Source organism: Hippichthys cyanospilos, chromosome 6 (genome assembly GCF_059441005.1).
Source record: "Hippichthys cyanospilos isolate Australia breed blue-spotted pipefish chromosome 6, RoL_Hcya_1.0, whole genome shotgun sequence".
Lineage (NCBI taxonomy): Eukaryota > Metazoa > Chordata > Actinopteri > Syngnathiformes > Syngnathidae > Hippichthys > Hippichthys cyanospilos.
In genome coordinates this window covers 6,904,772-7,048,950 of record NC_142374.1, presented here as the reverse complement: position 1 = coordinate 7,048,950, position 144,179 = coordinate 6,904,772, and the positions used below count along the sequence as shown (strand labels likewise).

General features: G+C 39.6%; 1 protein-coding gene across 2 annotated transcripts; it reads left to right on the top strand.

Annotated features, from left to right (window-relative positions):
* Positions 1-27,260: 27,260 nt before the first annotated feature.
* LOC148422006 (leucine-rich repeat-containing protein 4C-like) lies at positions 27,261-114,185 on the top strand. Of its 2 annotated transcripts, none has more exons than XM_088417991.1 (3): positions 27,261-28,502; positions 78,941-79,014; positions 90,518-97,110. In XM_088417991.1, exon 3 carries the CDS (start codon positions 90,568-90,570, stop codon positions 92,512-92,514), a length of 1,947 nt encoding a protein of 648 aa, XP_088274117.1. In that variant the 5' UTR covers positions 27,261-28,502; positions 78,941-79,014; positions 90,518-90,567; the 3' UTR covers positions 92,515-97,110. The 2 variants fall into 2 exon arrangements, 1 of the variants encoding a protein (XP_088274117.1); XR_015865969.1 differs by lacking the exons at positions 27,261-28,502; positions 78,941-79,014; positions 90,518-97,110 and adding exons at positions 101,091-101,132; positions 111,958-112,043; positions 113,698-114,185.
* The last annotated feature ends 29,994 nt before the right edge of the window (positions 114,186-144,179 follow it).

Genomic DNA, 144,179 nt, shown 5'->3' with positions numbered 1-144,179 from the left:
GCAATGTTAAACTGGGTTTGATTGGACGCTGGAATGATGCAGCACACAGAACCTTGTCAAGGTAATGTGTTGCACAACCTCCGTATGTTACTTATTTTAAATAAAGAGCTTTTCAATTTTCTACAGCAAATTAATTAAATACATATGAGGAAATCCTTATAGGACAGGGGCAGGGAACATTTGTTCATTCAAAAGACGTTTCAATTCTTCAATAGAAAGAATATGACAAAATGTCGTAGTCATCCTCTTGTTCATGAAATCGAAGTCAAACTTAAATCATCCACCTGTAACCGTACAACAGTGTCACCTGTTTTACCATCATTTTTATCCCATGATGATTGTGCAGAAGTATTTCACTTCATGTAAAATGTACATTTGTAAAATATTAGCAAACTAAAATATTTACAGTACAGGTCAAATGTTAGGAAACCACTTAATATTAAATTGCTCTCATTAGCAGTAAGAGTTCAACATATTCAAGCCATTAACTTGAAACAATGAATAAAGTCGTTACGGGGTCATAAAGCACAATCCACATCATAAAATTGTAAAGCTATCATAATGGCAAAAAATGCCCTTTGAAGAATAAAACATTTTGGTTTCAATAGCTTTCTAACTTGTTAATATTAGTTAATGATTCCTTGCGTGTTGCTGCATAGTCTGGATGATTTCAAATTTAAATTCCACCTGTGGTGGAAGTACTGTACATTTATTTGCTTTTTACATAAAATAAAAGCAGCATCAATATTTTTGTTTTTTGCCTAACTAAAGTTAAAGTACCTTAAAACAACTCTGTGAAATTATCTGCAGAGATAACATGCAAACATCCACTTTTGACAGAATGGGGCATTGATGTGACACAGCCTTGTTGACTGCCGATCCTTCCTTCCATTGTCCCCCCTTCAATTTGCATCACATTGTGTTGCATCTGAGACGGACTCGCAATTTTCCACAGTAAATACTGACAAAACTTCCTACTGATGTTTTCAACAGTACTCACTCTGGAAAATTGTGAGTGACAGAAATCCATCCCAAACTCACCAAGAAAATTATGGGCATTGATTGGGAGATGAATGGGATGAAAGACGACTGTCAACAAGGCCATGGCATGTGTCTGCCCCTTCCTGCAAAGAGTTTCAGCACACAACCAGCACCACAAAAAACATATTTATATGAAGCTATCATACATTTTTCTTCTGAGCACCACAGATAGATTTGAATGTGCAATGTAGGAGGAAAAAAAAATAAACATTGAATTGAATTTTCTCATCTTTTGAATGGTACTGACATTCAACATCTTGGAATGTTTTAGTTGAATCTTTGTAAGAGAACCATCCACCCATTCATTTTCTATATCTGCTTAACAGCAAACGGATGGATGATAGAGCCGCATGCAGCTCTGGGGCTATGGGTTGAAGAACCCTGTTCTTAAAAAGTATTTCCAAGACACTGAAACAATAAAGTTGTAAAATAATGAAAAAAACATTTTACCAAACAATGGGTTTGAGGCACAACAAATGATGCAAAATGTAAACCATCCACTTAATCTGGATATTGCAAACATACTTCACGGTTTATGACAACGCGATTTTAATTCAGCCACAGAGACAGTTTAATTATTTTGTGTGTTAAGACATGAGTCATTCTTCAAAGATGTGTCTGAGTCTACGTCTCCATGAAAATGAAGGTGTCAAAAAGCCTTGCCTCATTTCCCCAAAATGTTTCTGCTGCCTATGTAGAAGATAAACAGGGCCATATTTACCTCCATAAACACTGCTATGTGACGTCGTCTTTTGCGCCTTTTGCGTGCGTCTTTTGTCACGTCACAGGCGCACCATTCACACTAGCTGTCACATTTATTTTGATAATATGAACGAGTGCACAACAAGAGGGACTTTAACGTGAACATAGCTTAATATCATCCATCTGACCACCTCATCTACGTAGTAGTTGCTATGAAAACAACATGTAAATACATTCTGCAACTCCCTCTATATTCAGCAAACCGCTTTGATTTCCACAGACTGCTTTGAAATCAGTGGTATTCTTTTTTTTTATTCAATGGCTCCTGAAGGGACTTCTAGTAAGCCAAACTGTACGATGGAGCTCAGAAAATTTTGTGCTGCAGCTGGCAATGCTGAGCTCCTCTAGTGCAATGATTAGAGGAAGCACGGCACTCTTCCCATATATACTGTTCTTATAACAACTAGAGGGAATTCCAGCTGGTTGATAATGTGAAAGCTTAGCTGACATTTTTTACCGAGAGCCTCAAGTAACATCTTCCTTCACGACTATTAGAGACAATATTGGGTTCCTAATCATACCTCGCAAAATTAATTCCTGATTTTTCAAAAACGAACGTATATTAAATATTATTTTGTTGTGTTGTGTTTTATTTAGTGTTTATAGTTTTCACATCAATCCGTTTTTCTTTCCTGAGGAAATATGGGAACAGTCTGAGGTTTATCATGTGACATTCAGTGACTAACAAGACTGGCATCTTAAATTCGAGCAGTAACTGCCACAATGCATTATGAATACAGTGGGGGCCCCGTGTTACGAACTGAATCCGTTCAGCGGCTACGCTCGTAACTCGAACTGCTCGTATGACGGGCAATCCAAACCTATGTTAATTAGTGAATGCGTGCAACGCGTGCAAAAACCTTAGGTACAAACATCACGACTTTATACACATATTAAAACATGAGTAACATAATCTACTGTACAGTTAAATTAAATAACATATACAAAGGAAAAATGACATTTACCTTTGGGGCGACGTGACTTGAGCTGGGTGGAGGAGGAGGGGAGCAGAGACCAATCCGCAGAATTTATTTATTTATTTTCTTAAACGGGAACTTTTCTCAAACTACAACATATCACCGGCGATTTCCTTCTCTTTAATCCATAATAGAAGAAGCCTCTCAATTTTGTTGTCGATCGAGGTCCGTCCCCCGGCAAGGAAAGTCTTGCCCTTAGAAGATTGCCGAGCTGTTACGGCCATACTCACGAGCAAGGTTAACCATGCGTGCGCCTCCTTCGTATTTTTTTTTTTTTTATTATCTCCTGCTTGGTTTCTATTGTCATCATCCTCTTACTTCTCCCTTTACCGCCACTAGCAATTTTAGCAGCCACGTCTAACAGATAAAGTTTGCAAAGTCTTCACAACACACCGACCAGCTGTGCCATCAAGCTAGATCCATGTTTATCAACCGCTGTGTGCCGCGACATCGTGCCGCGGCGTGCCGTGACATTGTGCCACGGCACAGCGGCATCGTGCCGCGGCACATTAGTACAGATATTGTCAGTTGTGCCGCGGGAAATTATCCCCCCGGTCCGCTGTCTAAATTTACGGCAATGACTGTGCCGCGGACAGCGCTCTCAAGGCTTTAAATATTACGCGGTGATCAAAACGTTGGGAAACACTGAGCAAGATGAAGGCGTTCGGCCAAGCATATCGACATTTCTGTGATTGACGTGACGCTGGCCAATAGTATATCCGCATCTCTGTGAGTGAGACCGGGACTGTGACCTTAATCGACCAATAGCATATCGGCATCTCCGTGACTGACACCGTGAGTGAGACAGTGACTGTGACATTGTAAGAGCAATAGCGTTCAGTGTGACAGTGACAAGCGTAAACAATTAACTTCGTTGACGGAGCAAAGCGAAGATAACCGTGTAGCACGTTTACCGGCGGCATGTCAGATTGTTCGTAAAACGAAAGGTTTGTACGTAAGTGGGGGACAAAAAACGCCGCGTTCAACGCTCGTAAGTCGAAAAGTTTGTAAGAGGGGGAGTTCGTAAACCGGGGGCCCACTGTAATTTAATGATCTGTAAAAGGACCCACCCAAGAGCAGTGAGTCAAAGCAGATGAAAAAAGGTGATATACTGTGGCTATTGTTATGCAAAACTCTATCCCTGAAATGAGGTGGAACTTTATTCCAACTCATTGTCTTAGACAGACTTACATTATGTGGCTGACCTTGATTAGTAGAGATTGGGATAAGAGGACTTCCCCATAAGAGTAAAAGATTCATAGTCAAACAGATGCTTGTCCCACTCTTGAAAGAGTGATGTAACTTGGATGTCACAAGCATCTAGGATCACAACTTGCAGTGAACAGGAAACAAATGTACATTGAAAAAAACGGTCTGATTATTTATCATTATAGCCAAGAATTATAATCCATTACGGAGCTGGATTTCTCCACTAAGTGCATGGACATTAGAAATGTTGATGTGGAACGTCTGAGAGCGCTGAACTGGTATGATCATTTTAAAAGGTGCAAGATTGAAGCAGCATGAGATCGTGAGGACAAATAAAAAGGTTCTGTATTTTTTTCGTCACGTCTAATATGAACTGAACCAATATGTCTGTGAGCACTCTCCTTTTCAACTGATCCCTGTCTGCTTGTTTGGTGTAAAACAGGGTTGAGATGGTAGCCCTCCTACTGCTCCTACAAAATGTCACAACCGGAGAAAGCTCACCTGTGTTTGTTTGAACTAAGTCAAGCCTTATGAGAAATGAGGGTACTCTTCACAAGGCTATATCTGCAAGCGATTGATGTCACTCTCAATTAGACTTGCAGACTAGTTTGGGCCACTTTTATCAAGCTATGTGCGCCAGCTTCTTTTGTTTTGACTGCATGTTTCAGAATCGTCCCCAATTGTTAACGTGAATTTCAAGCGGGGCTCATAAAATACCACTTCAGGGCGGCCGTAGCTCGTCTTCGAGCACATGGTCTTTGGGATCAAGGAGTCACGGTTCGACGGTTCGCCTGCTTTGGACCAAAAAATAGCAGTGAATGTGAGTGAGTTTATACTTTCTTTCACAAAGTATAAAGTGCAAATTGAAGTTCCTTCGAAAGGATTCTAATTAATTCAAGGTGAATTTCCCCTGAAGGATTTTAATCATTTAATTGCATTCAGAATACTCCAATGTTTTATTGAGCCATTCTTGTGTGTGTGTGTGTTTTTTACTAGTTTCTTGACAAATTAACCTGTTGTTATCCAAAATCCCTTCTCACTTTCATTGTATCCTGCAAAAATAAATAAATAAAAATCAGGATTATCATTGTTAACTGCACTTCTGTTTAGTCAGTTTTTCAAAATTAATTGAAAACTGCGTTTGCAAATTAGCACAAACTATGCCCACAGTAATTACAATAATATATCAGGTTAGTCTCCTCTACACTGCTGAATGACATCAATTAACAAAATGCTTTACGAGAATTGCTTTACTTTAAGAAACTAACCCAAATTGTAGATTGTAGAGAATTATTTTCACATGTATAGCACTGAACTGCACGGTGAAATTCTTTGTTCACCTCAGCGAACAGAAGACGACATGACAACTAGAATTTATCAGTCACGCCTCACCAAGATGAGACTTTGCGCAAAATGTTCAACAAGGTTCACCATTTATTTTACTACATCGCTAGTCTTTAGGAAGTTACAGGTTGGATTTCCCAAAACAAAGATTTTTACAAACAACATTCCGGTCCTTTCACAAAATTATTTGAGTTCTCCTGTAGAGAAAGACAGATGCTATATGTGAAAGAAAACTAAGGTAATTGTGCAGGATGAAGTGATGTCTGAGTATTTAAACAACTATTATTTAAAATTGATTATTTTGACTACCGAATGCCCGTTTAAAAAATGTGTGGTGCCATAGAGGCATACTTTTGGTATTCCCTGAATCTGAATCCATAAATAGTAATTTTCCACTTTGCAAGAGCACTCTTTTCAACATCAGTATTCACTTTTACCTTGGTTTATTCCATGGAACTATCTTAAAAAATATATATTATTTGTGGAGCCCACTGTATAAAACTCAAATCAAGACAGAAAAAGAAATAAAGACAAGAAAGTCACAGAATACACATAATTAAACCAAAATGTCTTAGCAATGAATACTCACACAGTGAGAGCAAATAAGTTGTTTTTTGTTGTTGTTTTTATGATTGGAGTAATCTTGTAAAATTTGATAAATAGCTGGTGTTCCAATTTTTATGCTCCATCCTGTATTTGCCAAAACAGTTCATCCAAAATCACCCAAGTTAAATTTTAAAAGAAGAGACATTTTGGGAAGCACATTCTCCCCGTGTATTCATTGCACTTCTGGTCCAAAAAGCTTAAAGAAATAAGAATATCCTACCATCCCTAATAAACACTTAGTGGTCAATGTCTATGCTGCTTAGGTCATTTCATTCTTGGTAAGTTTTCACCAGGTGTCCGACACACTATTTTTGCAGCCTTATTTCTCTAATGAATTTATGTAATAGGTACATAATAGGTTGAGGCACATCAACTCATTCAATGTCAGGGACTGAATGTGTGGACTCTTAAAAAAAACATGAAAATACATCCCTAGCATTGGATAAGTTAGGTATCTGGGTTTGAATGTCTGGACTCTTAAAAACATATGTCCTTGGTATTGAACGAGATCAATATCTTGGATTGAATGTCTGGACTCTTAAAAAATATTTGATGAGTGTTATGAGTTAAAGTAGTGTTTGTCTTTTTCATCTTTTTTTGGGATACCTTCTAGCTTTGTATTGGACTTTCATAGCGTTCGTACCTGAAATTCTGTGCAAGCTGGTGCTGCTGTTTAATTAAGTATTGACTGGAAAATTATGTTTTGTTTTTTTTTTGTTTATATTGACTGGGAAAAAAGCCTTTATTGTGATTAAACAGGTGTACAAAGAGTGGAGATTTGAAGAGGTAATGAACCGCTGCTTCTGTGTGCTCTGCCATCCTGATCTACATACATGCAATATATAGAGGAATTGTAAAAAAACAAAATAATGATATCATGTAACAATACAATGCAAATCAATGATTTCAAAAGAAAAACAGTATCAAATTTGATCAAGTTGACTTTTGATGTCTGATGATGCATGTGTGAGGCAATCATTCAATGATGTCAATAAGTCTGGTGTTCTTAAGGTTTCTGTAATAATGCTGCTGGATAATGATTTCTCATACAAGGTGTCTGAGTTTAGGGTTGTAGTGGACAGTCAAACGCTTGCCATCTGCTTCTGTCGAATACTCATCAACATCTTGCTTCAACAAATAAGCCATTTAAAAAAATATATATATTATTACTTGAATGTCTGTCTGAATTACATTTTGCTAGTCAAAAATGGTGAATTGGTCTAAGTGGTACAAAAGTTCCAGCAATTTCCTACTGGGAGAGTGCTGAAAATGGGAGGGAAAAAAAAAAAAAAACAATTATAGTGGACTGATATTTTACTGCTTACCTGCTTGGTCGAAAAAAGGTGGTGGGTGCCAATTTTTTAAGCGATTAGATACATGGGATTGCAAGCATGTTAGCTATAAGCACAATTCTGACCTCTTACGTTAGTCTAACAACAATGAGAGTGTCTTGTACTGTACATTTTCATTATGGCAAGTTAAAATCTGATGGCATAACCCTTTCTGCTGATTTTCAAGGTACTATGACCAAAAAACATGCCATGTGATAACTTGGGGGCTGCATAATGGGCATTTTCAATAATTCTAGTAATTTTTTGAGGTTGAAAACAAATCGAAAGTGTTGACTTTTCAAAGACCACTTATTGAAGCTACTGTAGCTCCTCCAGCAAACACTGTGGCATATTTCAATTTTTGAGTTTTAACAAGTTTACCATGTTTTTCCTATATGTCTGCAGGCCACTCAAACATTGACATGCCATCTCGATATCCACAATAAGTTTCTGTGTATGTGTATACAAAGTAAATAAAACATATTTGCCTTAATAACCATTGGTTTTGTTTGAGGCATACCAGAATAAGAACTGGGTGAGTGACATCTAGACTGGTCATCGTCACTTCATCTGGGTCACAATAAGATCTCAACACTATGCCACAGGAAAAGCGAAGACAGTAACGGACTGGGAGTAAAGTTGAGTTGAATGAAATAGCGATGAATGACACCACTACAGAAGCCCCCTGTGCCAGATCGATGGCAGAAGGAGACTTGGCAGTGTAGGCAGCCTGAAATCAGCCACCGGTTGGAAGAGAAACCAACCCTGAAGTGTGACAGGTAGAAAACAGATGAGTACTTGAAAGTATGACCTTTAAAGGGAAATACTTTTTTAGGCTTGCCACACTTTTAAATTTTGCTAGGCATACTGGCCTGTGTTGTTCCAAACCCTTTATCTTAAGGGTGATTCCAGAATTGGACATTTGAGCTTCAAAATTCTTGTAAAAGAAAACCTTCACTTTAGTGATTTTTGAAATATATCAAAGGTGTCATTAGTTCAGCTTACAGGTCAATGGCACAATTGTTATTACATGAATATCGCCAGGTGCAATCCTGGCATGCTAATCACAGTAACAGTGTCGCAGGTAACAGGGCTGCATGTCAGAGCTAATGTTATCTTTCTCTCTGGAGTGGAAAACTACATGTTATTTTTGAGCAAGAAAACGCATGTATTTAAATAAAATCAAATTAAAAAAACACATCGAATTGTTCTGGTTATATGCATAACAGGGCTGCATGATGTACAGTGAGACATTCAAGTAAAGCTAACTGTAAAAATATGAAAAATAGGACACTTTTTGCTCTATCATTTCTTTTGGAAAACAATTTGATGATGTCAAGTCCAGCATATCATGCGTTTCACTGCTTTCTTTTTCATCTGTCATGCTTAAAAGTTTAGTGCATGTGGTGGTAAGCACGTTACATGAATAATAATTCTTATTTGGAATATGTTTCGTAAAACAAAAGTTCCCACAGTTACAAGCAACAGGACTGAAACAAATAATGCATAATGCAGTTTTGGGCATACTCTCGACTTCTTTGGTATTTTTCAAACGATTTTAAGTTATGTTATAATAAAGCTGACTGTGATATGAAGGACTCAAAAACAGACTGAATTACACAGACAATAGCACAATTTAAGAACAAAAAGAGCACAGGGTGTGAGGATTATCAAATGAGAACACAAAGTACAAACTAAAGCAATGGTGAAATACCAGTTTCCGCTGCACTTAATTACACTGCTAATTGGAGATGGTCTACAGGTGTGCAGCAGGAAACTCCGCCCTCCCAAGTAACAAACAAAACTCTACAAGACGAGAGAACATGACCGACAGAGAGAGACCAAGATGTACAACATTTCAGCCTTTTTAGATTTGGTTACAGGGTAAATAAATGTACTGAGAAACTGCATGTTTGTGCATTTTTATGTTGATTATTTAAAATTTGATGGGTGGAATATAAAATGTCCTACAATTCTGGAGGACCTATATGCTTTCTTTTTTCTTTTTTTTTTCTTGGAAATGGCCACTTTTCTCCCGTCAATCGTATATGCCTTGACACTAGACTACAGTATGGTGATGGACATGCAGCTCTTCGAGCTGGCTCTTTAAAGTGATCGATGAGAGTTGGCACCCGATTGCGAGTCAACATGTGGCTGGTCAATACTGTATTTGTGTCTTTGTGACTGACTCAGAGGAGGGAATATCGGCATTTACCTAGAAATGTACGTGTGAAACACAGACACAAGCACACTGTGCACGCAAATACGCCAAATCTGGAAACACATCGAATTTGTTTGCAAAACAAAGGGGGTAAAGCTGAGATAATAGTGTGCTTCTTAATGCAACCCTTGCTGCTGTTACAGAGCAGAACTAAGCAGAACAAAAGGGTCAAATTAAAGACAAATTAAAGCTGATCAGCTCCTCAGTGCTGAGAAACTTGATGTTTCTGATGATCTTAAACGATAGACAAGCAATCTGGATATTTTGTTCATTTTGTTCTTTCGTTTGGCTGTATATATTTTAGTTTACTGTCTACATTGCTTTGCATTTTCTAAGGTTTTCTAGGGTTGTTTCACTTTAAATTGGTTGAAGAAAAAATATTCCAAGTACACCTCCAATTAGTTGTGTTTTTTCTTTCTTTTTTAATTTAACATTTTTGGAGTAATATCTAAAAAAAATACAGACATTTTATTTACACAAATGTAGAATTTTAAAATTCTAGAATTTCATCTTTATAATTATACTTGTTTTTTGTAATAATTGAAGCAACAAAAAAATCTGAAGTTGTCTGTTAGCTGAAAACGCAGAGTCTTTTTTGAGTTGAGCCAAATGAAAGTGTTCTCTAAACCATAGGTGTTGAACTCCAGTCCTCGAGGGCCGGTATCCTGCATGTTTTCTGGTTTTCTCTCCCCAACGTAGATGATTCAAATCATCAGCGAGCTAAACAGGAGCTTGCAAATCACCCTAAATGTTTGAATCAGGTGTGTTTCAGGGAAAGGGTTCAAAAACATACAGGACACCGGCCCTCGAGGAGTGCAGTTCCACACCTGTTCTCGAAAAAGAGACTTAATTCCCATATTTATTGAAATAATAAATGTATATCTTGCAAAGATAGATCAGGTACTCTTTAGAACACTGAAGAGTTACAAACCTTTAATCAACCAACTATCAACACAATCACAATTTAAAAAAGCATGATAGTGAACTGCAAATGTATTTAACAAATTCATGACATCAAGGTACAATGGCAGACGTGTAATTGCTATTCCAGCCATGCACGCACTATACATAGTGCTCACACTGCAATAATGACCCACGGCTTCAGAGTTCTCTCACTGATGTGCTGAATATGCATTTTCTCAATTTGACGTCCATACTTTGTAAACATCATTTAAAAGTGAATCACCTATTTATCCTATTTTATTCCTATTTCTCCTAACATTTTGGGTGACTCCCTACTCTGTTAAGTAAATTGGCAATTTATATATATATATATATATATATATATATATATATATATATATATATATATATATATATATATATATATATATATATATATATATATATATATATGTGTATGTGTGTGTGTGTGTAATGATTTATAATTGATTTTATAAGTAATGTAATTAACTAATTACTTAATTAATTTTATAATATATTAAAAAAAAATCAAATTTGAAATTTTGAAAACCCGAATAATTTTTTCATCTATCATTGTTCCTCATAACACACAATTTTAGTAACATTTGGACTATTCAGTCAACAACAAAAGAAAGATTTGAAACTAACTTTTTAATCTTTAAATGTTAATAACCGTATCTTTATTTTTTCAGGGGGGGGGGGGGGGGGACTTCATTATTTCTGAATGCTTTTTGGAATAGCTTGTTGGAAGTAAAACAAAATCCACATTTTAATGCACAATCAACATCCAATGCCAGTTTTAAATGTCTACTTAGTTTAAATATGAATTAAACATGTCCTCCATCCCGGCTGGCACAATTTGCTCTTTGCCAAGATGAGAATAAATCTATCTTTATAATTCATGGTTCCTATCCTGTCATCTAACTCTAATGTGCTGATTTACTTATCTTTTGTGGGGCGAAAACATGGGACATTTCATGAAACAAGTGGAGGATAAAACTTTGCCATTAAAACAAACCAAACTCTGAAAATGTTATCTTTTTGATCCATGGAGGGGTAGACATATAAAAGTCATGAATACTAAATACACAAACCACTGAAGTGTAGATCAGAGCCATCAAAATGATGCATTTGGGGCGGAAAGGCTTCCCCTGATATTTCCCCACCATAAACAAACTTAAAGCTTGCAGCTTTTTGCCCATTCGTGGAAAGGCTAGTTGGCAAAAGAGTTTCTATCTCACAGCATCAAGGTAACATTGTTTTCATTTGTCTTCAGTATCACATAATGTTAGAGCATTTATTGAATTAAACAACAGCCATTATTTTCCAAGCCATTTATCATCACAAGGGTTGTGAGTGTCCTGGAGCCTATCCCAGCTGTCCACGGGGAGTAGGCGGAGTACATCCCCAACTGGTTGCCAACCAATTGCTGCACACATGAAGATGAACAACCATTCGCACTTTTAAGCACGACTAAAGTTATAATTCTGAGTGTCCAATGTACCTGTCCTGCATGTTTTGGGAATTCGACAGGAAACCAGACAAAACCCACATGGACACAGGGACAGCATGCAAACTCTACATAGAAAGGCTGGAGCTAAAAATGAACCCTCAACCCCCACATGTGAGACGGACACGATAACCAGCTTGCCGCCGTCCTGAACAATTAAAATACTCTTACCTTTTAAACCCTTTATCACACGCTGTAGATGTCCAAAGGGATTTTATTGATTCTTTGCATTTGTTTTCTTTTAGAAATGCAGAGTCTGGAACCATCCTGAACAATTAAAATACTCTCACCTTTTAAACCCACTAAAACATACTGTAGATGTCCAAAGTGATTTTATTCAGGCTTTGCTTTTGTTTGCTTTACAAAATGCAGACTTCCCCCTTCAATATTCAAAATAAAAGGAAAAATAAATCCATTTCAGCCTGAAGAATAACTTGCAAGGGGACACATGCTTGTCTTTGCATGTGCAAAGTTGTGACGTGTAGTAGTGTTAATATTTGACTTTATGTTAATATCATCTGAAAGGTAAAGCATACAAGCTGGTGGACATTTGTGGTGGGTAATCATTATGACAAACGAAGAGTGCATATTTGACATGAGTCAATGTGTGGAATCATCTCTAGCAAATCTCTCTCTCAAATGATGACATCGAGGAGCGATCGTCTCATTACCCGAGAACAATTCAATCACTTCACTCCTTGCTCAACCTCCTCCCACTTCGATTAAAATTCTGGTGGAATGTTCTGGCATGTAAGCAAGGCGTCTGGACCGAGGAACCTGCAATTAGTGGAAAGAGATAAGGCACTTGCTTCGGCCGAATCGTATGTCACAAATAAAATGATGTGCAAAAGCAGGGACAAACATTGGCTCTGAACGTTAACTAATCATTTGAATTGACCAACATTTGTGGTCCCATTCACCCACCAAGACCTATTGTGATCTTACTAAACCAGCATTTTGTTTTCTTATTCTACTGACAACATGAGAGAAAAAAAAAAAAGTCCAATTATAATTAGCACACTTTTATTAAACACGTAAACAAATTACGACGTGCTAATTTGCAATATCTGGGCAGTGGATTATTTACCATGCAAATTGACTTCATATCCAATAACGTCTCCTGTAAGGAACAACTCATGTTTGAATCTAAATCAATTTGTACTCAATGACTACATTACAGTGAATGAGCTCAAATTGTAAAAGTAACTTTACCAAACCCTGCATCCAGAAAGTATTGACAGTGCTCCAATAAATTAATCTATTTCCTCAATATTTTACACATAATACCCCATTATGACATTATGATTTTTTTTTTAATTCAAAATCTAAAAAATATACATTTACATATCCAGTGTTTGCTTAATATTTTTTTGATCCGCCTTTGGCGGCAATTATATCCTCAAGTCTTTTTGAACTTGATGCCATAAGCTTAGCACACCTATCTTTAGGCAGCTCTGCCCATTCTTCTTCGTAGTAGTTTTCAAGCATCAAGGTGGTTGGGAGATGCCTGTGCAAAGCCATTTACAGGTCTCTCCCGAGATGGTCAATTGTTTCGGTTTGGGCTCTGGCTCGGCCACTTCGGAACATTCACAATGTGGTTCTGAAAGGAATTTACTCGAGAACTTGGCTGTGTGCTTCAGGTCTTTGTCCTCCTGAGAATGAACCTTCGGCCCAGTCTGGAGCCGTGCACATTCTGGAGCAGTTTTTTTTTTTTTTTTTTTTTTTTTTTATGAGGATATGTCTGTATTTTGCTGCATTCCTTTTTCTCTCTATAGTCTGTCAGTTCCTGCTGTTGAAAAACATCCCCATAGCATAAAGTTGCCACCACCATGCTTCACTGTAGGGATGCTCTTGGCCTAGCGATTAGATGTTCCTGGTTTCATACAAAGACGCCAGGGATTCACACCAAAGAATTCAATTGTTGCCTCATCCGACCAGAGAATTTTGTTTCTCATGGTCTGAAAGTCATTCGGTTACCTTTTGGCAAATTCCAGAAGGGCTGCCACCTTCTTTTTACGAAGAAATAGCTTACATCTGTCCACTCTACCATTCCGCTGCTGCTTGGTGGATGACTGTAGAGATGGTTGTTTTTCTGGAAGGCTCTCCACAGAGGAAGGCTGGAGCCCCAACAGAGTCACCATTGGATTCTTGGTCACCTCCTTGACAAAGGCCCTTCTCCCCTGTTAGCTAAATTAAGATGGCTGGCCGCCTCAAAGAAAAGTCCTGGTAGTTCCAAATGTCTTCCTTTTATGAATAATGGACCCCCCTCTTCTAGTATCCACTTTTCTGCTACCATCAAAAGCAGCAGATTTTTTTTTTCTGTATCCCGCCCCAGATTTGTGCCTCAAAACAATCCAGTCTTGCAGGTCTACAGACAATTCATTTGTCTTGCTTATGACTGGGTACCTTACCAAATCATGTTTAATCAACTGAAATTATTGAATTTGGAGGGTAAGTCTGTTTGTTTCTACAGCTAAACTATAGAAAGCACTTAAGGATGATCAGTGGGAAAAATAAAAGATGCAACTAAGCTAAAAGTGTAGCTTTATGGCAAAGGCTATGAATAATTACGTAAATATGATTACTTAGTTTTCTATTTTGATACATTCAAAAATATTTTCAAAAGCATTGTAATTAGGTTCTGGATACACTGTATATTTTCCTAAACTAGAAAAAGTTTTAAATAGTTACAATATGTTTGTGAATGGCCTTTCCCCACTTCCTGTATTTAGTTTCAATAAGGAGCAAGTGGGAAAGAAAGGGCATTGATGCAGTTCTCCATACTGTCCTACTGAATCCATTTGATTGACACTTTAAAACACACTTTTCAGTGGTCAAAAAGAGAATATAGAAAATAAAAGACACTTTGACAGAGATGCAGTCAAAGAAAACATCCCACAATTAGACCTACCTGCTACTTTAAATCTCCAAATTTACTTTGGAATCCATTGCTGCAATGATCTAACACAAGCATAAAAATCGTTATTATGAATGTAAAAACAGAAAGTGCAATCCAGAACCAAACTGTGTACCTGCAGTCTTGACTGATTTCCTCTTCTGATCTTTGGTCGGGAATGATGAAAGCCACATACTAGTGAACTGGGTTGAATGAGCCTTGCTCTCTGGGAACAGTCTGATTTCCCCGCTGCTTCATCTTTGTTACTACCCATCAGACAGCAGACTGGACAGAAGGCCAGAGAGCTGATCATTGCCAAATTAATTTTTACCCCACCTTCCCCCCCCTTTTTTTTCATTTTCCCTTTCAAACATTCAGATTTTGGAACCCCTTATGACAATGTTACTCCCAAACTCCATCTGCCCTGCCTGAATACTATAAGAGCGAATAAAGAACATGTGACATAATTCCAGTGGGACTGATTAATCAATGTCATTGGGGTGTAGCCCTTTGAAACAAGTGTATTATTATGTATTGTATCTTTGATGTCTTTCTTGCGCATTATTAAAAGGATGTAAATAATAAAAAAAAGAATTTAAAACATATGTATTGACAAGCTGGACACCTTTAATGGGTGATAAGCTATTTCGTGCCAAGTGTAAAGCTGGTATTTTGTCCATTCCTTTGATTTTACATCAAAGGCATTTCACATCAAAGGAAATACTGTACTGTCCGAATGATGCGGAAGAAATGACCCGGAAATTGTTAAAATACGGCACAAGAGTTAAGCATTCAGCAGTTACTAAATGTATGTATTGACTATTGTTTAAGTGGGCATATAGCTAAAAGAAATGACAGGTGACTTTTCTGTACCAGAAAGCTGGTAAATTTAAATTCCAAAGTCTAACTGGTTACCTTGAGATGACCTGCCTGCGTAATGCTAACATGTGGCCAGATAATATATTGCACATATTGTCACAGGCAAAGTATTATTTTCGCACTCTGAAAAACGATGATCTGATCGTCCTGTTCAATTACAGAACTAATTACTGATAACTGATCAGTCAGTGGCCTTCATTCGTTTTAAACGATCAGTTAAAGCATCTTCATTTCACATCTGAAATATATTTTCTTCAGGAACCGTTTATTTTCCAAAGTGGTCAAGACTGACCATGCACATATGAATTGTGGTTGTCCTTTTTTTTTTTTGTATTCAAAAGGTTTAGACAAAATAATCTTAAAATTAGCTGGTCATCTGGGATTGGCTTTAATACACCCTCGGCCTTAATAAGAATAAATGTGTGGTGGCCGCGGGTCTGGAGCTAAGGCAGATCTGTCCAGTAACTGAAGGATCAGCTGTTTGAGTCCCACTTTTCTCTCAATCATGTTGTTTCATTTGTTGGGAAGACACTTCATACACCTTGCCTCCAGTGCCATCCACATTGGTGTATGGCTGGTGCGAATGCTTGGTGGTGGTCGAAGCGGTCATATCCCTTTCTCAAGGCAGCTGTGGCTGCCCACTTAGTTCACTGCCACCAGAGTTTGAATTTGAGAGTACATAAATAATGTATCCTCTGTGAGCGCTTTGAGTGTGTGATAGCAAGAGAATGCACAATATAAGTCAAATGCATTCTTATCATTAGGGTGCCATCTGGGCCTTCAAGTCCTTCTCAGAAGGTGTAAATCTCATTAAAGCACTAACCTACGTTTAAGATTAATATGGAGACTAATACATACATTACCCTTCTAACAGTTTTGTGTCTTTATTCAATGGGGTGGGACTTGGCTGTGCAACCAAGAGTCATTTGCAGGTTTGCAGGGTTTATTTTTTGTTATTTTAATCCAATCAGTTTTCAGATTCTGTGTTGTTATATAAGTGATTTTTTTTATAGGTCTCTAGATCCAGATTTGCAGGCCCTGTGCATTTAAAATGACATGGCAGATTTTTTTTTTTTTTTTCTGAATTTGAACTAATCAGATATAAACTTATGAATTTAGAAAGCAATGAGCGATGAGTCAGGACTCTCTTTGTTTCATGCTACTCGAATTGCATGAAGTGGAGTGAGGACTGCAGGTCCTGACATGGTGGCCAAACACAAATCCATATTACCAGAATTTTATCTTCAAGGTTGAACTTGAACAAAAAAGAAAAGAAAACTTGGGACAGTGTGAGAATCATAAGACAATGCTTGCAGCTGGCTGGTCACTTGTTTGACCGGTAAAGAATGTATTTGCCACTTTCACAGTGGCAGCAACTAACTACACTGCTGGCAAAAAGGGATGGAGTTTGTCCATAAATTTCCAAGCATCTCTGGTGTGTATATCATAATTTATTTATAGGCTTATTAGATATGAAGTTTGTGGCGTTATAAAGACTTTTTGAGTTGTAATGAAGTCATTGATGGTGGAATGGTAAATTCTCCTGATTTTAGTGCACATAGAGTGGGTTCATAGTTCTCACTCAAGTCAGTGATGCGAAAGTGTATGTGAATCAACGTGCCCATCACTAACATATTTCCAGCTAATTTAGCCACTTTCAGCCACCAAATTATTAGGTATGACAGTTACTTCTGAAAGAAAACATCCTTGGACATCCAGAATACACAGCATGTGCCCTTTCTATAAAAGTTGAGCCATTGGTGTTACTGAACTATTTCACACTTTCCACATGAGAATTAAAGTGAGATGTGAAGTGTGCTATTTGCAAAAAATTTACACTTGACATAACAAAATTTAATAGTATATATTTTGAACTACATGATAATTTGCCGTCCTTATATGCATACAGTTCTTAGAATCAATCGACTCTGTAATATGCCCAGAATTAGATCTATTCATTTATTTGTGTTTTTCTTGCTCTATTACAGTTTTTTTTTTTTTTTTTTTTTTATTGCTTACCTTATTATTTGCTCGATAATGGAATGTAGTCTACTCGGGGAAGTGAATAGAGTAAGAATTTCATTGTGTGGTATTACTATTGACAATATGACCATGTGACAATAAAACCCTCAAATCTTTTATTATCTTTGTTTTTCAAATGAGGTGTACAACTTTTAAGTTGTATCAATGGTGGGAAAAGTTTGGAAATGTTTTATCTTGGTGTCATTTTTTATTTCCATCTGTCAGTCCATCCATCTGTTTGTTGTACATCTGTCCTTCCATCCATTACTTAGCGCTTATCCAGGGCCAGGTTTCGCGGGCAGTACCCAGACTTTTTTCTCCTCATCCACTTCGTCCACTGGGGTAATTTCAAAGCATTCCCAGGACAGCTGAGAGACATAGTCTTTTCAGTGTGTCCTGGGTCATCCCCGGGGTCTCCTTCCGGTGGAACATGCACCTGTAACACCTCACCAGGGAGACATCCCAGAGGTATTTGACCAGATGCCTGAGTCACATCAATGTGCCTCCGTTAAGATGGAGGAGCAGCGGCTCCGAGCTCCTCACCCTATTTCTAAGGGAGAGCACCAGCCCCCAGTGGAAGCAACTCATTTCCTCTTATTGTATATATGAGATCTTGTTCTTTCAGTCATAATCTACAACTCATGACCATCGGTGAGAGCAGGAATGTAGAGTGAATGGTAAATCGAGGTTTTCGCTTATGAGCTCAACTCCTTCTTTACCATGACATACGCCCACAAGTTTTTCTTTTCATATCACATAAAAAACTTCCATTCAAACAGGTGTGTAGATATTTTATTTCCACTGTACATGGAAAAAAACCTTAAACATTTGAATTCAGATCATAAAATGTGAGCAAAAGCAAAAGACAGTATTTTATGCCAAAACACTCTTTGTTACAGTGAACACAAACAATCTACTATTGCCGTAAACAGGATATATGCCCCAATAATTTGCCATGCATCTATGTCTGAAAAACACCCCTGCTGTTGTGCAGGAGAGCGTTTGACAATTCTCTTTGAGTGATCTTCAAATGTACACTGAGCATTGTGGCAGCTATTCACCTCATCATTTCTAACTTCACCAAGCCAGCACCACCAAAGAGGTAATGTATGTAAAAGATGCATCGGCAATGGTTAGTTAATCATGGCCAAAATAATAATCACGATTATTTTGGTCAGTATTGTGATTATGAGTATTCATCACGACTATTCATCATGTGTGGTCAAACATGTCTATTTATTGCACTTTTTTTTTTTAACAAGCAGTATATACTGTATTAAAAAAGGCTTGGTAATTAAAAAAACATAGTAATAAAATAAAGTAAATTATAATTTTGGCAAAAACTTGCTGAGTGCAAACCATTGAAAAATGACTACTTAGAACCAAGCACATACAACAACAACTAGTATAGTATACTAGGGGCTGAGAAAGGCAGAGACTTTTGGCATGTTCACATGTGGTAAACATTGTAAGCAATTTCCGGAACAAAAAATGTATCATAGTCAGATGCATAATTTTTGATGGGGCCCATTCTTTCAAATCAGCGGGCCTCCACTAGACGCATTGAATTTAGACATCAAAATATTAATCATCACCCATCTACTCTTTAATTCAGCAAAACCTGACTAGTTAAGAACTTTTTTGACAACTTTGTCCATCACGTTTTGATCTCATGGAAAAAAGAACGCCAATCAAGAAAAAGAACACAACATTGTTTACATCAAATGCTGTTTAGCTATGAAGTAAAGATGAGCAAGAAAAAGAAAACTAGATCGTTGGCATGGCCTTGCTTCCAGGAGTAACTTCAAAATAAAACCGTACTAACGCTGTTTGCTTCAATCATTATTTAATATCTCACATTTTATTTCTATGCATTGTCTGGCTTACTTTACAACCAGCGGTGTTACAACTTCTGCTGATGTTACTTCCATGAGAGCGAGAGAGGCAAGTGATGAGAATCACTGCAAGAAGTCAGTAAGTTTAGCCGACAACAATGTGTTAAAAATATTGTTTTGAATTGACTTAAAGCCTATCTCCGAGATGAATATCAGAAAGCTATTTGCCTGCAGCGAGGATAAATCAGCTAGGAATGAGAGACATAACTGAAGTTCGAGCTAGCTTAGCAACATTAGTCTGTCTTTCGTTCATGCTAAGTTAGCTAACGTTATTCCTTCTGTCAAGACAACCATATTGATTTACTGCACGAGCTGTCGGGGGAATTCTAATTGAGTTTCATCAGCTTGAAACATAATGCTGCTTATGGTCTATTGATTGTAATTTTGAGTAAGCTTGTGTTATTTGACAGATATAGCCTAAGGACGGTGCATTGGTTCTCAAATTGTCTACATTCAGGAGAAATATTTTTCCCTGTCATTAAGTTGCAGGACACGCAAATCAAGAATCCAACTTTTCTAGCTCTAATGGACTAATTTATATCAGTGGTTGCGATCTTAAGATGATGATGATGGATGCTATTGTTTTAATAAATTTTACAGTGACATTTGTCAATATCTGTTTTTGCTGACGTCTTGTAAATGCAGTTTGAACCTCAGACTTACTTTACTTGCGCAATTTTTGGGACTCCTAACATTCCTGTTGGGACCCATAGTTTTTTAGTGTAGCAAGTCCTGGGGGCCCAACAGTTTTCAGAGGTAAAATGAGCATTGCAACTGGCTTAAGTTTAGACATCAACAAAGATGTCATTGATATGTTGCATTTGATTAGACATCCACAACATATTTAATTCTTCCTAAATGTAGATATAACCTCAGAATGTATCCTCGTTACTCCAGAGCATACTCATGGGGAAACGATAAAGTGAAGGTGTAGGTGTTTTGGGGGCGGGTTTTCTAAACTTTCCTTTGCCTTTATTTCTATTGAGACATCGGCCACGGGTTGGGAAATTGTTGCGTTTTTTTACTATAAACAGGCAAAACATTTAGAATTTGTGACTACAAGAGCAATGTTTTGAGTGTGGACTTAAGCTGCATGTTTTTGACACTAAAAAAGGATAAAGAGAGGGGTAAAGATTTTAACCATTCATCACCTGATGGTGTTTTGTGGAGAAAGATGCCAGTCAAACCACACGTGGCGTGAGGGTCTGCTTGGAGCTTGTTCAGTACTGTGGGCAAGATGGCGCGGGGAATCTCCAGGCAGATTGATGCAGAGTCCACAGTGAGTTCATAAGAGAGCTTCTGCTTCTCACATTGAAACGAGCCAGATAAGGAAATTTGGCCATCTGATTAGTATAACTCCAGCTGAGGCGTTAGCACTTAGCACTTCCACGGGCCCCAGAGAAAGACCCTGGACACGCTAGAAAGACAATGTCTGCTGGCTAGCCTAGGAACGCCTTGGCATTCTCCGAAAGAGCTAGGAACAGGCAAGCCTAGGCTCCCAATGAGAAATAGAGGAGATCAAACAAGTAGGGCCAAATTTGGTTTGTCGTCAAACTGTGACACGTCAACTTTAAACGATGTCTTCTTAAACTAATCAAGTCTCTGGCTGAATTATTACAAAAACAACACATGTACAATTTATGTTTTATGTCGCAAGTTGATTTGAATTAAAGGCAAAAATGATCAAAACTGTTACTCAACATAACTCTGCATAGCCAGTTTCTTCCCCAGGCCCTCAACTCTCGCAGCGCATGTTTGTAGTGACTTGTTAATTTGTATAAAGTGGTGATGCAGTATGTCGCTGTGCATCATTAAATGAATAAAGTACAGTTTATTTTTAGCTTCAAATGCTTTTTGATTCCAAAGTTAAAAAAACACAGATTCATTCTACAGTTGTTGTAGTTGACAAACAAAATTAAATAAAAACGCTTTAACATGGAATGCAAAAAAAAACAAATAAAAAAACGTATGCAACCATCATGCCATTATTCTAACGCTCATCCTCACAGGCTGGGCATACTGGAACCTGTCCCCACTGTCTTCAGGGAGTCGTACACCCCCAAACTGGTTGCCAGCTAATTGAAGGGCACACAAAGACAAACAAACTTTCACTACAAATGAGAATGTCCAAAATATCTATCAAGCATGTTTTTCAAATGTGGGAGGAGACCACAGTGCCCGGTGAAGACCCACATGAGCATAGGGAGAACTTGCAAACCCCACGCATTAAAGCTGAAGCTGTAAGCAAACCCGCAGCCTCTAAATTGTGAGGCTGACGTGTTAATATTCAAATTGCACCTGCACCTGAATTCTTTAATTTCATTGGCTCTGAACCATGCATGGTTATGGCAGAGATGAGATTTTTCGTATCATCCAAACAACATTGTAAATAATGGATTATCACCAAATAAAGAGCACACATTTATAATATATACATAGTCTCTGTTTCAAGGGACAGCTTTGGCAAAGTTGTAGCCACCTTCATCGGGGAGAAAAACTCCAATCAAAAGTCGAATCAGTTACACTTGATTTGAAAATTAATATCAGAAGTTATCTATTTTTCCAGCCATCTTCCATACCGCATATCCCTACTAAGGTATCGTGCCTTATCCCAGCTGACTTTGGGCAAGGGACCCCAGATCTAGGGTTAGGGTTAGGGTTTAGGGTTAGGGGTAGGGGTATCAAACTCAATTTGGGGTTAGGGACCATTCAGAGTCTTCATTTAGAGAATTGTGGTTTTGGAATGTAAGACAGGTCCAGAGGACCCCAAGGAATACACTGGCAATTACGGGAGAAAACACAAACTACACAGAGAAAGAAAAGAACCTGGGGCCTTATGTACGAAGACCTGCATAGACTTTCCATTAAGACTTGGTCTACGGTCATATTCGGAACACATGCAGAAAAATATACAGCTGGATCTGTGTATACACATGAATCCAAGTACATTTCCTCTGTACACCTCCATCAATGTAAAATCAGGCGCGCACGGGTGTACTCGATAACTTCCTGTCCACACCCACATTTAAATACACAAATCATTTTTGACTAAAATGAGGAAAAAAAATGAATTTCACACTGCAAATTTGCTGAAGCATAGGCTCACAAAAAAATCATCAAATGGTGATTTGGTGATGGAAAAGCTGCCATTATTCGTAGCTGTGCTTTTTGCACCGCTTTGTACACACTTCAGTATCCACTCACGTAAATGGTGAATATGAGTGTGGGTATGAGTTCTTATTGTGATTGTGTCAATAACGCTACTCATTTAATAACCATTCAGCCATTTTCTATAGCCACTTGCCCTCACTAGGGTCGCTGGCTTGCTAGTCCCTATTCCAGCAGTCTTCGCACAGTTAACTGGTTGCTAGTTAATCCCAGAGCACACAGAAATGACAAACTCACAAACACATCTAAGGGCAATGTGGCGTGTCCCTAACCCTGCCATGCATGTCCTGGAGATTTTGGGAGGAAACCGGAGAAGAAAAAACACACAGGCACTGGGCAAACATGTGAACTCCACACAGGAAGGCCAAAGATGGAATCTAACCCGAGAACTCTGAACTGTGAGGTGAACGTGCCAACCGGTCTTCCACCAATAAGGACATAATGGCCTTTCTTGCCGTATCTGGCGAGCTAGCTATAACACATAAAAATGTCAGCAAATACGCTGGACATCCTCGCCTCGGATATCATTCACAAATGAGCTATATAATTGGACATAGCGACCAATAAAACCATAATGTGCCCCTCCAGCACAAAATCGAACAGAAGCCAGACACACGTACAGCCGTAGGGAATACCAACACGGCTGTACATTTATGAGACAGGATTGCACTTGCTCTTTCTTCCATGTCTTACTTTAATGAGTTTTTCTACTATTAAATTATATCTTTTCATTCATTCATTAAAGCTGTGTTGTGGGCATTCAAAGTTTCTTTACATGAGAACATGATCCTCCCACTTGCTGAGAGAATAACTCTCAGGTGAAAGTTATAAAACAAAACCAAAAAGTAAATGCCTTTTTGAGTAATGCACTCTAATAATTTAAGGTAAAAAATGCAATGTTTTGATCACTTCTCAATGTTGTCAATGTCATTCAAAGAATGACACACACCGTGCGCACATTTCATTGAAAATCAGTCGAGACATACCACAAACGTACACTTTCAAGCTCGTTGAACCTTTTCACTCCCGTTTGGACAATGCATCCAACAGCTTTTCAAAAAATCCCTTTGGCTATAGGAATGGTAGAAATAAGAAGAAACAACTTTTCCATACACAAAAAACAAGTTCTGTCGTGTAATGTCATTGTGTTGTGTAATTTCTTTTGAGTTAATGATTACATAGATTATTCTGATTACTATGCATTGTAGGTGCTTGGTAATAATTTTCACTTCTCTGGTACGTTTTTTGTACAAGTATCGTGGTCTATGAGATATACAATCCCAGTGGTATTTCTTGGTAGAAATGGAAGTGAGAATTTCTTTAGCTAATTTTCCAAGTATCATGGACTTATACACAAGTAATACTTGCCATAGCGCCTCACCCCAAAAAAAAAAAAAAAGAATCGCAGTGAAAGCGTCAAGAGTGAGGAATCGTAAAACAAATATGACTTATGAAAAGTGACACCTGAAGATGAAAAGATGATTGTGATCGTCATTGCAAAGCCCAGTCTCCCTGACCCATGATACAAGCAGCGCATGGAGTGACTTGTAAATCCTGCAGTGTTTATATGTTCCTCCTGTATAATGTTGAGTGGGGAAAAAATAAAACAAAACTGAACTGAACCATTAAAATATCATCAAAATTGTATTTTCTTTATCTAGCCAAATGCATTTAAAATATAATATCCATGGTGAAACTTTCTGGTTACAGCGAGGCCATACCAAATGGGAACTCATTTTTTAATTGACATAAAAATATTTGATCAAATTTTCCATTGAGAATTGATATTTAACACATACACACACACAAGTAACAACATTATAAAACAAGCAAACTTTGGCAGACGTTCCATCAGGAATTGAATTGTAAACTTATGGAATCTTAAAGTGTTCAAGTATCGGACGATGTCCTTCACTGCTATTTTGGATTTTTGTTTTCCGTGGTCATTCAACACATCCAGAAAGTTCTGCTTCAATATGGTACTAAAGTACTACAGTAGTTGCTATGGACATTTGAATGATGTACAGTATATGGCAAAATGTTAAAGGCATTTTTTTCAAAACTAATGATTTCAACTTTCAACATTCCATCTGCTGTAAAATCATAACTTTTCTAGTGACCTCAAGGCTAGCCTGGACAAGAGAGAAAGCTAGGTTGACATTGGCTCCCCAAAGAAGTAAAATTCACTATAATTACTAGAGTTAGTCACTTAAAGTACATCATTTTAAAGGGGATTAAGTGAAGAACTAAAAAAGCTAAACTCTCCATTTTCATTTCTTTTTGTAAAGACACATCACATGTACACAATTCCAGGGAAATTTTATATAAATGATTGTTTAAAAACAGCCATGTAAAAAAGATTGGAACATAATATGTATTTTGTTCAAACATCTCTCCTTCTGGCAATGTGTTTTTCTCTCTTTTAGCTAAAACACCATCTTGGCAGAGTAAACAAGCATTTTTTAAGTAGCTGGAGTTGAGTGGGATACACACAGTATTCCTTCTGCTTGAAACCCACATGGCATACCCAACACGATTATTACATTATCTAATTCCATCCCAACACATGTATTATTCAGGCTGTGACAACATAATACTCAGAGGAAAAGGAAGGGATCTGCGTGAGTTGAGTCATCTCTGAAAGCCACAGCAATGCGTTTGCTTCATTGTGTCTAAACATCACATTTTCAGGGTTGTCACCATCAAATTATAGAAGAGTGTGGTGCGGTGAAAACTTACCATTTAAAGGTTGTATGCAGTCTCACGTTTGGAGATCGAATTGCTAAAGCCAAGCAATTACTTACAATTACTAACCTTTTTTTTTAATGACGGTGCATAGATTCTCACCAATAATCTATGTTGAGGTATGACCTGGAATTGCCTTTGTCCTTGCCACTTCAGGAATAACTGTCCCCAAGAGACTTGTATGTCTTGCCCTTTCAAGAAACAAGGGCAACTGGCTTGCAGTGCACCGCTTCTCCATATTTTAAGTGTCATTCCAAACAAGGACCTATATTGGCAGATAACAAGTAAAAATAGATGTGACATTGGCTGATTTACAGATAGATGCACCCAAACAATTGAACATCCCGTCACTTTAACTACTTAAGTGTTTCCACCAGATATGATGCTGTGGTCTCCAAAGCCACATAATCTGAGATGAAGACCAGAATCGAAATAATTGGTGACCAGAAATCCAGATCTGACGCTAAGTAAAAAATGTTTACATCAAGTCCAATTGGTGAGTCTGCCATTCAGAAAAGTAGCTCAAAACAATTTAAAGTTACCGCAGCAATGACAATCATGTAGCTTCTCCAACATTGCTTTCAAATTTCAAAAAGCAACCTACGTTTGTACATTAATAATGTCCATCAGAGTCCATTGCGTTCTTATAAAGAAGAGAAGTAAAAGAAAACAAAAGGTGAGGAAGTTCTAGTCTCTAATAATCAAACTGTGAAGCATGTCAGTGCTCTTTTATATGCCAGAGACATGGAGACAGTCAAGACATTTATACAAGCAGGTGAATGATACAACATTGTTCAGCACAGGGGGAAGTAATATCAGATGCTGGTACGTCAATGGACATATCTCTACTCTGGCATTTAGATCGCTGCCCACTCCACACATTTCTTAGCTTCGTCTGCTGATGTAATGTGTATTGTTTGTGTCTGTGCATGCGGTGCATATCGTGCCAGGTGAAAGGTGGGACGTGAGCAGTAATATGTCAGCAAAATGTGGACTCTGCTGTTACAGTAGGGTGGGCGTGGGACGGCCACAGAATACAATAAGATTGATACTCTTTTTTTTTTTTTCAACCTGAACCTAAATAAAGCATGAGTTGGTTGGGTGGGCATCCATGATCTTTAATTCTTTCATTTCATTTTCTTTTGAACCACATTAGCATTGTTCGGTCTATACTGAAATCCATACTACTAATCTATGTTGATGATTCGTAATGGATGTACTGAGGTTTTTTTTCATATTAATATTCAGCAAAATCACAGCTATGGTTTGGATCAAGATCCCTGAGTCAAATGAATATACAAATCAAAGCCAATGTTTACGCTAGTTTTGCTGCAGGTTCCGTTTACCATTTCCAGATTTCAAAAGATATACTGTATTAATCTGAGCTCTCTGTAAGCAAAATATGCAATGTCCTCTGCACAATGAGCCCGAGGAACAATCGCACTGACAAGAAAGCTAACAGCGGGTTCGGTAGGTGGCAGTCGTGTCCTTTTTGTCAGACACACAAGCGTCCAATCTGGTTTATTCACAGCAGTCAAACCACTTTTCTCCATCACTGTCGTCTGTCACCGGTGCACCTTCGACCATCAATTTCGACATACGACAAAAGCCTTTGAGACAAAACTTGCAAAGACAAAAACAAAAAAAATACGAGAGGATTTCAAACTTAGTATGTCGTTGCGGGAGCCGCGCATGTTTGAGCGAGCAACATGTCGTCTGAGGGAGAAGAGAAACAACATCCTGCCTCTCTGCTCCCGATTCAGCAGCAGTGACTGAGGGAGCACTTTGTCAGAGGGAGGTAACCCACATGACTGCTTATCACTCCTATGCCTGTCCGGAACACTGTCTGAAATGCTCCACATCACCGTTGCACGCAAGCATCCATGCCCGGACAGCGAGCCAGGTCTCGTGGTCACAAGCCCGCAGCGTTTGCAGCTCAGGGAGGTGGAGAAGGACGGGTAAAAAGGACACTCGAGTGAGAAGCACTCACCATCGTCTGTACCCTTGTGTGGATCTCCTGAGTGGATAGGTGAGACTTGATTTTGAGAGATTTACGCACGTGTGGCACAGAAGTGAGGCTCCTCTTCAGCTGACTTGGGTCCAGACTGCACATGATGATATCAATGCACGGAGGAGACGAGAGTATTTAAGATTTCGGAGAAACAAAATTCAATCCAAGATGTTATAAATGGCTTTTTGTGGATAGTCGCTGGATTCCACCTCCTTTTTGGAGTCCGCTTGTCAACATTTTTCGTTTTGCTAATGGATAGAGGACCAGCCGGGAATAAAAGGTACTGATATTACATGACTTAAATTCTTCGGTATAAAGATTGCGTGTGTATGAGACATTTCAATTCAACAAATCTTGAAGGGACAAAAACAAACTCAAAAGCCAACGCGAGCTTTTCCATCAAACCTCTTCAAATTTGGCGGGACTGACAGCTAAAAGTAATAGAGACTTGATGACATGTGATATTTCCGAAAAAAAGTAAGAGGATATTTAAAGTAAAGAACGCTGTTCGGCGTTGAACACCCCCTCCCTCCCCCCATGCATCAACCTGGAAGGTGAACTACATATCATCTGGGAAGATTTATCCATATTATATCTTGTGCATTTACAGCACTGGAGGAATAACAAGTGTGCAAATCCTCAACTCAGGAGAAGTGTGGGACATTAATGGGTCGAGCAGTTGCAGCAATGGCACTTGTGGGTCCCTCCGCGCTAACAGCGTCATGGAAAAGGGCAAAATCGGATATATCGCCATCATTTTGAGAGTTATTTCCAGTTCTACAATGATGGATGGAATGCTTATTGTGATGGGAGGGGGGCTAAACAGCCTCGAATTGTGCGAGCTCGTCTGAGAATCGTGGATTTTTTCCCTTCTTTTTTTTTTTGATGCTGTTTTGTGCTTTGACCAAAAGGAACGTTCTCAAAACGCCTCGTCCAGCAGGATCGTTGTCAACCTGAACAAGTAAGCTTGTGTGTGTGCGTGCGTGTCCCTCTGCCTGCCTCACACCTGACTATACAAGTATAAATTCTATTACAAATGGCATAGTTGCAACTGACTAAATGCAAATTATAGTACATAAACATCGACCTCCTTGCGGCAAGGCGCCCTGTCTGCTCTGAGACGATATCTGATCAATTTTGAAGCAAGCACTGATTTGGCAGATGATGTGAAAAGCTTCACCGCGCTGCCGTAAGCACTCCGGGAGCGTTTCCAGCTCACGTGTGGTACATATATAAATACAAAGTGACTAAAGTGGCCCTGTCTGGAGTATACAATATTTGGAATCATAGGCACCACCGAGGAGTACACTGCACCACGCTGTACACCCACTGAATGCAAAGTAGGCAACAGCTATTTATTCATCACCCAACCAATCTGCAGCAAGCTGAATCCATTTGAGTGTGTGATTATATTAGTTATTTTGTGACTTTTGACTACAATATGACAATTATGAAATAATGTTTTGCTTGTATTTCAAGAGAAGCACTGCTGGTATCACATGACTGGTTGCCTAAATCGTCAGACATTGCCTGTCATGTCGTATCTTCCTGGCATGGCCGGGCTCTACACAGAAGGCACTTGTTCCATGCCTCCATGGCTCCCTGTAATGGAGCTGATCCCTTTTTGGGGTGCTGAAATAGAAGCCGCCTGTCCTTTCTTGCACCAGGTTCCATTATATGGTGGGATAAGTTAAAGATGCATGGATTGATTGGTCAAATGTTGCTCCCGAATCTTATTTCACCAGCTCATAAGATTTTGTGGAAGGCCCTTTGCTGCTCCAGCACAAATATGTCGTACAGTAGGTAGAGTTGTGACCATACGGCTGCAATAAGATGCGTTTAGCATGGAGAAAATATGTTCATGTTTTTTATTCTGGATGTATGGCCAAAGACTGTGTTAGAAAGAGGAGACTGAGTGTACACTATCGTCAGTGTTCCTCCAGGTGTAAAGTCAAAGTAAAATCCCAGCCCCTAATAGAATATCATAGCCATCAAGAGATATGCAGCCAATACCGTATTTCACTTGTTCCATCACGCATGCAGTATTTACTCACATCTACTCCCCCACAGGTGATCCTAAAGTAGATGTCTGTCATCATCAGCAAACCATCAACCACTGTTGGTGGTAAATGCATAAATGGGGGTTAGCTGTCACTTTTTGCATGAAGAATGAATCTCATTATTCACCGTGTGAGAAATATCCTGAGTATCTGTCATCTGCAGAAAAGCATTCTGTGATGGAGTGACATCACCTTGGGACATATTTAAATACTGATTCTACAGTTTTTCTGCAATGAGGTTAGCAGCATTATTTCTCCCCACACACTAATACGGTTGCAGTGTGCAAAGTGGCGCAGGTTGACTCATAGCGGTGGAAAGACAGATGATTCATTTTCCCATTTGGAGATAAATATAGGAAATGGATGCACATCTTTATAAATGGAAACTATATGAACTTTAAAATGCACAGACAATGATAATCTCTTTATTATCGGTGGCACGTTAGTCCTCTGTGGTAGTTGGCATTTGCTTTTGAGCAGATTTAGTTCGGAGATCTTCCTGCTGTTCACACCAAGACAGTGTTTCCTCAGACATCTGTTTCACGTCTAATTTATCTATATATTGCTGTGTGATGCATCTATTGAAAATCATTTCAAGCAGCCATGTCAAGAAATTAATGAAACTGTCACGTAAGAAAGAACACAGCGATGAGAGGCCCGGGTCTTGACATACTCTACTGTATATATGTATTTGCTTCCCACAAGCTTGTCATTTATTTCCCACTTCATCTTATGGGCCGGTTCAGATCGGGGGCAGCACTCGGGGCCATATAATGAAATGATCATTTCTCAAATCGGATTAATCTCGACAAAGCCCATCTTAGAACACTATTAGCATTCCCTTCTTTCACTGCTCGGGACTTGTTTCAATAATAGAGCTATCACTATAGAGCCCATGTTCCCTGCTTATGAAACATCTCAAGAGGGTTCATTTAATGGCAGCAGCTAAATTACAGATCAAAATGCTCCCCATCTTCTTGTCTTGGGAAGAATTTGTGAGGTTTGAATGGCGGAAAGATGCGGGGAAAAAGTGTGGACATGGACAAGATGAGAGGATAGGTTGTAAATACAAGTGCCTTAACCTGATGTCAGGTGTGGACGAACGGATCAATACAACACCAGCATGCGCCATGAGAGATATACTGTATGTTTATTTCTTATTACTATACCATGTTTCACATTTACAACCATAAAAGCAATTCACTACAGCAGTAGCATTATAGGCCCCTTAACTTTGAGGTGTATCTTCAACAAACAAAAGTATTTATGTAAATAGTAATGTAGTGTTAAATAACACCTCAAAAAGGTGTAACCAAATCACTAATAGCCCACCCCAAACCATGATTACGTAACCAATTCTACCATGATCTATTTTTTTTCCACCTGTCAGGTGACCAATAATTCTTTGATAAATTACATAATGGAATATTTAATTTATTTACATAATAAATGGTCATCTAGCACATATGACTGTAACACACACCCTTAAATTGACTTTCACTTGCCAATAAAGACCATTTTATGACCACATGCTCATATAACTTAACAACCATGGCCCTCTTTCAACCATGTAATATTCTTCATTGTTTTTCCATACTAGCTCTTGCATGGACTCTATCTGTACTGAGTTTCAATACTTCCAGTGTGTGTAATCTTTGTTGAACTGTTTGTTTTTTGTTTTTTTTCCCCGAGCTTTAGCTAATAATAACCTCGACACAATGGCTGCCGGCATGTTGCGGCAAGTCCTGCATCGGAGGCAGCTGATGTGATCGTGATAAAAGCTCACCTGAAAAGATGACAGCTGCATTGCTTTGAAGAGTGTGTTGTGGTCAGATTTTTCAACAACTGTTATTCATCAGTTTATTCACACTGCAAAACCACAAAGCATTTAAACGCAGCAGTGTGTACCAACACATGCATTTACAATGAAATGCTCTATTGCTTTTTTCTGTACATTTATTTAATCTCTGTAGTTGTGACTGGATGTTGTTCATGCTTGCGTGGTTATCATCTCCAGCGAGCAGGTGAATGCCAGTGTCTTATAAACACTGACACAGATGGACACGATCGGTATCTGCAGTCGCCCCGCTCATTAGTCATCCTCTCCGGTGTGTCTGTCTGAATGTTGTGTCCAAGGGAAGAACAGCTGAGCAGGGGGACAGCCACAGCACACTCTGCCCGTCGATGGATTAATCAATTGGTGTTCCAGCTCAACCAATCCATCTTCGAGAATAATCTGGTCGACATCATAAAAGTGCTATTCTGTCATTCTAGGGGCCAGGGATCACTTATCTTTTTTCATCTTATCCCCTTCTGTTGCACTACACTTATCATGAGAGCATAAGTGGATTAACACGAGGAGAAAACCATTTTGGTTTGTTCTTTTCTTCTTTCTATACATCTTGAAATATTAACATCTCTGAAGATTTTTCAGATTTTTCTTTACTCCATAAATTGAAGGGCAGTGACTTTTTACCCTTTTTCTTTTCGTACGCCCCACCTTGTTTGACTCCCAATATTTATACCTGCCTCTGCAATGCCAGTTTGCCTTTTTTAGGCCTCACAAGAATGTCATACATTGTTAAAATGTGGACCGACAGCATCCGTGATAGGGCTAATGTGACGGCTCTGATAATGTTTGCATGAGTTCACCGTAAATACTCAAACACAGCCCCAAACACACACAAAAGGATGTTTATACACATGCACTATGCAGGAGGCATTTGCTCAGCCTTTAGGGCCATTGGGCTCCCTAGGTTTAAAGTACTACTGGCTTGGGTCCACACATTTATTCCTGCTGCTTATTTGGAGGTTAAATGAAATGCGAAATGGTCGAGGGCTTGTTTGTGGTGTTTCACTTTATTTGCCAGATGTATGAAAGTAAAACATTTAAATCCCTTACAGAAGAAAAGCATGGGGGAGTTTGAAGACCTGTCCTTACACGTCTGTTGTCCATCGTTAAAGTTTTAGTAGTTGCATAGCATCCCCAGATTGCAGATGAACTGCTATTGAATTTCAGGTCCAATCAATCAATAAAAAGACTTTACCTAAAATACTCATTCTGGATATTTAAGTTTACATGTAAAGTTACAACACGTTCCCAGAGTAGGCTTGAAAGTAATTGAATTCCAAGGAGCATATACAGGTATTCAGGACCAGTGCAAGCATGGTGTAAATCTGCACAGGAGTGAGATAGATTTTATACTGTACAGTGAGCCCCCGTGTTAAGACATTTATCTGTTCCGCGGTTGGGGTCGCAAGGCGAATTCATCGTATGACGGGTGTTTAGAACCCCAGGTAAAACCATCAAAATTGTACACAAATATTAAAAATTGGTACCAAAATAGTATAGTAAGTGCTACGTATATATACTATACATGTATACAATCAGAAAACATCATGAATAAAAAATAAAGAAAGGATTTATTTACCTTTAAGTGTCGCTTGTTATGCCCATATTCCCTAATAAGGGTTATCGCCAGCATCGTTTCCACAGAAATCATCTTTTTCTCTCTTTAACATCACTAGCAATCTTGGGACCCATGGCTAACCCTTTCAACTTTAATTTAAGTAGTAAAATGCACTATATATACGGTTTTACAATCCAACAAAGCTTTACCGTTCCGACATTTTGAAACAAGTGAGGTCGACCAATAGCAGACCACCATCTCCGTGAGGAGACGCCGACCAATAGCAGACCAGCATAGTAGTCACGCGTTGCATGGAAGCAGTTAGCCGGCAATAGTAAATAAGTTTCATTATATAAAAACGGCAGCAGATGGAGCAATACAACACAAATACAGCCAACCTAGGACAGCCCCTAGGGTCATGACAGTTGTTTTTGTCGCAAATCCGGGAAAATGTCATAAAGAGGGGAGTAAAAAAAACTCAAGTATTCCAGGTCGTGACATGAAAATATCGTAAATCAGGGATGTTGTATCACAGGGGTCCACTGTATATGATATTTTGCCACAATTATTTGCTATTGTGGGCATGGACACAGTTGGCTTGATTTGTCCCCAATAGAAGTAGCTCCTCTTTTTCCTTTTAAAATATTTAGGTAAGAGGTGCAGATTCCTGGACATGGTTGAAGGAGAAACCTATCTGCGGGAGTCCAAGCATGAGGTCGAAGCGTGCAATGTATGTTTGTAAGAAAATGCAAGCAGATCTGCACGGGTGGATGATGCCAAGTTGGCCAGGGATATCAAACACCTGTGAAGTGGGCACTTTGAGGAGACAGGGAACCTAGCATTCAATAGACTTTTACAAAGTTTTCACTGAGCTGTGGATATATACTGTCCTATAAATTCAAGCATTCAAATGAAAGAACACACACAAAGACAATTATTTTGTAAGGTCAATTTAATCATGGTTACACTAGGGAATTTAAACAAAAAAAGAAAGAAAAACATGACACAATATCATACAGCAGCATAGTCAAATTCAAGATTAAATAACGGTGGTTCAACTTTACCTTATTATGGGAAACACAGTATAATTTTTAGCAGGAAAAAACTAGTTATACTTTAGCACATACGCCTCCCAGTTTGCCCTGGATGTGTGTGGAGTTTGCATGTACTCCCTGTGCTCACGTAGGCCTTCTCTGGGCACTCTGGTCATCTACCACATTCCAAAAACATGCATGATAGGTGTATTGGACTCCAAATTGCCCTTAGATGTGATTGTGAGTGTGAATGGTTGTTTGTCTTTATGTGCCCTGCCTCCTTCGCCTACTGCTCAAAGACAGCTAGGATAGTGTTATGTCCCAGTCTAGGGGCCTAGGACACAACACGAGCAAAAGGCCCCGCCTTCCCCAACTCCCAAGCAGCCAGCCGACGAACCAGGTGTTTGGAAAACAAAAGATATATTTATTTACATAAAAGAGGTGTTACTGAAAAATGGGGGCAATTAACTCAGGGTGAACCAAAGCCAAAACAACAAACAAAACAATCCTGTCTGTCAAATAACCAAACTAACCTAGCAAACAAAACAACCAAAAGAAAATATGCTTACCTCCCTAGCTCCATAAAACAGTAGGAAAGAAAAGGTACAACAAAAACGGCATTTCACCCCTACGGCTCTGATTACACAAATATCCGGACACAACAACTGCGTGGCTGGTTGGGAGCGAAGGGGGACGAGAGAGTTGTCTGCCATCTCGGCTCAATATATAGCAGGTGTGCGCTCAGCAGCAGCCAATCATGGGCCCCCCTGGATCCGACCAATCCCCGCGTCTGGTGTGGCACACCTAAAAAAAAAGATTCAAGGAAACCCAGGGGAAAAAGACACAAAGCAGGCAGGCACCGGAGAGCGAGACCTACGAACAAACCCACCCGTAACAATAGGCATCAGTAAGCCTCTAGGGTCTAGTGAGGAATAAGTGGCTATAGAAAACGGTTGCATGGATAACTGACAGATGACTGGTGGACAGACAGACAATATGGCCATGATAAGGGGGTTAAAAGATCCATGTTGAATTTTGAATTATTACCAAACGCTCTTTGCAATACAGTAACTGATATAAGCACAGGCTATTTGCAGGAGGTTCTGCCAATGGCCTTGTGCAGGTTTAAGCTTGTCATACTGTATGTATCTTCTCCTAAAGTGGTTGCTTCTGCATCCAATGGGGCACAGTTAATGTCCAAGATCTGAACAACACATCCTGTTCAAGTTAGCCATCAGATATATAAACTTTGCAGAACAAAAACATAATAGCACGCTACGTTCACAGCCCAGCAAGTAGGGGCAAATTATATTTATCAGCTACAGAAGCTACACGCTACCCACAAAGGTAGAGACAAACACCTCTTAATTATTCAATTGGAGGTTGTGCCTTACACTAGCTGTTTGTTTTTCCTGTGCTTGCATTGGTTTCCTCTGGATAGAATGACTGTTTCTCCCACATTCCATAAACATGTTTGTTTTACATTGTGCACAACTCTGAATGAGGCCTTGTCTACATGTAACCGATTTATTTAAGCCCACCTACTCTGCCCCTCGTTGTTGTTGTTTGTTTATTTCAAGAAATTCCATCAATATGAACCCAGCACAGCCTGGTTTCATTCACATACAAGCATGCAATGTCGCTAGGAGGCAGTAGTGTTGCCAAATTCTCCTCAATCAGAAAGAACCTCCGCCTCTGACGACGAACTTCTGCCTCTGGCCTCACCAGTGTCTGCGTCTTTGGCAGCAAAAGTAGTAGCACAATGATGTAACTCTTGGGTTTAAGCTGGTTACACGCAAACACGAAACCGGAGAATAGGGCAAATCCCCACTTCGGCCGGAGGTATTGAAAAATTTGGTTTTAATGAAAAGAGAAAAAAAGCCCAGCCACATATAGCAAATAGGGCAAACCGGAGACATTTGCTGCTTGTTTGCGAGAACCCCGGCTATGTGTAGACAAGACCCGAGAGCGTGAATGGGTGTTTGTTGATCAGGCAATTGTTAATCAGTCCATGGTGCACCCTGTCTCTCACCGAAAACCACAACATCAAAACACCTGCAACTTTCATTAAGAAAAGCACAATAAAAAACCAACAGTCTTCCCGGATAAACTCAAACTGTTGTAGCTGGGGGTAATGCTTAAATGTCAAGTAACAACTACCATACTCTGCAAAGTATACAAATGTATAAGACGCCCCCTCAATTTTCATGTGAAATTCTGGTATTTTCGATGTTACCATGTACAGGACGCACCAACAGTTTGGCGACTGTTAAATCAAATCTTTGTAATTTCATCATATTTTCTAGTATTTCCATGTGTAAGATATTTTTTCAGGTATGGTGCAGGAGCGTGAGTGTACAAGCGAGTGAGAGCGAAAGAGAGAAAAAGATATATAATGTGTGTGTTTGTGAGAGAGAGAGAGAGAGAGAGAGAGAGAGAGAGAGAGTGTCCGTTAGTCATTAGGCCAAACTTTATGGCAGCCTTAAAGTCTTTAATCTACTCTGCTACAAGAATCACTCTTTTCTTGAAAGCTACTGTAGTATTCCTGTGTGTGGTTCAGTCTGCTTGCTTCTTTTATTGAAAATAACACAGTAACAAACTCGTCTTGCACAAGTTACATTTTAGCTGCAATGAACACACTGGCTGTTAGCAGTCAACTGATTGCCTCTAGCTCATCCATTTATCGGAATTACTCGTTTAAGTAAGAATATGTCAAATGTAGAAGATCTGTACATGATAACAGCTTATGTGGCTGGCAGATGCAATCTTCCTCTGATGCTGTCGAAAAAAATTAAAATCTTTAATTTACCATATATAGGATGCACCCAAACTTTTGGCTGTCATATTTTTTTGGAAAAGAAGTTTGATCGATCTTTGGGGAATTACTGTAACATCCAGTACTTTTGTCCATATAGTCCAGGTGCGCACATCAAATAACAAAGGAACGCACCATACAGTGACAATGGCCATCACCTGCCACAAGTATCTAATTTTCGACTCATGTGTACATATCTGCATGTTTATCTGCACAATTGTCAGTGTCTTGATGGATTTCACTTACGACTCACTCACCCTGTTAGTCTATGACCCTAATGTGTCACTCATCCTGGCACCTGCATGTAGGCAAGGCTGCCCTACTCAGGTAGTTTTGATCTGACATGGATCGACTTTCACGTGATTTAATTCAAGTTGTCTCTATGGTGCTAGTCTGTTTTCACCACTCAGGTCAAGGCCTCGTGTCAAGAGCTGTCAGTGCTTTGAAACTAAATGTGGTGGAGAGAGTAAAGGGATACTCCTGAGTTAAACATAAATCACCTGGACACATAAAGAATCTTATACACATTTAGGGTTTTATACTCATAGAATTCACAGCTGCGAGTGTGGCTAAGATCCATCAAATCTTAATTTTTTTTGTAAACACAAGTCCTCGTTTATGGTGTTTGGAAATTTGGCAGATAGGTTAGCGCCGTGCTTGGTAGTCCAGTTGGCCTAGAGGGTTTTCTTTGCCGTGCCCATGGCGCGCCTGACAATTCGGTTGCTAAAAATAAACTAAATTCTGCACTTGCTGAAGCCAGGTTTATGTATTGGTGAGGGATGTCCTGATTCCAATCACATGGTTGGATATTGGGCCAGATCATATAATTTCCAGGTGATCAAAATATAGAGGAAATGATCTGAAGTTTATTTAAATAATTAATATTAATAATAGCTGTGTATTAGTATGTATTACTGTTAAACAGCCACAAACCAATAAAAATGTCGAGGTACAAAGACATTGCCTAAAGGAAAAAACACACACATTTCATGCAGCTACGACACAGGCGCAAAAAAACATAAGCACAACTAGTAGGGCATCCCTTTGATGAATGCACAAATGTGACGAGAGAGCTAAACTTAAAACTAGTGATCATTTCTGCAGTGTGGAAATACAGTATTTTTGTGCCCTAAATGGACAGTTCAACTGTGACTTACAAAGTGTGGAAAAATGAGCAACTCACCTGGCAGAAAGGCTAGAGCTGCTTTTAATACAACTAACCTAATATGCCACCCGAAAAGCAAACAGAGCTAAACTCAAAGGTAAAGACACCCGGCCAACTAATGCTGAAACAAAGAAAAAGGATTTAAAAAAAAAAAAAAAAAGAGAAAATAGCAGCCAATGTAGCTCAAATCATCGCGTTGTATAACTAACCTGTTCGAGGTAGAGAAGGTTGGCTTTCGCCGTCTCTTGGAACAACTGGAGCCATGGAACGAGTTACATCTCATCATTATTTCTGTGCGAAAGCTCTACTGGCTCTTCACAGGGAGTTGTTACAGCTCTATTGGCTCTTCAAAAAGAGTTTTATGACCACCTGCCCAGAGTTGGGGTTAACAATGAACATTTGGACTTCATCTGTATATCCTATGCCACTCCTTAACCTCACAGAAAAGTGGGTTACAGCGATCAACTTAGGTGAAATTATAAAAGGTCGAATTTAAAGTAGTTTATTTCTAATATGTATATTTATATAGGATATCTATTATTTTTTGCAAAATTATTTGCCCAAAAAAGGATTCAAATGTTTCACTTTGTTCAACCATTGCTCAACTGAGCCATTGTTGTCATTTTAATGTAGCTTTGTTCAAAAAAAAAAAAAAAAAATGTGATAGGAACATCAATAGATTTAGCAGTGTTGGACGTAATGTACAGTATTACAAAAGAAATGTAATTATAACAATGCATATCCTATAAATAGTTCTAGTCAATGTGTATCAAGATGAAGCATATAAAAACTCATGTTAAACAGTTAAACACTACAACAATAATGTAGGCTAGCTGCTAACGCAAGACCCACCAAAACCATCTATTTTTGAAAAGTCTGTCAACTTAGCTGACTGAACTAGAATGTGCATACTAACATTGGCATTGGGAAATGCACTAACTGTTTTCTAAATCATGAACAATACATCACTATGTTGTGAAGCTAAATAATAAAGGGATTAAAATCAAAAAAATATTTTGTATCTTGTATTCAAAGGTTTACTGTACAATACGGATTAAATGATTTGTACTGGTTTTAGGCTTAAGTCAACCCTCCGCTGATTGTATAATTAGCGTAATGAGCTCCATTTAATTTGTAGAATGGCAAATCCATCTCTCCAACAATTTTGGTGAGAGTAATGTAAAAGTAATGCAATAGTAGTGTAATGCAGTACATTTCAAAGACTGTAATATTGTAATGTAAGTAATTACTTTGAAATGACAGTATTATATAATAAATAATACATTACAGTTTTGAAGTGGCTTGCCCAACATTGAGACCAAGTTAAGTCAAAAACAAGGCATAGATAGCAGAGCACTTGTATGAACTGTAAGTGGATAGGTTATGTACAGATACCTACACAAATGTGCAAGTGTGCATAGTGAAATAATGACTAAAACAAAAAAAAAAAATAGTATTTTCTTTACTGTTGTTAGGTGAATATAATCTAAATGTTAACAAAAGAATGTTTGTTCTAAGTCTCCACAAACACAATGTAATGAGTTTCATTCAGAATGGCAAATCCATATTTTCAGTTATGTTGGTGAGAGTAGTATAATGTAGTATAAAGTAACTTGCCCAACACTGAGTTAGAATGTGATTTGGTGAAAATTTGGTGACACCAGCATGAAATGAAATCTCTCAATAAGTGTAGAAAACAATTCATTCAATATGCACAAAAAAGAAGAAGAAAAAAAGATACCGTAATTCTCCAAATAAAATACCCCCCCCCCCCATTTGACGGCCAAAAGTATAAATGCGTCCTATAGTTAATTTAAACACTATATTTTTTTTTCTTTTCTTTTTTAACACCATTGAAGTAATATCAGTCAGCAACTTAAACTGGGTTTTTACACACAGACGTGCATTTTTTAAATGGGCCCTATTCTTACTGTGAATAATTACTGGAACGGTACGAGGGCGAATGTCCATTTGCTGTTAGCAGGTAGTGCCTTCGCAGCTAACTGCAGCTCATGTTAGCTGAGGTTGTTAGAGTATTACTTTCAATAAAACAAGCGAGCAGATTGGACCTACGTCCAAGTCCATCCTTGTTTACACCCAGGAATATTGCTAAAACGAAGAGGATCATGCAAAATTCATGATGTCTTCAGCTGATTCAATTCAGAGTCGCAAGGTATGCAGCCAAGTGCTCTGGTTAGAGAACACGGAAAGCTTCGGTTTGACTCTTTTATTAATTGCGGTCTCTTGGTATATACACACAATCATAAACTTGGTTGAACATGGATGCTGCACAACTTTGGGTATTTATAGCAAAATGAACTGGAGCTGCCATCTTGAGGAGAAAGATTATTTTTTTCTGTTTTGCTTTACATTGTTGCCAAATAGTTGTTGTGTCTTATACAAAGTATTGTACACGTAAAAAAAAAAAAAATTACCAGAAATTGAAGCCAAATTTAAGGGTGCATCCTATACACAGGTGTGTCTTATATTTGTGGAAATGCAGCATAAAAAATATAAACGTACAATATAAACTATTACAACACATGACTAAGTTACACATATTTTAAAATGGGGAAACACAATTCAATCATCCTGTGTGTAAATATATAGTAACACAGCATCAGATACAGGTAATCTGCCACAACCACAACAATGCTAAACACATGCCACTGCATATAATGAAACCTCTGCCCTTGTTTCCGAACTGGCAGCTGTGTGTCAGAGGCACCTATTTGTCATGAATGAAAGTGCTGCATTTGATTAATGGGTGCTGTAAGTAGTCAAGTGAAGGAACAGAGACGTAGGCAATCATGTTTGATGAAAATTGTGTGCGGCCGTGTGTGTGTGTGTGTGTTTGCATTCGTGTTTTGTTAGCCCAATGGCTAGCCCCATGCATTCTGTTGCTCAAAATTTTGCTTCTGTCTTTAAAAAATAAATAAACAAATTAGCACATAACATTCAAAACATCATTGCATTTGATTATCATTATATTTGTCTTACTTGTTTCTCCTTGGTGAATACGTAACAATGTTGTCTCAAAACAAGATTAAAGGGACACTGTGTAAGATATGACAGTTTTTTCATTACAGACAGCGGGAGGTGCTGCATTTACCATTGTCCGTAGCTATAACAAACATGGCAACCTCCGGAGAAGTGCCACCCCCATGTAAGAACATTTAATGATAACTAGACCTAGAATTATATTTAAAACATACTGTTAAGTCGTTAAGAACACACTTATATACAGGATTTTGAAATTTATAATCATTTCATCTATTCCTTTTTAATTAAAAAAAAAGCAAAAAAACACTCTCACTCTTACCCAGTGTCCCTTTAAAAGACCCATATTTTGAAAATTCTACATTTTAGACGTTTTAGCCACTTTGAAAATCTAATTCCTCACCTAAAAGGCCCCCAAAGGGTTTTTCCCTCCATTTACACAAGGCTGAGCATTTCTGCTCACTGCTGTGCTTTCAGTACCAGAACTGCCTGATCAGAGTAAATGACAGTGTCCCCAGTTTTTACTTCACTAATTACAGACAAAACACACACCCACATTCTCCTTATAGTCAGCGGTGCAGGACGTCATGAGGCACAATTTAAGCAATCTATTTTGCTGTCCTACCTCTGTATTTGAAATACAGTCACCAAAATAACTAATTCTTCATGAGAAATTGAATTGCCAATTTGCAAAAGATGATACATCATTATATACGTTTATGTATACATGTAGTTAAAGGTTAAAATTAGCATTATACAGACCCTTTGTTACAATTTTAACATCTTGTTTGTAACCTTTAAGTTATTTTGTCAATGCACATGGTGTACTTTTTTTACATTTGCACTTCTATTAATTGTGTCACAAGATTTATGCGCGTAATAATCTCACAGTGAACTTATTTAAATATTTGCCTTTTACTTTTTTGTTTCACTATCACTAAGTAAACAAGACTGAATGAAAAAGGTTGTTGTTCAATATGATAATATATTTTTAGATAAACAAGCTCACATAAGAGTAACACACTTTAAGTAGGTTACGGTATTTAGGGTTTGGTGTTTTGCATGTCCCATGTAAAAAACAATTTCCGGAGTTTTCAAAACACATTTCATTTACGATCTCAAAATACAATACTGTAGCTTTAATTAACCCATAATTAAAATTATGTTTCAAAAGTCAAACACCATAATTTAATCAAAATTATACTCTTGGACTTACTTTCTTCATGACTGAGGTTCAAATAGATTATACTTTATTGGTTTGTATAAGCTCAAATGTTGAAAACAGTTTACCAAGGAGATACCAACACTTTAGATTTGATAGAATAGCCTGTATCAGGGGTGTTCAACTTTTGGGAGATTTTACAACGTTGATTTCTCACACAAGACCACTCCAAAGTGTTATTTCCCTTTATTGATGCATTTCTAAGCATCCCTTGCTTATTCTGCACTCTCAGCACAGGTCCCTCTGAGCAGATAAAAATGGCTTGTGAGAGGGCTGATGACAATACTATTTCCCTCGTACCACCTGAGTAAATACCGTATATGCCAACCTTGTCAAGGTCTTTTCGTCTTGTTTTTGTTCCGGATCTGGGAGAAAAAAATTTGCACCGAGTGGGCCACATAAACAGCAATATTTCATTTTTTAGTTGCAATGTTTTACTGAGCACACACCCAGACAATCAACGTGAGTAGTAAATAGTTCACCCACGGGCGTAACTGTTGTTATGAATACTGGTTTCCCACGGGGACAGATTTGATAAGGGTGTTTAGTGTGTGCGGTCTCTTGACACTGTTTTGCATTTTAATGTCAGTAAAGCGTCTGTTTTTGGCTCCTTCCCTCACTCCGCTGGGATAGGCTTCAGCGCCCCTCAACCCTCATGAGGAGAGGTGGTCAAGATGGATGGGTGGATGTTTCTTGGCTGACAGGCATTTGAGTGACGTTATGAACGGGCAAGACAGCCATACAGTGAGATGTGCGGCGTCTGTCGACGAGATCTTTCACGTTTGATATGCTTACATTTCACTATGGGAAGTTTGAAATATAATCATAGAGGCCCTTTAAACGCTAATACAAATACTTTGTGTGATTTTTTTTTCTTAAATAAAACATGCGAATGAAACATGAGAGTGACTCATCAATTAACAATTTGAATATTTTGTTCATAGCATATACCGCATTAGTGAAAAGTATTACTTACATTTATCAAGGCTGATGTAAAACAACAAACTGCCAAAGGCATGCTTGAGCTGAACGTGAACTTCAGACTACAAATTCATTACATTTAAAACAGTGTAATGCAAAAAAGTGTCCGTTTTGAATATACAAACTAAATAATTAACATAAATATCAGTTCAATTAAGAATGTGATGGGTCAGGCTCGGATGTTAACCTCGGCCGGGGGCAAGCACCTCGCTTCTCCCGGGATCCAATGAGAGGCAGAGTGCTTCAAGGTCTTAAGCTGATCACACTAATGAGTTTATTAAACAATCAACCCTGAGACACAAGTTTGCCAATGCAGTGAATCGCCGGTCTGACAATGGAGGCTTATTTATATTTTTCAGGGTGTTCCGGCCTTTTCCATGATTGGTCTGTGTCAGAAAATGCCTCAGCGACAGTCCATTTATAATAGTGTCCACAAAGTCCCCAGTTGCCTTATCTTATGACTGCCGTCTATTATACTGATATCAGCAGGTCGCCTCCCGAAGTTAGATGTCATAATTTATTGGTATCTGGTTGATTCCAATCGTGTTTAATAAAAGTGTCCCTTTTGGGGCTGTCATCACACTGAGTCGGGTTGACGGTTTGAGGCTTTGAGAGTCCATATAGGGACACAAATTTTAAGCACCTAATAACAGTGTAGATACAATGCTACTCACAGCTGCTGTGAATTTACATCCATACTCCTTTTCTTCTATTAAGTTGGGGTCTGGAATTTAGGTCAGACATGGTACTTACTGGAAGAGGAATACATTTTGCGTCCTACAAAAATTAAAATATATTTTGTATCAACTTATTTGTTTTGTAATTTGCCAGCTTACAATATGCATATTTAATAAAGCTGTTCCAATAACAATCGCCACAAATGACTGAATTAAGAAAAAGGCGATGTTCACAATGCAGGGGTCAAACCTTTTTTTTGGTGAGGTCATTCACATTTACAATAAATGCGACCTGTTTGTGACTTGTGTATGAATGCTTAGTGGCCCAAAACGCTCCCACATGCACATTAAGGATAATGTGACATCACACTCAGTGAGCGTGCTTGATATTAGTGCTTACAAAAGTATCTGTCAATGTTGGCTTACCTGTCATTCCGATATCAGAAAATGTTCAATTTGTTGAAATTAAAGAGGAAATTGAGGAGAGAGAGGGGGAGGGTTTCCTCATAGCTTTTTGTGGAGCAGTTCCACAAGCGATAGCAAGAGTAAGAGCGTGCAGAAGAGAGAGACAAAATACACCTCGCTTCCCCTTCATTGAGTCATCTCCGCTTAGTCCGCTGTTGTTTTTTTGTCTTCCTACCTGCTTGCGCCTTTTTGAGCAAAGAATTGTGACGTTTGGCTCTTGTTTGTAACATGTGAGTCAAATGAATGAGACCTGGCCGTTCAGACCGAAGTCGCATGTCAAAAGATTGGATACATATCAGATTAGGTACCACATACCCAAGTGGCTTGGTTTAAAAAAAAAAAAAAAAAATCATGTGTCATCCACACTGCCATCAAAAGATCAAATACAGGTCGGCTAGAGGCAACAAAAATGAAGTTGGGTCACTTCAGGCTGCAGCCTATAATGAAATGTATTTCATACCATCATGTAAAATATTCAAAGTAATTTCAAATTAAACTCCCCTTTGTGGTCCGTTAGCTTATCTTTGTGGAGTAATTTGTGTGTCTCATTGAACCTATGAGCTAGGTTGTCCACAGGGCTTCATGCCCCATGAAGGGTCATCAATGGCAAACTGATCCTAGGTGAGGGATCAGACTAAACATGGACCATTGAACATTAATGATGAATTATATCATTGGAGTAAGTTTATCCTTGCCCAAATATGGGTCATCAGGGCCCAGCTTTTGGAGCCAGACTTGAAGGTAGGGCTCACTGGCAAGCACCTGGTGGCCGGGCTCAGCGATAATCCGGTTCCTCCTTCCCATAGACTCACCACCTGTATGAGGGCCCGTAGGGGTTGGGTGCAGTGTGAGCTGGGTAGCAGCTAAAGGCAGGGACCTTGGCAGTCCCAATTTCTGGCTGCAGAAGCTAGCTCTTGGGACATGAAGTGTCACTCTCTAGCAGGGATGGAGCCTGAGCTGGAAAAGTTCCCACTAGATATTATCGGACTCGCCTCCACACACCCTGGGCTCTGGTACCAGTACTCTCGAGGGGGGTTGGACTCTCTTCCACTCTGCAGTTAACCTCGTTTGTAGGTGCAGAGCACGTGTGAGCATACTTATTTCTCCCCGGCTCCGCGCCTGTACATTGGGGTTCACCCCAGTGGACGAGAGTGTAGCCTCCCTCTGACTTCGAGTGGGGGGACGGATTTTGGTTATGGTTTCTGCTAATGCACTAAACAGCATTTAACATTGCCCCCCCTTTTTGGAGTCCTTGGAGGGTTTGGTGGAGAGTGGTCCCCCGGCGACTCCCCTCGTTTTGCTGGGAGATTTCAGTGCAATGCAATGCCAGTGAGAACTGCAGGGGCGTGATTGGGAGTAACACCCAACAATAATTGAAAATAGAAGTAAAGAGTAACAATAGAGGTAGGGTAAATTCATCGTGGCTAGTCAAAGAGAGTCAGCAGTGAATGACTTATGTTATTTTTCCAGTAGAAAAATAAAAAGATAATTCATGGTGTCGTGAGCGTTACCGTGTCTGTTTATTTTTAACTCTGTTTTTCTTGTGCGCCACTTTAAACGGCATTCTGGTACCAAAGAGTGACATTGTCCCCCCAAAAATATAGTAATAATAATAATAATAATAATAATAATAATAATACTTAACTTAAAACTTCATCGCATGGGTCAGTTTGAAATGGGCTGAACAGCCATCAATAGGAGGCTTTTGAGGCTCTTTCTTTCTCTCAAGAAAGTGGGTGTGGCTTGCCAGGCTTTTAATTTTAACTTGGAGCCATCTGGATGCTTAAGGATAGATGTTCAATATTCAAATAGCATTGTGGTTGGACAGTATGATGCTGTCAAAAGAGCATCAAACAAACCACCTTTCCCTCTGCTCTGGGTTGTAGAGATTTTATTTATAGACTCGCTGTTGCTGCCTATCACTCACCCGTTAGATTTATTCCCGACGACCCATATGGCGCCCATCATTGTGTCCCATTCGCGAAATTGGGCTTGCTGTCAAACTGCATTTTGTTTATTGTCATTGTGTGCCGAAAACATTCTCCCGATAACAGCTCTGGATGACTTTACATGATACCGCAATTGCGAAAAGGCTCTTAGTGTAAAACTGCTTGTTGTCTGTAGAAAAGTAAAATAGGCTCAAGTGACCTTCAGTGTACATACACACTCAATAGTGATTGGGAGGATGTGGAAATATGAGATCAGATGGTAAAAAGGTGCTACTGTCCTGCTTCACCACTATTACTGAGCTGCCCTTTTACAATGCGATTTTATTATATCATTATTATATTGATATATACTATCCTCAGGTTCCCCACTCTAATGAGATCTTGAACTTCCTGTGACTTCTTAAATAGGCAATGAAATGCAAATTTCTGAGAACGTAACGCTTGATAACTGTCCTACCCTGAATACAGCACAATTCTTATATTCGGATGTGCAGACACACGCACACACAGGCACACACACGCAACCTCACTAGTTTGACTGGACAGCAGTAAGAATAGGGGAAAACACATGAACACCGGCATGCACTGTCAAATTAAACATGCTATTTGAGTATGTCCGTGCAGCGCAAAGTAATGTAAATGAAGTTGTTGTTGTTGTGTTTTTTTACTATTCTAAATGAAAGCCCCTATTACAGAAGGTGACTTGCGACTTTAGTCTCTCATCATTCCATTGAATAATTTGGCTGATAATTGGTCTCAGTATCTGTGATTGTGTGGTTTGATCTTGTCCTGGTCTGGAGTCTGTTCCAGTGATATAGTGATTATGTATTGCGACAGGGGAACATTCCAGTTTCTGTGTTGACTGCTAATTGGGCTCCAGTGTAACGACTGTGTCATATTAATGACCCAGATCCAACTCTCGGTAATATTCATGAGGTGCGCTACATTGCCTTTTCTCTGTGGATCTGCACAGTACGAAGGTTTATAAGTATGTGTACTGTATGACTTCAACAATCACTTCTGCTGTATGCTGAAGTGTAAGTGTGGGTGGAACAAAGGATAAGGACATGAATGCAGGTCTCTTCTTTTGTTCATCTTTGTGTGGCTTTAATAAGTGTTTGCTGTTGTTACTCCCATGATGTAGGTGTCCCATTCTGTGACTGATGTATAAAAAAGGTCACCGTGCGTTATTTGCGTCAACAGACTATAATAGTATGGTATTTAGTATGTACAGTATTTGTCTCTCTATTATTTTGGTCATGTTACAAAGATAAAAAGACATGCAATCAATTCTTCAAATCGGGCACCTTGTGTCACAATTAAACGCAGTTTTAGGTGTTTGATTTTGTCTGTGCGTGTGTGTCAGAATAATTTACATTATGATATGAACGGCAAAATTGTTGGTGTATAATGAGACACAAGACACGAGCGCTTGCTTGAACAAGATTGTAATGGAGGATGACATCGCCAAACTGCGATTTCCCCACCCCGTTACTGTAGCTGCTAAATCTAATACGTATTTGTTACAGTTTTTGATGCATATTTATAATTTATTAATATGTCAGCTTGCCCACAAACGGAAGACGAGTTCTTTGCACTGATGTTTACTGTGGTCTTGCACTTTTCATCTTTACGTGCTACATCCACATTTTCCACCGGCAGTTCACACAGTAGAACTAACAAACATAAAATTAACATTAGCTACGAATAACATCGTACATATTCACATAAAAATCACATACAAACCGCTTTGGGTTGCTGTAAATAAACCGGAGAACACTCTCTTGACTCACTTGTTAACAAGCGTGGTGTCGCGTCTGACTGCACGTTGTCGAAAAGCTGAGCAACATAACACAGGAAGTGCTTCAAATGACCTTAAACTAAGTAAAGTGAAGTAAACCTTCACGCTCAAAATTATCCAAAAATAAATGTTATTGCTCCTACAGATTTGTAAATCATGCCTAGAACACCGGTAATGTAAAATAAATACATAAAAATGAACAAAGTTTTTTGTATGCGCCACCAACCCACCATCATCATCTCAAGGCAAACAAATGAACTGCATTCATATGGTCCTATACCTTATAGATGGTGGAATTTTCCATTAGAAATGCTACTTGCCCTCTTGTCACCTCTAAAGACGAATTAGACTTTAATGAAGAATAAAAAAGGTTTGCTGGTATTATACATTTGGTGCAGACATTCATTATAGTCATCTGCTTTGTTAGAATGGCAGCTATTAATCTGTATAATGAACTGTACAAGGCATAAATTGTACAGCAATTGTGAAAGCATACACATGAATATCAAATACGCAAACAGAATTAGATGGATAGTAAGTCTAAGATGGAAACCAATTGTGTTTCCTTACTCGAGAAACCTTCCGTTATCTCCATTTTCAGATGTTATAAAACAATTGAGATTTTATTTTATGTATTTATTTTTGGATTGAGGGAAATAGATTCTGTGATTTACCAGAAATTGTTTATGCTTTGCGGAAGGCGGGAACAATTTGTCACAAGAATGTTGTACCATTGTTGGTCCCATTGATTGGAAAATCAAATGGATCAGATACTTTGTGAATTGCTGCGTGTGCAAAGAGCACTGTAATTCAGCCTAATTGGAGCACTACCGATACCTTATTATATAGTGCAAATTGTTTCCGTGTGTTATTTCTTGGAATAAAAGAAAAACACTGTGCAAATTGAAACAAAAATGTTGTGGAGGAAAACAAATTGTCTAGGCAGAGAAAGCGAGCCAACAGCCTGGGCCTTGAACATTTAGAATGTTGTCTTTAGTGGAGAGCAAGGGAAATGTGTTTTTAAAGGTATTAATTGTACATGACAAAAATAATTGTTAGTAAAACAAGAAACCCACAATGGAAACTGATCTAATATCCATTATTTCATCCTAATTAGCGTATGAAAATATTTTACCATTCCTTCCAGTGATACTCATGAATAAATAGACATAAACATAAATAGTTAAAAAGGCCAAAATGAACAAATAAGGCATCGTAGGCATGTGTCAAAACATGACATGAGGTATCTATCAAACAGTTAACACTGTTAAACCAAGAAGGTCAAGGCAGCTTAAAGGAGGAAAGTCCAATTTCTCCACTGAGGTATTCAAACCTCTGTCCAGGCAGGGGTGGGCAAACATTTAGACTGGGGGGGCCACAGTGCATTCTAAAATTTGACAGATGGGGTAGGCCACGAACAGCTGGATGGAGTCTGACTAAACATTTCATGACGGATATGACCTGTAATGTTTAAACAAAGCATGAATATGCAAGGGTCATTGTTAAAATTGCTTTCTAAATTTAAATAAATGAATGATTAATTTAATTACATTTGAGTTGAATAAACACAACAGGAAAGCTCACCTTCAATTTCAATGGGAACAGTGTTGTTGATCTCCCTGTTTTGCCAGTGCATCAAATTCTGGAATACGTTTTGCTGTGGCAAGTCTCAGGATAGATCCGAGATGTTGGTCAGTTAATCTGAACCTGTGACGGTCTTTTTTATGTTCATGACACTGAATGCCGACTGATATACGTACTGTAGGTTGAGCCAGACAAGGTCAGCATCTTCTGTGCCATCCTCCGGTATTTCGTTGCCGCTGTCTGTGTGGGGAAAGCCAGTTCTGGTCTCTTAGCTCAGGAAATTCATCAGATTTCCCCACGACCTCCAAAAATGTGCTGATCCTCTCTTTTAGGTCCCACACGCGTTGAAGCACTTTTCCCAAACTTAACCAGCAGACTCAAGAGTGGTGTAGTGTAGTAAATCCCGATAATCCGCATCAGTTTCCTCCAGGAACGTGATGAACCGACGATGCTGGAGTCCCCTTGCACGTATAAAGTTCACAAGTTTTACAACTGGATTCACGACATGGTTAAGCTGCAATAAAGACTTGCACAGTGATTCCTGGTGGATGATATAGCGAAGAAAAATAACATCCTGCTCAGGGTTTTCCTTTTTGACTTTATTCTGGATTCTTTTCAGCAGCCCAATGTTTTTTCAGTTAAATTTGGTGATCCATCTGTCGTGACACTGGCAAGTCTACTCCAAGGTAGTTTACGTTTTTCTAAGGCAGCAGACACCTTCGCATACAAATCTTTTCCCTGTGTCGTTCCTGTTAGGGAGTCCTTGCTCAAAAATGTTTCCGCTATCTCAAAGTAGTTATTAATCCCTCGGATAAAAAAATAGGAGCTGTGTTATGTCTTTTATAGTGTTGCTTTCATCAAGTGCGAGTGAATATAACTGAAAGGACTCTGCCTCTTTTTTTTTTTTATTTGGCTGGCTACATGTCTGTCAATAAGTTCCAAACGGCAAGTCAAAGTCCGACTTGACAAGTTGATCTTTTCAAACTTGCATCGGTTTTCCGGACACCTGTGGTCTTCACCAATGCAGTGTTTAACAACTCACCTTCGGAGAAAGGCTTTGATCGCTTTTACTAATTTGAATACTGCAAAAAGCTTGCCTTGGTATTTGACTCTTGAATCATAGTTTGTTGGATAATATTTTTTTGCTGAGTCTGTAAATAAGCTGCCAACCTCTCAGCTGTAGCTGCCCTTTCTTGCGCTGATTGCTTGCCAGCATAATTGGCATACTTCGTAGTAAAGTGTTGGCTGATATTGTACTCCTTAAAACCGCACACGTTTCTTGGCATATCATATGGCTTTTGATCGGACTTTGAAAAAAATATTTTGTTATCCATTCCGTATTACAAACTCGGCACTCACTATCCACTTTTCTTTTCCTTGATAAGCTCATATTTAAAGAAGAGCTCTATGGGAAAAGCTTAACCAAGAAGAAGTGGGCGCCAAAAGGTCACGCGAGAGCCATCTGTTGGGGAAATGTGGGCATTACATGGGAAAAGTAAATAAAGGAGATATTCTATTACCGGTATTATTAACTTTATAGTATAATATAAATGGACAAGCCAGGCGAACCGGATTAAAAGGACCGATGAGGATGTCTTGTCTAGGCACTGTTTTGGTAAAGATATCCGCTTTCATGTCATTGGTTGGACAATATTGCAGTTTTATTTGTCCATTCTGCACACATTCACACATGTAGTGGCAATAAATGTCTATGTGCTTGGTCCTGGAATGGTTAACAAGATTCTTTGCGATTGCGATGGCTCCTCGGTCGTCTTCCAGGATCACTGTGGACTTAGCTTCCACTCGGATCGCTCAGTGTGATTGGCTCTGTCACACAAGACACATTGGCATGATGATCAACAGTCACTCTATCATCTTGTCCAAATATTCTTGGAGCTTTTCTGATTCTGACGCTAGTTCTGACAGGGCTCTCAGCTGTGTCCTCATCAGGTTGTGTTTCACGCTCATCTGTTTTTATGGTTTGTGGTTTATCTCGTTCTCCGAGCAGGTTATTTTCACTACCTGCTTCCAGCCGAAGTTTGATTCATCAAAGATGACATTACGGCGGAGTAGAATCATCCTTTTCTCTTCATCATACATGCAATGATATCCTTTAACATTGCTTGCATATCCGGCAAAACGGAGCTTGGCAGCCTTTTTGTCCAGTTTCCTTCTTTTTCGTCTTGGATATGAGCATAAGTAATACAGCCAAATACCTTCAATGTGGCTCATTTCATGTTTCTTTACACACCATCTCTCATAGGATGTCTCTTTCTTCAGCTTCTGCCCAGAACATTTTTGGTAACTTTGTATGTGACAGCATACTTCTGGCTGCTTCAACTAATGTCCTGTTTTTTTTTTTTTTTTTTGGTTTTGTTTTCTTTCTGCAACACAATTTTGCTGTGGTGAGCAAGTTAGTCATTTCATGGTGGATGCCTTGAGACTTCAAATATTCTTGATACTCCTTTGATGTGTACTCACCACCATTATCTGTCCTCGGTGTTGTGACACTTAGACAAGACTTATTTGAGAATGTTCTCTCAAATCTCTTGAATTTGCTTAGCACCTCATTTTCTGTTTCATGAAGAATACATTGCAGCATCTTGTGTTGTCATCAATGAAAGTCACAACATATTTGGATCCACTTATAGATTCGGTCTGCATGGGACCACAGACATCACTGTGAATCAGCTGGATCTTGCATTTGGAACAGATTCCTCCAATCAACTTGAAAGGTTTTTTTGCAAACTTGCCTTTCACACATCCTTCACAGAAGGAAATCTCTTTTTCTGCAGAGAAGTTTACTCCGCTTACCATGTCTTTGAGTTCTTTAAGCTTAGCGGTTTGACCAAGGTAGCTGGGACCACAGACTGGCAGATTTTGACGCATTGTTGACATACAGTTAAACTGCACTGTATTCCCTTTCTTGGTAGCAGTTCCCACTGAGAATAAATTCCCAGACAGCTTTGGAACATTCGGCAAGTCATACATCGTGCCATTTTTACATCACTTGATTTGAAGGTCATTTTCATGTTGACAATTCCTAGGGAGTCAACCACCCTGCCATCACCCAGTTTCACTGACTATGTTTTTGTGAATCATTGGTAGTCTAAAATCATTTTTACGTCAAACGTCTAGTGCTTTGATGCTCCAGAATCATTCAACCTGTTCTGGTCTGTTACTGTTTTTTACTTTTTGAACACAAAGGCACTTTCTGAGGAATCTCCAATACCACACATCACATGCTTGGCTTTGTGGATTGCCTTTTTTTTGTTTGTCATTCAAGCATGGGCAGTCATGTTTTATATGGCCTCCTTTGCCACATTTGTAACATCTCCACATGCTCCCTTTACTTGTCATATTTTTGTTACGTTGACTAGTTTATTTCTCATCAGTGTGACATAAATCCAACTCGGTGAGTATTTTAACAGAAGTCTTATTGAGTCCGCATGGAAGTGTAACATAAAACGCCATGGTCACATTATTCATGAGATAACCGTTCTTAAAAAATATCTAGAGCCCAGTCCAGCCTTCTCCTATTTCTCCCAAGACACAAATATGACTCAGAGGAATTTTTATATTTATATATTTATATTTTAGATTTTGGAAATAAATGGATCAATAAAGTTACGAAAGGAGAACTCTCAGTTTGCAAACTGTAAAGCCTCGTACAAGTGTTTTCTAACCTTGCTATTGCCAGTCCATACCTCTTCAAATGATGTACAGTATGTTAGAATTCCAGGCAGATTTTCTATGGATTGACATTCTGCTATGGATGCAGTCATATTGCTCACCTTTATGGAAGGTTATCCAGTTGTCTCAGTTGCTCAGTTCCAACTCAAGTCTTTCCCCCCTTAAATTATTGTGGGAACATGTACTGCAGGTTTTATCAATAGGAACTAATGAATACATCTTAATTGTGCATTGTTTTAAATAAATGTTATTCTTATTAATAGCATTACAGACACTAGGAAATTATTCACATTAAACCAATTCAAAGCAGTGAACCAATTAGGAGCTGAGAAGTGTAAGCATTTTTGAAAAAGGAAGGTGCATTCATTCGAGCTCTGATGCAATGCACGCTAATTCGCCTTTGTAGAATCAGGACAGCATGTTATAATCTGGCAATGGACAAATGCATGAACAGAACTTGCTATAGGCACGTTATTATTATTAGTTTTTTCTTTTTTCATTCTACTGTGAAAATTCACCATCACCTGAAAAAGGATTTTCAAGACTCACAAAGTGTGCTGTCTGCTCTAAATGACCTACAGCAGTGGTGCTCAACCTTTTTTAAGGGATGTACCTTCTGTGAAATATCTTTTCAGCCAAGTACCCCTTAACCGTCAAAACATTTCGGAGTTAAAAAAAAGAAAGCCTTAAAACATGACATCAAAGTCTGATTTCTTAAACTTTAGACACTTTCAAACTTTGTATTATTCCACACATAAAAAAAAAACCTAAAGTCGCCTAAAGTGGATCATAGAAGAAATCTGTTATCCAAAAATATAATTTAATTATTAAAACATATTTTTTCCGCAAAAAAATAATTAAAATAATGTGTCAGACCTGTTCTCAAAGAACGTATACTCTACATATAAATGAATATTTGTCCACAGAAAAATATTAAACAAAGCATCCTATGTTGGGATTACAGTAGAGATGTTAAGAAAAATAAATCATTAACTTAATTCTGAATAATTTTTTTCCAAAATATTCAACCTAGGGCTTGTCTAAATGTAATTGTCTCCGTTTTGATCGATTTGCGATATATGGCCGGGAATTATTATTATTTTTTTTTTTTTGTTCCATCAAAATCGAATGCTTCCAAACCCTCGGTCAAAGTGCAGATTTGCCCAAGCCTCCGGTTTCGTGAATGTGTGAATGTGTGTGACCAGCTTCAACGGGGATTTGCGTGATCGAGCTAGATACCGTGGACACAGATACCGTGGACGTTAGAGACCCAAGTTCTTTCTGATTGGACACTTCAGAGGCGGAAGTTCTGATTGGACAGAATTTGAAGAGTACTGCAGTGGTCCCCAACCTTTTGATCACCGCGGACCGGTCAACGCCTTAGATTTATATTGCGGACCGGGGGGAGGATGGCTCCTCTAAAAACCACATCATCCTTCTCACTACACCTCAGATTCATATTGCGTACCGGCGGGGGGAGGGGCTGCCTGCTCTAAAGAGGGGAGTGGAGCAAGCTGCTCTGCACTTTACGGTAGATCGGGAAAGAAGAGCATTGCTGAGAACTTTCACTTTTCTGGGATGTGACAGAGCCAATATTTTCACCGACAGCACCTTTATCTTTTGAGACAATACTCGCCTGCCAAAAAATAAAAGTTTCAATGTCGCAATCGAGTGGCCGAGACCATGCTAAATATTGTGCTGACAATGCTGCGCTATCGTTAGCTTAGTACAGTAACTAGGGTTTAACAGTTGTTAAGTGAAGCAAACGCTGCACATACCAGTTGTCCCAAGTTCTCGCTTCCGCCTTTCTACAAGCCACGTGAGTGCTGGTACCGGACCGGGGGTTGCGGACCACTGCAGTACTGTACAGACACGACTTTTTAAAATAAACAAACAACAACGACGAGGGGGAGTCTATGCGGATTTAAATTTGCCGTGTGCATGTAGACAAAGCCTTAAAGTGTCCACTTTTGGAATCATTGCTGAGATGTGTTTACAAAAATAAGTAATTAATTTGAAAGGTAACAAGAGGGTGCACATGACAGATTGGGTCAAACCATTCTAGTATGGGGAGAATCTGAGTTCTTACAATAATGTAATTGAATAACCTATTGAGCATAAAATTAGTTCATGATCTTTTATTCTTTTATACTCAATTAAATGAGTCAATAAATATTTTTAAAGTCTTTTTGCATATTTGTTGGTTTGATTTAAAATCTCGAGTACCCCCTGAAGGTTCTTCATGTACCACTGTCCCACTAGAGAACCGCTGTTCTACAGTTTGTGTTAGCAAATGTAAATTCTGGATGTCCACAAACCAGTCACCAATATGTGACGTATAGCATTCCAGAATCTGATTGGGTGTAACCAAGAGTTCAATTTATTTAACTTTGGCAAATAGGTAATATGAGTGGAATATCGTACCGTGTTTTTGCAACCCGTCGTCTGCGCTGCCATGTGTGCAATTGCACCCTGCAGTGCGAACTAGATTGACTTAATATAAATGTGCCACCTGTTTTACTCTCCACGCAGTTGGTGTGGAATAGCATTAAACGTTTGTGTCTTTCTGATGCATACAAACACAAAAGGTTCTCAGTTCTTGCTAACCTTCCTTTATCCCAAATCTCCCCTCAGCTCACGCAGAGCTTTATGTTTTATCCCACTATTCTACAGACGGTCTTATTTAGCTGTCTGCATCAGAATTAGCATGCTTTATGGAACTGGAATTTTAGAACTTCCGACACCCCATATGTCCCATACGAGGGGAAAGCTCAAATACTACGTACATAAACAATCCAGGCTCAAGAACAGAGCTTCTGGAGAAAGCAAAGCACAGCAGTGCTATTGTCACACAGAGGGAGATTAGCGTTGATGTCTGTATATGAGTTACCGAGTTTGACTGGTGTTCTTTGTCGGATGCTAACCCAGCCCACCCTTGCTGTCACTCGTGCCATGTCACAATTAGCCAGAATAGCCGCGGGCTTGAGTGCTCGCCCTGGTGGCAAATGTACTCTATCCTTCTCGAATCACACTGATATCACCACTCTGGAGATTGTTGCCAGCATAATGAATACTGCCCCGCTTTTCACCTTTCAGATTATATTCTGTGCCAGAATCTGGAGTAATAGCCTCCATTGTTCTTTGCTCTAATTTCTGAGGCTAACAAGCTCACAGTAGACAGTCATCCCAGAATGAATCATCCTCACAAGGTAATTTATGGCCTTTGCTGTCGACACACACACACACAAGAAAATGCTGTTTGTCCTCCTTTTTGTACAATTATGAACAGGTGTAGTTCACGTGGATGGACTTTTTTTTTTTTTTTTTTTTGGTTGTTAAAAATGTGACTTTGCTCTGGAATTGCAATAGCAATACGCAAGTGACCATAAACCGGTGCAAGACGACAAGCCCAGAAGCATTAGGAAGTCTCTTACTGATTACAGATGCAGGAATAATTAGGAGGGGCCGCTAAATGGTACTGAGCATGATTTGATGTGCAGAGATAGACAAGACCCTCCATGGAACACAACTGTGTCCTCTTTGCCCTTCTCTCTCTTGTCCGCTGTCATCCTCTGCAATCTTCCTCTCTTTCTATATTAGGCTCTTCTGGGTTAATCATTCCTAGAGGACACCAGTGCTAAAAAGTGACACACATCACTTCCTTGTATGGACTCACATAAATTGCAGATGTCTTAAAAAATACCAGCTGAGCCAACTGTAACACTGATTTCAACATGTTCCATTACAAACTCCCCTGTAGTCCTTTCACTTGAACTTATTCCCTATTTATTTCTTATTTTCCCCTGCTTTCACTTTGCAATGAATGCATATGGCTCTGCAATTTTCACATTATTATTTAACATTTCCTCACCTTTGCCAACATCCTTGCTCCCCATTTTGCTATGTTGAGTCATGAGCCCTGTGGGAGGCGGGTGCTCTAATTCATTTGTTTGCATACGGGGAAAATGTCCACCTCTGATGGATGGCTTTGGCTCGTGTGCTCGCTCTGTAGCCCAGGGTTTACAATGGAATTTGCTTAGAGTCTCTCAAAGGACTGCATCCTCAAATAGAGAGGGATAAATAACCCCCTCCCCCCCCCCCACACACACACACACACACGCACACACACGCACTCACACACCGTACACACTGTAGACTGACATGTAATTTCCCTGTTATAATCACATGTACCCCCCCCCCCCACACACACACACACACACATCTACTTGCACAGGGAAAGAATCACTTAGGATGTATGCTCAAAGCAGGCTTAAACAATTTAAGACACATTAAATATGCTTTGATTGTATAATGTGTGATATTAGACTAATAACCATTAAAGTCTTCACGTTCTCTCACAAAATCCAGTAATTGCAGAGTCCACTTCATTTCAAAATTAGTCTGAATCTTGAGCCTTGTAATCAGTGAAGATGCAAACAGAGATGTGATGTGACTGCTAACATTAAGCCACTCTATTGCACGCTTCACATGCACACAAACACACTTATAAGGACTCAAGAAAAAAAAAAAGCTGCCAGCTATGCATCTTTTTAATTCAGGTTCATTCCGTTTTGGTAAAAGTGTTTCTGTTTTGGGAATAGTATTTTGCCATTTGTAGCGTGTTTTTACCTGTGTTTGTGTGTTGTGCCATTTGCAGTACGTTTGCCCCAGTCGGCCAGCATAGGTTTACTTCCAGCTGAAGCTCAGAAAATTCAAACACAATTCTTAATCAGATGGACAATCAAAGTAGCATTTTACAATATGGACAAAATACATGCTCAAAATATCTTTCATTTTTCATAAAAAGACATTCAACAACAAAGTATTGGAAACAAACAAGAAATAAACCATTTACTGTGATTTTCTTCCCAGGGCAAATTTATAAGTGTCCGCAATCCAGTGATGAATGGTGATTTTACAAGTTAGAATTACACAGTGGAACCCTATTTGCGGGAGCTATGCACCAGGCCAGCTTCCGAAAATCCATGTGTAAGTAACGTCTGTTGAATTATGTTGATTTGTATTACTATTATTATTTATTTTTATTTTTTTTTTTGTCTAAACATAAAATTCTACAGAAAATGCTGAAAAACCTCAGAATATAAATTTGTAAGGGACAATATCAGGCTCCCCCCAAAAAGACCAAATCAACGAAAAAACATTTAGAAAGAAATAATTGCTTTAAACCTTTCACTCCGGTTGGGACGATGCATCCCACAGCTTTTCAAAAATGGCAGTGAGTATAGGAATGGTAGGAATAACATGAAATGGCATCCCAGCAGTTCATTACACACCTATATAAAGATTCTAGTGGCATTTAGCAAGTTTTCCTTACTCAACAAGCCAGAGGTAGGCCGTCGGCAATAAGGTAGGTTGCGTTGTTCAATTTCTTGTGAATTAACAATGTAGTACTGCGGAAATTTTGCTTTTTTAATTCTTTTTCTGTACAAATATTCTATGGCAGGTGTCTCAAAGGGGGGTATTAGTATCCCTGAGGGTACTTGAAGGACTTTCAGGGGGTACTCAAGAGTTTACTCAAGATCATGTTTGATATATATATATATATACATATATATATATATATATATATATATATATATATATATATATATATATATATATATATATATATATATTTTTTTTTTTTTGGGGGGGGGGGGGTCGATAGTGAAATGGATAAACATAGCTGAACAGAACTAACTCTTCTGTTCTGTCATCCACATGACTTCTGACTTCTGGTCTTTACGTTACAACACTAAGATATGATGGACGGAGTTTGAAGACCACAAAAGGCTGCTTTCAGTGTTCGACAATTCACCTATACAACTCACCGACTGTCACAGATGACAAACTTGAAAAAAAAATCTGCTGAAAAGACAAAGTGTATTGAATATCCCATGAATCAATTAATTTTCCATATTATTTGTTCTCATTATTTTTCTAACTGATTATATAGGGGGGTGAGGGGTCTCTTTTTATAGATTTTGAGCACTTAGCCCTGAATGACACTTCCTTTCAACATTCTGAGCCATTGCCAACTGTGACATATTGCTGGTGTTTTTGGTGGCAAACCAGCTTTGATTGGCATGTACATCTTGTAGCACTGAATGCTTCAGCTTCTTCTGTTATAGGATAAGTGTTCCAGATCAAACCAGAACAACATCCTGTCCCTTGAGAAAATCTGAAACAAAGATGTATGTGCATGTGTTCTGATATGTGATTTATGCTTTCGCTTGCCAAATTAAATGTGCAGGCCTTTGAGACATTTCTGCATCTGTAACACTGACGAGGCCAAGACATCTGTGACTCTGCGGGGTGAACGGCAGGCATGTGGCAGGGGACATGTATTTTCCTGGTTCATTTCACCCCGGCTCTTCTGTCCCTCTTCTTCTCCCTTTGCGGTCTTGATTCATTCCCACACAAGAAATGCAAAGCTCACTTCCATCGCCTAGTCAGGGGGAACCAATACTATTTGGAGAGAGAGAGGGTATTCACGTACATTTTAATTATGACTCATTATTATGTAACGCATGAGATGATTTACCCAGATGATTTACCATAAGTATTGCTTTAAATGGTTAAGCAAAGAGGCTATGTAAATCAAATATTGAGCCGAGGGCTGGGTGATATGACTGAAAAGTTCATCACGGTATAAGTAATTCTTATCGGCCGATATATGCATAGATTCTTTTGTTTTATAAGCTAGCCAATTGAGAACCTTTTTTTTTTTTTAATGGGTTAAAGTTAAGCCACAGTAAAATAGGATTATTCAGTGGACAAAGACAATTTAAAATATGTAGCTTAGAGAAAATTAGTCTTTGAAGGAGCATACGTTGTTTTTGTGCATGGATGTGCAATGTTGTTTACATCCATGTTCCTGGATATTTTATTGAGTTGTGCTGTAAATGCTTGTTTGCGCAGGACACAATTTGCCGTCATTTTGATACCATAGCAACCTTTTCATATCGTTCACAAGTTCCGCTGTTTTCTATGGTCTGGATGGTCATGAGGGCAACATAACAGAGAATGTTGATTGCTAGGGAAACGGAAGGGAAGACGGGAGCAAAGCTGTGTTGACGCAATTTGGCATGACTCTGTTGCTCTGAGACACACGTCGATGCTCAAACTCTCCTCTTATATTTCTGTAATTATGGCACAAACCAAATGCCACACCGTAGCCTGTTATTAAAACACGCAGAATGCAAAGGTCTTTTTTTTTTTTTACTTTATTTTCTATCGAAGATTTTCTCAAACAACTTCTATTGAGCATGTGCCATGCATATTATCGAGTATGATATCGAGTTCCCACCCAGCACTAAACTAGCCTTATTGAGCTTTTTATAACAACTACCAAACCACCCCAATAATGCGGATGTCAAATCATTAATAGGATGTTTATTTGTTTATTTATTCATTTCCAAACACAAGCATTCACGAATGCATGATTTATTGAGTTGTGAAACTGTTCCTGTTATGTTATCACCTCGTCCCCTAACACCTCTTTCATGCTTGTGTGTTTGGTAACCTGCAACCTGTACTTCTTGACATTCTGAATTTAACTACATTTTAATGTATTTCCATTTCCAACAGACTCCAGTTAGCCATGACCCTAATGAGGCCTAGCAGTACATTCCCAAGCAGAATTGCTGTGTGATCTAAGGGAAACCTCAAAGAAACTAAAAGCTTTTTTCAGTATTTAATTTATTCATTTTTGGTTTTAAGAATGCATTTAATTTCTCAAAAGCTGGCATGTTTTCTTTGCCCGTGTTCTGACTTAAAACATAGTGTGGCAGGAAATGTGAGTGTGGAAATGTAAGTGAATTTAAGTGAAAACTGCTCCTTGGCATTCTGTCCGCAGTTGCTGCATATTTTGCAGTTAGCAGTCAAAATGGAATCTGTTCATTTTGAAAAGATTGAATAAAACGCTAACATTTTATTCATGTAAAATTTTGCCATGCCAACGGGCCTGGCAGTGCTTCGTAAAAAAAAAAAAAAAAAAGAAATAGAGGGCAATCACAGCTGCTGTCTCACATTTCACATTCTGCTTGCTGTATCGCTCAAAGACACAACTATAAAATGCACATTGAGGGAGGTGTACAGCACACACAGATGTCCCCTTTAATTTGTTTTCCATTTGTTACACAAAGCATCTCTCCGGTGGTCAGCTACTGGGAGAGTACGGACATGCAAACATCTTGGACAGTTTAATAGGTGGATGCTGTAAGTTTGAAGAAGGTCATTGTGTAATAACAGTGCCATTTACACTTCTGGAAACTTTAATTTACAGTTCTGCAACACACAGTCTGCATAAACAATTCTGATTGCATGCATCTTCATTACAACAACAGCAATTGAACATTTCAGACTAAAACAGGAGTGTGAAATGATTTCTTTTGAAGGGAAAAAAAAATCTTTGTGGAACCAAACACTTCCTTTCATTCTGGTTATTGCTCAATGGTAACAAGCAGCAATATATCCTGCAATAGTTTAATTACGCCCTATTACCATTCCAATGGAAGTTTTGTTGGATTTGTCGGCATAAAGCCAGCACATGTTAAATCTGTAAGTACTGCCAGCTGGAGTGCATTGGTTCTGTTTTGATGAATTCCTAATTAAAGTTCATTGCTTTTCCATTACACTTTTTAAAACGTATTGTGTAATTTAATTTGGCATAGAGGAACAAAAAACAAAGTGCACTTTACTGTCTAATTGATGCTGGTCTCACTGCAGTTCTGCATCCTCAGCAGCTCTACTCCTTAGCCGATGGTGGGAAATGCCATTCGGAGGGAGATATATGTCAAGGTGAGGGAGCAAATAAAAGGCAAAACGGGCAAAAGCACAGAGACTAGGCAAACACTTTTTGTGTGAGGGGGAGGGAAAATATTATTTCCTTGACATGCATTGTGAGTTGGCAGCTTACAGAGACCGCAACTGTAGAATTGTTTATCTTGTGACTGTTGTGTGGGAGATTAGCAGACTGTGCTTGTTTCTATTTCAGTAATGTAATGTACAACAATGAATAGCGCCGCTGTATAAAACCTACTCAACTAATGCTGCAAATGATTTCTGTCCTTCACTCACACGCATGCCAATGAAATGTAAATAATTTGCTGAATTAGAGAATAATATGTGTTTGTGTCGTGCTGTGTCAATATGCATGGGAGAATACCATGTGGAAATGGAAAAGCCAGGGTAGTTCCGGAGCCAGCTAAGAATTCCTACGGAAGAGCAATGTCGCTCAAGAGAGCGTCGCTGCAGCAACAACACAGTCATAATAATTGCGTTCTTGCTGAGAACCCGAACCAGCGCCGGGCTCAGATCTCTCCCAATCTGCTCAATTTGGGTAAGGCTCTCTGCCCCGGAGGTGTAAAAAGCCACGTTTCATACTTTCTGCAACAGTCTTTATTTTTAGTATCTTGACTTTTTACAGCTATGGGGAACCTCCCAAATGACCTAAATGTAAGGATGTATTTGACACCCGTGTTCATTAAGAGAAATTGGGAGCAGAACTGGCACGTTTTCATGAGCTCCCATGACGACGCAAGTATTCCTCGACAGGCCGCGGAGATGTAGCTTTGCAAAGCTTATGTGGCATCATTCTCGTTCACCCAATAATTCACTCTGGTCCTGGTGGAGTAAAGGTGTCAGACAAGACATTACACAGCTGGTTCATCTCTAACGTGAGACATGGAAAGATGAAAGCAAAACACCAGAGGGGGAGGGAGAACGACAAGTGACTTTTTTAAATAACTCTGGAGTACGGTGGGAACTCTATTAATGAGGAGAACTGGGATAAGAAGCTGTACTTCCCACATAGTGGAAGGCAATCCTTGGAGGAGCCCGAAGAACCAATGGCTTTGACTGTAGTGCGGAAAGAACCAATGAGGCCTCTGCCAACCACAAAACGTGAGAAGCAGAAGGAGATTGACTGAAACGAAGGCAACGGTGGCATCGAGAATGAGCTGCTCTGTCTTTCTTCTCCTCTTCTCCCACAGAGGCAGTGGCAGTTCTCTGGTGAAGATCAAAAAGGTGTGAGATGGAAAGTGGGGAGAGACAGTTGCCCCAGGAGAACAGATCTCCAGTCATGAATTCCGTGGGGACTCCCCTCTATCAGTACTCACTTTCCATCATATGTTAAAAAAATAAATAACCTCTTCAGTCAGTCTCCTTTGAAAAGTCAGCTTTTCCCAAGGGCAGGGTTCACTTTCCATCTAGTTATCGCTCTGCCATCTAAAAAAAGCTGCACCTTTTTCACACCCTTTGACACATGCTGTCTTCTTCTTCTGTGGATATACTTTTCTGTGTTTCAACCATTTATGATCTCTTAGGCTATATTCACGCTTGTAGTGGTTTGGTCCAGTCCAGTGTAATAATAATAATAAAAAAAAAGCAAATATGTTACAGTATCCATTCATCCATTTTCTAGAGCCTATCCCGGCTGTCTTTGGGCAGTAGATGGGAGACATCCTGGACTGGTTGCCAGCCAATTGCAAGGCACGCAGAGACGAATGAACACTCAATTTCTAAAAATCCAATTTACGGCAAATTGGCGCGTCCAATTCACATACGCATGTTTTTGGGATTTGTGGTGGGAAACTGGAGTTTGCTACAGTATTCATATATTTTCAAGTTTATCCATTTGGGATTGAATTCATCATCAATTCAAGTGTAATCTCTGTAAAGTTCTTATCAACCAAGAGCTGCCCAATCAAAGTAAAAAAGAGGGTGAGCTCAAAAATAGCTTAATGCCTGGTTCACGTTAAGACTTTACTATTGTTGGCAGACTTGCAAATGGTGAGAAACCCCGCAGAAGACGAGAAAAAAAATGGATATAATGGTTTTAAAGGTACTGAAAGCAGTCTTGGCCCATCCATCTCCCAAATTCAATGTTTCATTTTCTTGGTCATATTCTGACAAATGTAAGTCAGTTTTGTTAATTCCGAGTCAATACCAACACTTGATCTGTCCGTCTGTCTCTGACTATGCTAGTTTTGCTGACTGTATGCTCAGCAAATAATAAATAATCAGCCACCACATGTCAAAATGAAAGCCCATCCATCCATCCATCCATCCATCCTTCCATCCATTTACTTACACTCACTCAGGCTTTGGTCACAGACGCAATAGCTTCAGCAGACTTCCCCGTCCCTAGCAACTTCACCCAGCTAGCCCTGGGGGATCCCCCGGCGTTACAAGGCCAGTTAAGAGACAAATACTTTCCAACGTCTCATCCCTGGGGGCCTCCTGCCGGTGGGACATATCCAGAACATCTCACCCGGGAGTCAACTAGGAGGCCTCCTAAGCAGATATCCGAGCCACCTCAGCTGGCTCTTTTCAATGCAGATGAGGAGCGGCTCGACTTTCAGCCCCTCTCGAATAGCTGAGCTTCTGACCCTAACTCAAAGTGAGAGCCTGTATACCCTGTGGAGTAAACTCATTCTGTCCATTTGTTTCTGGGATCTCATTCTTTCGGTCATGACCCACTGCTTTTGACTATAGGTGAAGGTAGGAACATAGATTGGCCGGTAAATTAAGAGTTTCACATTTGAGCTCTGCTCCTTCTTTATCATGACAGACCTGTGCAGATTCTGCATCAAAGTGGACACTGCACCAATGTGCCTGTCCATCTCCTGCTCCATCCTGCCTTTACTCAAGAACAAGACTCTGAGGTATTTGAAATCCTCCACTTCGGGTCGGACCTCATTCCCAACCCGGAGAGGGCAGTTTATTTCTTTTGAGAAGCACTGTCCCTGATTTGGTGGTGCTGATTTTCACCCTCTGCTGCAAACCACCACAGTGAGGGTTGTTGATCATGGTCTGAAGAAGTCAGTAGCACCACATCATCTGCAAAAAGAAGACGTGGAGTTGTGAGACCCGCAAACTGGACCCCCTCAACGCTTCAGCTGCACCTACAAATTCTGTCCATGAAGGTTATGAACAGAATCAGTGACAAAGCGCAGCCTTGGTGGAGTAAAACCCTCACTGAAAACGAATTTGATTTACTGCTGGCAAACTGCTGATCAAACTTTGACATCAGTGCTACAGGGACTAAACAGCCCATATCTGTGGGATCGGAACCTCATACTCCTGAAGAACTCCCAACAGAACTTTTGGTGGGATATGGTCGAATGCCTTCTTCAGATACACAAAATATGTAGAATGAATTGCCAACCTTCTGTGCACCCCTTGAGGATCCTGCCGAGATGTTGAGATCTGCTGTATCTCCAGAGTCGGGTGGCAATAAGTATGCCCACTCCTGCTCTATACCGCTCACCGTGGCCAACTCCAGAATGTAAGAGAGTCCAACCCATCTTGAGAAAACTGGTACCAGAAACCAAGCTGTATGTGGAGAGAAGTCAGACTATGTCATCGAAACTTTTGTGTCTCACACAGCTGATCAGGCTCCTTCCCTGCCAGAGAGGTGGCATTTCATGTCCCGAGAGCCAGCTTCTATAGCCAAGGATTGGATCGCCAAGCTTCCCTCCCCTGACAGCTGTCCAGCTCAAATTGGACCCAACCCCTCCCACAGGTGATGAGCCCCTGGGAAGGGATACAACCAAAAGGCACTCACCAAAAAAACCTACTCCCAGGCCTGACTCTAGAGGGGGCCCCTGGTGACCCGCATTTGAGCAAGGAAAAACGTGGTTCCAAATTTTTCTTCATCACTAATGGTCTATGAGCAGTGCTTTTACTGGTCGCTCACCTAGGACCTGTTTGCCATTGGTGACACTGCCAGTGGCATAAAACCCCAGGCAACTTAGCTTGTAGGATCATAGAGCAATTTCACTTGAGTTAGTGCTTTAGATTAGGTGCCACTACCGAGCTGTAGCATTTTTGACTGTGACAGTAGGCTATCTACATACAGTTATCTTAAGAAACACATGAGAAAAAAAAAAAAAAAAAAAGAGATCATTTTTTTTCCCTTGATCTATGTTTACTCTCATTTAATGCATAGCGCTACCTGCACCCTCAGTTTGTCTTATGAAAAACTCCGGGCCAATTATCAATGACAAGAGAGCCTTTCTACTGTATGTAATCCGAGGCTTTCATGCCACAAGCTGAGCACAGAAAAGAACATCTTGATCATATACGTCTGGTTCTGGTTGTCTTTTGTGAATCAAATTAGTAATACATCACCTTTTCAGAAGAAATACATTCAGACGAATGCATGTTTTATCAAAATCACACACTTTTACACACACATATGCACACAGACCGCATCGTCTTGATCCTGGATTGAAGGCATTACCTTTTTGTTCTGGATACTTTTATCCTAAAAGTGATTTAACATGGCACAGTTTCTAAAACTATTAAGCTGCTTACAAAACCACTCAGATATTTTTTTTAAACTAAACACACAAACAGTTTGGAATGTTGGAACATGTAACTAATGTTTGCCATCAATAAATGTAAAGAAACTGTTAATATTCGAGAACCTTTTATTCTGTTACACCAAACCATAGAGGTGGGCGTTTCGTCGGTACTGACATTTGACCGACAGACCTTCGAATGACAAAAACATTTTAAAAATAATGTATGAGGCTCAAGGGAACAGTATATTTCGCCCACCATTTTAATTGTTCATTGTACTCGTCCCCACCCACCATCACCAGAATTGTTCTTCACCTTATTTAGTTAAATCTTTCTAACTTCTGAGAAATGTACAATCAGCCATATACTTGGGGGCATTGAAGCATACAGTCTAATTAGAGTGCAAGCTTACATACACTCAGCCATGTATAACTAGCTGAATTCTAAAGCATTAATATGACTCAGATAGAAACATAATGTCCTTAATGCATTGTACTGCAAGCAGAAAATTCCCACCATAGAAACAGCTGTGCATGGCTGGATAGTTACTGTTTTAGCTGTGTTCCAGCCGAACTGCATACTGCAGACAGTATTGCTCAGTACATTAATTAATTGTGTAAAAAGCAATGTTTAGTATTGAAGTATTAGTGCATTTTTGTGTTTTGCAATGCCGTAGCCTTATTTTACAACCCTTGGTAAATATTTACTGCACATCTTATTGGTCAAATTCAAAAGTGACATTGAGTTAAAACAGCTCGTGTCCGAGATCAAAAAAGGTTAAAAGAAAAAAAAAAGAATGAAAGAAAATACTGCGTAGTGAACTGTTTAACGCTGTCTAAGTACGTAATTGTGTATGTTCTCTTCTCAAAAAAGTTTCCTGCATTGTGTATACTTACGTTTTATATATATATATATATATATATATATATATATATATATATATATATATATATATATATATATATATATATATATACACACACACACACACACACACACACACATTTTTTTTTTAAATTCACCTCTTCAACTAGTTTCAGTCTGCTTGCACAGTGAGCACCTGAGATCAGATATTGCCCAAACTTGACCAATCCCACTAGTTTTGTTTTTTTATTCACATCATGGTAACTGTGAACAACACAGTAAATGCGCAAAACGTGCCTCTACGATTTTAATCCCCCAGTGGCACTGATTTTGATTTATATTCTCCTTGTGTCCCACATGAAAGACTTTATTTCACAGCATCACCTCACATTTCCTCTTTTTACATTTTACCTCACAACTCTTTTTACTTGTTGTTTTTTTTTCCCCGCAAAAAAAAAAAATGTCTCTACTGGAACTGTAGCAATTCTTAGTTATCAGTGATTCGTATTACATATTCTTATCGGCTTAACGTGTTAATCCTCATGTATCTCAGCGGAAGTATGGCAAGCCCACTGAGGCTTTTGCCAGTCTTTAAAACGACAGACATTCTGTGAAATAAATTCAATATCGACAGTTTTATTTTATACATGCTTACTCTGCTACGTATGCCTCCATCTAGTACACCTTTTAATAAAACTGCCTTTTAAGAAGAATTTTACTAATGGAACCCATTTTGGCTCTTCTGAATAGTTGCATTTGTTTGGCGTTTGATGTCCTATTCATCAACTATTCAAGTTCAATTTGAGGCAAATTCTTATCTAGGTTGCTACACAAGTTGAAAAAGTATGAACATATCCTCATATAAAGTGTGCCCTCGTGTATCATGTGTACCCCAGATTGTCCAAGTCAGATTTTTAAAAACACTCGTGGCCATGCATAATGCGTACCAAGATATTGAACTCCACTTGCCTATGGAATCCAATGTTTGGTTGTATGATAAATCAAACAGGTATTCGTACAGCATCCCCAATGACGGAAATTGCATTTTTGCATACATATATATTTGCTATAAGCCTATGACATACTTTTGAAAATCTATTCGTTAATCCATTAGTCCTTTGGGTGTTTTTGAGCAATTGACATCCATCACCTCACTGAGGTCATCCCTATTCATCAAGCAATTACACCAATTTGGAGAGACTTTGAAATATTCGTTGTGGTATTTTTCTTGTTCGTTTCGTGCTAGCTTTGGCTGCAGACATCGTCTTATTTCCCCACAGTCTGATTTTCAATTAGTAACAAATATGCACATTTCTTCTCAATTCCCAAGTTTTTCTGCAACTTCAAAAACCTTTCTCTGAAAAGTAGCTGTGTAAAGAGCTCTTTTTCTCATGTTGCAATTGAGCTTTATGCAACGTGATGCACCACCACTGTATTAGATGTGAGTACCATAAAGCTGGGGAACATGGGGAAATACAGTAAATTTGATTCATTTACATTTATAAAAAAAAAAAAAACAGGATGAAAACTTAAAAAAAAAGTCCCATGTATGCATGTGTACCATATATTTTTTCACATGACTACTTCTAAAAATGCTAGAAATGATTAAAATAGAAAATTGGTTGTTCCACAATGTATTTAATCTTGCATGCTCGTGTCTCCACCCTGCCTCCCTCTAACTACTCGCCTGCCTGCTGATCATTCTTGCCTGCTCGTGGCCTGATCCTGTCTGTCCCTGACCACTCGCCTGCCTGTCAACCATTGTTGTCTGCCCGCGTCTCTACCTAGCTTGTCCCCGACCACTCTAACGCTAGCTGCTCCGGTAAGAAAACGTGTGCCACCCACCCGTCCACTCCGCCGCCGGTCTCAATGGACAATCAGCCCCGGCTCAATTCGGTCTGCCTGCCTCCTCTCACGCCCTTAAGTGCAAAACAGAAGTTCCCACTACCTTGCATAGAAATAAAGAGGCTATTCCAACTCTTACTTGTCCGTTCGTGCTCTTCGTTTTGCTCTTCAACCATGTTAGTTTTTTTTTATCCAGAAAGACTGGTAAAAATCTGGCTATAGTTGTCATTAGTTAAGCACCACATAATGGTGACTAATTTTTCTGAAGCCCAGACAAGCCTGGCTATCAGTACTGTCATTGTTGACGCAGTCTCATAAACATTCACGTGTGCACGCACGCACACACACACACACACACACTCTCTCCTGGATTTTAATAGAACACGCCATAAAAGTCTGTGTATGAACAAATGTTGTCTACTCCTCAGATGTGTCTTAATTAAAATAATTAGCTCTGCTACATTAAAATTTAATTTACGCATACATCATGTAACTAATATAGCTGAGTAATAAAATTGCTTTCTATGTTCCACATAATTGTTTTTCGTTTTGATTCTTGTTTTGAAGCCTATTAATTTGTTTTATCTCATCACAATCATCATACTTGGGCTCATTTATTATGAAATATGAACAGAATCCCTGTATGTAGCGCCGTGTCCAAGAATAGCATTATTGAATTACATGCATCTTTTTAAACTCTTATGATATTTCAATACTTTTATTATGGAATAATCAAGTATTTGTTGTTTGTTCTCTCTTCCATGTTACATGAATGGATCCCTTTTTCCTTTCCCTTGGTCTTGGTCTTCTGACTTAATGTGTTAGCTTGGCTGGAACCTTCTAGCAGATATAAATGGATTTACCGTTAATTAACGCTTACTGCCCAAAGTCAGCTGGGATAGGCACCAGTAACCCTGCATAAGCAGCTATAGAAAATGGATGGATGGACTGATGGATGAATGAGGACATATGGCAGGCACAGCTGAGCTGATTTCAGCACTTGCTACTTCTTTGGGAGCCTATGTTCACATCTCTCGAACATCACACGACCCAACTCGACCAAAGATCTTAAATGCAGCCACTTGATTGATTGAGCCTGACATACATTTCTGCTAATCTCCTGTAGGTGATGGCCCTGCAGGCCAGACTGTTCATGTAAACGCATAAGACATTTCCATGAGGCTCGATTAGTTGTTGTAGTCCTACTCTTAAAGGTAAGGTCATCAAACCTTTGATTAGATGGGACAGCAAGATAGAAGACACTGCAAGGAAGAATTTGACAGCCTGTTTTATGCAAAGATTATAAAATTGGCCATAGTTGCTGTATTTAACTCATCAAATGAGCAATATTTAAATGAGCACATTAAAAACAGATTGGCTGAATGGTGTCATGCCGGATTTCAAGCAAATACTTGAGTTAAAATATAATCAAGGTACAACATGCTCATGCCACTTTTCGTTAACATTGGCTCAAAGGAAACATTGGCTGTCAAAGGAGCAGCTCTGTATGACAGGCACATGTTGTCAACGAAGGCAGGAAATGATGATTAGAAATGATTGGGATTACCTTACGAGATCGTCACATTGTTCTGAAATCACATTGATTAGTCGCCAATTCAAGGACTTATGCTGACAATGTTTTGTACGGCGCATGTTGTTAGCGTTAGTTGCAGCAACAAGCATAAATTAGGCGCTAGTTTGCAGCACTCGAGGGTTCCATATTGTCTGGCGAGAGCAGTCAGATTAATTTTCAAAGGCAGTTGAATAGATGTAAATGCCTGCACACTTTGATGCTGACGGCCTGACAACGTTGTTGTTCCTACTGATCACTTTTGAATAAACTGGTCCGACTCACGTGTGTTCTGTGGTGGTAACTTTGTCTCATTGATCATTAGCTATGATGAAAGAGTCTAAAATCTCTTTCTCTTTTTGTAAAAATATTAGTGTTGATTGTCAAAAAATATTCGTTTTTAAAAGAAGTAGAAATGTGTTGTACACCATTTTCTCTTGTTGCTATGGCATCAGCAGCTGAATGAGTCATTGAATGTAAAATGTTTTTAGGGCCTTTTTGGTGCAAAGTGAAGTATCATTTACCATGTGAAGAAGCCATGTAGGATCCAGGACTAAGTCAAATCAATGTAATGGGTATCTTGGCTAGAGCAAGGTCCATAGTGATTACACGACATTATGCTTGCCATGTAAACGGCAGTGATGTGACGTTCACATAAGAAGTGAACTGGAAGTTAGTCCAGTGCACCTCAGTGAACCTACTGAAAAACTAACAAATATATTACTATATGATTGGGTAGAAGGAACAAAGCATTATTTCTTACGGCTCTGTCAGTAATTTTTAATTATCAACAGACACAAAAGACAAACGTCCCTAATATAAAAATCCCCATAATGTGCACATTAAAGGGACAAGGCAGCATTATTTAAGGCATCTTTAGTATATTTTCTTTGGGAAATAGCAAAAGTAAGGCTAAATTTTCATCAGAGAAATAAATAATATCAGCAATATCAGTCACTCAAGTGAAATACTTATAAAACATAATTGAAAAATAAATAGGTGGTAATTAATTCATATATATATATATATATATATATATATATATATATATATATATATATATATATATATATATATATATATATATATACAGAGGGACTTTAACTTCCCTGGGTACATTTTTCACAGGGGTACTCATCGCCTACCTGACAGAATCACATGTGGCTGATCCAGTACTTTGGTTCCCCCTGCAGCCCTGAGTTTGGTTGTCTTGATACCTCTCCATACGAATCAACTTTGGTAGTTATGCCATGCACTCGGCACTGCCTTTATCACCGTGCTGCACTTTTAGATTGATGGAAACGCTCAGCAGCCGTGTTTCTGCTCAGGCTCACGTTTCACGAGAGCTGCCTTATTTCTGGGAAAAATGCATCACGAACTTCAAGCATAAAGATTGTGATAAAATCCTCCTCTGTAAATGGCTGGGCAGATTTCCTGAGCTCTTGTCTCGCTTTGTGATTTGGCTTTTCTGAACAGCGCCCACTGAGATCTTCCACCTTCAGTAGCCTTTGTTTTATGTCCATATTCTTCTTTTTGTTTGTGTGTATCATTGCGTGATGTTGTCTTCTCAGATTATACTGTTTCATTACCACCACTCATTCACTACACAGAAGATACACGGGTAGTCCAGAAACCTGTGTGAATATGTAATCCGACACCAACTTTTTTTGAAAACCCTGATTTTTAGTGTCTATCTTCAATGTTGCCATTTTGGATCGGTATCTGAAAGTTAACTTTTGCTGTTATGATAGCTAATGACTTCTGACGAATCATGGAATTTAGCAACTCGTGCGCAGGGGCACCTCCATTGCATTGTGGGTGCGTTGTTTTATTATTGGTGTGTGCAAAACACTGACAGCCTGCAAACTGCAAGCAGACCAGTTCAAATAATAAAGCAAGATCATGCCGGTGCGCCACAGAAACTACAATACAACACAAAGAACATTTGTGGATTTATTATGCTATGTATGACTTTAGTATACACCGTGAGTGAAACTGTGGAACCAAAATACGGGATCCTTAAAGGGACAATGTGTAAGATTACGATTTTTCAGTAAAAATATATTAAATTAGTATACATTTCAAAAACTTGCAAATAAATGTGTTCTTAACAACCAACAGTATGTTTTAAATATAATTGTAGGTGTAGTTATCATTAAATTGTATTACATGGTGGGTGGCACTCCTCTGGAGGCTGCCATGTCTGTGTAAATGCAGCACCCCCTGCTGTTTGTAATGAAAAATCTAGCCTCAATCTTACACATTGTCCCTTTAACTGTCATGGTTTGTTGGGTTGTGGGTTTATTTTGAGGGGTTCTGTTTCTGTTTACGTTTATAGTTCCGGTTTCTGCCCCTGTCGCGTCTGCCTGCGTTAGTTTTGATTTAGTCCACCTGTCTGTTACCTGCGCCTCGTGTCCTCCAATCTGCTCCCTTTGCCTGTTGTCCCTGCCCAGCTGCCATGTGTTAGTTTGATTAGTTTGTGAATGTATTTAAGCCTAGTGTCTGTTACAGCCCGTGTCGGATCATTGTCTCTGTCGTGTCAGGTCATTGTCGTCTTGTAGTCCCGTCTCGTCTCGCCCATCAGTTTCGTGTATTCCTGCCAGCCTGCCCGTAGTGTTTGTTTTCCGTTTTTCCAGCTTGCCTGCGCCCTTAGTTTTTGCCGTCCTGTTTTTCCCGCTTTTTGTTCCCGTTCGTTGTATTAATAAACATGGATTTCATCAACCCCCTGTCCCGACGCTCCCCTGCTTTTGGGTCCTCCGCAACCACGCCGGCGTTCACACCCGCCGTGCACCCCCGTGACAGAATGATCCGACCAACGCAGGACCCAGCGGGAAGCCCGCGGCGGCGGACACGACGCCGCCGCCCCGTCCGCATCCGCTCTCAGCCCGCCGGCCAGCCCCGTTCCCCCAGTGTAAGACCTCTTGTTTTTTCTTCCGTGTTTTTCCCCTCGGAGTCCGCGCCTGTCCCCGCTTCTGATCTGTCCCCCGCGTCCGTCACTTCCGCGTTTCCCTCGTGTTCCTCCGACCTCCCTTACGACACGATTCTGTCCCCGCACGTTTTTTGTAGTTCCGATTTCGCTGATTTGCGTAGTTCACCTTCCGTCCGTCCTCCTGATCACTCTTCCTCTCCTGCTCGCGCTCCTCACTACACGTTAGAGTCTAATTTTTCCGACATCGAGGATTGCCCTCCCTTCGTCACGTTTCGTTCCAGTACCGGTCCTGATTTTGTTTACCCGCGTTCCCTCTTCCGTCAACACTTTTTATCATATTCCGTATTCGAGCCCGTGCACCTCTGATTATGATTTTGATTCAGATTTTGACTATCAGTCCGGCCAGTCCTTTTACAGTTCGTCCGAAGACTCCGATTCAGAGCCCCTATTTGACCGTGACCTTTTCGTGGGCTCCCGGTTGGCATTTCGTGGCCGCCGGTGGAGGGGCCCGCGAAAAGGCCACCGCCCCAGTGACCACCAGAACCCATCTGTTCAGCCTTCCGATCCGTTCCCTCCTGTCTCTGTGTCCCCCTCTTGCCGCGCCCTGCCTACTTCCTCCTGTCCTGTACCACCCTCTTCTTGCACCCTGTCCCAAGCTCCTGTCGCGTCTGTACCACCGGTCTCTGTTCCCCAAACTTCCTGCCGGCGGGCTGAAGCGGCACCCGCCCCTGTCCCAGCGCCAAGGCGGCTACCCGTACCTGTCCCAGCGCCAAGGCGGCTACCCGTACCTGTCCCAGCGCCAAGGCGGCTACCCGTACCTGTCCCAGCGCCAAGGCGGCTACCCGTACCTGTCCCAGCGCCAAGGCGGCTACCCGTACCTGTCCCTGCGCCAAGGCGGCTACCTGTCCCTGCGCCAAGGCGGCTACCTGTCCCTGCGCCAAGGCGGCTACCCGCCCCTGTCCCAGCGCCAAGGCGGCAGACCGCCCCTGTCCCAGCGAGCCGGCGCCCGGCCTCTGCGAACCCTGCGAGCCGGTCCCCGGTCTCTGCGAACCCTGCGAGCCGGTCCCCGGCCTCTGCGAACCCTGCGAGCCGGTCCCCGGCCTCTGTGAACCCTGCGAGCCGGCGCCCGGCCTCTGTGACCCCTGCGAGCCGGCGCCCGGCCTCTGTGACCCCTGCGAGCCGGCGCCCGGCCTCTGTGACCCCTGCGAGCTGGCCCCCGGCCTCTGTGAACCCTGCGAGCCGGTCCCCGGCCTCTGTGACCCCTGCGAGCCGGTCCCCGGCCTCTGTGACCCCTGCGAGCCGGACCCCGGCCTCTGTGACCCCTGCGAGCCGGACCCCGGCCTCTGTGACCCCTGCGAGCCGGACCCCGGCCTCTGTGACCCCTGCGAGCCGGACCCCGGCCTCTGTGACCCCTGCGAGCCGGACCCCGGCCTCTGTGACCCCTGCGAGCCGGACCCCGGCCTCTGTGACCCCTGCGAGCCGGACCCCGGCCTCTGTGACCCCTGCGAGCCGGACCCCGGCCTCTGTGACCCCTGCGAGCCGGACCCCGGCCTCTGTGACCCCTGCGAGCCGGACCCCGGCCTCTGTGACCCCTGCGAGCCGGACCCCGGCCTCTGTGACCCCTGCGAGCCGGACCCCGGCCTCTGTGACCCCTGCGAGCCGGACCCCGGCCTCTGTGACCCCTGCGAGCCGGACCCCGGCCTCTGTGACCCCTGCGAGCCGGACCCCGGCCTCTATGCACCCTGCGAGCCGGACCCCGGCCTCTGTGCACCCTGCGAGCCGGACCCCGGCCTCTGTGCACCCTGCGAGCCGGACCCCGGCCTCTGTGCACCCTGCGAGCCGGACCCCGGCCTCTGTGCACCCTGCGAGCCGGACCCCGGCCTCTGTGCACCCTGCGAGCCGGACCCCGGCCTCTGTGCACCCTGCGAGCCGGACCCAGGCCTCTGTGCACCCTGCGAGCCGGACCCCAGGCTCTGTGAACCCTGCCCGTCTGCCTCCCAAGCCAGTCGCCCGTCTGCCTCCCAAGCCAGTCGCCCGTCTGCCTCCCAAGCCAGTCGCCCGTCTGCCTCCCAAGCCAGTCGCCCGTCTGCCTCCCAAGCCAGTCGCCCGTCTGCCTCCAAAGCCAGTCGCCCGTCTGACTCCAAAGCCAGTCGCCCGTCTGCCTCAGTCATCCCAAGTCAGTCTCCTGGCATCCCCGCCGTTTCTGATTGGCCCCCAGTGGCCGTCTCTGTCCAGCCTGCCGTTCCCAGTGCTGCCAGCCACGGTGCCGCAGCCTCAGCCTGTTGAGCCACCAGCCACGGCGCCTCAGCCTCCTGAGCCGCCAGCCTCTGCGCCGCTGCCTCAGCCTCCTGAGCCACCAGCCACGGCGCCGCAGCCTCAGCCTGTTGAGCCACCAGCCACGGCGCCTCAGCCTCCTGAGCCGCCAGCCTCTGCGCCGCTGCCACAGCCTCCTGAGCCGCCAGCCTCGGCGCGGCAGCCGCAGTCGCCTGAGCTGTCAGCCATGCCACCATTGCCGCAGACGACAGAGATGCCAGACGGTTCCCCGTGGTCGCCCCTGTCCCAGGTCAGTCTTGTGCTCTCACTCGTGTCTGTGGTCTGCACCCAGTGGCTGTTCCCTGACGGCGTCCAGCCGACGCCTCCGCACCTGCCTGACGGCGTCCAGCCGACGCCTCCGCACCGGCCTGACGGCGTCCCGCCGACGCCTCCGCACCGGCCTGACGGCGTCCAGCCGACGCCTCCGCACCGGCCTGACGGCGTCCAGCCGACGCCTCCGCACCGGCCTGACGGCGTCCAGCCGACGCCTCCGCTCGGGCCTGACTGCGTCCAGCCGACGCCTCCGCTCTGGCCTGACTGCGTCCAGCCGACGCCTCCGCTCTGGCCTGACTGCGTCCAGCCGACGCCTCCGCTCTGGCCTGACTGCGTCCAGCCGACGCCTCCGCTCTGGCCTGACTGCGTCCAGCCGACGCCTCCGCTCTCGCCTGACGGCGTCCAGCCGACGTCTCCGCTCTCGCCTGACGCCGCCCTGCTGACGTCTCCGCTCTCGCCTGACGCCCCGCCTGCCGATCTTCAGGGGCAACCGGGATACAAGCCTACCTGGGGTGGCTTGCTGTTCGCCATCGGGCGCCCAGGTCGCCCGCCTGACTCGGCCCGCCGGGCACATCTGCTCTGGCGTCCTGGCCGCCCGCCTGATTCGTCTCGCCGGGCGCCTCTTGTCTGGCGTCCGGGCCGCCCACCTGACTCGGCCCGCCGGGCACATCTGCTCTGGCGTCCTGGCCGCCCGCCTGATTCGCCTCGCCGGGCGCCTCTTGTCTGGCGTCCGGGCCGCCCACCTGATTCGCCCCGCAGGGCACCTTTCGTCTGGCGACCGGGTCGCCCGCCTGACTCGCTCTGGCGACCGGGTCGTCCTCTGGACTTTCCCCCTCGGGTGCATCCCGTTTGGCACCAGGGGTGCCTTTGGACTGTTTTTGTTTTTCTCCTGTGCCCTCCTCCGGTCCCCCTTCCGCCCACCCTGCCTCGGTTTTGTTTGCTTGTCGGTTTGTTTTGGGACGTCTGGGATCCGTCCCTTGAGAGGGGGGTTCTGTCATGGTTTGTTGGGTTGTGGGTTTATTTTGAGGGGTTCTGTTTCTGTTTACGTTTATAGTTCCGGTTTCTGCCCCTGTCGCGTCTGCCTGCGTTAGTTTTGATTTAGTCCACCTGTCTGTTACCTGCGCCTCGTGTCCTCCAATCTGCTCCCTTTGCCTGTTGTCCCTGCCCAGCTGCCATGTGTTAGTTTGATTAGTTTGTGAATGTATTTAAGCCTAGTGTCTGTTACAGCCCGTGTCGGATCATTGTCTCTGTCGTGTCAGGTCATTGTCGTCTTGTAGTCCCGTCTCGTCTCGCCCATCAGTTTCGTGTATTCCTGCCAGCCTGCCCGTAGTGTTTGTTTTCCGTTTTTCCAGCTTGCCTGCGCCCTTAGTTTTTGCCGTCCTGTTTTTCCCGCTTTTTGTTCCCGTTCGTTGTATTAATAAACATGGATTTCATCAACCCCCTGTCCCGACGCTCCCCTGCTTTTGGGTCCTCCGCAACCACGCCGGCGTTCACACCCGCCGTGCACCCCCGTGACATTTAACTGTACCACATTATTATACTCTTACAAAATATCCAGTTTGATAGTAAATCTACTAAACCTCTATGGTGGAATCATTTATATTCCTGTTTCCGAAAGTTTAAATCCGGCATTGACATCAATAAATGGAATAATGTGTAGATGAGATGAAGGTAATAAGACAAAAAATCTTAGAAACAAATGTTTGAATCGTGATAGCATCCACATAATAATGTGGAATTTCAAGCCCGCATAATCTTGTTTATGGTGACTGCACTGCATGGATGTTGGGTGAGTTGGTGAATTCTACCAGTTTCTTTTTTTCTGGCATCATTGTATTGCTCCTCTTTATCCAAGCCTTTTTTGCGCTTCTTTTTTCTATGTTCATGTGTCTCAATTTGGAGAAACCAAACACTCTTTGAAAGTGTGTGTGGTTGTGTTTGAAATGCTGGCTGTGTTAGTACCTTGAATGTCCGTCATCCCTGACTAATTCAATATTCTAAATTTACTTCTAAATATTCTAAAAATACTTCTGTGAGAGGTTCTCATGAAGCAAAAGAAAAACTCTACACACAGTTTATCACCATCAGTGGAGGAAAAAAGACTCAAATAGTCCATAATCCAATATTTATTCAGATTGTACAAATGTTCTCATTACATGGACAAACTGGGCACTGGAATTGGTTGTAAGAAAAGATAATTAGATTATGGTGATTGTTTGAAGATAGCGGAGACATTAATTTCCTTTCATTTTTAAGCAGAGCAATTAAAAATATGTATTCTTGCCATTGATTGCTTGATTGAATCCAGTTTATTAATAAAGAACCGCAGTGCATTATTCATGTTGTGCTCCACAGAGAATAAACGTGTGGATTGTAAAACAAATGCACAGTATGTTGAAGCAACAATTTTGATTTTTGTTTGCTTCTTTCATTTTTAGGGCCAGGATAATGTTGGTTTGGTGGTTTAAATGAGAAAAACTACAACCCCACTGAACAGTTATTGACTTGGCAGGTAAGAACTCATCTCTTTTTAAAGTATGATGCAAGCTGTGAGGTACAATTTGTAATCAAAAGGACACAAACAGTGGTCTGCTGTCCAATTGGCATTCTGAGTGATAAACTTAAGAATGTGGAGTTTGGATTTGCTTGAATTTACTTAAATCTACAATAAGAAGATTAAAAATGCACCTTTTTTCCACTCCATCTGGATTCTCTCTGCTATTTTTTTTTTTTTTTAATTGTCTTGTCGTGTCTTGTCTTGTCTCTCTCTCTCACACACTATGTCTGCAACACCCCACATCACTAGGTGGCAACACTCCACCTTACAGCTTCCACTGCCACAGGACATTTCCAGTTGACCTATTGCATCACATCAAAACATGGTAACTGTGGCTAGCCGGCAGTAATAAAATGAATAACTTTACAGCTTTCCTTATCACGTGCATCCTTTTGCAACATTTGTTGACTAGTTTTTTTCTTACATAAAATATGTGTAATTTGTTGTGTCATAAGAACTTCAGAAGACTTTTAATAGATCAATGGGGACAGCAGAATCTTAATTAATCTCAAAATCACTTATATGTCTTTACAACCAAAATTGTATTATTCGTTCCATTGTATAATACCCCTGTTTATATTTTAATTTTAATAATTACAATAAATACAGATTTCTTGGCTCACAATATTTTTCCTGTGCAACGTCTTCTTGATGATGGGTTTCATTAGAATTTGCTACAGGATACATTTTTGCCACTATCTTTCAAATTTACACGACATGAATGCAAGTTTGTCATTTTAAATCATTGTTAAATTAAAATGGGTTGCACATCTAATTCACTGCCATTAGCAAGTAATAATCGCCCAAGCAGTACTACATTACTGTACTGTATTTTTGAAACAAGTAAAAAGTATTCTTCCAAATAATTAATCGAGTGATGTCCTCAAAAGTCCGTCCATCCATCCATTTCCTCAACTGGCTTCGTCAGTAGGCAGGGTATACCCGGAACTAGTTGCAAGACAATTACAGGGCACTCAGAGACGAACAACCATTCACACTTTCAATCACACCTAAGGGGAATTTAGTATGTCCAATCCACCTGCCATGCATGTTTTTGGAGTGTGGGAGGAAGCCGGACAGAACCCACGCGGGCTTGGGGAGAAAATATAAACTCCACACAGGAAGGCCAGAACGAGGTGGATTTGAACTCATGTACTCAAAAGTATTCCATAAAAAAAAAAAGAACAAAAAAAAAAAAAAAACTACTCAGTGGTGAGCAACTTCTGATGAATCATTTCTCTGCTATGCTAATGTACCGTATTTCTCACAGTGCAAGTCAACTTCCCTTATAACACAGCGGAATATTAATTTGTCGAAATGCCCGAAATGTCACCATCACTATCTGACATGCCAAAAAGCTCTTTCCGTTTAACACCCGGTCGATCTCTCTTCGTCAATTGTTCAAACATCCTTGTTACACTTTTGTACCACTCTTTGTCATCTTCTGACCTATCCAGTTTGGTTGAAATGGAGGTCTCTGAAGATGATTTGTTGGTCATCTAACTTGGGATGCTTTTCATCCAAGTGACGAGTATTGTGAAATCAGAGCATGGAAGGTTGACCTTCGATGTTTTTTCCCTCCACCTGCCAGCATTCATGCCTGCTTGTTCAAGCACACTGAGGGCTGAAGGAGACAAGTAAAGCTCTTTTCCCTTTCACAATGTGTCAACGTCCAACCAAAAAATTATCTACACAGCCTTGTTTTTGACAACAAAGCCAATTAGGCGACGCTTGACAAAAGTGCATTTTGTGATGTTTGACGCAAACGCTCTAAAACGGATGCATACTATATAGCATTAGAGGTATATACTGTATAATCATTTTAAGCCTTGTAAATGACATGTTATTACATATTTCAAATTTGATATAATGTTGTTAAAACACAAATACAGTGGGCCCCCGTGTTACAACATGAATCCATTCGGCGGTTGGGGTCGTAAGGCGAATTCGTCGTATGACGGGCAATCCAAACCTATGTTAAATAACTAATGTGTTTAGAACCCCAGGTAAAAACATCAAAATTGTACGTACATATTAAAAATTGGTATAAAAATATTATAGTAAGTGCTACATATAATATACGTGTATACAATCAGAAAACATCTTAAATCAAAAATATAGTAATTGCTACATATAATATACGTGTATACAATCAGAAAACATCTTAAATCAAAAATATAGAAAGGATTTATTTACCTTTGAGTGGCACTTGTTATTCCCATATTCCCTAATGAGGGTTATCTCCATCATCGTTTCCATATAAATCATCTTCTTACTTCTCTCTTTAACATCTAGAGCAATCTTGGGACCCAGGGTTAACCCTTTCCACTTTGAATTAAGCAGTAAAATGCACTATAAATGTGGTTCTGTAACCACTCACAACGAACAAAGCTTTACCATTCCGCCATTATGAAACAAGTGAGGCCGACCAATAGCAGACCACCATCTCTGTGAGGAGATGCCGCCCAATAGCAGACCACCATCTCTGTGAGGAGACGCCGACCAATAGCAGACCACCGTCTCCGTGAGGAGACGCAGACCAATAGCAGACCAGCATTGTAGTCACACGTTGTATGGAAGCAGTTAGACGGCAATAGTAAATAAGTGCAATTACCTAAAAACGTCAGCAGATGGAAGCAATACGACACAAATCCATCCAAGCCCCTATGGTCATGACAGTGTTTTTGGGTGCATAACCGGGAAAATGTCACAAAGAGGGATGAAAAAACTCCATGTCGCAACATGAAAATAACGTAAATCAGGGACATTGTAACACGGGGGTCCACTCTATAAGGAAACAAATTGTCTCTTTTGTGTGATCCGGTTATAAGTCGACCTCCCTAATATAAGGGTTGAAAAATAATGAAAATAATTCTACTTGTACTTGGAGAAAACCAGTAATTTATTTATTGTGTGTTGGTGGATCACATGTCTCTCACTTGCAATATTAATTTGATGGCCCATAAAAAAGGGAACAAAACCATGTATACCTCGTACCTACCTAATGTATGTTGTCATCAGACAAAGACAGAATCTTAGAATAGTACAATATACTTGGATATCTTCAACAAAGTCTATATTGTCGTGAAATTAAATATTTGTGTAGAAGGAGATGGGGGAGAAGGTTTTTTTTTTTTTTTTTTTTCCAGATATACATGACTTGATATACTGTATATACATATACTGTATATATTTTCTCTTGATAATTGTTCCACACCACTACTCTAAGGAGAATTTAAATTATCTTGAACGCATGGCAAAGTGTGAGGATGGAACATCAATGAATTTCCATGGTAATGGTTTCACAATTTTTTTTTCACAAGATACTGACTATGGTCATACTATAAACTTATACAGTACTGAACTACCAAAGTACTACTTAAGATACCTTGACCGCGCTACTCACATGATATTCGAGCATAAACTTGAAACTTCAGATTAAAAAAAATATATATATGAACTGTGGCACAACAAAAGGGCTAACCCGTCAGGTCAACACTCAGCTGTCTACCCGCAAACTCAGAATCAGCACTCTTTTCATGCAAAAGTGCATACCTTTATACATATATACTGAACAGCTCATCTACCATCTGCAAACGGAGAAGAGACTCAATAACGTTGCCTTCAAAACCACAACAAAACATAGTCCCCTTTGGCTGTTGAGCTAGCTTTTAAAAATGTTCACAGCTCAAGAGATGTTTGCATCCCATTTGTGTTTCAGGTGTGCCTAAGACTTCTAGCATTCATAGTTGTATAACCAAGCATTTTTGCTTGAAATGGTGAAGCCGTCTTGAATGAGGTGGGAGCCGTCTTCTAAGACAACCATCACAGTCCATTAGAGATTGATTAAATGACATGATAATACCTACATGCAGAATAATATATTTGTGCGTGAACATCTTGAATGTTAACAGAGGTTTGTTTGAGAAATATGTTGTACTGTAAACACCAGAACATGTTTTAAAGTGTTCTGTGAAAACTTAACTCAACTCTGCAGGTACACCCCTCTCTACCCACCACTATGCCATTTCGATCCATTTGCACCCTTTTCATAATCCATATGATTCTGAAAAGTAAAACAGCGGGCTTCAGCTGATTCTGAAATGTAAAACAGCGGATTTCAGCTGAGGGATAACCACAATAAGTAAAGTCGTATGGAAAGATTTCAATTGGGGTTAAGATGTGCCTGAGAAAGGTAGGCTATACATTTTGAAATAGTGCTCAAAATATGAACTGCATGAATCAAGTATGTCAAGTGCAAATATTGATGCATTTATATTGAAAGACACGATCCACGAGATGCTGGTTAACATAATCAATGCCAAATATGATATAGTGTAAATACGTGAGTGGTTCGGCATTATAAGAGAAAATCGATATGCAGAAAAAGTCAAAGTGGATAATGTAGACACTACCTGTGAATGTAAACACTTTCAAACTCTCACACATGTTCAAGACATGCATGTTACACGTCCTTGATCGAGGACTCATTACACCCACACCACTCAAGCTCAACCGAGCAGTAAATAAGCACAGCACAGAAAAGTGAAGGTCGATTTTCCAATATGGATAACAATAGTTCTGTTTTCCTTTCCTTTTTTTATTTATTTATTTATTCATTTTTGCCTGTTCCTACATATGCTTCTAATTCTAGGCATACAGTGAATGTAGTGTTTCTTAATTTCAGGACCCATCACGCAGGTACATGCAATGACAGATGTTAAAGAATCATCGGCTTAATCCAGTTACATGTAGTTATATTTAACTTTAAAGTTGAATATATTTCAATTTAATATACAGGAATGAAAACTATTTGTTATTCAATATTTTTTTAACTGCTTGACTGTCATGGACATTTATACTGTATTTGTCAACTGGAATCCAACTGTTTATTGCCCCTGATGAATATATTCTCTGGTGCGTTTTCCAAACTCCTGATTTAAACACTGATTTACTTATTTTCAACCTAACTTGATCAGTCTTTTCTCCTGGTAAGCTTCAAGTTCAGCCCTTAACACAAACTAAAGTTGACAAGTATGAAATGATCTTTCACGATCTTGTGAAAATAAAAAAAAAATAAATAATTGCCAAATTCCAAGAGAGGTGGCATTGTTTCATCACTTTGGATTTGAGCTCAGCAAAACTTTTTAGATTGAAGATTATGGACTCTACAGTGTATTTGTAGACAGCACAGGTGTGCTTGGGTGTAAAAACGGGTGCATCTTCATATTTGTCCTAATGCAGGCGTGTTTGGGCATTTGGCAGACAAAAGTACTTCATCTGAAGACGTGACGCCATGCTTTTTTTTTTTTTTTTTTGGATCAATGTATAGCTCAATTACTTTAATTATTTTCATCTTTATCATATTTCTAAACTCACCCCCTGGCTGCTGCACAGCCTTAGGGAGGAGATGGCGGTCTCCCACTGCCCACTTCACAGCAGTAATCTATGATCGCTCTGGCAAACAAAACCCCGGTTTCTAACTGTGCACGTCTGCGAAAATACCAAAACAAAAAGAACTCCCCGCTGATTAGCACAGTTAGACCGCACTATGTGCCAGACTTGCACTGGGCACGAGTATAGAGCCCAAAGATTAGTGGGTGAATCTCGGCTTGCCACATCGATTATGCGGAAGAGAAAATGCCAACACGTTGGAAGTCAGATAATTAGGCACCTGCCACTGAGTATCCATGAAATAAGATTATGCAGTTCAATGAATTGACCGCTCTGGACGTGTAGACTGCTGATTTGCACAATATTTCATTCATTATATGTGATATGAGCGCCATCCATGCATGCCTGTCGATAAACACAAACATTGGCTTTTCTAATTCTAATGGGAAAACAAACTGTTCCTTCGCTAGATGCTAGTTGAAATGTTGGATGAAATCACTGATTGCTCCTGTTAGCAGCTCTGGTGCCCGCATCGTAGGGGCGCTTACAAGCGTTCTGTTCACAAGGACAAAGGACAAGTGATGAAATCTCCTCCTCTTCCAGCTAGGTCTGCCACAAATGTTTAAATTGCTAGTCAGCTAATCACCAACAGTACTCATGATTAGTCGGATTATGTCTTTTGTGGCATATCACACCAGCAAGCACATACATTCCAAACTGGGGTGATGAAAAATCTGGAGATTGTTCGACACCACTCGGATGGTTCTTGACTCTGTGTCAGATGAGGTAGGCGCACAGCACAGCGTACTCATCCACAGTACAAAAAAAATATAAAAGCTAGATGTGCCTGGGCTACTTCCTAGACCAAGCCAATACAAACACATCCAATAGAATATATCAAGGTATTTTACCGCATGCAGATTCTTTGCGCGTTAAATCCTTACCCTAAGGAATGGCATGAACATGATAAACAAATATACAAGTATGGATACTGTACATGTATACTGTACTTTGCCAGGTTCATGGCCTTCAAATTTTAACTAGCACTGTTTTTTTAAAGAACAATGTCAACATTTTGAGTCAGGTTGCTTCAACCACACTTCACTGACGCTCGTCAGCTGCATGTCGTCACTCGTGCATTTTGACGGAGTCTGCACTTACCTGTTTAAAAGTTCATGTGGATAGATAAATACTGTTCAGTTTTGTTTTCAACCAATATGTACACTGCCAGTTGGGTCTCCAACTATCAAGCTACCACAAGCTTAAACCTAGCTATCCATTACCTTAACCTTTTATTCTCATGATGGTCCACAAGCACGCTGGATCCTATCACAGCTGTTTGCGGGCAGTAGGTGGCCTACACCCTGGGTTCCCAGCTAACTCTGGGCAACCATTCATTATACAAACTCAAACCTCCAGGACTAAAAACAAACAAACAAACAAACCAAAAAAAACGGTTGTGTCCTGAAACCGGCACATGCTTGTTATCTAATATTTGTCTCATTATTTGTAATTAACTCATCTTTTGTGCTTCATTTATAAAATGGAGAAGATCATAGCAGAATTCAATACTGATGCCGCATGTGACCCACACAAAACACCGTGTGCCTTCAGCAATTTACACTCAATTGGACATTTCAAAGTCAGACAGAAAAAAGAATCAACAATGCATTAAATGTTGGCATTTCGAAATACCTACATAGCATTACCTCTAGAAGGATCTGTATGCCCTGACATAAAAGGAAAACGATACGCGTGAAATCCCCTTGCTGTTCTACGTAACCCTTTACTGAGCTGCTTTTAGCTGATTTTCTACACAGGCAAATGACTTTAAAAAAATTAAAAATGAATGCCTAATAAAGGCCTTTATTTTTGCCTGTTTAGAATATCAGCTAAAATTGGCTGCTGTGCCAAGTAAAGGGTTAATTGCAATCAGTATTCCAGCTCATCTTTTTCTGTTTGTCATAATAAATCAATAAATCACTGGCCTTCTATCCTTCACTCTGTAAGTTTTTTTTCCAGTATTAGTGGCTGAGATGTCAAATGTTAAATGCTGCCTGAAGTCTTAAAAAACATCAACAACTCTATTGGTGCCCTCTTACTTTCTTATTGTGCTGTATATATACAGCATATGCCTCTTTGTATTCTGTGACTGATGACAGATTCATTTTTATTGCATTTTCTTTGATAGGCTCCATTTCCATACCCCGAACTAGCAAAACACTGGGGAAATGGATGTATAAATTAACGCCATAACAACATAGGTGCCTGTCACCGATGAATGTATAAAAATACACAGGTTCTATTAATAGAACTGTAATCCAAACTACAAACAACAATCATTGAGGGAATGTGTTTTGCAGAAGCAATGTTGACCTCTTTGAGGGTATGCAATTTTGACCTCAACGCCACATCCGTCCTCAAGTCGGCCTGTCTTGATTTAGCTACGCTATCGGGCGTTCTTGTTGACTATTCTGTGAAATTGTGGCCATATCTCTTTGCAGGATGGATGGATGGATGATGAAGAAAAGTAATAGCACTATAAAATGTCACTACAAAGCTTCACACATTAGGTGACTTAATTACCGGTAGGACCAGACCAAAAATGGTTGTCAAATGTTACTCCTTTGTAAAGGGATAGCCTTTTTTATTTTGTTTGAAAGGAAATTAATGAAGCTAAGCTATTTACATTTGGAAATAAAAATACAAATCTGATCCATTTTTTTATCTGTACCTTTCATCTTCACAAGCTTTTGCTGGTTGCGCTTATGGCAGCTGACCAGACCTCAACTGTTCACCAATCAACTGACTGTAGAATATAATATGTTAGCCCATTCTCAAAATCCTGAACATCAAAGTCTAATTTATGCTTGGTAATAAATATGAATGTTTTGTATGCCTATATGTGCCCTACGATTGACTGACAACCAGCCCAGGGTGGACCACTCTTCTACCACAAATTCAGCAGTGACACACTGCAATTTACCACCTACCTGAATGAGGACAAGTGAGAGAGAATGCGTATGGACAGATAAGCATTTATCTAGACTGGGAAATGAGGTGTCTATAGTGGTGAGAAAAAAAAAAAAAAAAGACATAACACAATTTATTATTATTATGAAAAGCAGTATATTATTGGTATAAAATTCAGTTCTTCATGCTGTGGGCCTTGACACAGGAGTTACAGAGAATATTATTTAGTAGAGAGACCACACTAGTGAAGACTGATGCTTCAACAGATCTCCGGAGACCGCTCCTACAGCTTCAAAAGAATGACCTCACTTTGCTGATGCATATTTAAATTACTGACAAAAACATAGAAAAACACTGAAGTAAATGTCAAACGTGCAATGTGAGGTTGAACAAACCAGAAATAAGTGTGTATTGTGAATTCTGCTCTCATAATTTATTTAAGTGGAACCAATCCTATCCTACATGAGAAGAAAGTTGTTGAAGTAGGAGAGTACAACTATATAAATGACATACCAGAGATATAATGTAACTGCCACCCATACAACACACAATCTAAAATAATAGTTTGGCCCTGTACCATATCATCATTTTGTATCAAATCAGATACTTTCCCACCTCATGGGATCCCTACTGCAGGTCCCTGCTGTCAGTACCTAAAGGATGAGTCCAGATGCAAGTTGATTGGGAATCATCACATCTGTGTTGGTAGAGAAATATGATTTTAAGAATACAAAGTATTATAAATATTTTGTATACTGCCCAGGACAGGCCACATCTCTCCCTCGTTAACCCTAGTATTGTCAGCGTTGTACTGGGTCATTATTATTTGCCGAGTTACATGTGTGTTGAGATGTGCAAACAAATAAACAATGAGGCGGTTAGGAATTATCTCTTTGCTATATTGTTTAAATCAGGAGTTGGAAACTGCTTTAATATTTTTGTGTTTCTTTGTTTTACTTGTATATGTACAAAAATAAACTGACAATTAAGAACAACAAGCTTCAACAAAGAATGTGCAATTGTAAATTCTGTTCATACCAAAAACATTCTGACCTGAAAAAAAAATATCCTTTGAAATATAATATTCGATATCTAAATTATTCCTCCTCAGTCATGAAACTAAAGCCACACTAAATGATCCGCCTGACGCGAACCTTAAATGTCGTTTGTGTATGTATTCTATTATCACTATACAGTATCATGTGCACTCAGTGAAGTGCGAAGGTGTGTTGATGCAAATATGTGAATGCACGCAAACATTTACCCATCGTAAACCAACTGGCAGTGGGGATGAGGTGCTGATGGAGTTGGATTCACAGCAGCTACAAACAGTGGCCCATTTAAAAATGATTTGCCCCATTTTAACACAAGTGAAATTCAATACTGTGGCTCAAGTCATGAGTAATGTATCAGCCTTTGTAAAAAAAAAAAAAAAAAATCACCAGTGAGAACTACAGCTCTGTACCTTTAACCAGCCATGCAACATTTATGCCACGCAAAAGGGGTGTGCAAAGGAAAGACTTTTATCTAATGTGGTGGGTATCACTCCCACGCTGGAATCCATAAAGGACTTTAGTTTAAATTTAGAGCTGTTGCAAGAATGCAGGCGTGATCACGAAGTGACCCGGTTTGATTTATATCTCATTAATCTCTCCCTCTCTGTCCTCACTCGTTTTCTTTCAAGTGTAGACCGCAGGGTGACCTGCTCTTGTAATATATGCTTCTCATTCTATAATCTTCCATCATCATGCTTCCTGCGTATCATGCAGAATGAAAGCAGTACGTCACTCTCACGACATTATAAGCATAACCAGTCCGGACTCATTTTCCTCTCTTCCATGTTGTTTTCCTCTCCAAATGAACTGAACATCCATGTTGTTTTTCCTCTCCAAATGAACCTAAGAAAACCCTATTAATCTGGGGTCATTGAAGGCGATCAAACAAAAATAATTCAGGTAAACGTGTGGCATCTTGATCACATCTTGATCACATAACAAACTTGACATGTCACACGCCATCGCCAATCAAATTTCGCTTTCCAAAAAATTGAAACAGTGAGGCCAATTCCTTTATCTTGGAGCGGATTGAAAATAAGCACAGATATGAAATACCTTATATGCATTTGATCTGATGCATAACCCGGAACAAAGCACCTGTTGTTTTAATCAATTTATTTTTCATATGAACAAAAGAATGACATGTTGGCCTGGTGTAGAAATATTATTCAAACAAATAATAGAACTGTTATTCACTGAATGATCAAATGAAAGAAATGAACTGGACACTGGTTCATTTTTCTGAAACAATAATGCTATTTGTTGTCCACAGTCTTTTTCATTCAGGCCACCTATTTGTGGCACTGCTAGATGAAGACAGTTGACGGTCTTAACTGAAGTTGAAAAGTTCTTAAATTTTTCCATCAGTTCTTGTAGATAGAATAATTTTTGTGAAATAATTTTTAATCAGCCATGCAAAATCTAAATCCATTCAAATCCCTTTATTGTCTAAGTAAGCCTGTGTTGTAATTGCTTTGTAATAATGTCATCCCTCTTTCATTTAGATTTGATGATTTGTCGGTTCAATTACAAGGGATTAAATAGAGCAATTTGTTTGTTTACGTGAATGAGCGTGAGTCGTGGTTACAAAAACGACTCTTTTCATTCCCAATAATAATTACTTTCACCACTAGGCCGCAATTGATACCATTTCAAAAGTGCAGTGTTGGAAGAGTGCAAAACAAGTGCACATACATTGCTGACACAGTTATACTTATCATGTTTTAATATCTCTCTTTTTCAGTCAGAGAATTGTCTTTTGTGTTTATGTGGTTGGAGTGCTTTTTCCGTGTTGAGACTGTGGAGCCTCTAACATTAAATCCAAAAGATTTCTTTGCTGTTCTGGTACCTTATCAAGCTGATATACTCCATATAAGAGAGTCAAAGTAATGTTGCTGTATAAGGGTCTTCAGGCACAGCATTAAATGATAGAATTGATTGTATCTTATTTGGATGTAGTGTATGAGTCGAAAGTTGCATTTGACCCGTGCATGATCTAATTTATACGCATATCTGTGTGTTATTTTTTCTTCCAGATGTCCCCAGCCCAGTTCCAGCAAGTGGCAGACCAGTCAATGAATAATGAATGTTAAACAAGATGACCTCCTCTCAGCAGCAGCAGACGATGCGAGGTCCTAGGTGGAACCGGGCCTTGTCCGACCCTTTGTTTGTGCTGCTCCTGGCCATACAGCTTTTGGTGGTCGCGGGTCTGGTCCGTGCACAGACATGCCCTTCCGTTTGCTCCTGTAGTAATCAGTTCAGCAAAGTCATCTGCACAAGGAGGGGGCTACGGGAGGTCCCCGATGGCATTTCTACCAACACGCGCTACCTGAATCTGCAAGAAAACCTCATCCAGGTCATTAAAGTGGACAGTTTCAAGCACCTAAGACATTTGGAGATCTTGCAGCTCAGTAAAAACCACATCCGCAAAATTGAGCTTGGAGCCTTCAATGGACTTGCTAGTCTCAATACCCTGGAGCTTTTTGATAACCGCCTCACCACGATCCCAAATGGAGCATTTGAGTACCTGTCCAAACTAAAGGAGTTGTGGCTGAGGAATAACCCCATTGAGAGTATTCCCTCCTATGCCTTCAACAGGGTGCCCTCGTTACGACGGCTGGACCTTGGGGAGCTTAAACGGCTATCCTACATATCTGAAGGGGCCTTTGAAGGGCTGAGCAATCTTCGCTACTTAAATCTGGGAATGTGCAATCTGAAGGAAATTCCCAACCTTATTCCCCTGGTGAAGCTGGATGAACTGGAGATGTCGGGGAACCAGCTTTCCGTCGTCCGGCCGGGCTCTTTTAAGGGGCTCATTCATCTCCAGAAGCTATGGATGATGCATGCCCAGATCCAAACCATTGAAAGAAACTCATTCGATGATCTTCAGTCACTTGTGGAGCTTAATTTAGCCCATAACAACCTTACTCTCTTGCCCCATGATCTATTCACTCCTTTGCATCATTTGGAGAGGGTGCATTTGCACCACAACCCTTGGAATTGTAACTGTGACATCCTCTGGCTGAGTTGGTGGCTCAAGGAAATGGTACCAGCAAACACCAGCTGCTGTGCTCGCTGCAGCTCGCCATCTCACCACAAAGGGCGCTACATCGGTGAGCTTGACCAAAACTACTTTCACTGTTACGCTCCCGTTATTGTGGAGCCCCCAGCTGACCTAAATGTGACCGAGGGGAGCGCTGCGGAGTTGAAATGTCGAGCCAGCTCTTTGACTTCAGTGAGCTGGATTACGCCCAACGGTTCCATCATGACTCACGGTGCATACAAGATCAGAATCTCAGTGCTGAATGATGGCACTCTGAACTTTACCAATGTTACCATGCAAGACACTGGTACGTATACATGTATGGTCAGTAATTCAGCCGGCAACACAACGGCGTCCGCCACGCTCAACGTGTCCTCAACTGAGAACAGCAGCTTTAGCTACTTCACCACAGTGACTGTCGAGACAATAGAAACGCCACATAACGAAGCCTTCACCGCAATTGTGCAACATAAGGTGGGCCCCACCCCCTCGGCTCACACGTGGAAGTCAATTTCACCCGGTTCGTCAACGACCGCCACGGTGCAGACCCCTGTCTCTACCCGTGCCACAGAGAAGACCTATACGATCCCTGTTACTGAATTTGGTGGGGAAGGCTCCCTAAATGGCCTGGACGAAGTCATGAAGACGACCAAGATCATAATCGGCTGTTTTGTTGCTATCACGCTTATGGCAGCTGTCATGCTGATAATCTTCTACAAGATGCGTAAACAGCACCACCAGCAGAATCACCATGCGCCCACACGCACCATTGAGATCATCAACGTGGACGAGGACTGCGTAACAGGAGGACCGGGCATGGAGGGCCACCTAACTTTGCCTCCTCTTGAACATGAGCACCTCAACCATTATAACACATACAAAACAGCATACAACCATGCCTCAACTATCAACTCCATACACAGCTCAGCGCATGAACCTTTGTTAATCCGGGCTAACTCAAAAGACAATGTACAAGAGACCCAAATCTGAACTTTCTTTTCTCAAACTATGGAATGACAGCAAGACTCAAACCTGAACGAACCACCGTGCGTTTGGCAAATCACTGGTTGGTGATGTTCATTTAAGGACTTTGGTAATTAGGGTATGTCTGTTACAAAAAGTGTCTTTAAAAAAGTTATTTATTTAAGAACAAAAAATATTGTTGTTAATTCATGGAAAAAAAAACAAAAACATTCAGCAGTTGTTTTTTCCACCACGTATTTCTTGTTTTTCCCCTTCTTCCTGTTACATTGGTTGACTGACATGTTTTTAGATTATGCCTAGACAGTAGGTCCGAAAGTAATCAAATAAGACTGTTCATGTTTGGTAATCTGTGAACATGTTTTCCCAAACAATTTATAGCACATGGTTTTTCTCTCCAACTGTGGGGTAAGTGGCAAAACATTGTCTGACTATCCAGTATGTGGATGACACATGCCATTTCAACTATCAGTAATATGTGATCACGCTGTCACATATGAACAATGTTCTGCATTTTGCGATTGAAATCATTGATGATAGAAAAGTTGATGATTAGGCATCATGTAGTTCTGATGTTGATAGTTCTGAATATTTTCAACTGTTCTCCTCACTGATCCTATTCATTTTATTTGCATAATTGCCAGCTTGTTTTAGATCAAATTTCCCAGCTTCTAAGGGCCCACTCAGATCTCAAACACAAGGCCGTATGGGGAAGAAAAAAAAAACTGTCAGGAAGTGGACTGAAAACTTAACAGCATTTCATCCTTTTTCATACTGATACCCATGGTTTGTTTGCACTCCGTAGGCTGTTTCCTTTATAAAGCATGTACCCCTTATCTCATCTACAGAGCTGTAGGACTGCATGCTCTCAGGTAGACTGGTGAGCTTAAACCCTTTATACAGCTGTCTCAGCACATTGCCTGTAATCCGCGTGCCACATTTCCACATGGGCAGCGCCTGGCAGCTCCACATACACACCCTGCCCCTGCCAGCCACACAACTTGGCCCTGTCCACTAGGTTTTGTGGCTATGTGGGGAGGCAGGCATCAGCCAGATGTTTATGCTACACCTGCCTTACTCCCACAGCTCCATTTCCATTTAAATTGATGTGCCCATAGGCGAAACTTTGCAAAGGCCCTTTTTCAGCTAAGCATTCCCAAGAGCACATGGAAAACAATGCCAAGCACCGTAACTTCAAGATCGTAATCGCTGAAGGCCAACACTAGGAATGAAGTACATTGAATTGAATGGTTGACCCATCCCACCCTGCAAATCTGTGACAAGCCCACTTTCCCGATAGTCAAAAGTAGACGATGCAGTAATGTTGCTATTATTTTTAGACAAATATGACAAGTACAAATCTGCATTAACAACATGTGTTACCCATTTTGCAGTGTTTGTGATCTATTTCAATATGAAACAAGTTAAATTATCAATGCAAAAATGGTGTCCATTGGTTTTACCTCTATTACACCACTTTAATAAGCTGCCTTAAAATTTCCAAAATACTGTTTATTTCACTATATTTTAGAAACATACAGTATTGCACAGACACACCGCAGATAAAAATGTAATACAAGTAGACCCCAACTTTTTGTTAGGGAGGGGAAAGGAGCCAGGCCTGCAATTAATTGTGCAAACCTCATGCACCTCTAAAATTGATTAGACTTGTTCATATGAATATTTTGAACTATAAGTTAGCCTATACCTTAATTTTAATCCCCAAACACTTTCATAACATTTCAAATTCAATCAAACATCCACAGATTTTGCTGTACCTTTTGAACTACGGTAAAAAGCTTACATCTAAGCATGCACATGAAAAAATATGGAGTCCCTGATTAAACACTAACAATTATGATAATGCTGAATGTAATTAATCATAATCGCATTGAAAATTTGACAGCATAGGAATTACTGTACATTCATGGTATGCACTCTCAATGCTTCTGGAGGAACCTGTGCTGCTATTTAAGTCCACTGCTTTATGTTTTATCCCTACAGTGATGAGCACTTTGTTGTTTATTGTCCCAAAAGTGTTGGATCCACTTAGTAGCAACACAAATTGGTGGTGGTAGAGAGGTTCAGTAACAACTGAGTTGTTGTTAGGTTTCCACTGATTTCAACGACACATCGTGTCATCACTTATCAAAACCCTCATCAGCCAATGTAAACATTAGCATCCAATCTTATCTACCCACTCTCGCTGTCAATCACAGCACTGTTGCTAGATCAGCGAGTGGCTGACCCAGTGTGTGCAGGTGAAACCTTCGTTAGAGTATTCAACTGTGTGGTTGAGTGAAGGTTTGACCTTGCAGAAAAATACATATTTTGGTGTATTTACAGATGTGGTCAATCTTTTGTTGTCTCCAAGAAACTCTCCAATATGCAATTTGCCATGAAAAAAATGAACAGCATTTTTTTTCAGACTACTTTGCCGCACCAATCACGAAATCATTGAGCTTTCATACACAAAAGAACATGCACACACACACACACACACACACACACACACACACACACACACACACACCCACACACACGCACACAACCAGGGTTGGGCACAGAGAATCTGAAATCAAGCGGAACCAGAATCAATCATTTTTCAAAATGTCAGTGCTTAAGTTCAAATCCTAATTCCTAGGCGAGCATGGACGAAAGAAGACTGTACGCATGCAGTGCATAGCTCCTCTCTGCCGTGCACTTGCCTGTGCATAGCAGAGTTATTCCCTGCTTGCCGCTTCTCTCGGTTGGCTGAGAAAAGTGGCAAACGGGGACTAGCATTGCCGCGCATTCGGCGTGGGCAGGTACATAGCAAAGAGAGGCTACAATGCCAACTCGGGCTTGCAGCGGCGGCGGTTATTACTTCGTGGCTTCGGTGATTATGCGCAGTCTGGGGGTGTGCCTTGGCAGCAACTTTTGGCCTTCCATCAGACAGCTATTTCGAAATTTTGGGCTATTTTTACAGGTGACAGTCCCATTGTCTCAATTTAAAAGATGCTAGATTACAGTTGATATTATCTAGAATCTAGATAATAAAAAACACTGATCTAGACTGTAGACAGCAGTTAGTCAAATAAATTAATTTTAAAAAAGGCAACAAAAAAAAAACTATTTTATTTTAATGTTCCGCAAACAGGAATAATGGTGAATGCTTTTTGTTTTTTCATTTCAACAATCTTTAGTCAGTGCAGCATTCACATTTAGACTGAAATGCTCGTTTTGCACCAGAGTTCACAAGTAAGCAAGCAGAGAGCACTTCTTTAAGTGACCAACGCTCACTTATTCAGTGCACTCTTGGGTACGGTGATGGATGGAGATGTCACTTTACCCAACCACGGTGAGATCAGAGCAATCACATTGAATGTATCCTGCCCAATTTGTGTGAACACACCCTTGATAAAACGCTGGGCGATTGATCAGTAAACATTATTTTCAAGACCTCTTTCACGGATTCGTCATTCATTACTTGAAGAAACAGATGCTGTACATTTTCAAAATGTTACTCAAATTATAAAAGAAGTTGTAGTTGCTACTAACCCTACTGATTTTTTTTTTTTACCTATTTGAAATCAGAAAACGAAAAGGTTCTGCACACAAAGATGGCAGTATCTTGTAATCCAGCAATCATGTTGCTATTACATGAACATGAAAACCGAATCAAATTCAAGATAATCTAATACATTTCATGCACAGGCATACCCTCAGAGTTTTTTAAGGTTGTATTATTAAATTAATTTTATTCTGTTTCTTGTCAACTGAGACTTCCCCAGCAGGTAATACTACCAATGCTATGTGATAATATTATTCATTCTAAAGGACAGATAATGTTTGATCCCCCTCCAGGATTATTATGAAGCATCAAATAAACATTATGATCACTTTGGGCTGCAAAAGCTAATGAGTCTACCCAGCATGCCCACTGTTTGGGTCAATAGTGTATAGGATATTCAGATTAAGCTGACAATGTTTATTAAGAACATTTAAAGGGAACGGTCATATGTTTGAGTGTGATGCACATGAAACAAATGTCCTTTATAAATGTTTAGTTAATTGAAATAAAGTCCACAGATGATTTTGGTGAACTATCCTATATAATGCACTTCTAATTCTCATTTAATCTTTTTGATGTTCCAGTTCTACTCATTTTACTCATATGGCTCTGTAAAGGTTCTCATTCTGTCTTTAAATGCAGATATGTTGTATGGAAATTTAAATGGTCAATTTCTTGAATTTTAGTCAAGCTCCCTGATGTGTAAAATATTAAAATATGTTTTTGTTCTTGCATAAGCATTTTATGAGAGGACATGCAGTTGTAGCTGTAGATTTATACAAAATTGCATTATTGCGACCGCATCATTTAAAAGGGTCAATGACAAGTGTTTTATTTTTTGTTGTTGTTGCTGTTTTTTTGTTTTTTTTTTTTATTATATTTTACTTGTACCAACCAGGCGTCTCGAAAAGCAATGTGCTGTAAAAGACTAAGAGATTGATTTTCATGTAAGAATTATAACACAACCTTTAAGAAGATATGGAGATTGATTATAGATATCAGTTTGTAGTACATACACAAAATATGGTTAAATAAACGTGTTGTTTTTTGTACTTGTCTGTATTTTGTGTTGTTCTACATTACAAATAAACACCCCCCCCCCCCCCTCCCGGACCTTACAAATATGCATTGAGGTGTAAATTAGGGTTTTGCCGATCAGGGTCCCAAGCTGGCGATTCTGCTGGTATTTAGCATCTGGTATTTAGCATCCGTTGATACAGATCACATGAATTAGTTGCACTTTTTAGAGAAATCTTTTTTTTATCATTTGTTTAAGGGCTGCAAAAAATATGATCATTTTAATAAACAACAATTTTAAACTGCTTTTAAAAAAAACTAAATTAAAAATATATTAACAATGCATTTTCATCCATCCATCCATTTTCTAGAGCCGCTTATCCTGATAAGGGTCGCAGTCTTGCTGGTGCCTATCTCAGTTGACTTCAGGCACCCTGAACTGGTTGCCAGCCAATTGCAGGGCACACAGAGATGACCACTTACAAACAAATCTAAGGACAATTGGTAGTATCCAATCCAACTAGCAGGCATGTTTTGGAGATTGTAGGAGGAAACTGGAGAACCCGGGAAAAACAAAATGTACGGGCACAGGGAGAAAATGCAAACTGCAATGGAACCCTGGACCTTCTCATGTGAAGCGGATGTGCTAACCAGTGTTGCCCAATTCATTATATTAATATCAACTACTGTCATCAACCATCCTTTTGAGTTTGTCATTCATTGCGCAAGAAAGCAAAACTATTTTAATCATCTTATGAGGGGAGGGAGCAAGTGCGGGAAACATGCAAACGCAGCAACACAGTGCACAGCACACATGTTAGAAATCAATGTCAGTGTCAGCAAGACGCAGCCATGGACCTGGATGCTATACTGTAAATGGAAAATATAAAGGACACATATATTGTACCATAATCATAATTTTAGATGGACAAGTTGATAAAATAGCAAAGCCTGTGGTAAAAATGTTTTAGCAGTCCACACCTTTCCAGCCCATTCATTGAATGGGAGTTGCACCTTTCATTTTATGCACATTTTCATTATGATTATCGTCAGTTTTGGTAGTAATACATGACAAAAGTAATGTAATTACTGTAATGCTTTACTTTTTACTGTAACGTGGCAGTATACTACACAAAAAAAAAAGTGACATTGTACTCATTGTACAAATGAGAGTAACGCAATGCATTACAATGCAAATTCGCCAAAAACACAGCAAGATTGAAGGAGAAAAGTCCAGGGCGATATGTTCACTTGCTGATCTACTACAGCTGAGATGAAACGGCAGGTTGAATATGGACAATATGTACACAAGATGGACATACGCTCATTACTTTCAGTTTGTCAGGGATAATGACAAGAAGAATATTAGGTGCACTTTGTGCGCAACACCTAAAAAGCTGTCCAATTTGCAAAATAGGACCAGTAATTTTACAAACCATATAGTAGCATGAATTTAGCGAAAAAAAAAACACCCGAAAGAATTGCACTCTCTCACTGACATCAAGAAGTTAGAAGATTTGTTAGGAGATAATGCTGCCGCTTTCCACAGTGGATTGACCAGCATTTTGAAACCTTGTCAGCAAGGCCCCTGTCGCAACCAGCATACATGGCAAGGTCAGTTAACGCTAATCTTCACTGTACAATTGCTATTAATAATAGTCTATAAATAGTTCTGCTTAATGTGTATCAAGATGAAGCCATACAAAACTCGTGTTGGACAGAACGTTAAACATCTGAATGATGTAGGCTATCTGCTAACGTTAGCCCCACCGATACCATCTATTTTTGAAACATGTGTCCCTAACCAAGCCGACAAATTTAATTTTAATGTTAACATTGAAATTGTGAAATGCACTCTGTTTTCGCAATGCATCACTATACTCTGAAGCTAAATTATAAAGGGATTAAAATCCATCCCAAAAATATATTGTATTTTGTCTTAAGTTATTGCAAAGGTTTACAATAGAATACGCTTGTAATTCGGAGAATAATGACCTTGAACCCCACCCAAATGGACTGAAACCAGGCAGAGGAACGAAATTTGCAAATTTATTAACACAATGTGCACATAGCACGTAATATGGGTATTAAACTTTTTAAAGTCACAACCAAAAAAAACAAACTAGGAAAAACAAACTAGGAAATTTTACAGAAAAGTAACAACCAAAAGCAACAGAGAAAAAGCTCATGTGAAAGCACCAACCAAAGAAACCAAGGGCAGGGGGGCGGACGTCGTCGGATTACTAGTCTAAAAGTAACAACAAAACATAGAACTTGCAATAGTAGCAAAAGTAGCAAAGCAAGTTCACCAAAACCCGGAGATCAATGGCAGGAGGCATAGGAACACAAGCTTGCACAGACAGATTGGCAAATAATTTTCACTGTCGTCCTCCTGCTCCGCCTGCATCTAAATAGTCAGATGATGACGACTGACGGAATGCAGTTGTTCAGCCCCTAACTCCGCTACCCCCCCAATGAAGGAAACCCTGAATCTATGTTATGCCCAAAACAACATTAAAAGGAACACACAGTGTGGAAACATGATAAATACAGCCTGTGAAGTTTTCTTTCTTTTTAAATATATATTTATTTTTTAAATAGCATATATTCTATTGTATACTCATTCACCTTGTTGCAGTACAGTAGTGTGTTTTTGTTGCCCATAAGACATATCAGGTATATGGAGAAGCAGTAGCCTGAATGACGAAATAAGGAGGCGAAGGCAGGCCGTGTATTTTGGACCCACAGACATAAGTGGGGAAGTTAGTAGATTTTTGTAGTAGATTTTTCATTGCTAGTTGCTTACTTTTGAAAGTAATATGTTTATTTCCAATATTAATATCTCGGTAGAGTCACGAGTTACCCAAGTTACTTTTTCTTTCAGGGATTAAAATATTTAAGAGTTAATAATGATTTCAACATTGTAAAGAAAATTGGAAACGTTGCTGCTGGAGGTAATTTATAATGAGGATTTTTAATGTCGCTTAAGTCAGTTAGCTTAGTCAGTTTATCCTTCCTTATCTACCAGCCAGACCACATTCCATTCAATTAGCCCAATCACCACCAGGTGCAAGCAATTACTCCCCCGTGTACTGTATTTAAACCTGGCTGTCCACGTTCCATTTTCCAGATTGGCTTTATACTAAGCTCTCCTGCATAGCTCCCTGTTTAGCCTGCCCAGATATCAACTTTGTCTGCCCCTGACTACCTGAACTCTTGCTGCCCTGGTAAAGAAGACCTACTCTCCCTGCTTGACCAAGATTCTGCCTGCCCCTGATTAGAATTCCTGCTCTTGGTTGACTCCTTCTATCAGCCCTCTGTTTCTCCTGACTGTTAATGAGCAAGCCAGCCTCAACTTCCTACCTACCTCGTCTTTGTACCTGTGTTTAACTCATTTCTCTTTATCCTTCCCAGTCTATTGGGTCCAGTCACCAATTGTGATACTTTAACAGGATGTTTTTTTAACTCTAAATTAGTATAGTTACAATGTTAGATGTTTCACCTTTATAGTTGGAAATCACTGTGTCTGTTTAATATTTATACATATAAAAAATGTTTGGATTAAATATTGAAATAGACTTTGATCCAGTAAATAATTAATCAGACTATACACCATTAATATAATTATCAACATAACCTAAATTGAAATGGGAAGAAAAATTTAAATTGCGAATGTGTTCCTGTTCTAATGTCCTGTTTTTATTTATTTATTTTTTTTAACCTATTCTATTATACTAACAAATAATAGTGAGGGATGAAGTATAATTCATTTGGCCAAACAAAGAAGACTGACCGACAGACAACCTGTAATAAAGGCAAAATTAACAATTGATCCAGATACAACTTGGGTGCAGTTTGATGTTATTATTAAAAAAAAAAAGAAAAAGTCTAAAAAAACAATTCAAAGCACTTAGTTAGAATTCTTTTTACCTAAATTCGTTTTCCTAAATGAGCATATTCAACTCATTTAATGGCGGTAATGTAATTTGTCCCATTGGAATTACCGTAGCAAGATGTCATCGGCCACCAGTGGTCTTCTGCACAGACACAGAATACGGTATGTTGTACATTTTTATTTAATGAAACCGGTAAGTAATCGAGCTCACAAACAATGAACACCGAGTTATGTAAGTAAGGAAGGCAAAGAATAGTTTGGGTATTGGCCATGATCAGTTACATTCCTGCTGAGATTATAATTTGATGAAAGATAAGAAACTGGTGCATATATGCTCCGCTACAGAATTTGCGCGGTTGTGTTTTTATTTTTAATATATCTCTGTAGCCTAATAATAGGCCATGGGCTCATTGTAGCAGACCACGGTAATGGAGGGCCTGTGCACAGAATAGTTTTATGTCAGCAGCGCCCCTGGCAGAGAACCTATCCAAGGCAGATCTCAGCACAATGCAGAGTGATTGCACTTTAATCTATCATCAGCTTTCATGAGCAATTGTTCCACTTTGTGTTGGCCAAATAAAGTGAGACCGGGATTCTCAAGTGATTAAGTGATTTTGCACAAAGAAAGCCCACAACAAACACTGGGAACTAAAAGTGATGCAGTGGAGCCAATTTGCAGCAAACAAATGTTTGTTACAGAAAGCCTGGGATAAGGAATTTAATTATACCGAGTGATTTATGCGTGCTTGATTAAATATTTATCAAATAGTGATCAATCAAAAAAGCTGTTATTCTACTTGGACCCATAAAGAGTATGTTGGTATTAGTTTCTTGAAGAACCTTTTTTTTTTTTTTTTTGGTTGAGCATTGGTTGTAAAACGGATGACCTGTCAGGTCACAAGAAAAGGCAATTGCAAACAAATTAACATTCAGCCCTATTTTAGCAGAGCGATGCTTGTGAGCTTGGCGAAGAAACGGTGCATCTTCATTTTCGTGCCAGCGCAAGTCTAACCTACCATGTCTGGGGCAGTGTTGCACCTGTTTGGGGGTTGTGGAGCCCATTAGGTTGTCGTGGCCTGACACATTGATAATTTACAATTATCAATTGACATTGACATTGATGGTCGCAAAAAGGGTAAAAAGCTTAGGGTAAAAATGGGTGTCTCTTGGTTTTCGTGCCAGGGGAAGTCAAATTTTATGTGTTTGTGAATACGGTCGTTAATCAATATAAATGTATTAATGAAGGTCTTGCTTTTTTTAAGTTTGTAAATACCATTAAAAAAATAAAGGAAAACAATCAAGCAGTAATATAATGGAGGTTATTTAATCTTTGTGGGGCCCCATCACTGAGATGTTACATTTCAAGGAGGTGTTTGCTCCATGTTAAAAAAGAATTTTCAACAACATAAATGCAGCTACTACCTATATTTTATATATAATCTGAATAGTTGATTAATAGCAAGCTATCGGTATGAGCCAACTCTCAAAATAATAATTTGTGGAAGAGGAAATGTTTTACCACGCAGCTCACACCGATTGATTAGTGCTCAACGTGAATTCACATGGCCTGCATAAAATGTGCTATGGAATACAGAAAATGAACACTGAATTATTAGTAATTCAGCGTTCACGACTACTAAATACACGCCGGCGAACAAATGCATGCACACTCACCCTTGTTTGTCGGTGTTTGTAAACCTGAGCATTTCTGTATTTGTGGCACTGTTATATTCTTTGACCTTACCACCAAAACTCTTGCCACCCCCTTGCTAGCCCAGGTAAAATGTAATTACCTGGAAGCAGCAGTGACTGAAATACATTCCATCTTTTTGACATTCATATCACTCTAATGTGCAGTGGAGAGGATGTGATTAGATTAGATTAGATATTATTTGATTTAGACAAATACAATTACAGTATTTTTTTCCCAAAGGCATGTATTTAAATCATTTGATTAGACTAAGTATTTGTTTTTGATACTGAAAAGATTTGTCATTGACAAATAGGAGTGTCAAACCCTAATCAAATGTAAAATTATTTATGATGACTGGATAATATTATACTTCATTCCCTTTTTTACACCTCGCCACCTTCATATAAAATGAGTTTATCTCACATTGGGATGCATGATCTTAATGTAGATAGTCAGCTTTGGGAATTCACGGTATCTTCCAAACCCATTAGCCAACGAGTTGCTACCTCATTTTCCATCCTCATTTGATAAACTGGTGACAGTATTCTTGACCCTTCTTTCGCTCACTCAGCGATGTTGCATCCATAGTTTCTGTGGGATGCACATTTTATGCTTCAGTAGACGGCGTTAGCTAATTCATGCCGCTAATTACCAAAACAGCAGTGCTAAATTGTTTGCTGATGTTGTGCGATACCCATTTGTAATACATGCTGCCACTCTTAACAAGCTCTAACATTGTTAATGAGATTCCATATGACATCAGCTCGCATGGAAAGTGTCTGTTTAAATCTTGAAAATTGATCAATGATTTTCATTTGTATTATAATTATTACGTTGTTATAGTTACCAGTTACACGGTGTGTCTTTGGAAGGCAAGGCAACGTTGTTTACATATTGTAGTTGATGCACAAGATAACTCAATGTGCTTCAAATCAATAAAAGTCCAAACTAAAAAAAGCTATCATGCATAGCGCTTTTCCTCAAGGAATTCTATACTGAATACTTAACTACCGATGACACTGCATCAGTAGCAACTGGGGGTTCAGTTGACATAGTTCCAATGCCCTGGGACATCCACCGGCACTGGCTAGGGACATGACCATTCCATGCCGTGCCCTTCCAAAGTGCTGTTACTTCAGAATAATATAACACAAGTGAAAGTAAAACTACTCCAAAAACTCCGGCAACTAGTGAATGTTGTACCTTAATATTTTCCCCTGGACAGTTACATTGGTGTATATACACTTTTAATAAATAATAAACCAAATCAATGTCAAATGGTCCCTGATGTTAAGAATGACTTTGGAACATCACTGATTTATCAGCTTTGGTTGTTAATAAATTAACTCCTGCTTGATATCAATGTTGCTAAATGATTTAGCAGTGATAGACCGCAACCCTGCACGTTATTAAAATGCCATAGATCTATAGTTGAGAAGGAAGCTGCACGGAGGAGCCAGTTGCCCTTGGACTAACCAGCGAAAGGACACCTTGACCGAACAATGCCACATTGAGGCAGAGAAACTCCTTGTTTTCTCTCTAGTTACCACGTGATTGCATTCACAGCTCCGTGGAGGAAGAGGTGAGCAACCTTGACATGGAGTGTAAAATTAACCGAGAAATGAAGCATTGGTTCATTGACATAAGTTTAGTTTTTATTTGAAATTAATTACTAGCCCTAATGTTTGGATAATGTGCCTTTCTCAATGAACAGCTATGGAGCTATTAACAAGAAAAATGTAAAATGAAAATTGTGTTTCGGAATAACACATCTTTGACTTTATTTTACAGGGCTCTTTCACTTTTTAAGCAATGTTCTTGTATGTTGTCGACATCATCTTAATTTAACTTCTACCATCAGGAGAGGATAGGTTTACATCATATTGTTTTAATAAAACACATTCATACAAATGTATTCTAACATTATGTCGTCACATAGAAAACATACACTTGGCTTTATTAACAACTCTCATAAACTGACTTGGGAAAATAATATGCAGAAATAACCACCAGCATTGCATTTTGGTGTAAAAAAAAAAAAAAAAAATCCAAACTTTCCTTTGAATGCATTTTTAATCTGCAAATGCTAGTCTTGAATATATGTGCTAGGCTGGAAGAAAATTCTGCACCTTTTGTGACAACAAGATGGAATCTTGTGCTGATAGCTCGTAGGAGGGTTCATGGCATTGTCTCGGGAAAACTAATTAACTGATGCATTCCATTTCATCAGAGTCTGGGGAATCATCCATCACACTCGAAGGCAAATACAAAATATAGTACTCATGCAAATTAAAGTCTCAAAGAGCTCATGGCTGAGCACAGATCATTTTCATTCATCTATTAACTTATAACTACATGACTCTTTTTATGTGAGCTAGTGGCTTGACCGTTGCCCCAAGGTCTTTGATTGAAGATTTTTTTTCTTATCTTACTTCTCAAATTCAGCCCTACTTATGGGCTATTTATCAATTATACTGCTGTATATACTCCGTATGTACGGCTGCAAGAAACGTGAGCTATTGATTGATTAACTAGGTGAGAGTAAGCGAGGAAAGAAGCAGACCTTGGTCGGATGCAAAGCACTGGCTTGTCATCGGTCTTCGTATCAACATTTGTCAGTGGCTTTAATAAGCGCAGCCAAACACGAACCCTTGTCACAAACATGCCAAAGAACAAACGGGGGTTTTTGTCAATGAGCTATTTGGCAAGACGACCAAAAAAAAAACTTAACTGAGAGATATATAGTCTGTAGAGTTGCATCTAATAAGAAAATGTATATTAAATCAGAAAATACATCAAACGACAATTTCTTTTGATCGTATACACGGCACTTTAAATATCTAATAACATTCGTAATACTAGATGAGGAGAGGCAGAAAATGGTGTGCATTAGCAGAGCAGTCGGAATTGTTCAATGTATCTCTCGAGAACATAGACAGCCTCACAACTTTATTGAGCAGAACTCACCTAATAAGGAGAGTTTGGTTGCAGAGTTTGATTTGTTCTGTCATCTCGCAATACATGGACAGCTCGTGATTGCAAATACTCTGAGTGCAACAGTCCTCCCTGGCTGGTTTGCTCCATGGAGCTGGCACCAGAGGCAGCAGAAATGAATGCGACTAAGACTGATGTTAGCACAGGAGCAGAAACATTTGTCGTTGGTATTTTAGGTTAAAGTTTTGGTTTAATTAAAAACAGTATAAATAATAAACAATGATAAGTTGATCTCATTATAACAGCAGTAACAAACAACTGTTTCCTGTAGCCATAAACCAAACCTGCACAGTAAAACTTTAGAACCATCCGTCTTTACAAATTTCAGATCAACAATATCAATCAACAATAATCAACAATATCCTTCCGATATCTGATAGTCACAATCTTGAGGTCATGCTACACCATGTCAATGGGGACTGTAACTGGGCTACTCCACAGGTGTATTTTCTGCTGGTGAAGCTATGCATTTTCTTCTTTCTTTCAGAGCCTATTATGGTAAAGTTAATGTTCTGTTCATTTTAATTGGCGGAAGGATGAATTTCTGCAGTCAAGGGATGATTACTTGCTTTTTTGTAGATGCCGTGATTCTGTTGGCTTCTCAAACCACAATTTCAACTCTTAGTTGAAGTGCTTCACTGACAAGCAACTGGAATGGGAATCAGCACTTCCAAATCTGACACCATGGTACTCTGTTGAAAAAGAGTGAACTGCCCACTTTGTTTCAGGGATGAGCTCCTGTTCTAAGACCAAGAGGTCCAGTATCTTGGGGTCTTGATCACGAGTGAGGGAGAAATCAAGTGAGAGATCGACAGGCAGTCTGTGATGCAGACTATTTATAATGTTGTTGTGGTAAAGAAGTTGAGCCAAAAGGAAACTCTTTGGTCTCTAGCTCAGAGGTCTCCAACCTACGGTCCAGGAGCTAAACTTCAGCCTGCCGGAATTTATGTTGCGCCCCCCCCTATTTGATGTTAAATTATATTGTTAGTGCCACCCTCACTTTTTTTTTTTTTTTTTTTTTTTTAATGCCTTGTCTTTGCCCTGGGCATTTTGTGTAGCTCCCTGTCTTTTTTTTTTTTTTTTTAAATCACTTGTGGGCTACTGTTGCACAGGCTCATGACAGCTTTGGGCACAATCTAATTCGAAGCTGACACCAAGTGGGAGGAACATTTTTTCTGTCAAGCAGTCCCAGTTATGTCTTGTTCAAAACCTGCTGTGAAAAAAGGGAAAAGAAAAACAGGATATGGATTACATTTTTATTTATTTATTCATATGTTTATTTTAGCACGGAGGCCTTGTCTTAAATGCACGGAGATAGTTGTGATGCACAAAAAATCTAAAGTCCTACTAAACGACACATGGTGAGGAATAATGAGAACAAAAGAAATGTGAAAAAAACGATCCAGTCACCAGTCTTGTTCATGTTATCAAGAAAGAGTCAAAAGAGTGGATTAGTAATACTTTTTAAGTATTTTTGTGAAATACTTGATATAGACTAGAGACATGGACTTAATCTGCTGCAGCCTTCCCTTGAATTTAGTTTGAGACCCCTCGTCTAGATTTACTGGTCGATCAATGTTCCTACCCTCACCTACGTATGGTCATGAGATGTGGAGTGATGACAGAAAATAGAAGATCCTAGTTACAAGTGGACAAGATGAGTGCTTTTCCGAAATATGTGCTCTCCCTCAGGGATAGGGTGAAACAAGCCACAGGATATTCGCTCGGGCATCTTATCTGGATACTTTCTATAAGCCTCCCGGGTGGGGTGTTCCTGGCAGGTCCCACCAGGACTAGCCCTGGTGATGATCCAGAACATGCTGAAATGCTATTCCGTGTCATTTATATATATATATATATATATATATATATATATATATTATATATATGTGTGTGTGTAAAATGGAAATATTATATACTTTAGATATATTATTAAATATTAAATATTATATACTTTAGACCAATGCACAAACAGAATCAGTGATTTACTTAGGGAATCAATGATCTTTCTAAGTTTGAAACTTAGAAAGAAATGCCATGGAAAATGGTTTGAAGAAGCAGCCCAAATTATTTGTATTTTATATATTATAAGTCTTTATATTTAAATCACACATGATGCAATTGACAAAAGACAAATGCCCATTGCTACCATGTAGCACCACAGATCTGTCTGGAAATAAATCTTCCCTAAGAGCAGTTTGTATTGACACTGCTGTAAAAATCACTGCACTATCGACCACACAGGTGGATGCCCAGATGAATGCATAAGGCATTTGGGAGAGTCCAGACAGACCACAAATTTTTCCCTGGGTCTTTTTACTTGCGACTCAGTTTAAAGTACTAAGGGATACAATGACAGGAACATTGGCTATTTGGCTGTGGCATGTTCACAACTATACTCTGTCGTTTGTTGAAATCTTTTATCATGTGTTCCAAAATTGAAATATTGCACTGCATTAATTAAAAGTAAATTGCTGAATTCTGGCTGCAAATGTAAACACAAACAACATTTTAGTCTAGTTTTGTCAAGATGTACAAAAATACACATTTGCATTGAGCGGAATGATCAGTTGTCAACTTTGCATGTCAATCCTTGACACTAGTAATTTGAGGCTGAGCAGACTGCTAATTACCTCTTGCCACTGGTTTCTGTATCTATTCCGTCTAGTCATTGTCTCCATGTGTCCATTCCCTTCTAATTACTGTCATCCCACACTCAAGAACGTGAATGCAAACAGTAATGGCTGGGTGAAAAGCGACATGCACCTATTCACAGCTTAGTCCATCGCTCTTTCAGTTTGCATCCAATTGGCTAGAGCGAATTTCTTCACCATTCTTGAGGGAACTACAGGGTTAGTATATCTAGTGCAGAGAAGAAGATTCTTGTTAATGTGACTTGACTGCATAGACTGGTCATGTGTTTGATGATTTGACTATTTCTGTGTTTCATTTATACTCGAAGGCTCCAAGTTCAAAGTTGGAAGTTTAAATTGAAACACCCATCAAATTCGGAGTTCCTATTCCTCCCTCGGGTATGCTTTCAAACATTGCTGCCCCGAGTTTGAACAGTAAGTCAAAAGTTATTGTGATACTCGCAATACTATTACCCCGCCCCCACGTTATATCAACAGTCTGTCTTACAGTTGTAAGATGTTTCACTGTCAGTTGTAAGATGTTTCACTGTATGCAGCCAACTTTCTTTTGAAATTCCAATGTTTCTTCTTAAAATGTGCTTTTATTGTAGGATTGACACGCTACCGCGGAAACAGAACATGCAGAGCTAACTCACAGATTAGAAATGGCTCGTTTTTGGCTGATTCACAACACACTGCATGTTTCATTACTAAATGATTTGCCAACTTCCACTTGCTTGCTGGCTTTTGTTATTTACTCAAAACAAATTGTTTAAGTATTTTGAGCATGGCCTTTGTCCTGTCAGTAAAGAGCCCGGTACTTTTCGATAATATTTCCAGAACCTGGTAAACTTTATACTCCAAGTGTGCCATTACAGGTGTATTTAATTGATGGGTGCTCACTTCATGGCTGAGCAAATTAATCAATGTAGTATCTCTGTCCCATCTGATAGATGCAATAAGTTACCAAAATAAATGCACCATGTGCCTGGATGCTGCAGGATTCTGCAATTTTGGGGAGACAACTTTCTTGCTTCCCTCATATTCCTGTGAATTAAAACGTGTCTCTTTAGCATGGCCGATTCAACTGATAATGATGATGCACATATATTCATGGAAACAGCAGTGTACATCCACCTCCTTTATTTCAACCAATTTTGCTGTATGACTCAGAACTTGTAAATTGATGACTTCAGTCACTTTTTGTCATCTCACATTCATTTGGTTTAGACAATCTGCTGAGACTTCCAAACACAATTGCTCCCCTCCTATCAACTCCAACCATAGTTTCAATTTTACAGGTGGAGAAATGGACTGTTTTCATTCGCTGTCCCCCATTCCCATGTCTAAAGAATGAATGAACAGCAAGAGCGATTTATATGGAAATAAGCTAATTTGAGTTTTGTCATCCTTTATTTATGGCTGTGGGAGTGGGCATTAGGTTCCTGCATACTTATATTTTTAAGCAATCTGTCAAAGTGGGCGCATATGATGGTGTAGTGGTACATTTCACTGGTGCAGACAATGTGGATTCACTGAACGATTGCTTGTGAGTGTGAATTGGTGTCAGTGTCTATTAGTGCCCTGTGACTGACTCGCGCGGCCAGTCCCAAGTGCAATCTGCCTTTCTCCCAAAGTCCACTGAGACAGACTTCACCTACACCCCACAACCCCCAAGAAGTGGCCTCTACACTATAAAGTAAAAATAAAAAACAGTTTGGTACACACTATATCGAATAATTAGCTTACTCACATATTAGGTTGTTGCCCATCAAGTCAGGTCAAATGTATTTATAAATTATATTTATTTATAAAGCGTATTTAAAAAGGCAGTATTCAAAGTGCTGTACTATGAAATAAAAATGCAAGTAGAAACTTCAAAACACATAAATTACACAAACTAGCTGAACACAGTTCATGCCTATGTAGCATTGATGGTGTTGACAGAAGTCAAAATAATACCAAAAGTAACAATAATGTAATACACCACTAAAAACAGGACATTTGTATCTGCATTACATCAATTTACCAGATGTATCAAACAGTCGAAAAATTGTTGAAAAATTCACAGCAATTTTTTAATATTAATTATTATTTTTTATTAAATAAAATGTCTTATTCATTAGCCTATTTGCCTTTATTTGTATGTGGGTGAGAATTTTGTCAAGTTCTTTATACTAGCACAGTTTTGATGAATTCAGGAGTCTGAGCTAGATGTGTTGGCGGTGTGCATCAATGACCAGTAAATCATGTCACTGTAATTCAATTAAATGAAAATACATTGGCACACGCATTGTGTGTTTTCACTTCAGTATTTGATTTTACGTGACCTTCAACATGCTTGTTGTAGCGAGTCGGTCGTAAAGCTAGCCTCAGTACATTGAACAACGCACCGGCACTTGGGTGATTTACATGAAGCAAAATATTTGCTAACTAAATGCTGTTTTCTTTACTGCATTTTATAAATCTTTCTTGTGTGAAGATTCTCAAATCATGTTAAATATGTTACCATACATGTTCAAATAAACAGTGATTGTGATCTTGTCAGCATATTTAGTTATGAGTAGATATTTTGTATCAAACACAAAAAGAACGTGATGTTGCGGAAATATCAATGCTGGGATTATCGGAAGCAACACAAGGGTATAATGGCACTACCGTAAAAATTTGTGCAGGTCAGAGCCATAAAAAATTTGTGTAATGTCCAGGACAATATTAAAACGTGGAAATAAAATGTCGATAAAACATGGAAATTCAGAAATACTGTAAGGCTCTGGAAGTGGATTTGTAATTGTGCAGTGCTGCCATGACCATTTCGCTTATTTGACCTTTTTTTTAAAACAATTATTCCACTCACTATCTGCAATGGGGGCTGGAAGGGGATTCTCTAATATATGCAAATGAATACCGTCATGACAAAACTTGCTTTAATGCAGCAATGAAAGCATGCCATCAAAAGGAAAAGACCCCGGAACCGATGATTAATTGCATTTGGATTCTTTGCCGATGTTCGACTGAAAGGAGTATCTACCATGAGATAAGGAAGCGCATGTAGAGTATGTCCAATAACGGAACAGTGGTGACCGTATTCTACATGGCTGTGCGTCTATCTGGCATCTGTTCAAAATTGTGCTGAAGGGTTACGCGGTGGTTTTGACCTTTATTAGTTGCTATGTCCGTTCTATAAATCATTTGTGAAATGACATTTGAGACAAGGAACTCCAGGAAGGTGTTAGCTTGCTTGACATATACGGTATACACACCTTAACAATGGTGCGCATATTCTACTAATCCCCTATTTTCATTCACCGTTTCGCCGCTGGGAAATGAAAGTCGAGACCTTAAGGGACAGTGTGTAAGATTTTGACCGGTTTTTATTAAAAAGGAATAAATGAAATGATTTTAAATTTCAAAAACTTGCACATGAGTGTGTTCTAAATGACCACCAGTATGTTTTAAATATAATCATAGATCTAGTTATCATTAAATGATATTACATGGTGGGTGGTACTTCTCTGGAGGCAGCCATTTTTGTTATAGCTACGGACAATGTCAAATTCAGCACCCTCCAGCACCTCCTGCTGTCTGTAATGAAAAACTGTCTAAATCTTACACGCTATTCCTTTAAGGAGGTTGTATGACCATGCTTTTTTTTTTTTTTTTCTAGAAATTCCACAAGGGACATCTCTGTGCAAGGCAAATCTTCGTCAACAACTCAGAACTGTAGCCGTGACTACCACATCGCATGTGTAGGTGGGAGGATGTATTGTCTTGAAGTTGGAACCATGTTGTTTTAATCTATGTTAGAAGGTACTTCTGTAATGTTTCCCCTGCTGACTTACTCAGCATGCCATCAAACTGAGTGCAGAGTCAGCAAGTCAAGAATGTCATAGCTGCTGTTGCACACTTGACAAGTAGCTCATTACCCATTTGTTGACCTAGATGATACAAGCTTATTTTTTGATGTATTGTTTCATTTTGTTGTAATGAAAACATATCTCAACTAAAATGTTGGTATTAGTACGTTGCATCCAATTTTGCAAGCAGAATATTTTTCATCTTTCATTTTTCTTTTTTTTTCTTTGTAATAATCTTCATAATAATCAGTAATGTTTGTTTGAATAATTATCAAACTATTTGGTGTTGAATAATGTTTGATACATTTCTCTTCTGTCCGAAAAATCTTCAGTATGCACACATGAAATGTACAGACCAAATATGGCTAAATACGTGTTCTCACAAACAATCAACAGCGAACTCACATAGTAATTAGGGCAAAGATTAAACCGTTATTAGCATATCAATGGCATAGACAGTCTTTGTTTTCTTTTCACTAATCCTCTTCGACCCTTTTGCTCTTGCTTTAATCCTCCCTTATCACTTGGGTCATTACACAGAAGAAAAAGCTCCCAATTTCTTCTCCTGTCATCTACAGTAATTATGTCATTATCTTGCCAGTAATTGCAGTTTAAAGATTGGTCTTTCTGCATATGTCGAGTTGGAAATGCATAAAATATTATTATATTTTAAAACTAATTATCATTGAATGATTTCCAAAGTAAGCTGGGAAATAACAATGCATGATAATGCAATTTGCTGTCATTGCTCACATACATCGAATGTACTTTATCCAGTTTTATAATAATCCACACCAGTAAGACAAGTACATAAAAATGACCGTGACACAAATGATAAATACAAAAGATATGCCCAGGTATTGTTTTTTTTTGTTTTTTTTTTAATGCCATTCCAATGAAGCTGTGCAGATTTTCAAATTTGTATCCTTGAATGAGCTGCCTCAGAGGCTCTTTGTGCTTCTATATATATATATACTTCTATATACTATATATAGTTTATGTTATTATAATGTATTGAATTTCACTTCTGCTGATAATCACGGGTCTATTAACATGTTAGCAATGTGACAAGATTTTTAGCAATATGACCAGAGTCTTGTGAACAGATGAACACTAAATAAACACACAATAAACAAATAAATAAATAAATATCATGTGGGAGATTCTCCAATCACAATATGTGGTGGCACAACTTCTTTTCAAGGAGTACAGTGAAGTGCAAAGACAGTTAAATAGAATAAACGGGTGCCATGTAATATCTTACATGACAGAAGAGGTTGAAAACTCCTAAAGAAGTCAGTATAATAGTCATAAAATAATAGTTTAAGTATAATATATAGCAGTAAATGAGATGAATCACAATCTATTCTTAACTGCAAAAAGGCACACAATCACATGTACATTAGGAAACGTGTGTGTAAAAAAAGGGGAGCTGTTTAAACCAAACCTCTAGCTGCATTTGTCTTTGGATTCTAAAAATCATAGAATTGACCAGCTGGTCTCACAATGCAATCAAATTTTTACAAGTAATGGAAAACTCGCCTCCGCAGATGGAACATTTTTGGCTGGATGGACCTTGGAGGAGTGTAGGATCGTTTCTCTGTCTATTCTTTCCATTGAGGAGGTTGAAGATTGCAACGTTCTGAAGATGTTGGCCGCACATCGGGCAAACGGGCAGCAGCCCGCCATGACAGAAAATCTTGAGGGCTGTCGACAATCACCCAGGCACCGTGTGAGTTCAATCGCAGGCCGAGTGCGATTCCTGAACTCCTTCGCAAAATGGATGACAACTTGGAGTAGTTGTCACCTCAGTAAGAATTGACTGTTGGCTGTGAGGAATCCCCAGAGGAAAAAGGAGAGACTAAAGGCAAAAGTAAATTGGAGTCAGCCCGAGCAGAAATGAATGCCATCATCTTTAGCAGTGGCCTTAGAAGGTTGATCTGGATGTTATGCAAACAAGGCTGGCTGCTATCTCCCGCCCTTGCATTCTATTCTCCCATGCACATTTGTTTATTGATCAGAATTCTCCAGTCAGCTCCACAGCCATGTGTTTATGTCATTAGACAGCAGACATGATGGGTTGAGAGCTGAATGGAAATGAATAGCACCATTTTTTTTCTTCAAATTGCACATTGCAAAAAAAAAAAAAAAAAGCCACTTGTTCAAAATTCGAAACTGTTAAAAATTCACTTAAGTCAAATACTGTGTAGGCAAAATTGACTTTTTATTTTAATTAATTAAGGTTGTCTGCTGAAAATAACTAAGTAACTTGTAATTAACTTTTACTAATGTCACTCATAAAATCATGTAAGCAATATGTAAGTAAATTTTGAAGTTTCTTCTTGATGGTAGACTAATGATGTCAAAATTGGCCTCCACCGACCAATATTTTGCAGCGTGCCAATAAAATGCAAGAGTGCAAGAAAATATTTTCTGAGACAATGACAATGATGACAATGATATTTTCATACATTTAGATGTGCTATAAAAATGTACAAGGGAGGTAAGATTCATTATATTTCCGGAATTAGGGGGATAGTAAGATTTATAACCATGCACTAAGCATCATCAATCTTCTGAAACAGGTGAGTCTAATGAAAATGCCTCTGTAAATTGAGAGGTGCATACAGGGTATTCAAATTAAGACTGCCAGCATGTGTGCAAGTGTGTGTGTTTGCTGGAATGTATCTTGATGGTGTACATTTATAGACTAAGAAAAAGTGAGTTTTGTTTCTGCAGTGGCGCAGCATCTTAGCTGGGCCCACTTTTCTACAAAGGGATCTCATATGTCCTTCCTGGTATCTGCTATAGCCTTTTATCCAGCTTGAGTTAGGGGTTGGCCCGGTAGGTCTCCTTCTTCAGCTTAATGGCATAAGCGCGCATGTGTCCATAACCGGGTATGGTGAAAATGTGGAGGTGAACATGGTCCACTTGGACTCAATGTCCTCTTCCTCCCTTGATGAACTTCTGCCGGATATGGGTGTTGAAACTCTTTCTGTTGGGGGATTTTGCCAGACCTTTCCAGAACACCCTCACAATACATTTTAGTCTGCCAAGTCAAACCACCATTGTCAAAAGACAACAAGATGTTAGTCGGAGCTTCTCGGCTTCTTACCACCAGGACAATGACATTCCATATCTGAAGAGCTAGCTTCTGTTACCAAAGTTTGAAATTGGAGGAATCTGGTTACAATTTCGGTTTCTAACAATATATTGATTGTAATCATTCAAAGATAAATTATTATTATTTATTCACACTACTGTTATATTTATGTTATGTAAAACAATACATATTGAGATGTAATTTATGCTGCATTATTTTGGTGGAAAAGAGAACACGGAAGTAGTGGACTGAGAGTTTCCGGGTCGGCGATGCAAAAGAGCGTGCCAAGGCTGGCACTTCTCAGACGCAATGTGGGAAGAAAACCGGTCGCGGTGTAATCATTTACGGTTCATTTCTGCCTAAACTGGTCAGTGAATGGTGGATAACGGTACAGTATTGGCACTTATTTGCACCTTTGTTTTCCGGTTGTACTAGCGCGGTCGTATGAGACCTCCGTTTTAATTTACAAGGCCTTGCTTTGAAATGCTCTGTTCGTTCTGTTTGTTAAGAGGCGTGTTGTAACATGTAACAAAATATTTCATTTGTCATTTCTGCTAACTGTATCAATTACATAAACTAAGGGGCGGCATGAATTGGTGGTAGAGTGGTCGTCTCCCAGCTGAGAGGCTGTGGGTTCGATCTCCTGACCAGCAAGACCATGTCAAACTGTCCTTGCGCGAGACACTGAACCCCCAATCGCTCCTGATTCAGCCTCATCAGTAGGTAAATGACTAGCTAGTGCAAAGCGCTTTGAGTACCCAAGATAGAAAAGCACTATATAAGTAAAAGTCCATCCATTTACCAAGGCCTTGTCAAAACGTAACAATCCGTCTCCCTCTCGTCATTGTTGTTTGTTTATTCAATAAAAAAAGTTGCATCTTTATGAAAACGCAAAGTGCGGTTTCAAATGTTTGTACAAGCATTCCAAGTCGCTAGGTGGCAGTAATGTCTCATATTCTGTACAATGAGAAAGAACTTCCGCCTCTGACGTAATTGATATCCGTGTCTTCGGCGGGAAAAAGAGAAGCATGTAGATGCAAATCTCCGTTGAACCTGGTCACACGCAACCACGAAACTAGAGGCTTGGGCAAATCTCCACTTTGGTCGGAGGTTTTGGAGCATTCGATTTTGATGGAAAAAAAAAAGCCCGGCCACATATAGCAAATGGGGCAAATCGGCGATATAACCCTGGCTACATGTAGACAAGGCCAAAATATATAGCATAGAGGACCAAATTAGAAGAGAGTTGATGTCATTAAGTTGCACTTTGGTATAAATATTATTTCCACAGAATGTAAATGTAATTTCATTACATTTTGGGAAAAGAAGAAGCTTGTAAAAAATATCTTATTGGTAATGTGACAGATTTGGACCGAACCGAGTGAACGGGCGGAAATGATTAAAATAAGTGAAGTTTTGTCTACGTGATGTGTTTAATAAACACAGAGACACAATCTAGGAAGGAAACCGGTCACGTCCTCCTTGTTTCATTTCTACGCTTCATTTCTACCTAAACACGTAAACATAAATGTTGCTGTGGCCCACCCCGCTGGAGCGATAACAGAGATATAGTAGAATTCTTCTTGTCTTGTGTTGGTCCCCTTAAAGCAGGGGAGTGAAACTCATTGAAGCTCAGGGGCAGCATGACGAAAATTTATACTCAAGCTGGCCGGAAAGGCAAAATCATGCTATGTTTCTTAAGAACAGTTAGTGTCTATTTTGTGGAGATATCTGTTATGCGCGACACCTGGTCCTGAATCCTCACGAATAGTGGAGATCAACTCGAACCCTGGTCCCCTACGTACCCCAATATAGCAATTTCCCTTAAATTGCATGAAATGAATGAACATTTCTTTCTTTTTTCTTTATTTTTTCCCATGTGATCATACATCAATACATATTCTGCAAAGAACACATTTTAATAAAAAAAAAAATAATTGAATACATAAATACAATGAGAGCAGCTCGCTGACGGACTGATTAGCAAATCCGAATCCCAAATTCAAATCCGGCTCGCTCCAGCATTCCTGTGTGGAGTTTGCATGTTCTTCCCGAGCCTGCATGGGTTCTTTCCGGGCACTCTGGCTTCCTTCCACATTCCAAAAAAAACACGCATGGCAGGTGTGTTGGACACACTAAATTGTCCTTAGGTGCGATCGGGTGCATGAATGGTTGTTCCTTACTGTGTGCCCTGCGATTAGCTGGCAACTGGTTCAGATCATCATCTGCCTACTGCACGAAGGCTGCTGGGATGGACACCAGCGAGGAGTGAGGATAAACAGCTACAGATAATTTATGGATGATACATACAATAAAACATAAATGTCCAGAGGAGGGAAAAAAAATGCGGTTGGACAACTTTTCGAGGTGTGAGAGTAAAATGTTGCTGGAGTATCTCGTTTAAGGATAGTGGGTGGCACACACATAATTATATTCATGACAACTGCAAAGGAGCAGCCGCCCATTGTGCATATCTTCATGATCAAAGTAGTAGCATGACAAAGCTAGACGCTTATGCTAATGTTAATCCTAGCAAATTGTTCTATTTTCAGTCACTCAAACAATCAGCAAGCATGGCATCTGGTCAATTCCACAGACCAGTTGACTTGCAATGTCCCTCTGGGCATTACTTATAAAAGTAAGACTTTTGCATCGTGATCTCTGTTGTTGGCTGTTGTTGATGACTGCGGCGGTTGCTTACGCTTACCTTAATTAAATATATGCATATAAATTACATTTGACATATTGGTGATTTCATTTCTTATTAAACATGTGTTTTATGGTATCGACCTTTCTAATCAGGGAAAACAAGGAAAACGTCTTCTCACTCTGTGGCTACCACACCCCCTTTATGATGTCGTTCAGTGACTCCGGCCATGAAACATCCATCAGCCATCATCTTGACTGCTTATCCTAGAGGGTCAGAGAGTGAATGAAGGAGCCAAAAAGAGGCATTTAACCGGCATTAAAAAGTAAAAAAAAAAAGTGCTTATGAATCACACTCAATGACACACGTCCCTCCAATCAAATCGGTCCCTGTGGAACCCTGGTATTCATAACTGCGCGGGACATACTGACATTGAGGCTGTGTGCGCCCAAACACACATTTTCGCCACTTCAGCATTTTCTACGGTAAAGTTTTGTAAGTAATACATGAAACGTTGCGGTTTACATGGCTGACTCGGTGCAAGATTTCTCAATTTTGAACATTTAGCAAATATGCCTCTTGAGTGTACATTCACATCCCTCCTCATTTTCATTGTAACCTCAGAAAAATATTAGTTACTGCCACAATTTTTCTGATTTTATGACTGTTAATTGTTGGCTTTGATGAGGAAAAGACATATAAAAATTCAGTGCGCAGAAGCACAACTGTCATTGTGAGTTATCAAACTTTGTAGATAGTACATAATTTTGTGATGTTGAGGTAATCAAACTTCAATTCTCTTTAATTTTTGAAAACTCCTCTTTTAATTTTTGTTGAACATTAAGTGTGTAAACGTCCAGAGTCCAAAAATGCCTTCATTGGGTTACACATCGCTACTGTCCTTTCTTTATACTCAAAGACAAAAAGAGGCATTCCGATTTTATATTGCAAGGACCTTCTTTTCAATGTAATATTTTTATTTACATTATATTTATACGTTCACTTAATAATTATAATAGCTGGTATTGCTGTTAGGTGTTAGATTCTAAAATGTATCTGTTGAAATTATGACTTTCATCCTAGAATTGCTGAAATGGTGATGTAAGACACTTGGTTTCCTGTTGAGAAAATTGCCAATTACCTCCATTTATGCCCTGTCAGTGGTTCTTTTAATAGGACACTGCCACCTGGGGGGTCAAACAGCCTTGTCATTACTAATGCGAGGGCTTGCTCAATAGCAATGTTTGAATCAAAGGCAGTAATAAGGTGGGAAAAGCAGCCTTAAACTAAAGTAAATGAGTTCCCAAACCAAAGAATAAAGATGAATACAGGAGAAGGCGAAAAAAGACAACTAAAAATGTAATGTTTTCAAACAAAGGATTTTATTGAATGGTGATCTGTAAAGAAAAGGTCCATGATTTCAAAACCAGGGATACCTCTGAATATTTCTTATCAACAAGGTTGGCACAAAGTGGTGGTGGTTAGCACTTTTGTCTGAAAAGAAGAAGTTTCTTGGAATTAGTTTGTGTGCTTGAATCATCTAGTGTTGAAATGGTACTCATCAATTGCCAGCATGTAGTGTTTCACATTGGAAAACACAATCATTGTTTTTTTTTTTGTTTTTTTTTGTTTTTATAGCTCTGAACTTGAAATTGATGTGAGACTAAAATATAAAATAAAAACATTAAATAAAAAAAATACACTGCTTCAGCTTCTTTGATGGAGGTATACAGCAGTCTTATTAATGCCTATATAAGAAGGAATGAGGGTAGGAATGAGGTTCGTCTCTTTAGAAATAATTTAAGACTAATGCTCTAAATGATTTACTTGTTGTTTGTCAGTGTCTCACCTAACTAAGAAAGTAGATTTCCAAAATGTTCCAGAAAATTCTGATTCTTGTTCACTTCCTGGGCAGCAGACTACATTCTATAATCGAGCAAACAAAATAAATAACAGTTAAAATAACAATTTAAAAAAAAGCATAAATAGCAATAAAACAAACAGAAACAATGGTGCTACTAATATAGTGCAAAATATCATGTTGGAAAAAAATATTATTTATACATGCAGTAAGAGGCATATTAGTGCTTGAGAGATTTGTTCAGAATCCAGATGGCCTGTGGGTAGAAGCTGTTTGCCAGCCTGGCAGTCCTGGGCCTCAGGTTCCTGTAGCGCCCGCATGAGGGCAGCAGTTCAAACAGGTTTTGTTGTGGATGAGTATTGTCCCTGATGAGAGTGAGGATCCTCCGCAGAACCCTGGTGTGGTAAATGTCCTGCAGGGATGGTAAGGCTGCTCCACAGATGCGCTGTGAGGTCTTGATCACACGCTGCAGAACCTTCCTGTCTTGTGCTGTACAGTTGCTGTACTACAGTAGACCGTGATGAAGGTGGAGAAGACACTGGATTGTACATCTGTAGAAGTTGTTGAGAATCTTTGCTGGTATGCCAAATTTCTTCAGTCCTCGCAGAAATTGCAGTCTTTGTTGGGACTTCTTGATGATCTGTTGAGTGCTGTGGGACCAGGGGAGATCATCACTGATGTAGGTACGGAGGAATTTGAAGGCTTTCACCTTCTACACCTCGGTCCAATTGATGAATAGTAGTGGTTTGTGCGGCTCCGCCTGCCACCTTGGATCTATGATCAGTTCTTTGGTTTTGTCTGTGTTGAGGTGGAGATTGATGCTGTAACACCAGGCCACAAGGTCTGCCACCTCTTTCCTATATTCTCAGCCCCACCAGTGATCAGCCCAATGACTTTGGTGTCATCTGCGTACTTAATTATGCTGGTGTTGTTTTAGGAGGCGACAGCAATATGCCAACGCCACCCCTTCCCACAGCAACAATAATCAATTGAAGCCATAATTGTACTGTATGGGGACATCTCTATACCTGCCCAAAATAGAATATCGAAACAATTACCCACGCAAGCACACATAACAAGAGAATTGATGACATAAGCAATGCATACCATTTTGTCATGTTGCTCTGTTTTGTTTTATAAGTAGAACATTTAAGTTACCAAAATAAATAATAGGCATATATATATATATATATATATATATATATATATATATATATATATATATATATATATATATATATATATATATATATATATATATAATGTTTATGTTTATATTTAATATTGGATTTGAAATGTATGAAAATAAGCAATTAGGAAACAATGTCTTCCATTGTTAAGAGTTTTAATCCAATAAACGAGCAAGTGTGTATAACAGACTGCCTTTCGAGCCACTTATTCACTCACACACCAGTTTGACCAAATTCCAATCAATCAGGCCAATCACAGGCACTCCTAAAAGACACAAGATTGGCTCACAAATACAGTATGTTATGTAATATGATACATGTAATATGTTTCACGTAAAAAAAAAAAAATCTGGTATCGAGCTACAATTATACAGACATTAGATTAAGAACCTCAATATTAAATTACTGTATATAACAATAGATACACTTCCATGATTATGTCAAGTCTACCAGAATATTGCAGGTTTCACCTTTCCAGTCATCTGTTGGCCTTTTAAACCTACAGTATTTTTGTTTTTGTTTTGTTTTTTTGGACAAGGTGGGGGAAGGCCAACTTTCCTTTGTACTACATCTTCCAAGAGAATCAATACTGAAATAGGAAAGAATGCCTACAGCATAGTCATCTACCGGCATGGTGTTTCATGTTGTCACTTATGTTGAACCAGACTAAAAAAAATAGACTGACATCTGTGAATAGACTTACAATTGCAGTTTTTCTGTCTCCTGAGAACAGACCCAGGGCACATGGTTTAAGTTGCTTGCTCTGTATATTCCTTCAGGAATATGTGTCTTTTAAAATGGACCATCAGCCACTGCTTTAGGCTATCGCACTGCTGAATCACATTTTTGTCAAAGAAAATGAGACATATCGACATGTTGCATGCTGCTGAGAAAGCAAACGTTAAAAGGTCAATTACCAGTACGGTAGAAGTCTTGATTAAGGGAATTGCATGCCTCTAAACTAAATTTGATTGCTTCTCTAATAAGGTGCTTGCCAAGCAATGTGTCAGTATTTACTATGTATAAATGGAAAAATAAAACACTTGAATGAGTTGAGAGTAAAGTCCAGTTTACATAACGGATCAAAATATCTAGTATCTAGTTTTGTTTTAATATAATTTTTGTTTCTTTAGAAAATGCAGCATATACTAAGGTTCTAATCAAAAATAAGATTGAATTTGCTTTTTGGTTACAATAGATCTGAATCTTAGATTTCCTGAGTATTTAAGGGGTAACATACTGTTCGTAGGCTGTTCTTCGACACATGGCCGAATAAAGACAGACCTGACTGCTGCAAGGCCTATTGTTTGTCAAATGGTAATTTACCAAGTGAATCCCGGTGATAAAGGCGTTAAGCTAAATGGCTAAGTCATACAGTATGTTGGTTCTTTTGAATTAGATTCCATTCATTCTTGGTGACTGTCAATTTTAGGTAACCAAAATCATAAATAATGTACTCACCAGTACATAAAAACACTCGCATTAAATATACAGCTGGAATGTGCTGCTGCATATTTTGGTATTGTACTGACACCAAGTAAATACAAATGAGGTTAGGGTCCAGTCCGCCTGTTCATCTTGTGAGAAGAAGTGGCTGAGGGAATGGATGGATGGAGATATAGGAGATCTAAATTAACATTCATATGGCCAGAAAGTTGAAAATGAACTTGAGTAATCTTTCCAAGACTACCCAAGTTAATAGAACCGTAAAGGGTGGAGCTTATCGATACTGCCAGTTTATTACCAGGGTTTGGTACCCATTCCAAATTACCATCCATTTGCATGGGCTGCATTATGTATATCAATCATTATTGGACTATTCCCATAGCAAGCGAATACAGCAAATGGTAGTATTGACAGGAACATATGTCGGTGAATCTCTAACGTGATTAATACACACTGTCAGCAGATGTCAGCAGATATGCAGTATGGTCTACCTTATATTGATCTCAACTCATTCTCTCTGCCAACTCAGGATTTTTCTCTTTCTCCATCTAATGATCACTCCCATGTATCAAAGTTAAGTTGAAGATCTTTTAACTAATTTCTTTGGTTTTTACAGAACCCCAGACTGCCTCTAAATGGTCACATTTATGTCCCTAAAGTGTATTGTCTACACATACGTAGCAAATCTTCCAACCATGATTATTTTTGAACTGAATTGTTTTAAACTTCATCTCAAATGAATATCTCTAAAACAAGGAAAGCAGATACAGGATAATGTGATGACACAAGGCACGCACACACACACACAAACAAACACAGCTGACACGTGTTGGGGTATACGGAATGCCCTCGTTTTTCACGATTAATGGGGATGAGAAAACCCCCGCGATAAGTGAATTCCACGAAGTAGGATTGTATGTACATAAATAAAATGAAATGTTTTTAAAAATACATTTTCTTCAGTGATCTCCGAATTGTAGTATGGAGGCCAAACAGGAGTGTGTCTTTTCTTCGGCACAAACTTTACTGATAGACAAAAACACATAGTGCATCAAACCATGATGACTCTAACTCTACTCGCATCTGCACTAGGACTGAGTGTGAAAGTGCAAAAATTCAACAAATGAATGTAGTCTTCATTAAATAAAAATGCCATTAAAAAATTGAGCGTTTCATTAAAAATAAAGTATAAATAATTAAATAAATGTTTCATTAATTAATTAAAAGATGTATTTAATTAATGACCAATTTAATTAATTGATAAAATATTTATCAAATTAATGAATTTTAATTCATTAATTAAACATTAAATTAATTACACGTATAATTAATTTTTGAAACATTTAAAGAGACAATATGTAAGATTTACACCATTTTTCATTATAAATGAATTTATCAATCAATCAATCAAATTTTATTTATATAGCCCTAAATCACCGAAGTCTCAAAGGGCTTCACAGAATGAAAAGAGGTCATACAGAGACATCTTTTCAATGTAAGGTACACAACAGCATCCCCTGTCAAAGCTCCCAGAAGGGGAAGGAAAAACTCAAAAACCCCAATTTGGGGAAAATCAGAAACCTCCAGAAGGGACCACAGGTGGGAGGAGCCCCCTTCCAGGCCCACAGGTTGAAGTGGATGCTGCATGTACCGAACACAGAAACAATATAAATTACAGAAAACATATTGTGCTATATAGTGCAGTGATGTCTTGACAGCAGGCAAAGCCATTGGGCAGGAACCATCCCGCATTCCAGCCAGGTGGACCGCAGACGGCTAGACTCCTAACCCGTGATGGTCGACCAGCGCAGGACCCAATGGAGGCGGTCAAGTCAACCCTCACCATCTAGCTAGCCCCCTCTCCCGGCCGGAAGAGGGGGGCAGGAAAAAAGAAGAAGGCTGCAGACAGGCTAATTTAACTAAATGCTTTTGAGTATAGATGTGTTTTTAGTCGGGATTTAAAGATTTCTACCGAGGTGGCTGCGCGAACTTCCATAGGTAGGGCATTCCATAGTACTGGCGCGCGAATGGAAAATGCCCTTGATCCCGCAGACTTCTTTTTAGCCCGTGGGGTCGATAGCAAACCGGCATTTTGTGATCGAAGTTGTCGGGACGGAACATAAGGTGATACTAAGTCGACAAGATAGGAAGGAGCTAAACCGTGTAAAATTTTATAAGTAATTAACAACACCTTAAAATCACATCTCACGTGTATTGGAAGCCAATGCAGGTCAGCTAGAATCGGAGTAATATGATCAAACTTTCTCGTCCTTGTCAATAGTCTCGCCGCTGCATTCTGTACACACTGCAGGCTTTTAATGTGAGACATGGGAAGGCCAGAAAACAAAATGTTGCAATAGTCTAGGCGCGACGTAACAAATGCATGAATTAATGTTTCTGCATCGCTAAGAGAAAGAATAGGGCGAATTTTAGCTATATTGCGGAGGTGAAAAAACGCCGTTCTTGTCATGTTATTAATATGTGTTCGAAAGGAGAGAGTTGAGTCAAATATCACGCCGAGATTTTTTGCAGAACTACTTTGGGAAATAATACAGTTTTCTAGGTTCAGCGTGGTATTCTTAAGCAGGTGCTGATGATGAGCAGGGCCAATAAATAACATCTCAGTTTTATTAGGGTTGAGAAGCAGAAAATTGGAAGACATCCATTGTTTAATCTCGGCAAGGCAAGCCTCCAGTTTACTGCACTTGCACGGATCCGTTATTTCTAAGGGCATATAGAGTTGGGTATCATCAGCATAGCAATGAAAACTAATAGCATGTTTACGTATAATATCGCCGAGAGGAATCATGTAGATGTTGAACAGTAAGGGGCCAAGTACTGACCCCTGCGGGACACCACATGAGACGGAGAAAGACTCAGAGATTGCGTCGCCATAAGAGACACTATGCGTCCTTCCCAGGATGTAAGATCTGAACCAAGAAAGTGCTGATCCCGAGATACCAACACATGATCTAAGACGTTCTATAAGAATATGATGATCAATAGTGTCAAATGCGGCACTAAGATCAAGCAGTAATAATATTGATGAGATGTTGGAATCCGAGGCTAAGAGAAGATCATTCGTCACTTTTACTAGGGCTGTCTCAGTTGAGTGGTTGGCCCTAAAACCTGACTGAAGGAGTTCAAATCTATTGTTGTCTATCATAAAATCACTAAGCTGTTGTGTTACAACTTTCTCGAGAATTTTGGCGATAAACGGAAGGTGTGACACTGGCCTATAGTTAGCGAGATCTTCAGGATCTAGGTGTGGTTTCTTAAGTAATGGTTGAATGACGGCCGTCTTAAAAGCTTCAGGTACAATGCCAGAGGAGAGTGACAGGTTGATAATATTCAAGACAGACGACCCCAAGATCGGGAACAGCTCTTTGACGAGTTTGCCTGGAAGCGGGTCGAGCATGCAGGACGTCGGCTTTGCTGCATTAACCAGTTGTGTAAGACACTCCAGGGATACTAAATCAAACTGGGACAGGGTAGCCAGACTTTCATGAACCTGATTGTCCGAACTAGCATCAACAATCACAGTTGAGGTGGTGAGCGGCGCTGCCTTTTTTATTTCTTCCCTTATTAGCTGAATCCGCTGAGTAAAGGATTGCATGAAATCGTGTGCTGAATGGAGGGAATTTTGATTAACCTGCTGCTGCTGTGTTAGCTGCGCTACCGTCTCAAATAAATACTTTGGGTTGTTTTTATTAAGACTAATCATTTTGGAAAAGTGATTAGTTTTTGCTAGCCTAAGAGCCTCTTTATATTTCAGCAAGCTATCGCACCAGGCCTGACGGAAAACCTCAAGTTTAGTTGTTCGCCATTTACGCTCAAGTTGTCTACTTAACAGTTTACACGTACGCGTTTCCTCCGTAAACCACGGAGTGCGCCGCTTCGGACGAGTTTTAAGTTTCAGCGGCGCAATAGAGTTTAGGGAATTTAGAAGAACCGAATTAAAATCATTCGCGAGCTTATCGACTGAGCCAGTGAAGGACGGAAAGGCAGCTGTTGCGGAAGGCAGTAATTCAGAAAGTGCAGCAGTCGTTGAAGAATTAATATCACGGCTCTTAAAGCCTTGGTTGTGGACAACAAGACCACACTGAGCTAGGACTTCAAATGTTATAAGATAATGATCAGACATAACGTTAGTATGTGGCAGAATTATGACGTTTGAGGCAGTTAGGCCACGGGTTAGCACTAAGTCTAAGATATTACCATTCCGGTGTGTTGCTGCTTTTATTATTTGTGTAAAACCAAATGCATCGATTATTGCTTGAAAAGCTACAGTAAGTGGCTCTGATGGGGAGTTCATATGAATATTGAAGTCACCCATAATTAATATATTATCTGTGTGAGTTATTAAGTCAGCCATAAGTTCAGGGAATTCATCTAAGAATCCAGAGTATGGGCCAGGAGGACGGTAAATAACTACCACATAAAATGGTGGTGAGGAGCTCGATCGCATAACGAGAGCCTCAAATGTCTTGAAAGTGTGACTCGTGCTCGTGCTAAGCCTAAGATCAGATTCCGAAATTAGGGCGACACCCCCCCCTTTTTTACAAGGAAGGGCAACATGTGAGCCCACAAAGTTTGCGGGTGAGGCCTCATTTAATGGTAAGAATTCATTTGGTTTTAGCCAGGTTTCGCAGAGACCAAGCACGTTAAGATTTTGATCTGTAATAAGATCATTTACAAGAAGGGCTTTTGAAGCGAGTGACCTAATATTTATGAAGCCGAATTTAAACTGGGACATTTTTCCCGGACTATTCTGAGTCCTCGTGTTGGTAGTACTAATACCAACAAGATTTTTATGGCTGGGGCTTGCTCTATATTTTGAGTAATTAAAACCTCGTCGCGATGTTAGTAAAGTAGGAATTCGATTGTCGACGACTACAGCGCGCATATTGATATTAATATTTCGCCTAGGCACTTTGTCACTAGTCTTACTGATTAAAGAGGCAGGGCTGTTTTCCTTAATCAACACCACCTCAGCAGAAATCTTATCATTGGGGCATTCAGCATTAGGTATTGAAACAGTGTGTGGATTGCAGTGACCTAGACTAAGTATGCTATGTGTGTTGTAACAGTCCAGCCTAGTGCCGGTTAACTCTAGCCTTAACGACTCCACACCCGTTCTAGCAGGCTCGCTACTCGCCTGCGACCCGACATGCTCTAATGTGGGAAGTCATGGAAGGCTCAAACAGTAATCTATGTTTCTAGAAAGAGTGACAGTGTCAAATTTATTAAATTACCATAAATTAAAAAAAACAAAAACTTGTGAAAATAAATGTTAACGACCAACAGTATGTTTTAAATGTAATTGTTTGTCTAGTTATCATTAAAAGATATTACATGGGGGGTGGCAGTCCACCGTAGGCAGATATGTTTTGAATAGCTACGGACAACGGCAAATGCATTACCTCCTGCTGTAGGTAATGAAAAAACATCTAAATCTTACAGATGCTCCCTTTAATTAATGACACACTGTTGCGGCGTTTCATTCATTAATTTATCTGTCAACATCGCTCAACAAATTTTGATGGGTGGGTCCTAACACCTGACTGGTTACACTGCTCCTCAAACCAAGCCAGAGAATGGATTTTAACCAATGAAGATAGTTCTTTGGTCACTCTTTAGTCAACGTCGTGATCGGAAAGTGCGAAAATGACTCAACTTCAATACATTCCTCCACTTTACCTGGAAGAAAATGGTTTTGTGCAAGCCCTGCTTTCACAAACTCAGCAAGGTCTAAAATATCTCTACCTAATTCACTTGAAAATTTAGGAAAGGTCTCCGTCATGGTCGCTGCCATGTTTCCAACCACTTCATGCCAAAGCATTGAATTGGACGAAATTTGAGCTAAACAGCTTTAGCACCGCCTACTGAATTTGACGCCGTGCTTCAGCATTTAGTTTATCTGTCAAATTTGTGCATCAGAATTCGATGGGTGGGCCCTAACACCTGATTGGTTACCCTGCTCTGTCTTTGTTTAGAGCATGGTAACCGATCAGTTTGCAGAGGAGGATAACCGATCAGGTGTTACAACCCACCCATTAAACGTTGACTAGCGACTATGATTGACAAATAAACTAAATGCAAGAAACGTCACAAAAGTGCGTTAATAAAAGTGTCATTTATTTAAAAAAATGTTTCATTCATTCATTAAACGTCATTAAATAAATAGCTCTTTAAATAAATGTTGCATTGTTTAATTAAATTAATCACACTTTAAATTATTTCATGAATATATATATATATATATATATATATATATATATATATAATATATATACACAGTCGGCCCCAACACCCTCTTTTACGAACATTTCGACTTACAAACGTGGACCGCGGAGTTTTTTGTCCCCCACTTACGCACAAACCTTTCGTCTTACGAACAATCTGACATGCCGGCCATTGTATTCGATCATATATTTGCGCTTTGCTACGTCATCAAAATCAGTAGTTGAAGCTTGTCACGGCAACGTTGAACACTATTGCTCTTACAATGTCACCGTCATTGTCTCAGTCACGGTGTCAGTCACGGAGATGCCGATATGCTATTGGCTATTTAATTAATGCTATTTAAATAGCATTTAGAACCCCAAATAAAAACATCAAAATTGTATATACATATTAAAAATAGTATAGTAAATGTTATGTATGTACAATATACATGGATACAATAAAAAAACATAATAAATAAAAAGTATAGAAAGGATTTATTTACCTTTGAGTGGTGCTTGTTATGCCCATATTCCCTAGTAAGGGTAGCCTAGGCTAGGCCAGTTTCTTATTTCTTGATCTATCTCGAGCATAGTTGCCATTTAAATAATTTTCTTATTTCTCTCTTTAACATGACTAGCAATCTTGGGACCCATGGCCAACCTATTCAAATTTGAATTGAGTAGTAAAATGCACAATATATAAGGTTTTGTAACCCCTCACAATAGAACAAAACTTTACCATTCCACCGTTTTGAAATGAATGAAGCCGACCAATAGCAGAACAGCATTGTAGTGACGCCTTGCATGGAGGCATTGATGGCAACAGAAAATAAGTGAGATTACCTAAAAAGACCTGCAGATGGAGACAAAACAACACAAATACAGCCAACCCCCTAGGGTCATGACAGTTGTTTTTGTCGTGAAACAGGGAAAATACCTTAAAAACAAAAAACTCAGTATTCCACATCGCAACATGAAAAAAATCGTAAACACTGTAACCAGCAGGTCCACTGTATATCTTAGACATTGAGGTCAGTTACACTTACCTTGGTATAACACAGGCAAATGGCAAACTCGTAGAGGTAACAAGGAGAGCGGCAAATTCAAAATACCTCCAAAGAGTGAGGCAAGTCCTAAAACAGATGGGTACAAGATGCTAGCAGGGAACGCATACATGGAGCGACATAACCAAGTGGGCATAGTGTACAGAGCCTTCTGTGCAGTGTATGGCCTTGAAACCCCTTAGATTAAAGAGGGAAACACCAACCAAAGTTGCTGGAGAATGAGCAGGTGAAGATCCAGCAGTATAAAAGTGATAGCGAACCAACTGGACATATGGTGGTGGAAAAACAACAGAGGGAGGCCATTGTGGTGGACATCGCAATATCAAGTGATGTGAACATCTCTAAGAAGGAACATAAGTAAATCGAGAAATACCAAGTGCTCAGGGGGGAGCTGAATGGGGCTTGGCAGTGGTACCTGTGGTCATCGGGACACTTGGGTGGGAGCCCTAAACTGGAGGAGTGTCAGTGAAAAGCGCAATACTTGGAAAAGCAGATACTGCGAACCAAGAAGCTCCCAGGCCTCTGATTATATATATATATATATATATATATATATATATATATATATATATATATATATATATATATATATATATATATATATATATATATATGAACGCCCGCTAATCGCTTTCTGTCATTAAAACCTTTTGTAATCCCGCAAAGCCCTGTTTCTGCTTGGGGTCCTTTTCTGTTCATGTCCCATGTTTTTTCATAACAAAATGGTGGCTGAGTGGTACCTGAGTGATTTTTTTTCTTTTTTTTTAACTCCAGTTTCCATCCATAATCCTCAAAACATGCATGGCGGATATATCAGACACTCCAAATTGCATTTAGGTGTAATGCTCAATCACTGCAGTGATACAAAGTCAGACAAACATTCACACACACACACGCACACATCATACATTGGGGCATTTTCCATCCCCAACAACAATGTTTTATGAACATTAAGTGACCTCGACACAGACGTTACTTGCTATATCGTGACAGTGCTTAGCATTTTTTCAATGTGCTAAACATTCTCATTCACGGAAATATGTACAACAATACATGATGGTTGGGATTTGCGGGTTTTTTGTAATTTCAGACCCCTTAAGTAAGTCATAAAAAATATTGCAGGATTTTTTTTTTTTTTTTTTAATGGAATTACCCAAGCTAAGCCTAAACAGGAGGATATTTGGGGGAAATCTCTGACGGTAATGGAGGCTGCTATGCGTGGCCATGCTGACAAAACTGGTACATTCATATTTTTCACCTGACATGTGTCAGGAAGCACATTTTAGTTGAAAAACACCGCTGTTTTCTATGTCAGCACTAAAGTGCTGATGTCAAACTGTCAAAACCGGCACTACCAAAGGTTGCTTTTTACCTTGATGTGCCTAAAGCTTCTTTGAACTGTGAAAACACAGTGCAGACATTTGTCACTTAGCAATGTTTTGCTGAATTGAAGATAAATGCAGGGGCTAGAGCTTGTACCAAAAACTGTTTCTTTTGACCTTTAATACAGTGAATACAGCCTCACCACCTAACGGTTATAACATGCCCAGTCCACCAACTTCAATTTTACGGGTCAAAATGTTTAGCTGAATGATCTTAAAATGTTAAAGCAACATTCCAATGGATTCTTCTTCCTCTTAATATATGGTATGACTGTGACAAGTTTACACAGATGCATTTTGATTTGCCCTGGCTGAAGATGCTGTACATTATAGTCTCTGTGCATGCACTATCTTCAGAAAACCCTATATCATAGTCAACCTCTGACAGTCATCAGAAGGACACTTCCACACACACACGTGCTCCAACAAATGACAGCGGCCAAAACATTGGAAAATACACAGCAAACACACAAATTGTGTGAAATATGTCAGATACTCGCCTCAATATCATGTGAGATGGAAACCTAAGTGAAAGCTAGCACAGCTGAAAGCTAGAACAGCGGTGTTAGCTTATCCTTCTGTGAACCACTTCTCTCCTTCAACAAAGTATCAACCATTCAAACCTTACCTTTTGGAATAGCAAAATCACATTTGATCACATCGCAATGATATTCGTTCAACCCTAGTCCCTATTCATGCAGTCTTGTTTGAAAAGCATGGAGAAGCATTATGATGCATTGCATCTCCAGTTTGATTTTGGTGGTGCTTACACAATGCCAGTTTGCTGCTGTGTCATGGAGGATCAGAGGATATAGTGGATGCATGTTTCTAGCGCCCAGTGCTCATTTTACCTCCGGAAACTGTTGATTCCCCGGGACTCGCAATACTAAAAACAATGGGTCCCGACAGAAAGGTTTGGAGTCCTAAAAATTGTGCTGTAAAAACGACAAAGTATGTCCAAGGTTCAAACTGCATTTACAAGACGGGAGAAAAAAATTACCAAATATCACAGTAAAATTGAGAAGGAAATCGCCGGTGATATGTTCTAGTTGGAGAAAAGTTCTTGTTTAAGAAAATAATTCAATAAATTATGTGGGTTGGTCTCTGCTCCCCTCCGCCTCCACCCAGCTCAAGTCACATCGCCCCAAAGGTAAATGTCATTTTTCCTTTCTATATTTATGTTATTTAATTTAACTGTACAGTAGATTATGTTACTATTTTTTAGTGATGTTTTTACCTAAGGTTTTTGCACGCATTGCACTCATTCACTAATTAACATAGGTTTGGATTGCCCGTCATACGAGCAGTTCGAGTTACGAGCGTAGCCGCTGAACGGATTAAGTTCGTAACATGGGGGCCCACTGTATTTGATAAATTACAATAGATTTCTCCTTGGGTTTTGTCATGTTTTTTTTTTTTGTTTCATTGTTTCATCGACACAGATCTGTTTCATTTACGGTTGAGAGCATTGTCACCAATATCCTGTCCTGGAACTTGAGGCAAAGTGCTACCTGTGTATTATTAATGCCATCTAAAAGAGTATTCCCAGATTCTGGGGACATATTAACACGGTCAAGAGCATGCTTGTTACATGCTTTTCTGAAAAATAATTTCATGTGTGCTCAGAGATGTCAGTGATGTGTGGCATCTGAAAAAGAATACATCGAATTTGTCTATTTTAATAATTCAGTTTTTTCCAGTCATTTTTATATATGCCATAGATTATTATTTTTTTGTTTTGTTTTACCAAACATTGCTCAATGCATTGCAATACGTATCGCAATAGGCCTTTGCTGTATCATATCGCAATACCCTTTTCAGATCCAAGCCCTTATATATTACTTAATAGTTTTCCCATCAACGGTAATACCATGTTGAAAACGAAAAATAATTTAATAATTTCTCAACCAATTTTCATTTTTTTCACTTTTTTTAACACAAGAATGTACTAATAATATGGAGCATTAAGGAAATAAGGGCCAACAAATATATTTTAAAATATATTTTAACTCTTGAAGGGCCAAAGCCCAATTTGTAATTTATTTATTAGTTTGTCGCAGAGACGCACAGCCAAAACAGCATCCGACATAATTAATTGAGCATGTACTGTGACTTAGGTGAAAAAGAGCTGACTCACTGCTATTATTTGACTACATTTACTTTGGTCAGTAATCCATTCGGGCTCTGTAAACTGGTGCATGAACATGCTTTCCTAAACTTAAAATTGTTGTAGTATCAAAACTGTGAACTTGAAATGAATCTATAGTAAATGTTCACTGCTATAATACTACTTACACTGCTATTTGTCTTAGCCATCACCCTTGTTGTGAGTGCTCGATTAGTCTGTCCATGTGAAGCAATTTTATGCTTTCTTCAGCACAATTACCAAACCATGACAGTCCATTTTGGCATTGTCAAACTCCTCACTTAACATTCCAAAGATATCCATTACTATGCAGATTGCTCCATTATCTACTGGAAAATGACACTTGTTTTCAAGTGAGACGCCATGATATCCTGTGACAAATGTTAAAGGCTTTTATATTCAAGTATTTTTGCTTTTTGTGTGTGTGTGTGTGTGTGTGTGTGTGTGTGTGTGCGTGTGTGTGCGTGCGTGTGTGTGTGTGTGTGTGTGTGTGTGTGTGTGTGTACACAGAAAAAGGTCAAAAAAAGGTCCGAACTTGTAGGGTCCACCAAAAAGGTCCCCTTAAATACAGTAAAGCCTGGAATTTGGTTCCCACCGTGTATCAAAAACCAAGGGATTGTACACATGAATGCGCACACACGGGTGTGTGCATGTGTGTGTTTCTTTGTTTTTCCAAGCTTGCATGTACCCAAACTGGTTAGTGTATTTTTGTATGTACATTTTAGGATACATACTCTATTCCAGGGTGTATTTTACATTCCCTTCAACCTCCGGTGACCCACCTCGAGGTGCACTTGCCTGGTTCTGTCAAAAGTCCTACCAAATCAGATGCTTTTGATCCCTCAGGCTGACAAGCCAATCCATCTTCACCTGAAGAGGAACTTTACACCGTTTGTCTTCAGCATCCGCCCTTTATCAAGGAGAACCAAAATAGATATGATAAAATATTCACAGTTTTCTCCCTGATAATGACATTCAAGAATGTGTCCCCAATCCCAAATTGTATTTCCATTATTTATTATTGTAATATATTTCCTGTGAAACCATGATGGCTTTACAGTCTATGTTTCAACGTTATCTAATTCAGAGTGCACAAATAAAAGAGTTAAATTCAGAGTAAAAGCATTAATAATTCAATTCTGTACAGTACATTCAAAGGGCAAATGGCTCATTCTTGAATGTTCACACACGATTATAGAGCAAATCAGCAATGTCAGGTTTCTTGCACTAACAGGATTAAGCATCAAGACTTTGTCTTTTTCACCAACTACTGTCAGGCACAGGCCTGGAATTAATGGGATCAGTTTTGAAGTTGTTGATATTGGGGTAACCCATCTTTTTCCTCAGTTTTAAGTTCTTTAATGCATTAAGTCAAGAATAACAACTAGAAAAAAAAAAAATCACTAAATTCAGTGACATTTTAGATACATATGGTGCCCTATTTTTACACTAAGGTGCAAGTCTGTCAAACAGCGCCCAGGAAGGAGCTAGACAGCAATTTAGCAATTTGGTAGAGAGATGTGGCTAAGTGCAGGTAGACTGAGGCGATTTGCACCATCTGGGTGTCAATGCAGCCGACTCCAATGTTGCAATCAAAGTGGGCCTTCCACATCCCTTTAAATGTGGTGCACCCGACTCGGATGGAAAGTCCAAATATGGAGGAAAATGGGAGGACACCAAACATCAACTAGTTGGAGTGTGAAGTGCTTGTCCCATAGGTACGTAGAATACGTATATATAAAAGGGAACTGCAGGAAGAGCTCCATGGGCAGATGATATCTAACTGGCCTGGGAGGAAGTCAAAGTTGGTGTAATTGAGTCCTCGGACAGGACAGAGGGAACCGCTTCCCAGTGTAAAAAGTGATTCAATGATATAAGAAGGAGGGCCCAATTAGCATAGCTCCGTGACAAGTAGCTGCCATTTGGTGGTGGGGCCCGCTTCCATCTTCCCCATGTAAACAGGCCAAAACTCAAAAATTAGAGAACTTGGTGAGAAATAAATGACACAGAAAAAAAATTTGTATAATTATCAAACAAATGATGTAATTTGCACTGATTTCATTGGTACTTACCGGTAATCCTTTTTTTCTGAAAAGAAGGCCTTTTTTATGGTCTCACAATTTTATTCAATCTGTTTCCCCTTATTCCCATCCAGCTGTTGCATTTTTCCCTAGTTCCTCTTCTCGTATTTAAGCCCCAGTTTTGTTTCAGCTATTTGTCGGGTCATTGTCTTACCTCGTTGTTGTGCGTCGCTGTTTCCTCGTTCTGCATAGTCCCCAGTCAACCTATCTCCCAGCTGTTTCCCCGTGAGTTGACTTTAGTTTCGATTTTTTTTGTCGCTACTTTGTTCCCTGTTAGTTCCTGTATCAATTCTTTATTAAATCTTCATTTTTTTGAGCCAGGTACTTTTCTGTTTCACTGCATCTTTTGTATCCCCTCTTTCCTTCTATCCATTCACTATGCCCCAATGTGACAACTTTTAGATACATTATAAGGTAGTGTAACATGTCACAAATGTACGAAGCGCTCATTATCTAAAATGCGTTTTTATGGTTTCACGTTGACAATAAATTGCATTCACAGCTGTCATTGAGCTTGTATGTAAAGTATGTATTAAGTTATCTGTAAATTAACTGACATACAGTATGCTTATTTATGTATAATTGAGGGTTCCTTCAGTGATTTAATCCAAATGAATTGTTCAATAGAGTGAGGATCTTTAAGGGTTATTGAATAGCCAGCAGAAGATGTGTGTGCGTGGGTGTGTTGTGTGTGTGTGGGGGGTGTGTGTGACATCAACCGTGTTCTCAGTATGCCAAGATATGTTCTCCGAACATCAGGTCTTTGTGCGCACACTACATGATGTGATAAGCAGACACTCTGCCGTCTGTTCTCTAACTTGTATAAAAGCCGCATCCCATCTATAGAAAGGGACAGGTTTACAAGGTTACTTTTTAATGAGTCTCTTTGGCTGGCCACACACTCATCTGATATGGTTCTGTTGCTGCTGTTAAAGCTGAAATCATGCTATCGCTGTGTATACAGGCCCGGCCAGGTCCATCATTAATACTGCTCTTATCATTGTGTCCGCCATGATTTCCATCCAATCCATTGTTATCAGTGAGACCCATATCAAACTGTGTCTGTCTTGTTGGGACATAGAGCAGAAGATTTGCTACCCGGCCCACTGTCTGTGCTCTCTTGCCTGTTGGCCAACAGAACACAACAAAACCTTGACATTAATGATTCAGTGAGCACAGTAATTGAGTGCCTTTCTCATTTCCTGGCAGCTACAATACATTGATGGCACTTGGTAGACAGAGGAGTAGAATGATGCAACCATGCCAGAAACATTCTTGTCAGATAAAGAGTGGAGGAGAGAGTGAATAAGGGATATGGAATAGGAAATAAGGAAGAAAAGGAGAGCCTATAAGAGTGTGATTGTTTAAGGGAATTGATCAGAAGCTGGCAAATAATAGAGGGCGAGAGAAAGAGAGAGATTTGTTCAAAAGATTTGCCCATCAAATCTTCAGCCCCCCCACAACCAAAAGACTATCCATTAAAAACCTTATGGTAGCTTGGTTCAATAGTGCTCAAATTGGTTGTAACGACAGCCATTAGAGAGTAGATGAGGTCACCCGAGGCCGTGTGGATGACAGTCATTTGTATGTGGAGGGTCACACTGGGTCAAATGTAGATGATTCTTCAGCCCCTCTGGAGTGAAATCAACCTACATCACACTTGACCGATGATCTGTCCAATTGGCCGTGTTATCTTTCTTCACAATCCCAAATATCAACCTTGTTGTCAGAGGAGCTCTCTAAAACCAGCCTAACCAATCTTACAGAGGCATTAAATACTGCCTTTTGAAATCCAACCAGGGTCAACATTTAGCACTATGTGCGTTTATGGCTTTCCAGTTTGATTTTGGTCCAGGAGCAGGGGTGTCCCGTTTCCATGCATTTTCTATACCGGGTGTCCGTTTCAAGCTTACAAACTTGTGTTTGCCTGTCTGCACACATGTAAATAAGTTTGTAAGTTGATTTGTAACAAAGAGGATTAACTAAGTGGTAGAATACAAAGTACGCATGCAACGAAAATAATCACTGTTATACAGTTACCATTATGGGGAAATGTTTCTCCAAAGATGAATTATAAACAAAAGTATCTAATTTTGTTTGACCTAATAGTTTTAGAAGCATGGACAAATGATTTTGAATTCAATGACAGGATTCACGTTATCACACCAAACTATGAAACTTCGGTACTGCAAATGGAGTTCCTAGTAATATAGTTTTTTGAGTCGCTTTGAGGATGTCGTCGAACCAGCACTATTTTAGGTAAGAAAAAAAAAAGACAAACCGTCATAGCAATTTGAGTTTGCACCAAACATGGGAAAGATGTAATGATATGCAGATTGAGTGTAAGGACAATAATCGATAAATAAAGTGTTCGAAATAAGATTAACAGCATTAGTTGCATTTTAAAAGGTGCTGAAAAGAAATTTAGTGATGGTTGCAATAGTGCTGTAATGAAGGGAAACATTTATTGATAGACGGTAAATGTCACAAACTGATTGCAATAAATACTGAATCATTGTGCATGTTCTGTTATTGCTGTGTTCTTGCAAACTGTATACTTTGATTGAAATTGTGCCCAGGTGTTCATCAGCATTCTTGACAGAATTTAGAAGTAATCAGATTAACCACAAAATGGAGAGCTATTAATGCGAGTTCAATATTGAGTGAGTGAACAAAGAAATAGTAAATGGGTCAGCGAGTGAGCGTGGTTCAGTGCGGTGCTACGCATTTCTTCTCAGGCCAGCCCATGCGACTCAGCTGCCTGTCAGCAGGACGAGGCAGATGGGAGGCATAAAACGCTCCATGTCTTGACAAGGTAGTCTGTCAAACTTAGGGAGAACAGTCACAGGGGTAATGTTTTGACAAGGCATTAAATGTCTCCTTCGCAGACGCCCTGTATGTCATTGCATTAGACGGATGTAGAGATACACATGGCTTTTCATGCATGCCGATGGCACTTCTGCATGTGTGTGTCCTGAGGAGTTGTCCTCATACTTACATTAACAACACTCATCTAATGAAGAGCCTTTGGCAGTGTCACTCATAAGTCTCAAATGAAACTATATAATTGAGTTGTCAAAATGCGATAAAAATCCATTTGGTAAGGAACAACTCATCATTAAATCAGTAGTGTCAACTCTAGTACCATGTGTTTTTGGACATATCGTGCCTTTTGTCACATTTGGACCAATAAGAGCACAACACAATATTTAAGTTATTTATTTATGTATTTATTTATTTACAGATTTTTTTTCTCGTGTAAATTATGTGCCTTAGCTCCACAAGTGGGAAAACTGATCAATAATTACTCGTCTAAATAAAATCCAAAGTTTTTAAATGTCTTATATGATGAACATAGACTAGGATGTCATAACTCATATCTTCTTGCATAGCACAATTATTATTATTATTATGATTGTTATTATTATTACTATTATTTCATCATCACTCCCAACTTCATAATAATCATGAGTAAATGAGCTCAGTTCCTGCATGAAGTATGTCAAGTCTTCTTCTCTTCTTTAATTGGACATGAACATACAGTATTGTCACCTTTTTGACTGTGAACACCAATACATTGGATTTAAAATGAAACAAGCAAAATGAGTTTTAATAGCAGAATCTAACGCCGAAAAAAAAAATTACTTCTTTAATTTGAGGGGGTTTATGGTATATCAGGTAACCGCTGCAAGAATTGTAATAGTTGATGTATGTGCCTCCCTGTTTTTTAACAAAGGGTTCTGGCGAGCTGCATGCCGGCACGGACTATCCTCGTTTCCGTACTGCTGCATAGATCAACTGATTTGTCTCGGTGATATTTTGGTAGGGGTTTTTGTCAGTCCTGCATTGACATCATTCAGTAGTGATTCTGATGGTACTTTCTTCTTTAGCCTTGGCAAGCAGGAGCTAGTTGATTTCCCCCAGGACTTAATGATCTCGCTCAGGTCAGTCAACACTTGCGTTGAGCTGTTCTGCTTGCGGGGCTTGGAACCCACTCTCAAAGTTTGGGGTGATGATGAAATCATCCCCATAATGCTGCTGTGTCCTGGCTCACCCCTTGCTGTAGCATCTTTGTACAATGGATGAAGCATATTGTACTTCATCTGTGATAGCAACTTCTTATTGCTGATGTTTGAACACGAAAGTCGTAGCTGTTTATTGCTCAATTTGGGGTTTTGAAAAGTCCATGCCGCCCATATTCATGCTTGTATCCTCTCTCAGTGGTTACGACCATAGTAGCATTCCATCAGTATCTTATTCTCTGCTCTGCTGCATGAGTGCCAATTTTCAATCCACTGCAAGATGTAGGCCTCTTCATCACAACGTCAACGTTTACGGTCCTTTGCATTTTGCTGCCATTGAACTCCTGCATGCTTTACAACTTCGTCCACACATCTAGCATTTGATTTTCGTCTAGGGCATTTCTTGTCTAGTGGTATCCAGTTAACTGCTTAGCTAGTCCATCTGTTGCCACTTTTACTCTTCCTCTCTTCAGAATCATCTTGCATAATTCAACGTATTCGATATTGCCAACCACTGTGGGTTTTTTTTTTTTTTTCCCATATATGGCTGTTGTTTCATACGATTGGATGTCAGTAGCTTTTGACATTTTGTGTGTCGCCATTTTTTTTGTTTCCGGGGTGTACTTTCGTTACAATTTCTAACATGTTGTCAAGAAGAAGATTGTTGTAAGTAGATGTGTCCGTATCTTGTAGCGTTTGAGGTCCATCAAAGTGATTGGCAAGCTTGATTCTGAATTATTGCTTTCCAAAATTAATTACTTACTCATTTTGTAATGTGAATGCCTTTATTAGCACTTCTTTACGTGTAAATAGCATGATATGGTCCAAGCCACAAAAAAAATTACTCCTCAACCCATTAAGTTAATAACATCAATTGGTCAATTGTAGCTATGATTTGAATGCACTTCATTAGTTCACCACAGTAATCATTGGTGCAAAGAACTCATGTCACTCATTTGTGAACAAGCCGACATATATAAATAAACTAGAAAAATGCTTAAAAAACTCTAAAAAATACATATTATATTGTGATGTATTACATTAGTCTTGTTTGAGTGAGTGCTCGTGTCTCAAGTCCCATTATTTAACACCGACTGTATTTGCCTTTTGCCTCCTGATATATATATATATATATATATATATATATATATATATATATATATATATATATATATATATATATATATATATACAAACTTCATAATGAGCCGCAAGCTGGACGTGCTCCAGCAGGCTCACACATCCAGCCTCTATTGTAGGCATTGCTGTGCAACTGTCGGTGAAGGGCCACCCTCAGTCTGTGCTGTCACTCTTTTCTATCTGCCCACACTCCCTCCCCCACACGTAAGTTTCTGCACAACTCTTGTGACAAGAGTTGACAAAACGCCATTATATAGTGCCAGATGTAGAAGAGCCGTAATATAGTTTCAAACAAAAGTGCCTTCATTTGCACAAGTTTGTGTAATAGGGCTGTCAGACTGCTTCAGACTCCACGTTAGCACTGACCGTGGGAGTGTTGCAGTGCATCATGTGTGCTGTGAAGTGACGGTCTTTTGGGGGGGAAAAAAAATATGCAAAGCACTGAGGCCGTGAAGAGAAGTGAAGTGGCAAGGGAAAGCATTACTACTTTTTATATTATTTGTCAATCCAAAAGATCAGAATGAAAATGCCTGACAAATTATTGGCGACAGACAGACTTGGAACCGATCATAAAATGATCTTATTAATAAAGAATTCTATGTGTACTCATCTACCTCTCTACCAGGTGTGTAAAATTGAGGAATTCTATGAAGTTGACAACCAATTGCTTTTTGGATAGCGTTGCTAAAGGTATAAAGCTATCTTACTAGGATATACTGTGCAAATACATTGTTCTATGACTGAGATGAGGCAGAGTTTTTCCAATATGTCTCTCTTGTTCTCAAGCCTCTATTCGCCAGTTACATCCAATATTATCCCCCCTCACCTCTTACAAAGTCTTAGGCTTGAGACAGGGCTTCATTGGCCATATAGCCAGGCAAATTGAATCTGCCAGTCAAGTGAAGTGACACACTTATCCATCCAACTTTAAGGGCTGTTTTTATTACTGTTGCATGACGCCATCCGTGTCTGTAAACCCTACACAAGTTGCAATTAAAAATGTACTTTTACGCATTATAGCGAGGATAGATACAGTTCTGACTACAGGTCGAAAATGTCCTTAATTTGATTTTCTTTTTGGGGGATTTGACTGTATAATTATCAACAGAGAATGAAAAACCATGGTTGTATGATTAAGAATGCAGTCTTTGACCGAAAAGGCAGGTTTACCTTCCGCTACTCAAGCGTCCATGAGCAAGGTGCTGAGCTCTTCTAAATTGTCTCACAGCCACTGGAAGGCATCAAGCTTTCGCCACCACCAAATCAATAGCTAAACATCAGGTCTATTGATGAAATTGGTCGTTCTAGAGGATGATATTGGGCCATCTAGGTCAAATGATGGCCAAGGTTAGAGTAGGAGGAGTTCTTATTAAGATCCAAACTATCAACTGCCATAATTGCCCATAGAAAAGGCACATGTTTCTTTCCCCAAAAATTAAGGCCAAAAATGGGTGTGTCCTATAAATGGTAACTTAAAAGTTTTTTTTTTTTTTTTTTTTTTACACCATTGGAAGAAGATTAATCTTTCAGCCACATAAACCATGTTTTGATGCACAAATAGGCATTTTTATATAGGCTGTATTCTTACCGGGTGGGTGTCAGTTGACTGTCAGCGGCAAGTGCCTGTTGCAGCTAACAGTAGGTCGTGTTAGCTGCGGTTTCTACCCGGTTACTGAACTACCGTCTGAGTCCAACCTTGTTCACGCACGGGAATATTGTTTAAACGGAAAGGATAATGTAAAAGTCATGATGTTTCTGTTCACTGACCGCTCACAATGTGGGAAATCTGAAACACACTTAACACACAACAACTATATTCTTACGGAAATGAACACAAGAAAATATGAATGGTTGAGAAAGATGAATTTTTTTCTTTTCGCCATAGCTTTGTTGCCTAAGTGTTGGTGCATCTTATCCACGCTAACATAGAAAATACCAGAATTTGACCCAAAAATTAAGGATGCATATTATACATAGTTGGGCTTTATATTTAGGAAATTATGATACTACATTGGCTCAACAACCCAAAAATTGCTTCGACATATTACACCATTGAAACCTCTGAGCCTCTCCCATGGGGTCCAAATAATGCTCCTCCTAATTGATAGCAAAAACACATTTGTTACACAGGCACAACCCTTAAAGGCTAGCCTTGTCTAAGATGCATGACTTTTACCGTTCAAAACTTTTGCAACACAAAGGAAGTGTCTCTTTATGCTGCAGTTATGTGTTTTGCCCATCATATAGTATTAGTATTCTTTGGGATGCCTGATTAATTTTTTTACCCCTCAGTGTTACTGAGAATGAGTTTGGATTGATGTATGTGGCGTGTAATTAACTCTCAAACGAAATGATGCATGTGTTCATGTATTTGATAGATTTTTATATGAATGCTTGTGTCTACATTTTGCTTGACTTGACTTAAAGCACTGCTTGGTTTCTGTCCACTTTTAAAAGTGACATGTGTATCTCAGTATTGTACCTATTAACTGCGACAACTCAGCAAATTGCAGTGTAGACACTCTCATTCATCAGCAATTTTAATCTGCAGTTACGCTTATGATGTCTGACTTATATTTGTTGAGTCATAGCGGATATTTACAAATGAAACGAAGAGTATGAAGATTGTCTGACCATTTTCTCCAGCCGCTTATCCGCACAAGGATCGCTAGTGCCTATCCCAGCTGGCTTTGGGCTGAACTGGTTGCCAGCCAATTGCAGGTTACACAGAGACAAACAACATTTCATGCACCCAGTCACACCTAACGACAATTTAGTATGTCTAATTCATCTGCCATGCATGTTTTTGGAGAGTGGGAGGAAGCCGGAGAGCCTGGAGAGAACCAACACAGGCTTGGGGAGAACATACAAACTGCGAGGTGGATTTGAACTCACGTCCTTTTAACTGTGAGGCGGACGTGCTTTCACTGCACTGAGTAAAAAGAGTATTTCCTGTTTTCATCAGACCTGATGAGGCAAATTAATATACTGTGAAGACTGACCTTTACATTTTTTTGACTGGTAGATCACTGTATAAAAGCACAGTTTACCTCCTTCTGTTCAAAAGTTCTGTGTAAGCCCGCAAAGTTGCTACTGTGTTTCTAATATCACTTTTTCTCACAGACCCAAATTCACAGGGAGAGATTTGTCTAAAATTTGAACAATTTATAATTGTTTTTAACCGAACAAAATTTTATTGTTTTATTTGTATCTGAAATTTTGATTAATCAAGAGAATTGTCGGTCTTTCCTATTTCAATACACACCATTCATGGTGTTTCCATATTGTCCAATAAGCAACTACTGACTTTCAGCTCTAAAGTCCTAATGCTGAAATCAGATAACTGCACATTATGTTTCACTGGTGGGTGAAACATATAATGAATGCCTTTTTTGTTTTTTTAATCAACTGAAACTAGCGCGTGTTAAAATCAATCAAACAAGTAGATAAGCTTGCGACACAGCAGTCAACATCTGCATGATGTGGCTTGTGGTATTTTGGGAAATTGAGGAGGATGTGCCCTCCTGTCTCCAGTGCCATCTGTGACCATGGGAGTTTGAGATTACAATAGAACTCCTCTACAATGAAATCATGTTTCCAGCCAGCAAATTTTCACAATGGGGGACTTTTCATTACAGCAAATCTATGTATGGGACGTAAACATAAAAAATATGTTGAGCAATCTAAAATCTGACCGAAGGTAGAAACAAAACATTCGCAAGT

Coding starts and splice junctions, on each gene's coding strand:
- LOC148422006 (XM_088417991.1), top strand. CDS start 90,568: ATGTTAAACAAGATGACCTCCTCTCAGCAGCAGCAGACGATGCGAGGT.